At 34.4% G+C, this 107,041-nt stretch overlaps 13 protein-coding genes and 1 long non-coding RNA gene across 21 annotated transcripts in view; 10 read left to right on the forward strand and 4 right to left on the reverse strand.

Moving 5' to 3' along the window:
• Nucleotides 1-209: 209 nt before the first annotated feature.
• Nucleotides 210-1,296, reverse strand: LOC133670895 (ethylene-responsive transcription factor 4-like). The gene has a single exon (XM_062091492.1). The coding sequence runs from the start codon at nt 1,026-1,028 to the stop codon at nt 387-389; it is 642 nt and encodes a 213-aa protein (XP_061947476.1). The 5' UTR covers nt 1,029-1,296; the 3' UTR covers nt 210-386.
• Nucleotides 1,297-7,256: 5,960 nt separating this feature from the next.
• Nucleotides 7,257-10,101, forward strand: LOC133670979 (nicotianamine aminotransferase 1-like). Its single transcript, XM_062091584.1, has 8 exons — nt 7,257-7,320; nt 7,409-7,765; nt 8,071-8,413; nt 8,516-8,734; nt 8,920-8,979; nt 9,071-9,226; nt 9,307-9,400; nt 9,646-10,101. Exons 2-8 carry the CDS (start codon nt 7,497-7,499, stop codon nt 9,762-9,764), a joined length of 1,260 nt encoding a protein of 419 aa, XP_061947568.1. The 5' UTR covers nt 7,257-7,320; nt 7,409-7,496; the 3' UTR covers nt 9,765-10,101.
• A 3,313-nt stretch (nt 10,102-13,414) lies between these two features.
• Nucleotides 13,415-16,172, forward strand: LOC133670655 (probable aminotransferase TAT2). The gene is made up of 7 exons (XM_062091211.1): nt 13,415-13,790; nt 14,096-14,438; nt 14,556-14,774; nt 14,960-15,019; nt 15,111-15,266; nt 15,347-15,440; nt 15,685-16,172. The coding sequence occupies exons 1-7, from the start codon at nt 13,522-13,524 to the stop codon at nt 15,801-15,803; spliced, it is 1,260 nt and encodes a 419-aa protein (XP_061947195.1). The 5' UTR covers nt 13,415-13,521; the 3' UTR covers nt 15,804-16,172.
• A 1,934-nt stretch (nt 16,173-18,106) lies between these two features.
• LOC133671646 (probable aminotransferase TAT2) lies at nt 18,107-23,441 on the forward strand. Its single transcript, XM_062092457.1, has 7 exons — nt 18,107-18,430; nt 20,799-21,138; nt 21,493-21,711; nt 21,894-21,953; nt 22,173-22,328; nt 22,410-22,503; nt 23,000-23,441. The coding sequence occupies exons 1-7, from the start codon at nt 18,162-18,164 to the stop codon at nt 23,116-23,118; spliced, it is 1,257 nt and encodes a 418-aa protein (XP_061948441.1). The 5' UTR covers nt 18,107-18,161; the 3' UTR covers nt 23,119-23,441.
• A 1,813-nt stretch (nt 23,442-25,254) lies between these two features.
• Nucleotides 25,255-27,678, forward strand: LOC133671705 (tyrosine aminotransferase-like). Its single transcript, XM_062092546.1, has 7 exons — nt 25,255-25,525; nt 25,619-25,958; nt 26,040-26,258; nt 26,353-26,412; nt 26,661-26,816; nt 26,906-26,999; nt 27,170-27,678. Exons 1-7 carry the CDS (start codon nt 25,257-25,259, stop codon nt 27,283-27,285), a joined length of 1,254 nt encoding a protein of 417 aa, XP_061948530.1. The 5' UTR covers nt 25,255-25,256; the 3' UTR covers nt 27,286-27,678.
• Nucleotides 27,679-28,770: 1,092 nt separating this feature from the next.
• LOC133670963 (reticulon-like protein B17) lies at nt 28,771-31,194 on the forward strand. Of its 3 annotated transcripts, none has more exons than XM_062091566.1 (8): nt 28,771-29,565; nt 29,685-29,826; nt 29,919-29,993; nt 30,097-30,238; nt 30,332-30,401; nt 30,508-30,573; nt 30,667-30,789; nt 30,890-31,194. In XM_062091566.1, exons 1-8 carry the CDS (start codon nt 29,025-29,027, stop codon nt 31,036-31,038), a joined length of 1,308 nt encoding a protein of 435 aa, XP_061947550.1. In that variant the 5' UTR covers nt 28,771-29,024; the 3' UTR covers nt 31,039-31,194. The 3 variants fall into 3 exon arrangements, with proteins under 3 accessions (XP_061947550.1, XP_061947549.1, XP_061947548.1); XM_062091565.1 differs by having other exon boundaries at nt 28,772-29,565; nt 29,676-29,826; XM_062091564.1 differs by having other exon boundaries at nt 28,784-29,565; nt 29,673-29,826.
• Nucleotides 31,195-31,999: 805 nt separating this feature from the next.
• Nucleotides 32,000-34,247, forward strand: LOC133670540 (uncharacterized protein At4g28440-like). Its single transcript, XM_062091048.1, has 2 exons — nt 32,000-32,383; nt 33,873-34,247. The coding sequence occupies exons 1-2, from the start codon at nt 32,146-32,148 to the stop codon at nt 34,058-34,060; spliced, it is 426 nt and encodes a 141-aa protein (XP_061947032.1). The 5' UTR covers nt 32,000-32,145; the 3' UTR covers nt 34,061-34,247.
• A 461-nt stretch (nt 34,248-34,708) lies between these two features.
• Nucleotides 34,709-38,239, reverse strand: LOC133670757 (protein NUCLEAR FUSION DEFECTIVE 6, mitochondrial-like). Of its 6 annotated transcripts, none has more exons than XM_062091357.1 (3): nt 37,997-38,238; nt 37,728-37,852; nt 34,709-34,973 (listed from the first exon to the last, which is right to left on the reverse strand). In XM_062091357.1, exons 1-3 carry the CDS (start codon nt 38,137-38,139, stop codon nt 34,966-34,968), a joined length of 276 nt encoding a protein of 91 aa, XP_061947341.1. In that variant the 5' UTR covers nt 38,140-38,238; the 3' UTR covers nt 34,709-34,965. The 6 variants fall into 6 exon arrangements, with proteins under 6 accessions (XP_061947341.1, XP_061947342.1, XP_061947340.1 ...); XM_062091358.1 differs by having other exon boundaries at nt 34,709-35,101; XM_062091356.1 differs by lacking the exon at nt 34,709-34,973 and adding an exon at nt 35,535-35,848 and having other exon boundaries at nt 37,997-38,239.
• Nucleotides 38,240-38,420: 181 nt separating this feature from the next.
• LOC133671328 (nuclear cap-binding protein subunit 2) lies at nt 38,421-42,032 on the forward strand. Its single transcript, XM_062092050.1, has 8 exons — nt 38,421-38,630; nt 38,727-38,950; nt 39,600-39,738; nt 39,827-39,860; nt 40,039-40,152; nt 41,142-41,195; nt 41,370-41,479; nt 41,765-42,032. Exons 1-8 carry the CDS (start codon nt 38,613-38,615, stop codon nt 41,837-41,839), a joined length of 768 nt encoding a protein of 255 aa, XP_061948034.1. The 5' UTR covers nt 38,421-38,612; the 3' UTR covers nt 41,840-42,032.
• A 235-nt stretch (nt 42,033-42,267) lies between these two features.
• LOC133671327 (uncharacterized) lies at nt 42,268-48,066 on the reverse strand. Its single transcript, XM_062092049.1, has 17 exons — nt 47,864-48,066; nt 47,460-47,549; nt 47,246-47,357; nt 47,071-47,098; nt 46,309-46,407; nt 46,115-46,184; nt 45,990-46,024; nt 45,808-45,882; nt 45,628-45,723; nt 44,705-44,768; nt 44,141-44,194; nt 43,839-43,924; nt 43,679-43,739; nt 43,523-43,587; nt 43,213-43,318; nt 42,814-42,902; nt 42,268-42,689 (listed from the first exon to the last, which is right to left on the reverse strand). Exons 1-17 carry the CDS (start codon nt 47,927-47,929, stop codon nt 42,527-42,529), a joined length of 1,359 nt encoding a protein of 452 aa, XP_061948033.1. The 5' UTR covers nt 47,930-48,066; the 3' UTR covers nt 42,268-42,526.
• A 1,508-nt stretch (nt 48,067-49,574) lies between these two features.
• LOC133671326 (26S proteasome non-ATPase regulatory subunit 2 homolog A-like) lies at nt 49,575-57,698 on the reverse strand. Its single transcript, XM_062092048.1, has 25 exons — nt 57,483-57,698; nt 57,279-57,379; nt 56,465-56,585; nt 56,328-56,387; nt 55,955-56,022; nt 55,188-55,230; nt 54,684-54,749; nt 54,460-54,498; nt 54,284-54,366; nt 53,745-53,859; nt 53,532-53,606; nt 53,284-53,442; nt 53,040-53,147; nt 52,860-52,961; nt 52,639-52,779; nt 52,449-52,553; nt 51,892-52,113; nt 51,592-51,705; nt 51,300-51,515; nt 50,991-51,050; nt 50,790-50,903; nt 50,612-50,697; nt 50,415-50,523; nt 50,129-50,307; nt 49,575-50,050 (listed from the first exon to the last, which is right to left on the reverse strand). The coding sequence occupies exons 1-25, from the start codon at nt 57,591-57,593 to the stop codon at nt 49,975-49,977; spliced, it is 2,673 nt and encodes an 890-aa protein (XP_061948032.1). The 5' UTR covers nt 57,594-57,698; the 3' UTR covers nt 49,575-49,974.
• Nucleotides 57,699-76,626: 18,928 nt separating this feature from the next.
• Nucleotides 76,627-77,638, forward strand: LOC133670508 (uncharacterized). The gene is made up of 2 exons (XR_009834102.1): nt 76,627-77,008; nt 77,201-77,638. It is a non-coding gene; the product is annotated as an uncharacterized LOC133670508 (long non-coding RNA).
• Nucleotides 77,639-80,041: 2,403 nt separating this feature from the next.
• On the forward strand, nt 80,042-83,818 carry LOC133670937 (putative disease resistance RPP13-like protein 1). The gene is made up of 2 exons (XM_062091536.1): nt 80,042-80,549; nt 81,332-83,818. Exons 1-2 carry the CDS (start codon nt 80,226-80,228, stop codon nt 83,801-83,803), a joined length of 2,796 nt encoding a protein of 931 aa, XP_061947520.1. The 5' UTR covers nt 80,042-80,225; the 3' UTR covers nt 83,804-83,818.
• An 18,237-nt stretch (nt 83,819-102,055) lies between these two features.
• Nucleotides 102,056-107,041, forward strand: part of LOC133670687 (putative disease resistance RPP13-like protein 1) — a 6,876-nt gene continuing 1,890 nt past the window's right edge. The window contains exons 1-2 of the mRNA XM_062091255.1: nt 102,056-102,774; nt 104,263-107,041. The exon at nt 104,263-107,041 is cut by the window's right edge and continues 1,105 nt beyond it. Coding sequence (XP_061947239.1) covers nt 102,448-102,774; nt 104,263-107,041 — 3,106 coding nt within the window. The 5' untranslated portion in view covers nt 102,056-102,447. The remainder of the gene's footprint in view (nt 102,775-104,262) is intronic.

Raw genomic sequence — 107,041 nt, forward strand, 5'->3', positions numbered from 1 at the left:
GATTTGATTGTCGTTGAACTAAACTGGATCCGATCTCACTTGCAAAGGGAAATAGTTTTCCTTTCCATTTTTTTTTATTTATCAGAAAAATTGTAGAGTTTTAACCATCACAATGATAATGATAATTAGCCCTCTCTCAATATATTAATGAAGATTTGTAGAGTTTTCTTTGCATATTTTTTTTCTAAAAAATAAGAAAAACAAAGGAATATCTGCAATTGAGAAATTCTCCATTAAATAATCTTGAATAACTTATTTACATTGGGTTATGAGTGACCCAATAAGCAAAACCATCGCTTTTTTCCGTCTTTAAAATTAACTACAATAATAATAATAACAATAAAAAGTTATTCCCCTGAATAACCTAAAACACAAAATAATAATCATCAAGCATCCAGCGGTGGAGGCAGGTTAAGATCAAGATCAAGAACTGATCTCGGTGGCTGACAATCTACCATAGATGATGAATCCGAGTCACTCTGGGCCCCACCAGCACTCTCAAGACCCCCCTGGTCAAACCGGACAGGGAATCGCTGAGTCACAAACTCAGGCCTCACACTATCAAAAAACCAGACAGGAGCAACAACGTTAACATTCTGCTGCTGCTGCTGGTACACAAAAGGAAACCCTCCCATCCCTACAACCCCGCCCACTCCACCACCACCAACCTGGCGGGTCGCCGCAGCAGAAACAACCGGAGAGCTCGACGACTCCACGGTGCTGCTCTGGCTAGAACTCTGCTTGTCATCGTCATAATTAACCACCTCCCCGGAAAAAGGAAAGTTGGTCTTCGCCTTTGCACCCCGATACTCACGCGCCGCTTTATCATAGGCTTTAGCAGCCTCCTCCGCCGTATCAAAAGTACCCAGCCAAACCCGGCTTTTCTTCCCGGGATCCCTTATCTCAGCAGCATACCTCCCCCACGGCCTCTTCCTAACTCCCCTGTAATGTATCTCTTTCTTGTCATGATCCCCACTTGCTTTCTTGAAACAGCTACTGTTGCTGGCATTAAGCTTCTTGGGTGCCATTTTTTTGAATGCCCACCAGGAAATAATCAAGAATTACAATACGTTAGAGCTAGTGAAACATGTGAATTGTAAAGATTCTCGAGAAATTAAGTATATAGTGAAGGTTAGGGTTAAGCATCGATGGTGATGATGGTGTTGTGTGTTTTGGGAGGAAGGGATGAGGAGGGTGTGATTTTATAGAGTCTGGTCAATGAAGGATTTGACTCGAGGGGTGGCGCCGCCTAACAGAGAGAGAGAGAGAGAGAGGAGACAGGAATAAAAAAAGAGAGATAATATTGGTAAGATGAGTGGGCGATTTGTGAGTGCTGTGACGGCTTTTGATAACGGGGGCCGTTATCACGGCTTGAATTTTGTGGGCGTGTGGGTGTGGATTGTTTCACGCTTGGTTTTAAGAGCGTGCCCGGGTTTGAAATACCATGCTTCCTTTATTTTTGGGTTTACAAATAATTATTATCTTCGTAAATAAATAAATGCACGCTTTATTTTAGATAAATGGGTAATAATTAATTAAGTTAATGAAGTTCAAAAGTTAGTGATCCTTCACTTTCTGTAATCAAGAGAAAATCTGAATTGCATATTATTTTATAAAATAAGTATGCAAGATATATTAACTAAATAAACATCAATTAATAGTATTTTGATAGAGTATACAACTTAAAAAATGACGATGTAAATAGTTGGGTTTTTTTATTTCTCAAAATGTTTGTTTGGCAGTGTAGTTGCAATTATTTTTAAAAGTACTTTTTATTTTGAAATATATTAAAATGATTTTTTTTTAATTTTTAAAAATTATTTTTGATATTAGTGCATCAAAACGATCCAAAATATAAAAAAATATTAATTATTTTTAAAAAATTAAAATTTTTAGAAACAGTATTGACTGATTTTTTCAAATGCTTTTAAAATAGGTTTGGAAAATGTTAATAATGAAAAGAATATTATAAAATAGTTTGTTGATTAATTAAAGGATTATAAAAGAGGGAACAAATAATAAATCGCGCGTGCACCACACTTTCTCCTTACAGGATTGAGCTACATCAAAAGGATTGGAAGTGGATTAGACAATGACCAAGTCCGAGACACTACCATCCACCGCATCGCCGTTTCGCACAGTAACAGCCTTTTGAATCGCTCTTTTGACCGACAGTTAAGTGAGAGTAAACACCAACCATTTATACGTCGACACGCGTCCTTCTCTAAAGCTTGACGCGTCTCTCGAATGACCCATCAAGAAAGTAGGCCGCGTTGTTGTCATCATTTGTTTTGGGTGCAAGTCACTTGTTTACGGATTTTCTTAAAAAAAAATTATCATACTTAATTAAAAATATAGATAAAATAGCTAATTTAAATTTTTTTAAAAAAGCACAATTTATATATTTCATAATTAAAATATAATTTTTATAGTTTATACTTATTCACAATAACTATATTTTAAAAAAAAACATTAAAAAAATAAAAGAGAAAAAAAAAAAAAACCTTAAAAATATATCAAGATTCCGATTATAATATCACAAATACCTTCAAGAAAATCTTAACAAAACAAATCCAATAACACTTGACTCAAAAAATAAGTAGGTCACCCTTTATCTCTAGGCAGCTTTTATGACCCACTAAAATCGTTGTTGGTGATTTTTTTTGAAATTATTATATTAATCTCGTTAATTTTTTTTATATAATTGGTGATGTAATAATTAAAGTGTCAAAATGTTTTCAACAATTTTTTTTTATCTCTCATGCTTTTTTAAAAAAAAAATCACTATTTTTAATAGTAACAGGCTATAAAAATTGTATTTTTCAACTGCAAAATATATATATATATATATATATATATATATATATATATATATATATATATGTGTGTGTGTGTGTGTGTGTGTTCTCATCAATGTGACTGTTTTGTCCGACTGCGATGCTTCCATATATTCCTTTACAAGCGCGTGTTTGTCCCTTTCAAACATGACCCACATGTTGCTACCTCATTGGTAGTGGTGAAGAGTTCAATTCTTAACAAATACTTAGTTTACGTGCCATGCAAGAGTTGGCAACGAAAAATATCTTATCTTTACTGACGTTATCGGATTAAATCACTGCCACAGGAGGATATGACCTCGCTATACTTGCGAGTGTTTATATATTAGTATTTCAATTTTTTATATGTAAAGATATATTTTAATATATTTCCAACTAAAATATATTTAAAAACAACACATTATATTACAATACTAAACACGGATTATACTAAACTTTTATTGATTTTCGCATTAAAAACTAACTAAATAAATAAATTAAATTATCCAAAATATTTATAAAAACAAACTTGAAATTAATCAAACCAAGCAGTTTTTTTAATTTATTGAATAAAAACTAAATCGAATTAAATCGAAAAAACTCATTATAAGCTAAATACCCACTAAATCATACTTCAATAGTGATATTTTTTCTAAATGACTAAGGAAAGAGTATAAATTGTGTCATCAGGGGAAAGAATACAAATTGCAAAAGGGAAGGTCTTAGAAAGGCTGCCCTATAATGGCTGAACAATAATCGAATCTAGAAGATTCTGGTAAAAACGCCCCATTCATCCAAAATTTAGATTATAAATTAGAAAATTATGATTGGTCGTGTCCTGTGGGTCAGCTTGGGCCATTCTTAAAAAGCAACAATTTCATGCTAATTCATTACACCTCAACGCAACAAAAGGTAATATAGTTGTAAAATCCGGCTTTACTAATATCCAGCTCAAAATTTAAATTATAAATTAGATAAATTAATTTAAGTTAATCTAAAAATTAAAATAATATCATTTAATTTTTTTTTAAAGAGAGTCAAAGTAAATCATACCATAATTTTAATCGACCTGCTAGTTTTGATTATTTCAACTTCCACTCGATTTAATATAAAACTTGATCTAAATTAGAACTTGAATTGGTAATTTTCTTTATAATTTTGACTGGGTCAACCAATTACTTTTAAGGTATATTTGGCAGTGTGGTAATTGTTGCTTTTCAAATAATTTTTTGTGCTAAAATGCATGCTAATGATTTTTTTTTATTTTTTAAAAATTATTTTTGACATCAGCACATTAAAGCGATCCAAAACGTATAAATCATATTAAATTTTAGCAAAAACAAACATTAAATTTTTTGAGAACACGGTGTACACATTTTTAATCATTTCAATTCTCGTATGGTTTAATATAAAACTTGATCTGAATTAAATATTAAATTAACAAATTATTTAATTAAATCAAGTTGAGTCAGATTTAATAACAATTACAAATAAAATATAACTATTTTAACCTTTAATATCTGCTTGTTTCTATTATTAAAATATAAAACATCACTATTTCTCGCCATTACAACACCTTAAAAAAATAATTAGTAGACACCGTTCGGATTGAATAATTTTTTTAATAAATAAAATATACTAAATAAATGTTTTTTTATTCATTGAATTATCATTTACTACACAACAAATTCATAAACTTAAAAATAAATTTCCTAGAAAATTGTAATAAAAAGTACAAACGCTTTGATATATTTGTAAGCTACTCATCAAAAGATTTTTTTTTTTAAAATAGCATCATTAATTTGACTGCGATGAACTTTCTATCTATTTATGTGCTTCGTTCGATTTGGTCACAAGCACAGGAACTCCACAAAACCAAGCCCTATTTTGAGACCACTGGGCTGTAACCTTGGAAAATCCTTTCTAATAAATGGTCTCTAATGAGTTTCTTCTCTCATCATGGATTCTCCTTTGTTAAACCATGTTTCTTTTTGTGGGTGCATCTAAAATCTGGTTGATTCAAAACTTGATTTATATATAATTTTTTAAAAGTTAAATAAAAATTGACTTAAATATAACTTGATTTGATTTCTTTTTTTTTTATCATAACATTGTTAGAACTTTTTTCTTATCTTGAAACGGCACCATTTTACTTGATCGGGATTAAGATAGTGTTTGACATTGCGGCTATAAAATGTTTTTGAAAATTTTTTATTTTTATTTTGCTTTAAATTAATATGTTTTTATATTATTTTGATGTACTAATATTAAAAATATATTTTTTTAAAAAAATAAATATTATTTTAAAATAAAAAATATTTTTAAAAAATACGAGAACTTTACTCTAAACACTCTTTAATTCACTCTTTAATTCATTCAATTTGCAACTGGAAGCTTGAATCGTGTCACAGGTTAAGACGTGTTTAATAAGTTTACTTCATAGGCTAATTTGCGTGCGTGCGTGCGTGTATGTATATATATATATATATATATATATATGATGCTTTTTACTAGAAAACACTAGTGGCGTAGCAGGTGTAACCTCGTTTTCAAACCTGGGCTTTGGTGGCATTATGAGACTATGTTTGGTATTGCTGTTGTTATTGTGATTGTAGTTTAAAAAAAATTATTTTATAAAAAGTATTTTAATAAGTTTACTTCATAGGCTAATTTGCGTGCGTGCGTGTATATATATATAAATGATGCTTTTTACTAGAAAACACTAGTGGCGTAGCAGGTGTAACCTCGTTTTCAAACCTGGGCTTTGGTGGCACTCTTACACTGTGTTTGGTATTGCTGTTGCTATTATGATTGTAATTTTAAAAAAATTATTTTATAAAAAATACTTTTAATTGAGGTTGTTTTGAAAAAATATATATTTGGTTAAAACTATGATTGAAATTAAAGTTAAAAAAAAAATAGTTTAATATGTTTGGTTAATAATGCTTTTGAAATTGAGGTTATAAAATAATTTTAAAAAATATATATTAATATTGATGGTTTTTAATTTAAATATTGTAGATTTAAATATTGTTATTACATCATGAAATAAATAATATTTTATATAAAATATTTTTTATTATTTCATTAAACTATCTACAATTCCATCACGTAAGAAATACATACGACAAGGACTACAGTGTTTTTTGTTTCTTAAGCACACAACAACATCAGGTAAAATATAATCAGGAATAAAATTGAAATTGCGATCAAATTCTATAAATGCTACGTCATCAATCGATCTCTGTCTAATTTATGCAATGTCATTAAATAATGTTAAACACTAGTTTTTTTTAATAAAACATAATTAAAACTAAAAAATAATTTTTATTTTTTATTTTAACGGGTCGGACCTGGTTCAATGCATTTTTAAGCTTTGAACCGGAACCGGTCCGGCCGGAACAGTGTAGCATGGCTACACGGTTCACTGAACAGTATAGCATGTTGTTCGTGCTAATTAATTAGCATGAAGGGCGCAGGAAGCAGGATTCATCTGCTTTTTTCTCTCTTGTGCTTTGGACGCTGAAATGCTGTGGATCCCATAAATAGAAAATTGTTTTTTTCCTTTACCAAACGGGTTGCATCTGTGTTTTGTTAAAAACACAGACGCAATCTCGTTACCAAACACCCTCTAAACAGCATTGATAGATTGGCCAATAGGAGCCTAAAGTACACTTTTCTTATTTTTTTTTAGTTGTAGTTTAGTCTCTATAGTTTTTACGATTTACATTAGACTTCTGTTCAATTTCACGTTTTTGTTTTTTCAACTTCTTTTTCGTTTTTATGAAATAGAAAGAAAATAGAAAAAGGGAGCACTAAATTTGAGGATGAAACTGATCACCGATCAAGGCTAGTCAAAGGGTCATGTAGTGATTTTTGATCCCATAAGGATTACTCAATGAGTTTTAACAAATTACAAGGACCGGGTTGAAACTAAAAACATTTTTAGCATTGTTTTTTGACGGAAAAAATAATTTTTTTAAAAAATAAATTTTATATATTTTAAAATTATTTTGATATGTGAAAATAATCCGAATAAAGAATAGATATTGTTTGTTAGCATTGCAACCGTGGCATAATTTGACTAAGGAAAGATTATAAATTTTTCTATTGTTTTTTATTTTAAGGTCTTTAAAAGGCTGGCCTATAATATAATTCATGAACAATAATTGAATCTAGAAGATTCTAATAAGAATGACCCATAGTTTTAATTTGGTCTAAGCAATTTAATTAGATTTAATCGGGTTAAGTCTCACATTAAAAATATAATTGTAGATTGTGTTAGATTGATCAGAACTTTAAACTAGATTATGTGTCAGAGGAAGGTTTAATTTGGTCCCTATAGTTTTTAAGATTTAACTTCCCTAAGTTTTTTAAGATTTAACTTAGTCTTTTCTTCAATTTCATGTTTTTTCCATATTTGTTTTAGAAGAAAATGGAAAAAAAAGGAGCAGTAGATTTGAGGATGAGACTGGTCACTGATCAAGGCTAGTCAAAGGGTTAGGTAATACTGTTTTATCCCATAAAGGATTACTCAATGATTTTTTTGACAAAAAATTACAAACGTGACAAAACTCTCTTTTATTATGAAGCTTGTGCTGCCTATGCATCAAACAGCAGCAGCGACAAGAAGAACCAGCCACAGCTTCTCCACTGCAAACACAGATACCATCGTGAGACATGGAGAACGGAACAAAGAAATGGGGTTTTCAGGCAAAGAAAGGCATGAACTCAACAGCATCAATCTCAGTTCGTGGAGTTATTAACCGCTTAGCTGAAAATCTGAACAAAGAAGACAAAAGAGAAGTTATACCACTAGCTCATGGTGACCCTTCTGCCTTCCCTTGCTTCAGGACTACACCTGTGGCTGATGAGGCTATTTTTGATGCTGTACGATCTGCTAAGAACAATCATTATGCTCCAACTGTGGGTCTCCTTCCTGCTAGGAGGTATGTGCTTTGAATGATTTTGTGTGTGTAGATTTTTATGATCCCTATCTTGAAAATTTCTCCGTGTTGATAATTTCCACTGAAGCAGTTTTGATTTGTGGTTTATGTTAAATTTGCATCAATTTTTTGGCGATGAAGTTTTATTGAGCTTAACAAGCTCTAGCATGAAGCGATTAAGCTTGGCATACATCCCGTAGGAACCTCAGACACTGTGTCTTCAATCAATCAATATACTCTCCTTAATTGTAGGCTGAAATATTCAAATATACTCTGAATTGAAAGTGATTTTGAATTCTTTATCATAGAGCTGCTGCAGATTACCTTAACCGTGACCTCCCATACAAGTTATCACCAGATGATGTTTTTCTCACACTTGGTTGCAAACAAGCAATTGAAATTGCAGTAACAGTCTTGGCTGCTATACCTGGTGCCAATGTTTTGCTTCCAAGACCAGGTTTCCCATGCTATGAAGCTCGTGCTGCACATAGTTGTCTTGATGTCCGGCATTTTGATCTTCTCCCAGAAAAAGGATGGGAGGTTGATCTTGAAGCTGTTGAAGCTCTGGCAGATGAGAACACGGTTGCAATGGTTATTATAAACCCTGGCAATCCTTGTGGAAGTGTCTACAGCTATCAACACTTGGAAAAGGTGTCATAAACTATATCTCTTCCTTCCTATCTTCTAATCTGCCTTGGCTGGAGCGCGTGGTTATGCAGCTCCCTTGGAGTAATGTTTTTTGATCAATATCAGGTTGCCGAGACAGCAAGAAAGCTTGGGATTATGGTGATTTCTGATGAAGTATATGGCCACTTGACATTTGGGAGTACTCCATTTGTGCCGATGGGAGTCTTTGCGTCAACTGTGCCTGTCCTTACACTTGGATCCATATCGAAGAGATGGGTTGTTCCCGGCTGGCGAATGGGTTGGCTTGTCACAAATGATCCCGATGGCATCCTTCAAGATTCTGGGGTTGGCTCCCTGTCTCTCCCTCGAAGTAGATGCATTGACGTTGTTTTTTTTTTTATTCTGTGGGAACTGACTTGTTATCCCATCATGGTTCAAAGCCTTCTGTTCTTTTTAATGATAACATCTATGTCTGCGTTAATATGGACGTGCAATCTTGGCTTCTTAACATATCTATTTGTTCTTCCTAGATTGTTGCGTCAATCAAGGACTACCTCAATATCTCTTCGGATCCTCCGACTTTCATTCAGGTTTGCAATTCACGATACTTTTCCTGAAGAGCATATTGTTGGTTTCCCGCTTAGAATCTCACTGATATAATGAATCCTTGACATGTATTAGGCTGCAGTTCCTCAAATAATTGAAAATACAAAGGATGGTTTCTTTTCGAAAATTAATAACATACTGGGAGAGGCTGCAGACACGTGCTATGGAAAAATACAGGACATACCTTGCATCATTTGCCCTCATAAACCAGAAGGTTCTATGTTTGTAATGGTGAGCGCATCGCATTTCTTTTCCTTTATATGATGAAGAAGATGGTGCTTTAATAATTAAAAACAAAAACCCTTTTTCAGGTAAAATTGAATTTGACTCTGTTGGAAGGCATCCATGATGATGTGGACTTCTGTCTTAAGCTGGCTAAAGAGGAATCAGTCATGGTACTCCCAGGTAATCAATGCCAATGGCACAAAGTTTGTGATGTGGGGTGGGCTGTATTGATGACAAATGTGAGCTTTATAGACTTTACAAGCTTAAAATGTGAACTCTAAATGTGTTCATTCTTGGTGTCCTTGTCGGATTCACGTGATCTTATCTAACAATTTTAAGCTTTAATTTGAGCATCACAGTGCACTGATGATTGATCAATTCTATCATCGACACTCATCCTGACAACATTGTATTACATCTTGCAGGAATTGCTGTAGGAATGAAGAATTGGCTTCGCATAACCTTCGCCATTGAGCCTTCAGCACTTGAAGATGGCCTTGAGAGGCTAAAAGTCTTCTGCCAAAGGCATGCCAAGAAGCAGTAAGATTTCATCAAAGTATCAAGCAGCGAAGAGAATCAATAGTTGCTCGTTGATTCGCGTGCTCCAATGTTAGATTTACTAGCCATTCTGTCAACAATAAGAGGTTGTGGAGATGTACAACTTCTCGTTGGATCTCCAAGGTGCAATTGCTTATCATCAAAAAACTTTTCTCGTAAACTCTACGTATCAAGCAGCGAAGAGAATCAATAGTTGCTCGTTGATTCTCATGCTACAATGTTAGATTTACTAGCCATTCTGTCAACAAGAACAGGCTGTGGAGATGTACTCTTGAACAGGATGTGCCATTCCAATGTTAGATTTACCAGCATTTGTCCCCTTACTCCTGGTATTGCCTTGATTTGGTCCTTTACCCCTTAGTCCTTCTATTTGAAGGTCTTTGAAAGGCTGGCCTATAATACAATGCATGAACAATAATTGAATCTGGAAGATTCTAATAAGGATGACCCATACATGCAAAATTGAGATTATAAATTAGAAAATCATGCTCGGTCATGTCCTGTGGGTCAGTTTGGGCCATTCTTAAAAAGCAACAAGTTCATGCCTATTCGTTATACCTGGCAACAGCCCAAAATAATATAGTTGTAAAACACCATTTAGAAAATAATTAGGTTATAATTTGGATGAATTAATTTGAGTTAATTTTTTTTTAATTAAGGTTGAAATGATATTATTTTAATTTTTTAAACAGTTAAATAGAGTTTTATTATTATTTTAATCGAGTCAACTCGTTAAATTTATCGTTAAATTTAATTGAATAATTTTTATTAAATTTAATATAAAACTCGGTCTAGTTTCAAATTACTATTTCATTAATTAAATCACTAAGCCGAGAAAGTTTTAATAATACCATCAAATAAAATATAATTTGTTTCAAGTTTTCAGTGTCTAATTATTTTTAGTACTAAAATATAAAATATCTAGAGAGCATTGAGTAACATAAGATTTCTTCATACCATAACAAATTAAAAATTAACTAATATTTAAAAAGGTATGGGGAAAGTACTGTAACTTTCCCATATCTTTTAAACTTTTTCATTATTAATAAATTATATTATAACATATACTAAAAGTAAATAAAATGCAGTGGTTTTTTTTAATTTTTTTGTTTATTTATTTTAATGAATTTTTTTTATTTAATTTAGTTTGTTAATGCTAATTTTTTTTATTTAGTTATTAGACTTTCATAACATGGATCCTGGGTTTGATAGGTTAACCTGGTTTGACGAGTTAACCCAGATTTTTTTTATTTTTAATTAATTTAGTTCGTTTAATTTAGTTTGTTAATGTTAAATTTTTTTATATTTAATTATCAGACTTTCATGACACGTATTTCGGACTTGACGAGTTAACTTGGTTTGACAGGTTAACCCAATTTATTCTGGGTAAACCCGTCAATTTTTTTTTTCTATTTAGTTATCAAACTTTCATGACGCGAATCTCAGGTTTGAAGAGTTAACATGGTTTGAAGGGTTAACCTAGTTAATTCAGATTTCTTTTTCTTTTTCTTCATTAACTTTTTTCTTCCTATTGTTTTTTTTCTTTGTTTTTTTAATTAATCTAGTTAATTATCTTACTTTTATGATACGACTTCATGGCCAGACCCATATCTAAGTCATGTAAGTTTAATATTATTATTAATATTATAAATATTACTCTTGGGTCAAACGTTGCAGTTAGACCCAATGTTTTTGGGTATATCTTTGCAGAAAGACCTAACACTCTTAAATCTTAGCATTTTTTGATATTTTTTATGCAAGAAAAAAAATTAACTCGTGGATTATGCCTTTGCTTTTTTTTTTAAGTCTTTTACTGTAGTCTGCACGATGCAATCCACAGTGAAAAAACTTATGTCTTTAGTTTATATTTTTTGTCTATAGTTTTTTAATATTAAATTTTTTTCTGTTTAATTATCAGGCTTTCATGACATAGATCTAAGGTTTGATGGTTTAACCCAGTTGATTCAGATTTTTTTTCTTTTTCTTCATTAGTTTTTTTCTTCCTGTAGGTTTTCTCCTCTTTGCTTTTTCCTTTTTAATTAATCTTTTTTTTAATTTAGTTCATTAATATTAAATCTTTTTTTTATTTAGTTATCATACTTTCATGACACGAATCCCAAGTTTGACGGGTTAACCCAGTTGATTCTGATTTTTTTTCTTTTTTCTCACTAGTTTTTTTCTTTCGATTTCATCTTTTAGTATTATATGCAATCCACAGTGAAAAGGCTGATGTCTTTAGGTTTTTTGTTTTTGCTTTTTAAGCCTTTCACTATGGACTGCACAATGCAGTTCACGGTGAAAAGGCTGAAATCTTTTTTTCTTTCTTTTTAATTAATTTTTTTATTTAGTTTGTGTGATATTAAATGTTTTTCTATTTAGTTATCAAACTTTCACGATAAGGATCTTAGGTTTGACGAGTTAACCCAGTTAATTTAGATTTGTTTTCTTTTTCTTCATTAGTTTTCTTTCTTCTTATAAGTTTTTTTAAAATGTTATTTTTTCTTTTGAATTAATTTTTTATATTTAATTTAGTTCATAAATATGAAATTTTTTTCTATTTAGTTATCTTAGGTTTGGCTAATTAGAGAATTTTTTTTTTGCCGTTTTTATGCCTTTGATTGTGGACTGCATAGTGCAGTCCGCAGTGAAAAGGCTAATGCATTTTGTTTGTTTTGATTTTTTTCCTTTTTAATTAATTTTTTTCTTTTAATTTAGTTCATTAATGTTTAATTATTTTCTATTTAGTTATCAAACTTTCTTGACACGGATTCCAGGTTTGATCTGGTTTGACGGGTTAGCCCAATTAATTATGGGTAACCCGTTAATTTTTTTTCTATTTAGTTACCAAACTTTCACGACACGAACTCAAGGTTTAATGAGTTAACCTGCTTTGAAGGGTTAACCTAGTTAATTCAGATTTTTTTTTATTTTTTCTTTCTGGTGTTTTTTTTTCATCATTTTTTTTCTTTTTAATTAATTTATTTAATTATTACACTTTTATGACACAACCTTGCAACCATACTCATATCCAAGACTATTGGGTCTAGTATTGCAGCCAAACCCACTTAAACTTGGGTCATGCAAGTTTAATGTTATTATTAATATTATAAATATTAGTCCTTGGTCAGGCGTTGCAGCTAAACCCAAGACTTTTGGGTATAACTTTGCAGAAAAACCTAACACTTTTAGATTTTAGTTTTTTTTAATATTTTTTATGTAAAAAAAATTAATCAGCGGCATCGCGCGGGTCATGTAACTAGTAAAATTGTAGATTGCGTTAGATTGACCAAAACTTTAAACTAGACCATGTGTAAGAGGAAGGTTTAATTTGGTCCTTATAGTTTTTAAGATTTAACTTCCCTAAGTTTTTTAAGATTTAACTTAGTCTTTTCTTCAATTTCATGTTTTTTCCATATTTGTTTTAGAAGAAAATGGAAAAAAAGGAGCACTAGATTTGAGGATGAGACGGGTCTCCGATCAAGGCTAGTCAAAGGGTTATGTAATACTGTTTTATCCCATAAAGGATTACTCAATGAATTTTGACAAATTACAGGGACTAAGTTGAAACTAACTAATTATTCTTAAGCAAAGCACAGAGAGCTCCACGACAAAAACATTTCAAACGTGACAAAACTCGCTATCTATCAAGAAGCTTTTCCTGACCATGCATCAAACAGGAGCAACGACAAGAACTAGCCACAACTTCTTCATCTCCACTGCAAACACAGATACAATCGTGAGACATGGAGAACGGAACAAAGAAATGGGGTTTTCAGGCAAAGAAAGGCATGAACTCAACAGCATCAATCTCAGTTCGTGGAGTTCTTAACCGCTTAGCTGAAAATCTGAACAAAGAAGACAAAAGAGAAGTTATACCACTAGCTCATGGTGACCCTTCTGCCTTCCCTTGCTTCAGGACTACACCTGTGGCTGATGAGGCTATTTTTGATGCTGTACGATCTGCTAAGAACAATCATTATGCTCCAACTGTGGGTCTCCTTCCTGCTAGGAGGTATGTGCTTTGAATGATTTTGTGTGTGTAGATTTTTATGATCCCTATCTTGAAAATTTCTCCGTGTTGATAATTTCCACTGAAGCAGTTTTGATTTGTGGTTTATGTTAAATTTGCATCAATTTTTTGGCGATGAAGTTTTATTGAGCTTAACAAGCTCTAGCATGAAGCGATTAAGCTTGGCATACATCCCGTAGGAACCTCAGACACTGTGTCTTCAATCAATCAATATACTCTCCTTAATTGTAGGCTGAAATATTCAAATATACTCTGAATTGAAAGTGATTTTGAATTCTTTATCATAGAGCTGCTGCAGATTACCTTAACCGTGACCTGCCGTACAAGTTATCACCAGATGATGTTTTTCTCACACTTGGTTGCACACAAGCAATTGAAATTGCAGTAACAGTCTTGGCTGCTATACCTTGTGCCAATGTTTTGCTTCCAAGACCAGGTTTCCCATACTATGAAGCTCGTGCTGCACATAGTTGTCTTGATGTCCGGCATTTTGATCTTCTCCCAGAAAAAGGATGGGAGGTTGATCTTGAAGCTGTTGAAGCTCTGGCAGATGAGAACACGGTTGCAATGGTTATTATAAATCCTGGCAATCCTTGTGGAAGTGTCTACAGCTATCAACACTTAGAAAAGGTGTCATAAACTATATCTCTTCCTTCCTATCTTTTAATCTGCATTAGCTGGAGCGCGTGGTTATGCGAGCCCCCTTGGGATTTAGGAAATGGAGTAATGTTTTTTGATCAATATCAGGTTGCCGAGACAGCAAGAAAGCTTGGGATTATGGTGATTTCTGATGAAGTATATGGCCACTTGACATTTGGGAGTACTCCATTTGTGCCGATGGGAGTCTTCGCGTCAACTGTGCCTGTCCTTACACTTGGATCTATATCGAAGAGATGGGTTGTTCCCGGCTGGCGAATGGGTTGGCTTGTCACAAATGATCCCAATGGCATCCTTCAAGATTCTGGGGTTGGCTCCCTGTCTCTCCCTCGAAGTAGATGCATTGACGTTGTTTTTTTTTTTATTCTGTGGGAACTGACTTGTTATCCCATCATGGTTCAAAGCCTTCTGTTCTTTTTAATGATAACATCTATGTCTGCGTTAATATGGACGTGTAATCTTGGCTTCTTAACATATCTATTTGTTCTTCCTAGATTGTTGCGTCAATCAAGGACTACCTCAATATCTCTTCGGATCCTCCGACTTTCATTCAGGTTTGTAATTCACGATACTTTTCCCGAAGAGCATATTGTTGGTTTCCAGCTTAGAATCTCACTGATATAATGAATCCTTGATATGTATTAGGCTGCAGTTCCTCAAATAATTGAAAATACAAAGGATGATTTCTTTTCAAAAATTAATAACATACTGGGAGAGGCTGCAGACACATGCTATGGAAAAATTCAGGGCATCCCTTGCATCATTTGCCCTCATAAACCAGAAGGTTCTATGTTTGTAATGGTGAGCGCATCGCATTTCTTTTCCTTTATATGATGAAGAAGATGGTGCTTTAATAATTAAAAACAAAAACCTCTTTTCAGGTAAAATTGAATTTGACTCTGTTGGAAGGCATCGATGATGATGTGGACTTCTGTTTTAAGCTGGCTAAAGAGGAATCAGTCATGGTACTCCCAGGTAATCAATGCCAATGGCACAAAGTTTGTGATGTGGGGTGGGCTGTATTGATGACAAATGTGAGCTTTATAGACTTTACAAGCTTAAAATATGAACTCTAAATGTGTTCATTCTCGATGTCCTTTTCGGATTCACGTGGCTTTATCTGACCTTTTAAGCTTTAATTTGAACATCGCAGTTCATTGATGATTGATCAATTCAATCATCGACACTCACCCTGACAACATTGGATTACATCTTGCAGGAATTGCTGTAGGAATGAAGAACTGGCTTCGCTTAACCTTCGCCATTGAGCCCTCAGCACTTGAAGATGGCCTTGAGAGGCTAAAAGTCTTCTGCCAAAGGCATGCCAAGAAGCAGTAAGATTTCATCAAAGTATCAAGCAGCGAAGAGAATCAATAGTTGCTCGTTGATTCCCATGCTCCAATGTTAGGTTTACTAGCTATTCTGTCAACAAGAACAGGCTGTGGAGATGTACAACTTCTCGTCGGATCTCCAAGGTGGAATTGCCTGTCAGAAAATTATGTTTCTTAAACTCTACTGCGAAGTGATTTTCGTGCCTCAAAAAACCTTTTGACATTGCTTTTACCTGTAGCCTGTCTATTTGGCCCGAGACTAATCCCATTTCGAGCCGAGAGCGTGGAGGTGAAAGCCCTCCCAACAAGTACACTTCTAAAGGGGCAGTGTTCGTGTTTGTGTGTATAATACTGTTCTGCGTAATGCTTTTTTTAATTTTTTTTGTTTAAAAATAAATTAAAATATATATTTTTTAATTTTTAATATTAACATATACAAACATTGAAAAACATAAAAAACTTCAATTTAATACTTTTATTTTTTAAAAAATACTTTTAAAACAATATCTAAAAACAAAATTAATATCAATCCCAAACACGCTGCAAACTTAATGAAAAAAAGATGTATATTTTTTTCTATATATATATATATTTTTTTTTTCTTTTTATTTTTAAAAATCAAGGTGTTTGATGAAGAACTTAAGTTTTCAAAAAAACAAGCCAGCTATATATATTTTAAAAAAAGAAGTAAAAATTGATTATGATAGAAATATTCTTTAACATTTATCAAATAAGCTAAAAGCAAATATAATATTGATCTCAACAAGAAGAATATATTTAAATTATATAAAAAAAGAGTTGCTGTCTGTTTACTTTATAGGGCAGGAAAATAATTTCGGTTAGGCAAGATTGATGAAAACTCTTATGGTTTAGAAAGTCTTCGAATTAAACTTCCATACTTTTCAATGGTATTTATTTATTTACCCTTTTCATCATAAAATAACATTTCTAGGAGTTTGTATTTGTTTTTGCTACAAATTAAGCCTACGTACCAAGAACAAACAATTCGGCGATTTCATGAGAAATCTTCGATCACGTTACGTTACTGCAAAAATCTTGTCAAGAACAAATATTAATTAACTATCTCCTTGCCCGTTGGTTTTGAACGCATCAAGGTTTTTACACATTAAATAATTAATGGAGAATGTCTTAAGTCTAAAGTATCAACATCTTTGCATGTAATTACCTTTTTTTTTTTTTTTTGAGAAACCTTAAAAGAAGTGATTTACTTGCGAGAATAATTATGGGCATGTTTGGAGTTTGATTGCAGTTATTTTTTAAAGCGTGTTTTATTTTAAAATGTATTAAAATAATATCTTTTTTTTATTTTTTAAAATTTATTTTTAAAATCAGCGCATCAAAACTATCAAAAATAAAAAAAAGTTGATTTTTAGCAAAAAAAATTAATGTTAATTTTTTTAAAAAACATGGGTTAATGACGTGCATTTTCAAACACTCTTTTTATCTGGGATGGATCTAGATAAATGCAATTTTTGAATTTTTTTTTAAATCTCAAACATCATTATTTTAGTGAATTATTTTTTTAAATTCTTCCACGGACACAGCCATGCAAGAGCTCGAGTCACGAGCTAATGAGTTGAAATGTCAAGCAGGATTTCAGAACATTGCTCGTAGGTATAGTCTCGATTAGATTTATGATTTATTTTTCATTTAAATTAATCCATAATGTATTAATGATTATCAATTAGATTCTTTCATAATTTAGAGGTTGCTCTGTAGGCATCAAAACATGAGATACCATGGCATGAACAAATACAACCATCCACTACGTGTTAATTGAACGTGAAGTTTGACCAAATTAAGTCTATGGGTCACTTCTATTTATATTTATTTTTTTCTTCAAAATAAGCTCGGAAAGATAATTAATAGGATTATATAATAAGGAAAATTAATCCTTAATTTGAATTTAAAGATTAAAAATTCAAAAACACAATCACAATTTTCTTAAGAAGATGAAAAAGAAAGAGACTAATTAACATAATTATGATGATTACTAACACAAATCTTGAATATTATGTTACTTTTATAGATATATTTGGTTAGAAAAATTAAAAATTAAAAATTAAAAATTAAAAATTAAAAATAAAGAAATAAAAAATAAAGAAATAAAAAATAAATTTATCTATTACATTATTAAAAAAACCATATTCTATGAGGTTTTATTTGGTGCGTAAATGGCATCAAAATTAATGAAAAATAAAATAAATGGTAGGCTCCACTCAGAGAATCCATTGAATCTTACCAAGCACATGCGTGTAGGGCCTGTAGGCTATATAATACATGTAACAACAGCAACGCTGGCAGCATCAGCTCCCCCACAGGCCACAACAACATAGTTGTAGAGATGGAAAACGGATCAAAGAAATGGGGTTTTCAAGCAAACAAGAGCCTCAGCACAGCATCAGCAGTCACAGTCCGTGGAGTTCTTAATGTCTTACTGGACAATCTCAACAAAGAAGATACTAGACAACTCATACCATTAGCCCATGGCGACCCTTCTGCTTTTCCTTGTTTTCGTACAACAACTGTGGCCGACGAGGCTGTTGTTGACGCTGTGAGATCTGCCAAGTACAACCATTATGCCCCAACTGTTGGTCTTCTTCCTGCTAGGAGGTAACCCAATCACTTTGACAGATTCTTGTGGATTCAGTTTCTTTTCTTTCCTTTTATTTTGTGGGGGGTCTTTGAGGGTATTTTCATGCGGTCCAAAAAATCAATGAATTTTCATCATTTTTAATTTTTCATTGCTATGATATGATCATGGAAATATAATTAATATTGGTATATTACAAGGTTCTGTTTTTGCTACATTTCCTTTTCCCGGCATGGATTGTTGAACATCTTTGCGCTACAAGCTTCATTTGCCTTTTGCTAGATTCTGTGGTGGTATGAATCTTAGTATTTCTCTTGTGCTACTCATCATCTTGCTTTTGCTCATGGTTATAAAACCTTTCAGGCTATTCAGGATTTATGACCCGCTGACCCGAGATGGTCTTGGTATCATGTTAAACTTGATTTTTTTAAAGCCAAAACGACATTATTTCAATGTTTATTTAGTCATTTTTTATAAATAATGATATCGTTTTGTTAAAAATTATGCGGGGTCTGCTGTTACTGAGTCAATCACGACGTCTTTTGTATTCAATGTTTTTGAAAAGGACAATGGAGGATTCTCATTGAAATCGAGTTGCTTATTATTTATGTCAAAAATATCTTCACGTTATTATTTTATTGCGGTGATGCTTGCTTCTAGGCTTTGAGTGCTTGTTCATTGTTGTACTTCAGTCTTTTCTTTGTCTTTGTGCATTGGTTTTGTAGCAGATCGAGACATGAAGGTAAGGAGGTGCTTCACGGGGTTTTGGCTAACAAAAAAAGAAAAGCAAGGAGAATCTTTCTTTAATTATTTTTCTATTGCTGCCATACCTAACATTTTTTTCGTTTTTACATGGGAGTTTGAAAGTCTTTTGGGAAATATATCGGTGATTGTTTTTTAAAATATTTTTTATTTAATAATATTTTTTAATTTTTAAAAATTATTTTTGATATTAGTATATTAAAATAATTTAAAAATATTTAAAAATATTAATTTAAAATAATTTTTATACATGCATCAATATATTAGATCGTCTCCGTGGGCATCTGCAAAAGCTTTAGTACAGAGCATTCACCCTCTACTATTTGACATGAATGCTTTGCCTACCATAGGCAGCACAACACTGGTTTGTGGCTTCAACTCCCTGTGAAGTGTGAACTATAGAGGAAAAAAAGGGTGAGACCATCTAAGGACTTTTCAGTCATAGAAAACTAGTGGCCCCACATCTGGGACCCACCAGTTCGTGGGGGGCCACCAACCAGGTTAGAAATGCTTAAGACCATTGTTGATGTGCATGCTTGCTAGAAGGAGGATCTTGGAAGTCTTTATCAGGGTGTCGTCTTCTAAAACTATGATAAAATCAGGTGCACTATCCCGGTAACTTATAGTTAATAGGTGAGCTGACTAGCAGGAGGATAGAATATTAGGCCATTAGAACTTGCATTCTGCTCATCCTACGTAGCCTGACATTTTTATGGTCAAGAAGTAAAACCTGCCATTTTCCTTTTGTCTTCATGTTCCTTCAATAATTTAATTGCTTCAAGAAAATTGATGAACAAATTTTATCAAACTTCAATGGAATTGAAGTGTAATGTGGAGCTTTGATGGTTTTTCTGATTTGTATTTCTTAGTGTTTTTACATTTTCTATGCGTAGCTCTATTTTTCAGAGATCTTTGTTTTCTTTTAGATATGTAACTACTCCGATATGTAACATCAATCACACAAGATGGAAACGTTTTTTGTTGGTGGGAAGAGACAGAAACATAAAAATAAATCTGTTTTTGAAATAATTTTAGAATGAATTTATGTTTTTTCATAACAGGAAAGGCAGAGAGACATGTCCACTCTGTTCCAACTCTCTCCATCTCTTTTAATCCTAGACAATAACCAAACATTATCCAAGTAAACAACCGCAAGTTTTTGTTCCAAGACTCAGTTGTATTACAAGCTTAAATTCTAACAACAACATCGTAATGGTACCTGTATTGTTTTGATAAATGTGTTTCTTTGGTAATACACCATCAAATTTTAACTTCCTCTTTTTAAACAATTTGCAATTTTGCATCTGATTCTGTCAAAGGCTTTTGTGAATGTGAAGCATATGTTGATCATTACCCGGAAATTGTTTATAAGTCTAAAATATTATGTTTGGTCTTTTTCGTGAGCGCTGTAAACAAGTTGATACCATGTTCTTTATTATATACTACTTGGAGTTTCCGAATTTACTGAAGAGGTTAGAAATGATGCTATTCATTGAATTATAATAGTGGCCTTCGTTTAATCAAGTGGTTGTAAAAGCAAACAGTTACTGAAATCCTATGAAACAAGACTCCTTGAAGGGCATTTCGTAATTGCCTGATTGAATGTAATTTTGTACTCTCTCACAGGAGTGTTGCAGATTACCTTAATCGTGATCTCCCATACAAGTTATCACCAGATGATGTTTTTCTTACACTTGGTTGCACACAAGCAATTGAAACCACAATAACTGTACTTGCTCGACCTGGTGCTAACATTTTGCTTCCAAGACCTGGATTTCCATACTATGAAGCTCGGGCTGCACATAGTCATCTCGAAGCTCGCCATTTTGATCTTATCCCAGAAAAGGGCTGGGAGGTTGATCTTGATGCTGTTGAAGCTCTGGCAGATGAGAATACAGTTGCCATGGTTGTCATAAACCCTGGCAATCCTTGTGGAAGTGTCTACAGCTATCAACATTTACAGAAGGTGGGTAAAACTACTTTTCTGTTTTTCTTTTGCTTTATATTTCTCCCATTTGAACTGAAGCAAGGATACGATCCAATCCTGTTTTTTCTATGTAATCATTGAGAAACCTTATCAGTTCGCAAGCTATGATGCTGGTTTCTGCATTTTAGTCTCTTCGTGTCTTTGCATGATACTGCACGGTTACATGTAAACGTGGGGTTGCATAAATTGGAGCATGTGCTCACATTAGCCACATTTTGTGTTATTTTTTTAATTACACTAATAATATTTTCTTTTCGGCTACAAAATGAAGTTGTAATAGTGTCATTTTTATCATTTTAGTTCTAGTAGTTATTGTTTTTTGTTTATTACTAGATCGCAGAGACAGCAAGAAAGCTTGGAATTATGGTGATTGCTGATGAAGTCTATGGCCATCTGACATTTGGGAATTCTCCATTTGTGCCAATGGGAGTCTTTGGATCAATTGTGCCTGTCCTTACACTAGGGTCTATCTCAAAGAGATGGATTGTTCCTGGCTGGCGGATTGGTTGGCTTGTCACAAGTGATCCTAATGGCATCCTTCAAGAATCTGGGGTTGGTTCTCTTTCTCTCTTCGCCATTTCTCAGAGTATATGAATTGGCATTGTTCCATTATGTGGGAATTGACTGGTTGTGCCACCATGGTTCGAAGCCTTTTGTTCTTCTTTAGTCAGAGAACCTCTGATGAATTCTGTATTTTTCGCCACTGCATTAACAATTTTGTTTGCTTTTCATAGGTTGTTGAATCAATCAAGGGATGTCTCAACATTTCCTCTGATCCTGTAACATTCATTCAGGTTTGTGATTCATGATGCTTTGCCGAAACAGTAAATTCATAGTGTTGAGCTGATCTTTCAGGCGCTGCTATAACAATATTCATCCTGACTTACGAGTGTAAACCTTCAATTTTCTTTCGATAAATTCTTTAACAGAGATGTTGTCTTTCATCTTGCCTAGCACCCCATGTCCCTTCGACTGCTTGTTTTGAAATATGACAAAGCTTCGCTATTTCTTAGGGTGCAATTCCTCAAATCATAGACAACACGACAGAGGATTTCTTCACAAAAATCAATAACATACTGAGAGAGGCCGCAGACATATGCTATGAGAAAATCCAGGACATCCCTTGCATTACTTTGCCGCATAAACCGGAGGGTTCTATGTTTGTAATGGTGAGAGTATCATATACTATAGATATTTTTTTTTCCTTTACAAATGAAGAAGATAATTATAAATTAAAATTACTTTTACAGGTAAAACTAAACCTGTCTTCATTGGAAGGCATTGGTGATGATATGGACTTCTGTCTTAAGCTTGCTAAAGAGGAATCAGTCATGATACTCCCAGGTAAGGCATTTCATGGCACAAAGTTTCTCATCGTGGAGGGTTAAATTAGTGGTATCACATTCTTAGAACTTCTCTTGCTACCAGTTTTTCATTTCATATGCTAAACGAATGGGGGAACACCAAGGAATAAAAGGAACGCCGGTATCGACAATCTTAGGCTTGTAGGGCGAATATGAGCTTAATTAATTTGGAAAATGATCTATAAACAAACTTTTCACACTAAAATTTGTTGTTGATACCCGCGTAAAGTGTTGATATCGTCATTTTTTCATACAAACGATGTGTCAAGTAAAGTGTTAAAATGATCGGCGTCCGACTCTCCTGTGAAAAATGCAACTGTTTGTATGAAAAACTTGTTATGATTTGTTTGTTTGTATAGCATTACACTAAATATTTGTGGGATCACATATGCATAGTTTCTAAATGTGTTTATTGTTGGTGTTCAAAAGCTACTGAATTCAAAATTGAAACTTGTACTGACAAACATTACTTGCAGGGACTGCTGTGGGAATGAAGAATTTCCTTCGCATAACTTTTGCCATTGAGCCTTCGGCGCTTGTAGTCGGCCTTGAGAGGCTAAAGGCCTTTTATGAAAGGCATGCCAGGATACAATAAGATTTTATCCAAGCATCGAGCAGTGAGAATTAATAGTTGCAAGTTGATTCTCAAGCTCCGTTCTTAGATCTAGTGGTCAGTCCAGTCAAGAAATAAAAATGCCCTGCCTCTGTAGTCAATAAGCAAGAAGGGTCTGGAGATCAGCAAGCTTGCTTCCTGCTAGTAACTGAAGTGTTACTAGTTTCTGAATGTCCTAATATAGTTGTTGTTCAATCGGGTATTGTGGTTGGTGAAATTTACCAAACATTAGAAAGGGCTTTAATTCCTATGTTTAAAACCGTGAAATTTATGATCTGCAGAGTACATCTCTACTTGTTTAAGAATCCTTGTCAGTATGTTTATATTTTGCCACCAAGTGTTCTAACAAGGAGAAGAAAGCCAAGTTCATCCAAGCCTTCCACCAAGTAACCCCATCGGTTTTCTGTAATTGCGGTTGTTTTTTAAAGTATTTTTTACTTAAAAATACAGCAAAATAATTCTTTTAAAAATTATTTTTGATATCAACACGCATCAAAATGATTTAAAAATAAAAACAAAAATATAAAAACTGGGAAGCAACTTCATGATAAAAGGCTTATGTCCAAGTAGAAATCCTCCCCTGCCAGTCAGCACACCAGTAAAACGCAGAAATTCCCAGGCTAATCGCATTCAATTTCAGACTTTATAGAAAGTTTGTCCAGTTAGTTAAAAATGATTAAAAATGGTTGGTTGGTGAATGATTCACACGGACAAGATTTTATGGTGAAAATATCCTGCGGTAGAGGAATTCTCAATTCTGTTCTCTTTCCCTTTCTTGGTCTACAAGTTTTAATTATCAATGAATTTTCTCTAATTTAAGTTATTAGATAAAATTTTAAAATATTATTTATATTAATTTTTTAGTAACTATGATAGTAGAAGTCTCCCTTGCACAATGCTAAATGCAGAAATTCCAAGGCCAACAGCATTGAATTTCAGATTTTAAAAATGATAAAAAAAAAAACAAAATTGATGGTTGGCGATGTGTTTGATTACAAGGTTGAGCAGTGGCCACTTGTTATGCTCCACGTGGACAAGATTTTATGGTCAAAGGGCAAAGGAGTTGTAAATTTTGTTTCTTGGTCCGCAAGTTTATATCACTTCTTAAAGTCTCAGAGGTGGGATTTCTGAGAAATCTCCATTAATATGAAGAGAAAGAGAACTTCTCCATTCTATATTTGGTGGATAATAAGACAGCTATGATGCTAATATTCAAGGAAGGATTTTGGATCAAAATGTTATAAAAACAAGAACAAAGATCATTTTTAATATAATAATAATAATAATAATAATAATAATAATAATAATAATAATAATAATAAGTGTGTGAAAATAACATAAATTATATATTTAAATTTTTATGTTGAGATGTTTTCATTAAATTTACGTGATGTTAAATGTTTGAGAATGTGGTGCAAATTATGTTTTTAAAAAATTTAATTTTGTTTTGCATAAAATTAATTTTTTTTATGTGTTGGATCGTTTTGATGCGTTGATCTCAAAAATAATTTTTTAAAAATAAAAAAAATATTATTTTAATGTATTTTCACATGAAAAACACTTTGAAAAACAACCACAACCACACTCTTAAACAGACAGTAAATGATCATGATTGTATTCGCCGACTTAAATTTTTGGCTGAGAAATTCCTTCCAGTATGACAAAATCTTAAAAATATTTGTGTTATAAAAATATTTTTGAAAAAATTTAATTTAATTTTTATTTTTTTATTTTAAATTAATATTTTTTTAGTATTTTTAAATTATTTTAATACGGTAATATTAAAAATAATTTTTAAAAAATAAAAAAAATATTATTTTAATATATTTTCAAATAAAAAATATATTTTTAAAAAAATAACCCTGTCACCGCTGACGTGATGTTAGTTGTAGGAGTCACAGTTAAGTTTTTCATTTTTTCTTTTTAATCTTTATATTAATAATTAAAAAATAATATAAATTATATTTTAATTTATATAGAAACAGATACCCAATTGTCTTTTTCCACCTTGGCGCTATTTTCACTGCATCTTCATGGAAAAGAAGAGCTTTTGTTTTATACAAGCTTTGCCTATTTATTAGCTTCCCTTTTGCACTCTATGTCACACACACAACAAAGCAATGGAGGAGCATTCTGCAAAATGGATAATTAGAGGGAATAAGCTGTTGGATGAAACAGCAGCTACTAGTATCAGAGGTTATCTGAGTATGCTGTATGATCATCTTGACAAAGATGATCAAAGGCCTGTAGTTCCCCTTTCCCATGGTGATCCCTCAGCATTTGCATGCTTTAGGACCAGTCCGGAAGCAGTAGATGCTATTGTCCATGCGGTTCAATCAGCTGAGTTCAATTCTTATGCTCCTACTATTGGAATCCTTCCAGCAAGGAGGTATTTGCTTCGGGTTCTTTTCTAATGCTTATTATACATTAGATATTAGTATCGCTGAGCCAAACTGATGCTTCTACTTTGATTTTATGAAAGGGCTGTAGCGGAATATCTTTCTGCAGACCTTCCATACAATCTATCAGCAGATGACATTTATCTCACAGTTGGTTGTACACAGTCAATAGAAGTCATATTATCTGCTCTTGCTCGTCCCGGTGCCAATATTCTGCTTCCTAGACCAGGATATCCGCTGTATGAATCACGGGCGAGTTTTAGCAAGCTTGAAGTACGCCATTTTGATCTTATACCAGAAAAAGGTTGGGAGGTTGATCTTGAATCAGTTGAAGCCCTTGCAGATGAGAACACTGCTGCCATTGTTATTATAAGCCCTGGAAATCCCTGTGGAAATGTTTTCTCTTACCAACATTTGAAGAAGGTACAGGTCTATCCTAAGTTTATCTTGGCTGCTGCTAAAATTTGCTAGAACTAGAATCTTATGTTTCAGTCGCATTACTAGGTTGCAGAGACTGCAAGAAAACTTGGGATTTTTGTGATTGCTGATGAAGTTTATGGCCATATAGCATTTGGAAGCAATCCATATGTACCAATGGGGGAGTTCGGATCCATTGTTCCTGTTCTTTCTCTCGGGTCTATATCAAAAAGATGGATTGTTCCGGATTGGCGATTTGGTTGGATTGCAACTTGTGATCCTAATGGCATCCTTAAGAAATATGGGGTTTGTTTCTCATCTTTTCTTACAGATGAAGGTTGTTCTTGTTCATTCTGAAGCAAAGCAACTTGTCTAATTAATACCTTCATATTCTTACCAGATAGCGGACAGCATTAAGAGCTATTTCAACATCTCAAGTAACCCTGCAACCTTTGTCCAGGTTCCTTTGGATCCATTTGTCTGCCTTTTCTCTTTCAGTTCTGTTAGGGATTGAACTTTCTCTAACCTGTAGCATTGATATTTGATATCATTCTTATCACTCCTGGAGGCTGATATGCAAGATTTTCTATTGTTAGACAACAACATGTGTTCTTGTTCATTTTATTAGTCTAAGCCTGCTTATGCATTATTGATATCTAATATCTTGCTCATACCATTCAATCAATAATCCCGTGGTTTGTTTATCAGGCTGCAATTCCTCAAATCTTTGAGAAAACAAAAGAAGATTTCTTTTCAAAAACTATTAACATAATGCGAGAAGCCGCGGATATATGTTATGAAAAAACCAAGGAGATCCCTTGTGTTACTTGCCCACACAAACCTGATGGATCCATGTTTGCTATGGTAAAAACAAAGCAATCCTGAACTCAATTCTGGCCTGAAAGAAAATTTAGCATGGAAGTGAGATACCTGATGACTTATATATGTTACAGGTAAAACTAAATCTTTCCTTGCTGGAAGATATTAGTGATGATATGGACTTCTGTCTCAAGCTGGCCAGAGAAGAATCTGTGATTATTCTGCCAGGTAAAGCATAAAAAATTTAGAATCATCTGGTGGATGTTAATATAACTGGGCGTGTGCTTTGATGGTTGTTTCTCCAATGTCTAATATGTTGCACGAGCATAGAAGATTGATGCAAGCTTTCTGTCAAGTTGGCAGCAATAATGTTTTGATCACTGACGAATTGGGTGCAGGAGTGGCTGTGGGACTGAAGAATTGGCTCCGGATAACATTTTCCATTGAACCACAGTCTCTTGAACAAGGCCTCGACAGGATGAAAGCATTCTGTCAAAGGCACAGCAGGAAGTGATAAGATACACCAAGTCTAAGATCAAGTGATGGTGCTGACAATCTCTCAAGGTGCCATCAAGTTTCTTAAATTCTACACTACCTTATCTAATATGGAAAGTGTCTTAAGAGGACAGCAAAAGTTGTCCCATCTAGTCAAGAAATAAAAACCCATCTGCCTGTAACCACATCAGAAGAGGGGGTGCTGGAAGAGATCAACAACTTCTCATGGTGTCACTGAAGTTCCTTCAAATATAAAAAATCAAAGTGTTATTACATGTTTGTGCTTGTAAAAAACCTGTCCATCAGAGTCTTGAATACTATGCAAGGGCAAGGAGCTGTCCCTCCTGTCCCTCTCTTCAGTCATAGAATTACAAATTTGCAACTTTTCCTTGATTTTTCCTGAAGTTACAAATTCTTGGATCCTATACTTCAGTCTGCAACCAAGACACTTGGCAACATCTAGGCCAATTGTTGCATTTACGCCTTTCCACTTTCACCAAGAATTTCTGGCAAAACTAGGGCCCGAAGAATTTAAGATAAGAAGAACACGAGGCCAAAATATCAACAGAGCTATAATTGTCTCCATCTGAACATGAAATGTGACCAAGCAAATCTAATACCCAAGAAGGGTAGCTAAAGAAGAATCCCCCATCCTTGTGCCTGGAAAGGAACCTAACCGATACACCAATGGTTGCTTGAAAGATATCCCATGGAGACACTAACGAGCAACAACTCTTGCAGGGATTACTGGGGGGGTGTTCGAGAATTAGATCCGAATAACTTTTATTAGAGTTGAACAATCATCTCTTGAAGATGGCCTTGGAAGGTTAAAGTCCTTCTGCCAGAGACATGCCGAGAAACAATAGTGTTTTACACAATTACTAAACCTGACCCGAACTAACGGTAATCTTAGTAACCAAGGTCAGGTTTTATCTCAAATTAGTTCGGAGGTTGATCCGGTGAAAACCGGGTTAATCTATTTACACCTTGTTAACTTGATTGATCTAACTAAACTCAATGGTACCCTGCATAGTTAATTTCTAGGATTTTAAAATGATAATATTTTGGTTTTTAATTTTTTTTTTTATCTAAAACAACGTGGTTTTTAGGATTGATCCTACAAACCAACAACCTAAACCTTTGAGCAGTTTGATAACTATGGTTTTACAGAATCATCAGCAGATTCATGTTGAACATTAATCCTTGCTTATTATGCTAACACTTCAAAATAAATATGCTACCATAACTGTAACTAACTAGGCAAGTGTGTTAATTGAAAAATATTTGATCTATTTAAAATATTAAAAGCATTCATGTTAAAAGAATTCTATCCAGAATTGATCTATTTAAAACATTTTTTTTTTTAAATTAATCCGTATTAACCTATGAGACATTCTACCTGTATATATAAATTGGGTTTAATATCCATACTTTCAACAAATGCAATCCCACCATGACAAAGCCACAAAACGAAGAGTAGATTAGATAGAGAGGCCCATCACTTTCTTACCGTTGCACTTCACCTGGCCCTATTGACCCCCACAATTCCCACCCTAAGAATTCAAAAGGCAACAAAAACCCTGTCTCTCCAACGGCTCCTTTCATTCCAACAAAACCCAACATCAAAAACCCTTTCCTTTCTCAATCAAAAACCTCAAGAACCCTCTCCAAATCTTCACATTTACCAAGCTTTGCTTCTTCTTCTATCTCGAATCTCTCCAAAATCCCCCAAAAATCTGCCATTAAAGCATTCAAGAAATGGATACAACACCACCTTCTCGTAGATCAAACCCCAACTCCCAAGCAAAATCAGCCTCTCGTTTGTCAAGAATCACATACTCTATCGAACCAGAAGAAAAGCCTCCACAGCTGTCTCTAGACCTTATCCCTTCTTCGGAAAAGAAAACCCCATCTAGTCTTTCACTCAAATCCTCAACCAACTCTCTCCCTCTTCAAGAACAACTCCTCCTCTCACCTTCTCCTTTGAGAAAATCAAGAAACCGTCTTGTCGACCGGTATGAGATGCCAGAGGAGGGTGTTTTAGAGCAAAATGGGTCTAGAAGGAGATGCAAAAGTAGAGGATCTCAGATGGGTTCTTTAGGTTGTGCTTCACCAAGGAGTAATAGAAGGTTAAGGAGAAGATTGGAGGTGGAGAGTAGGGAAGAAAGGGACTTGATTGGTTTTGTGGATGATGTTGGAAAAGTGAGAAAGAGAAGACATAGCGGCCGGTCTAAGAAGGAGAAGGAGAAGGAGAAGCTCTCTTTAGTCCCTTCATTGCCTTCTTCTAGCACTACTCCAAGTATGTAGAAATGTGTTCTCTTTTTCATTTTTTTGTTGCTAAGTCCTTTAAATCTGGATTTTGTTGAATTGATTTGTGCTATTTTGATGATGATTTTTGGATTTTAGAAGTTGATGAAGGTGATGGAGGCAATTTGGAGAGGATTGGGATGGTTGTTTATGATCTGATAATGTGGAAAGATGTGGCAAAATCAAGTCTTTGGTTTGGTCTTGGATGCCTCTGTTTCTTGTCTTCCTGCTTTGCTAAAGGGATTAGCTTTAGGTGGATATCTCTTAATCTACTCTTTCTGCTTTGAATTTTCAGTTTGAGGTGCTATTAAGGTAGCTAAATCTCTTCAATTTTATGTTTTTAAGCATTTTGTCTGCCATTTCACAACTCGGGCTTCTGTTTCTGGGTGTATCATTCCTCTCGAATTCGATATGTCAAAGGTACAAGTCTCCAATGTTATTGCAATAGCCAATAGATTATGTTTGTGTTCAAGTTCATCTAATTTGGGTTCTGAGTGTTAAGATTCTGATAATGTAATCACAGAAACAGTGTTGAAAAGCTGAGAAAATTTAAGCTGACAGAAGAGGACATTTTGAGAGTGGGTAGATTGATACTTCCAGCTGCAAATCTTGCAATTTTAAAGACGAGAGATTTATTCTCAGGAGAGCCATCCATGACCCTCAAAGTAATTACCAATTTTTCTTTGCATAATACTCTTAAAAACCTTTCCAATTTGATCAAACAGGCATTTAAAGAGCCTTCTATTTCCTGGTCACAGGTGATTCCTTTCTTGCTTCTTGGTGCGGAGTATGGTCATCTTGTAACTTTGAGGAGGCTTTGTGGAATTGGTATGTCAACTATAATAATAAATTGTTTACGAAATCTGCTTGAGATCAATGTTTTGATGATAATTTACTCCTTATATCTTGGTCGTGTCTTTGTTAATTTGAGCAGGGTTTTTCATTAGCTTCACCATACCAAAACTATGTGCTTGCTATTCTAGTCAGATTAACCAGAAAGGTATACAAAGCCTCTCCATGTAAATGAAATGCTGTTAGCTTGTCTGGCCATTTATGGTTCCGTGGAAGTGAATTTTTTGTGGGGATACTGCAGTTGAGCACTTGAAATGCCGGATGATGGAAGCATGGAGAGCTTGTTCTCACAAAAAGATGGTGGCAGCATCAGCAGTCACAGCTTTCTGGAATCTGTCAAGTGTCAAAACCCGTATATTTACAGGTAATTGTGTTGGATTTTCAGTATTTTTAAGCTGTTAAAAGCTACATAGAACTTCAATTCTAGCTGATGATTCTTAACTTAGATTTGGTTTTATTTGCAGCATTTATATCTTTGGTAATACTACGATGCTGCCGGCAACAACTAATGCCAAGCCAGGAAGGAGGGGGGTTACTGCCAACACAAGTAGAAGGGGAAGCAGAAGGAGAACAAGAGCCACAACAGGCAGGAGTGGCCTCCCTAAATCAGTAGGCATCCTTGCCATTTCTAACAACAATAACTTGCACTTTAAGCAGAGATAATATGAGAGGCATTGTGTTGTACTCTATAAAACTAACACTTACTGTGGACAAAGAACGATCCCTCCATTTTATTATGTACAAATAAAAAGATACCGTATTTCAATCTTCTGCTCTGAGTAAATGGAAATAAAGTATATGAAAGAAGGTATATGAAAGAAGGTAGGTCTTGCAAGAAGTTGATCGTAGAAGAGTTCATGTTGGAAATACACTTGGCCCATTTCCTCACAACCATAGGAATAATCAATTTATATACAATTATTGGCTAATCGAGCATACTTGATTTTGTTTTAGATCAAGGCCAAAAGCTCCTACCAACAACTCCCCGTTCTTGTTCTCTATCTATTTTGAATTTGATGATATAAAAGATAATATTTTAAATAAAAATACTATTAAAGATTCTATACCATAATATAAAACATATACTATGATGTTTGGAAACTAGGGTTAACTTATGTTTTTAAAAATTTAATTTGTTTTATTAAAAGTTAATTTTTTTATATATATTTTGGATTGTTTTAATATGCTGATTTTAAAAATAATTTTTAAAAAATAAATAAATATTATTTTAATATATTTTAAAATAAAAAATACTATAAAAAATTACCATAACTATACTTCTAAATAATCCATGAAATCTTCTCCGATGAACAACTCCATCCATCCATCCAGATAGATTCGGGTTATTATCCATTATTATCCGTACAGAAAGGATCAGTCTCAAATGCAAAAATATTTGTAGCTCTATTATTCTCGAAAGCAAAATAGCTTGGAAGCTCACAACGAGCATAAAGCAAAAGCAAACCTTTTGACTTCAAGTCAACAGAAAGCAATAAAAACACCACACGTGCATAAAGCCATAAACCCCACATAACTTCTCCTAGAAGTTAAAACACAATTAAAAACCCTAATTGCCCTTCCTTTTCCTTTCTCCCTTCAATTTATAAACAACCACCGCTGCTAAGGCTTATACATACGCAAAAGAAACAGCCTTTCTTCCTCTCTTCTTCCTCTCCTCTCTGTGAAATCAACTGATCTTCGATCGATCAATCAATCAAAAATGGCAACAACAGCTGAGAAAAGAAAGCCAGTGTTCATCAAAGTAGAAGAACTCAAGCCTGGCACCAATGGTCACAATCTCACTGTCAAAGTTCTTGAATCTAAACCAGTCCCTGTCCCTAAGCCACGTCGTGCTCCTATGTCTCTCTCTCAACGCCCTCAACGCCCTTCTCGAATCAATGAATGTCTTGTTGGTGATGAAACTGGCTGTATTGTTTTCACTGCAAGAAATGAACAAGGTGAAAGATTTTTCCTCCTTTATTGAAAAAGACTATGCTTTTTTGTGCTTTCTAGGATTCTTTATTGAGATTGTTTCTGGGTTTTGGTTTCTTTAAGAAATGATTTATGGGTTTTGGGTTTTGATTATGGAGACCCAATGAAGGTGGCTACTTTGTTGGTTTTTTTGTTGGGGTTTTGATTTTTTTGCTGTGATGGTTTCTGGGTTCAGGGTTTCGAGACTTGATTTGTATGAATTTGTTTTTTGGATCTTTTTTGTTTATGAGGTCTGGCTGATGTGATGGTGTGTTGTTAAGGTGATTGATTGTTGGTTCTTGTTACTTTGTTATGGTTTGTTGACTTGAGAGAACAGTGTCTGGGTCACTGTTTTAATGGGGTGGAAGGAAAGTAAAGTTTTGGCATTGTTGGGCCTTTGAGCTTGTAGTTCAAGCTAGCCTGTGAAGTCTGTCTGTTTGTATTTTTTAGAATCCAAAATAGAGGTTTGAGTTTTAAGGTGTGTTTGGGAAGCAAAGCCTTTTAAGGGTGAGAGTGGGTTTTGGGTTATATTGACACTTGGTTCCTGAGAGTATCTAGATCGTAGGATGGCCATTTTGAAAGTTAATGCTTTTTTGGTCCACTTTTATGTATTCATTTTGCTGATGTATCGTGTGAAAGTTTCATAGTTCTGCTTAGTTATATTAAGGTTAACATATTGTGCTATAAGTAGTAGTGTTGTATGTTTCAAGACAACACATGTTGAACTAGGATATTATAGAGGCACCGACTTTACATTTTCCTTTAGTTTCTCACAATGAATACTATGTTTATGGTAGCGATTTTTGGATATATTAAATAGTTCTCGCAATTGTGGTTTCTTTGAAAATGCACTATTAATTTCCAGAAGGCATTGCATTAGATAGTTCTGAATTAGACAATTGCTTGAAGTTTAGAATTCACAATTCACTCTTAATTATTCATTCTTGATTCGTAGATATTTATTTGATATGTAAAACTAATACTTTGAGCCAGTGGACTGTGAAAGTCATTTATTGATTTGAAACCAGAATGCTTAGTTCAGGTGCCTAGGAAATTAGCTTGGTGATACTTTTGTTACTTGAAATAAAATTTGGATGCTTTGGTCAGCGAGCCCACTGTTGGTAACTGATATGCGCCGAGTATGGGTCAAGACCACCTTGGTCTTGCTTGCATATCAATATAGGTAGAGGATTGTCTTCGTTTGTTTTTTATGTTCGTTCATTTCCTGGAGTGTAGCTTCATCTGTGCTTGTTGTTAGTAACAATGGGGAAAACATATCCTGACCCCCCCCCCCCCACCCCAAATTGCATGCTGGGGAGGCACTGAGGCTGTCTTGCTATCTATTGTACTTTGATCATGCTCTCCTTGATCTGGGTGTTGATAGACACATTTAGGTTGCTTTTTTTTAGTGATTGTAAAGGTTTTGGTCAATGCATTGTGATATCATGCTCTAACAGTCATTTTGACATTATGCAGTTGACATTATGCAGCCTGGTGCCACTGTCATCCTGCGCAATGCCAAGATTGACATGTTCAAGGGGTCTATGAGGCTTGCCGTAGACAAGTGGGGACGTGTTGAAGTTGCAGAACCTGCGAACTTTGCAGTTACAGAGAACAACAATCTTTCTCTGGTGGAGTATGAACTGGTTACTGTTCAAGCATGATTAGCGTCTCTTATGGGAGTGAATATTTCAAATTTAGTAAAGACTTGATTATTGTTCCCTGGTTGTGAACTATAACTTATATATGAAGACTAAGATATGCTCAGAAGTTGTAAGTTTTAGCAATATTGCGTTGTTAATGCAACAATTATCAGATTGAGAATGAAATAGTTAAATGTGATTAGCCAAATCCAGTCTCTTTATTTCCAGTTTACTTCGCAACAAGGTGCATGGATTTCGCATGGGTTGCGTTTGCATGCAGAGTAATGCTGGAGGCAATTGTCCTGTGTAAAACTTTTGGTATCATGCTCGTCAGGGTTCAGTTTCCTGGTTCCCTTAAAAATAAAACATGAATCTCCAAGAGAACGGCAGCCAAAATGCATATGAATCTAAACGAGAAGGGGAAGGGCTTTGGCAAATGCAGATTTCTTTTAATATAGTTGATTTTCTGTGATTTCGATCATAAATCGATAGGAAGGATCTGTCTTTAGCGTATCCAGTTCTCTGGATGACTTGAATACCTGATTTGCAATGATTTATAGAATGGGTGCTTATTCATAAAAAAAAAAAAAAAAAGATTAGCAAGGTTGGAATCGTTCATTTTGATATATATATATCAAATTTATTTTATATGTTTAAATATCAAACATCTTAAGAAATATTCAAATTTATTCATTTATAAATAATTCAAAGCAATCTATTAGAGAATAGGAAAAAAAACTTGCAAGTGTCAAGAAAACAAAGACTCCCAAAATGCTAAGTAGTTCAACTCTGAATTTTCATTTAGGTAGGGCTATGTAACATAAAACAAACTCAAGCGGGCGAAGCCACTGTCATTTTCCAGGTGATAGTTGCAACTGGTGCGTGTCATTATGCACACGCAACATCGGGGATGTGCCAAGAGAGAATTAAAGGCCTGAAAAATATGAGTTCAGGCTGGAATTAAAGGGGAAAAAAAATGGTGCTACATAAGCAATGGAAAGAAAAACAAGGGGAGATCAACTGAGTCTTCCAGGCCACATCAAGCAACAACAGATTACAACCCTAAACAAACAAAAGATCAAGTCAGAATAAAAAAGCCAAAACCCTCATGGTTGAGATGCACAATTCCTCAATTCTACTACTAAATAAACCAAATCTAGGGCACAATGCATAATCTAGCTGACAGAAATGATTTGATGTCACTGACTTGCATTGGACAAAAGGGCTACTACCAGCAGAAAGCAATGCAAAACACATTTAGCATTCACTAAGAGGGAATGCCTCCCCAATTTAACATGCATTGTTTATATGAGCTTAAGATGAAGCATGCCTAAGGGGGGTTTGATATGAGCTAAAAGCATCTCAAGCAACACTTTATCCTAAGTAGCCTGAAAGGGTAAGGATTTGCATTGATTCGTGATAGATATGAAGTTGCTAATTGTCACACATGTAATAAAAAGCTAAAACAACAAATGGAAACAGATAAACATCACTATACACAGAAATGCAAATACTTGAAACACCTTCACTTTGGTTCATGTCCATCAAAGTGAATAAAGCAGCTATTATAGGCTACATGACACTAGTGGAAAGAGTGAAGTCCCAGAGTTTCTTACATACAAATACTTAAAGTCTTGTCCTTGGATAAAACATGAAAGGAAAGGGAAAAAACAATTTCAGGGTCAACTTTCCAATAGGCAGCTCATTCAACACTTCTAATCTAGCAGGCATCATTCTCCTAGATGCAAGAACTTTTGAACAAAACTTCCCCGAACCCATTGCACATTCATCATACATCATCATTGCAAGCTGATTAAATACAAGAAATTAGTAGGGTGCATAACATCACCTTTTCAACACCAACAGTACAAAAGCTTCAGAAAGGGAAAAAAGTGAAAACTATAACTGAATGAATCTGCAATACATCTTTCAAATTAATGTGCTGAGAACTAAATCTTATCATAAAAATATCAGACAAACAAGTAGCTTTTTAGAGCTATAGAAGGATAAGAGTCTACTAATTCATCTAGGTTTTAGAAGCTCAGAAATCCAACCGGTCTCTTCAGCAGCTCATTCAAAACTTCTAAAGGCAGAATTTTGTACTAAAACTTGCTTGAATCTTCTGAGAATTCATCACACATCATCATTGCAAGCTGATTGAATAACAATAATCAGTATGCTCCCTTGATGGTCAGGTTGATTCTTTTTTGAAGAAATTAATCAAAGAAATGCTTAAGCAAACTATTTAAACTCCAAGTAAGAAGTTGAACATTTAAAACTACATGTCATCACAATAAATTATCAAAAGGATTCTTGAATAACATGTACTTTTATTGTAGGCAATAGTTTAAAGAAACATGAACAATATGAGTTCTTGAAACAACAAATATTTACATCCATCTTCTTGCTAATGATCACCAATCCTAATTCACCCAATGCATCTGATACTGATACTACAATTTAACAAGTTAAATTCCTTTCTAAATAATTCTCAATATGAAGGGACTTTTATTTTATTTTTTAAAATACAATTACTCCTCTTCCATCTAACATACAACTACAGGAAACAGCCAGGCCACCACAGTAGCTGCTAAGCCCTCCATTTGTTTATTTGTCCAGCAAAACCAATTCAAGGTTGACAAGACATCCATATAATACATCCACCATGTTTGCCCCTATTGGCTGAATCTAGGTCAAGCTACCATTACGCTCCTGCACCATGCGGTTGTTACATTATTCATAGATTTATGGAAATTCTTAATTAGCACAAATGATCTGTATTTAAGTTCTGAAGCTCATTCAATATTTTAGGAAGACACTGGATTATTCCACTAGAAAAACTACAATTCAAACACATACAAAAAAATGGATTCTTAATAATAGGTTAGATGGCACTGAGGCAACAGAAAACTCTTTTGAGAATAATGTCAAACACAGAGATCATTTAATAAATACTAATCCATACAACATAATCCTTATCTAAAACAGCTGAGTTTTACATCATGTTTCATCATTAGTTCGTATAAAGTAACTGTTTTGTCTAATCTAAACATGATGCCAACCCTCCTAGTTTAACAGCTTCAAAATAAAAACAAATCCAAGTCATTCCATCTTTGCTTCTCGATCTTCATCTAGTCTTGACTCGTCCTACAACATGAAAAGAGAGGAGTTTGCACCTCTTTATCAAAACAAAGCACTAAAACGAGAGGCTTATTTTCTTCTTATTTATTTATTTTTTTGATGTGATAATGCAAGATTGAGAGGGCTTGGCAAATAAACTTAGGCAATTTATCTTAACCACATGGCCTAGCATTCACTACTAGCCTAATCCAGCAAACACTAACTTACCAGAAAATTAAAAGGAAGAAAAGAACATCAAGGAGGATTACAAACGTTGTTAGATACCTAATTCAAGAATAAAACCCACTGGTCAGACAACGTATACCAAAACTAACCTAGAACAAAAGAAAACGGAATGACCACACATGTCAGACACATAAAATTTACCATTACCCCATTTCCACAACAGTTTCTCAAAAGATTAACACAAAACTACCAAAAAAATGTAGCATAACCATCAAGTAAAACAATTCAAACTTATGCAACATCATCAACATAAACGCAATAAAGAAGCAATCAATCATAAAACAGAAACATATAAACCAAAAAGATCATATCTATTCTATACCTTCAAGAAGCCAGCCACAACTACAGCGAGAAATGGAGAGCATCGAAGTCATCAAAGCCGAGGCAGTCACTGTATGGTAAGGCATCATTGATTCAACAGCAAAGCTCATTTCCACTGGACTCCTCCTTCATTAACCAAAACAGTAAAAAAAACAAAACATCCCATTAACACTTTCAATCATTCAAAGCAAAACAGCTCATTAAAGTTTTAACCTTTCTAAATCAAAATCAATCAATAGACACGCACACAAAAGGAGAGGTAATGGTGACCTGAGAATGGGTTTGCTCGTGGCGGAGTTGAGGCCAAAGGTGGACGCTTTAGGCTTGGATTTGGACTGGGAAGCAAAGCGGCCCGCCGCGTTACGGGCGGCGGATGACCGGATAATGGATCTGGCGGCTGCAAATGAGGCCATTTTTGTGATTGTTTTTTCAGATGAGAGAAGGTTGTTGTTTTTGCTTTTGGTAGGGGTTTGTTAATAGGAAAGCTTAAACCCTATGGAAATTTCGGAATGTGTTGTTTTTGTTTTCCTGTTAAAAAATATTTTTGAAAATTATTAATTTTTTTAAAATTTTAATTATTTAATATGTTAATATTAAAAATAAATTTTAAAAAATATTATTTTAATAGATTTTTAAATAAAAAATATTTTAAAAAATAACATTTACATGTTGCAGTTGATACCCGGCTTGCAAAGGACAGGGTTCAAATTCCACTTTCAATCAAAGCCCCTGTAACCAAACACAAAGAAAACCATTTCTGAATGCAACACCACCAATTACCAACCACCCCCCAATGAGGAAACAAAAATCCCTCCCCTACAAAAGCCCGTAAAATCAAATTGCCAGGTTCCATTTTTCAAGATTTCAATTCCTCAACTCAGAAACAATGGCTTCCCTCTTCAAGGTAAATTCACTATAACACAAAAAAGTTTCAATCTTTAGACTTTATTTCTTATAAATGATCACCTCTTTTCTTTTCTTTTTCTTTTTTCAATTTCAGGATCTAACAAAGCTATCAGCTTATAGAGACAGGAGGTTTCCTGGTAATCAAGAAGAGTTTGAACAGGCACTTCAAACCTCAACAACTGTCTACATTGGTAACATGTCTTTTTATTCTACTGAAGAGCAAGTTTATGAGCTTTTCTCTCGAGCTGGAGAGATTAAGAAGATAATCATGGGTTTGGATAAGAACAGTAAAACCCCATGTGGGTTTTGTTTTGTCTTGTAAGTCTCTTGTTTGTTTCTTGTACAGAGTTTCAATCTTTTTGGTGCTATGTTTATGGAGATGAGAAGATAATTGTGGGTTTAGACTGGAAGGCTGAAACCCCGTGTGGGTTTTGTTTTGTCCTTTAAATGTTTGGTTTGTTTCTTATACAAAGTTTCAATCTTTAAGTTCTATGTTTATGGAACTGAGAAGATAGTTGTAGGCTTAGACTGGAAGACTAAAACCTCATGTCGGTTTTACTTTGTCTAGTTCGCCTTTGGTCTGGTTCGTTAAAAGGTATGAATTTTTAAGAACGTAGTTAGTGGAAGAAACTTGGAAGATAATTTTTGTTTTAGACAAGAGCCCAAAAACCCTAAGCGGGTTTTGTTTTGTGGGTATCTCCTGTATTATTCACAAGGAAATCTGAATTCTGAAGTATTTTGTTTGTTGACAAAATTAGAAAGATAAGAATGTCCCCATGTGGCTTTTCTTTTGTAAGGCTCTGGATTTCTTTATGAGGAAGTCTTGAGGAATTGTTTTTGCTAAGGAAACCTGTCTCCTTGTTCCTTTTTAGTGGTTTTTTATTGATAAGTTGTTTTGGTTTATAACTTTTACAAGTAGTTATTTAACGATTATAATTTTGAACTCATTTTTATGCATATTGATTAGATATTACTCTAGAGAAGACACAGAGGATGCGGTGAAGTTTATGAGTGGAACCATTCTTGATGATCGTCCAATTCGTGTGGATTTTGATTGGGGTTTTCAGGAAGGAAGGCAATGGGGCCGTGGTCGAAGTGGTGGACAGGTGAGCTTGCTGCATTGGCCATCAATTTGCTAAAAGCTTATCCTTCTTTTGGCATTAATCGTTTTTTGGTTTGAATTTGTTTTTACAGGTTCGAGATGAATATCGGACAGACTACGATCCTGATATCCTTTTAGCATTGTCTGTGTGTGTTCGATCATGGATCAAATGGTTGCATATTTAAAGGCTTTGTCTTCTAAAAGGACAAGTACTGCCAACATGCTAATCAACTGATTTTTTTTCCTCTCCTGATTTATCATTAGTGAAACAATAAGGCACCTTCAGTTCCTTAACTTGAGGTACGCAGAGGTGGTTATGGAAAATTAGTTCAGCAAGAGTTGGAAGCACAAAGACAGCTTGTAGATTATGGCACTGGGTCCTTGGGTTCTTTCCCTCAAGTTATGCCACCACCTCATTGTGAGTTGCTGAGGGTTATTTTATTTAAAAATCCTTTTCTTAAACTAGATCTGTTAATTCCAAAAATTTCCATTTGTTTTCTAGAATGATTCCAGTGTTTGTTTATATTCTTTGAGTTGTCTATTGAAGTAGAAGGACGGAGTTTGAAATTTATTAGCACTGCATTGCAACAAGCTCGGTAACAGTGCAGCCCTGCTGAAGCAAGAACTATAAGCACAGTTTAATTCCAACCTTGTATACATATGTCATGATCTATTATGAATGATTAAATAATCAGTCTTCGAAAAATGCAGTAGAACCTGTTTTTAGTAGCAATGGTGCAACCTTGAACTATGAGTTTAGAATCTAGTAATCTTTTACTGAGATTGTGCATGAATTGTCATTCATGTAAATTGCAACATGATTGTGACCACTTGCTTGAGCATGGAAAGAAAATGTTGTTCTTGTAAGCAAGCCTTGCTAATTTATGGTTTTGTTTTGTTTTGTTATGTGTACTCCTTGTCATTTTCTTCTTCTATTTTTTTTTGTCTTTTTTTGAAAGTTGTAGTATAGTTAATATGTACAACCTGCACAATATAAATGGAAAATGAAATAACGGATGACAGTTGTTTCCTTATTTACAACTTAATATCCAATTCTATTTATCATCTTGGATGGTGCATGATCTTCTTGGTGATATCTGCATGTGTCCCATAGTTTAGAGTTTGCAGCACACATCTAAAGTAAAAACCCTTTGTTGCCTCTTAAAACGTGAATAATTCTTGGCTGGAATATCCATCATGATCCACCCACCTTTTTTCATATTGTTGCTCATTGATTGATTCTGTTGCTGCTTTTCTTTTAATTTTTATTGAATGGTTCACCCAATTTGTTAACATTAGGTTGTCATGTCTATACCATTGGAATAACACCACAAAAGTTTTCTCTGACTTCCCTCACTATGCAATGAAATTTATGTTTCAACATCCTCTGACATTTTATCCCTGCAGATGGCAGACGTGGTGGAGGCCACAATCACGGTGGTTCTCATCGCCAGAGTGGAGGTATTTTTTTCCTTTTTATGCACACGTTGATGGCTTGGAGTGTATTTTTCTTCTTCCATTCCTTTTATTCAGTATGACTTTTTATTTTATTCAAGAGTTTGGGCCTGGCCTGTATTTGATCCTTCTTGATGTTTTCATAATAATCTTTGCCTGATTGTCTTTCTGGAGAAGCAGATTACCATCACCGGAAGCGGCACAGAGAGGATGACCGACCTCCACGCGAATCTTCAAAGAGAACCTCAGATCATGAGTCCAGGAGGAACTTTGATCCCGACTCACGACCGGTAATCTTTAACTGCATAACAGTCTTATATGCCTGTGGGCATTCTTTGCAATTGTCAACATGTTGCCAACAGGGTGCCAGTCTTCCATGCCATTACGGGTTTATGTTTTTTACTGTAATGAGGAAGGTCTGATTTCCAGCTTGCTTTTAGCTGATTTTGACTCTGCAATGGCATTGATCATTATAGACTATAGAGAACCCAAAATTCTCACATGCTCTCTGCTTTCTTATGTTTTTGGATTATTTCTTTTCTGTTGTATAATCCATTGTTGCTTTGATGTGACAGGAGAAGAATCCACGATTCCGTGAAAGTGCCAACTCTGATGATGAAGAGGAAGATGATAGGCAGCAACGACCTTAGTCAGCTCATATTGATGTGTTTTGTACTATGAAGTTTAGGGAATAGAAGCATTTTGCACTAGTGACCATGTTTTCAAGGCCCAAATTGTTCGTGTTGCAGCCAACTGTCTTGTGCTTAGTTTCTGAGTCATAACTTCATAGTTATACACTGTTGATCTTTGAATTACGATTCTTTTTACCTGGTTTATGCTTCATTCTGTTTCCTTTTCGATTCCCTCTTTGTTAATAACGAGGACTTCCCTAAACACAAACAAAGCTTTGAATCGCAAATGACCTAGCTTAGGTACCTGCTTTTGTCGAGGTTGGTATTTTGAAAGAAACGAATCATTCTATCCATCTCCTCTCTGGGGGAATCTCTTTATTTCATTTACTTTGGGAGGGTGAGAAGAGGATGTAAAAACCCATAACAGTAACTAGAGAAAGCTAATATACTGAAGAAAAATTAGCCACAATCATGCCAAAAATTAGCCACAAAATTATCATATGACAATTAACATTACGGTGCATCAATGGAGCTGGTTCTCTCGACCCTCAACCTCACATGGTTTCTTCTCGCTTTGAATTACAATGAAAGAATCGGCAAAATTTGGGATCACATAAAACAAACGTTAAGGTGCTAGCTTTAAGCCGAGGAGCAAACTTGACTGTGTAAGATCCAACTGGAGATACTCTAGCCAACATACATGACTCAATCAACTTCTTTAATAATTCTTCTTTTTCGCATTGGTTCAGTTACAATGCTTCCCGGGGCACTGTGAGCTTTCCTCCTTTGATCTTTCCTCCTTTCAGCTTCAATCATTACACGGCGAAGGACACCAGCCTTGTATATAGGTTTGGGCAAATGTCTATGCCTGCCATCAAAACACAGAAAAATCAGCAACCAACACTAGCTAGCGGCAAAGTTTTCCAAGTCAATACTGACTAGTATCCTTCTTGTGGATATACAAGTATTTTTAGGAGCTAAAATCCCCTTACCTCACAATGCGCTTGACCTCAGGAAGGTGCTTGTAGCGATTCTTTAGCGCTTCGTTGTATTCATGCCTTTTCTGTTCCCTTGGCAGTAGCTGCAGAATAGAAAATGGATGGGTTGTGATTGAGATATGGGACATTATTGCACAATTTTTTATAGAAAAATGTAGCTCATGAAGAAATTAAACTGTACAACTAAATATTCATCTGTGCTTCAATAATAAAATCATCACTTTTTTAAAGGTTCAGTGCACCATCATATCTTGCGTTGCTTCAGCAGCTCAGTTAGCATCACCACACACATAATCAATATAGACATTGTGGTGGCAATGCTGAAAACTCAGCAGCACTGAGGAAAATATGCAAGAATTAACTTAAAATGTGTGTAACAAATAAGAAGCTTACAACTCCCAATTGTTCTGATGCTTTAGCTTTCCATAACCTCAGATTTGTGTCATCGCTTCCTGAAATAACATAGCTTGCGTCGCAGCTGAACTTGACACAGAATACCCTACATATTTCAGACAGAAAATGAGCACTATGAAAATTGAATCTTCTTTTGGACACCTCAAAAAAGTGCTGGGTCATGCACAAAGGCCTCATTTTTTAAGTGACAAGATACAAATATAACAAGACACCAACAAAAAAAATCCTATGATCAATCAACAAGATACAAGACCAAAAGCATTAATAAGGACTACAAATTCAATTAAACCTTTGCATTCTCTTTGTGTGATAGATTTCCCGACTGTGACCTCCATTATACTGGAAAATTCTAACCTGCAAAAACAAGAAGCTTGATTAAACATAAAACCCAGCCTCATTAACTAAGTTAACTAAATGAAGCAGAATTTGCTCAAATGCAACTCACTGTTCTATCATAGGATCCAGTTACGAATTCCCGACCCGTTGGCGAGAAATCAATATCCATCCTGGAAGTGAATAATTGGTGTTAACAAACAATCTCTTTGGTCATCGCTAAAATTGACAGAAAACTTATAAGTTCAGAATTCAAACACCAGCCATCTTACACTGCAGAAACGTGATCTTTGTGCACACACTTGGCTTCTTCCAATTTTCTGGCATCATAGCTATAGCAGTTGCAATCCTCATTTGCCTGCAGCATTATGCAATATAACGAGTAAATCCTAACAGAATGCAATGTATTCAACTCTATGAAGCAGATCACCCTATGAATAAGATTTAAATTTTTAATCAAGTTAGTATCTGATAGCGCTAAAATATCAAAGATCATACAAACCACCCAATTATTCTAAAAAATGCTCAAATTAAAAATTTAAATTCTAAGGAATGCATCAGTTCATGTGCTTACAGCTGTGAAGTTCATGGGTTCCATTGGGTTCCAAGAAATAGAATTAGTTTTTGTCTGCAGGAAGAAAAAAGAAAGCACATTAGCATCGAACAATCACAGTATGATGAGTCTTGAACTAAAGACTGAATAAATTAGAAGTATTTAAGAGACATATAATATCTGGGAAATCACCTCAACAATGGAACACTTCGTAACAAAAATCAATAAAAAGATTTGCGAATTGCCAATGCTTGCATGAAACTTAGAGTAGAAAGATACCACATCTCTGGCTTTTGAACAAATTGTATGCCACTGGAACTAGGTCACTACTCCCTGAATTACAAACTTGACTGAATTCTTATGCTATCATATAACTTTTCAAACCTCGTCAAGAGTTGGTGAATTAAGAAGTGACAGAATGCATCTTTATGAAAAGTGAGGTTTTTTTTTATAAAATAAAATCACTTGTCTTATTTACTTCACTCAGACAACAAAAAAAGTAAATAGCTCATCAAAAAATGCAAACAGGAGATCTAAGATCATAACCATGCATTGAACTTCATGCTGATAAATAGTTAAACTTACCCTCATAATAAGTTTCCTTGCTGGAGATGACACACGCAAGTCATACAATATTATGCTGCGATCACTACAAAAAGAAAAATACACTTCAAATAAGCATATGTTTCGTTTAATGCTGTCAAGTGTGCAAGCTGTTGAGTGACACATGCATGACTATGAAAAACCTATACAAGGTAAATAACCAGTTAACATCCACATACAATGTACACTGTCCATCTTTTAAGGGTGAAAGGATCTGTCATCCTCAATGTCCTCAAATATAAGTGGTCACTAACAAGGGAAGAAAGTCAAAAGCACCATAGAATATGCAGCTTATGCACAAACACAAGAATATAAAGCATTCGCCCCAATAAGATATGGTAACTTGGTATTGGTTTGAGGACATATCATGAAATGAAACAAGATCCTTGGGAATCCTTTAGACTCAAGGGTCCATTGGTTTTGCATCATTAAAAAAAAAAAAAGCTAACTCTCCATACTGCTAAATGCTATGTCCAATGACCAAAGTTGAACATGGATAAAAACACTTTCTTTAAGCACAAATATCTCGAACAAATCAATTATTTCTGTTTCCCAAACTTCATGAGGTGCTTAAGAACCTAAATGTGGCTGAATTCACACAACTGAAACATCAAAGCTAGTCACAAATCTTGACAGTCGAGGTTCTATTCACATTTGGGAGTGGGGAAAGATGAGCCCAAGTTTGGGATCAAACTTGGCTGAGCTAGTTTCCATCTTAAAATCCCAAGTAGGCTCACATGTGTTAAGAATATTGTACTCATAGTAGTTCATGTGCTTGCTGAATTGTTTAGACTTTCCATATTAAAGTTAAACAAGACAGACAGGATTAAAACATGCTCTGAGTCAAGTATCCACACTATCAAGTTCACAGTAACAGACCTTAAAGGTTAGCTGTGCGTGCATACCTTGCTGATGTTACCAAGAGATTTGGTTCCCCTGGATTAAATCGGACAGAAATAACTGAGTCTGTTCCCCACTTAAAGCTGTTCACTGGTTGAGACCTAATTATGGTAGGTATGTTAGAGAATATAATTGAGATAGCTTGTGCACTTGATAGAAATAAAGAAACCAGTTGAGATCAAAACCTATTATGATTCCAAATATCTACTTGAGCACCAGCAGTGGCAAAGAGATCACCATTCCATTGGTGGTCAACAGCCCTGAAAATAGCAAGAAGAGTTCAGAATAGGAGAGATGTTCAAACAAACACACCTAAATTAGATATATATACGAGAACAAATATCCCAGAAGTGAAGTTATATCGTACCAAAATGCATTTTCCCCCATATAAACTGCCCGTGGCTGTAGATACAAGTAGAAATTTTCTCAGGATATGCAGAAAGAGGAGATAATTTGATCAATATATGATTAACTATATCAAAAAAGCATTACCTCAGATGAACAGTCAGACGAGTTGTCTGAATCCATAATAGTAGCTACAGGAACATTCCAGAGCCTGACACTGAAGCAACAAGTTCACTAAAATGTGAGTTAAATTCTAGGTTGAAATGAAAGATACATCCAGATACCACAAAGCATTCAGATTCAAAAACTTATTTTTCATCTTAAAAATATATAAATCTTACGTGCAATCAGTTCCACAAGATACAAGAGTACTCCCATCTGTAGAGGCAGTCAAACCTCTTACAGCACCCTGGTGACCAGGAAATTGACAAACTGTTCTCCTGTTGATTCAAATCTCATAAGTCAAACATCATCACATGCATAATATCAATTTCTCAACAAGCGATCCACCAAAAGCATAACCAAAACATATAGCAGGACCTGATTCAGTTTTTTTTTTTAAAAAAAAAATCTTTTCAGAATTGATCTAGGGATCTTTAAACATAGTATTCATAGAAAGATTGCTCTACTATAATGATCAATCAATTGATAAGCACAACAAGTTCCTCTGAAGCCTGATCATTTATCATACATTTCTGCCAATTTCAAACCCACAAAAGTGGCCAAACGCAGTTAAACATTGAAATTGTATTATTATACTCATCTTAAAAAGCTAGCCTGCATAGTTATTACTCCGAAAGCTCAATTATATTACATGCCTTTGTGACACATAATGGTACTAAGCAATAACTCATTGTTGTCCTTTTCTTTCCCTATTTTCAGCCCAGAGGAATAAAGATCAATCAACAGTCCAATTTGCCATAGATTGGCCTACAATTCATATGGAAAGAAAAAGGAATAAAAAGGCTATAACAGTCTCACAGCTACCACCAGTTCTTTCCCCTTCCATTCAGGTTAAAATCCAACATGCAAGAAGCTTAGCATGGCTTATAGTTAATCTAAGAAGTAAAAACTTCAAATTGAAAAATACAGCAGGAAGTTACCTATTAGCTATATCCCAAAGGCGAATATCTGCAAACATCCCAAAAACAATGAAAAATCAGAAATATCATACTTATTTTAAGCAAAAAAAATTGAAACAAACTATTCTAAGAGTCAAATTTAAATGATAAATTAAATCACATAATAATCTTAGAAATACTAAATATTTCGAAATACCTCCATCCATAGAACCAGAAAATATCCCTTTCAAGTAATTCGGATTTTTCGCCATACACGAAACTGCATCTATATGACCGTCCATCGCTCCAATAAACGGCCTTGCAAATATCTATAAGAACAAATAAACACCAAATTAACCAGTTTGAACAAATAAAAAACACCAGATAAACAAAACAAATCCTATTCGATAAAATAAAAGAATCAACATTACCTTATCTAATTTGGCAGCATTAAGTGCCCTCTGGTACTCCACTGCCTTCTCTTGTGTTCGTAGATTCGGATCAAAATTGTGAAACACTCTCTAATCCAAATCCGAGCGAGAAAAAAAAAGCACAAATGAGGTTTTTAAAAGAGAAATAGAAAAAAAGTTGAAGAACGAGTAAAATCTCAGACAGAAAAATAAAGGGTTACTTTCCGAAAGATCAATTAATACAAAATTGGGGATTTTTATAGATACCCTTTCAGTTCATCAACCGATTCAAAATTGGGGTTTTTTTGTTAAATCAACTGATACAAAAAAGAAAAGGAATTTTTAAAAGATGGGTTTTGAAAAATTTAATGAATTGATACAAAAAATTGGGGATTTTGAGAGAGAGAGAGAGAAAAGGAGCTTACTTGGAGATCTTGGCTACGTTCTCGAGTGAATTCATCGGTAGATCGTGAAATTACTTTCACTTTCATAGTGAATTAGGGTTTCAATTTTACAGTTCAAGTATTAATGGAAGAGATGGAGAGATATCTGGTTCAGCTGGGTTGTTAGAGAGAGAAAAACCCTAGTGAGAGAAAGAGAGACCGTGTGGTTTTAGCTAAAACCCCGAAGCTAAGAGAGAGGGAGAAAAATAAAGGCTGTGGCCCGGAAAGCTTAACGGGCCTGAGCTCAAGTTAATAAGCTGATGGATTAAACATGGGCTTCTTATATTTAAATTTCATTTCTTTCTTTCCCCTCTTTTCTCCTGATTTTTCAAATCAACTCAATTTTTTTTATTTAGTTCTTAATTTTTTTTTATTTAAAATTATTTATAAAATTAAATTTTTATTTCAATTTCATCCTCATTTAATTTTTTATTTTATCAAATTTAAACTTTATTTTTTAATTGTTATTTTTATAATATGAGATAATTTTTAGAATTGTATTTTTTTTTAATTTCACTCCATGATTTTTTTTTTCTATTAGATTTTTTTCTCATTATTTTGATTGAATTTTTTTTTCTTTGCAAAATTTTCTAGATTGGCTTTTTTTTCTTTTACCTGATTTCATTGATTTCATTTTTAACATTTATTTGATTTAAATTTAAGTTTTTTAGTTAAGTCTGTGTTTAAGATTTTATAGGATACAAGCTTTAAAAATTAACCTCGTTTTAGGAGGTTTGACCAAGATTACTTTTTTATTAATATTTTTTTTAATTTTATTTTTTAATATTTTATTTAATTAAAAATTAAGCTATTTTTCATTTCTTGGCCTTTGTTCTATCCTTTATTTTTTTTATTTAATTAAGTTATTTTTTATTTTTTTTATTTATTGTTCTTTGTTAAATTTATTTTTTAAAAATAATTTTATTATTAAATTAAATAGAATTAATTGATTAATTAAATAATTTTATTTTATTTTATTCGGTTTGTTTTTTTAAAACGTTACCGTAGCAATTTCTTTTGATGTTGTTGTCCAAATGTTACCAGGAAATAGCATCAACGATTTTTTTATTTTTAATAGCATAGCTTTCAAAAAAAAATATTGCAGTTTTGTCATTTATAAAAAGGGGAGAGAAAAAGAAAAGAAGAAAAATCATTAATACATCTAAATTCTATGACAAAAGCACTAGTATCATAAAATAATCACAACAAAATAAATTAAATAAAAGTCCACACAAGTAGTATAATAGCAAGTCCACAGCACATACAGCCTCCTTTATACAAGATTCGATATCATCTATGCACTCTATTTTTCTGTCTCTCCAAACTATTTTTCTAAATATTCTTTTCAACTGTACTCTATTTCTAAAAAATGAAAAATTAATTGTGCTAATTATAATTTAAAAATAGTGCAACCATGTCTGTGTTACTTTCCTGAATATTTTAATTGTGCTATTTCTAAAAAATAAATTAACTGCTAACGTAAACTCTTAATTTGCCACACCAACATCTATTATCACCCTTCAGTTTTGAGGCAAACTACGCACTTAATGCATCTTGCAACTGATCATCAATCCACCGACAAGGAAAGCTTAGATTTCAAGTTGGGTTCATGCTCTGTTCATTGCTTTGAACAAAATGAGAGCATTGAATAACCAAGAATGAAGATCAAGTTCCTAATAAATGCACTTGAGTCTTATCACAAACTTAATTAAAAAGCGGAGAAAAATCCCTAACATATTCATCCGGAGTAGTAAATTGCTAGAATATCATCATTAACCATAAAAAGCAACAAGGGGGGGAAATGTATCCTAACACAAGCATGATACCCCGCTTTCCATTTATCAAGCAGATAGGTCAACAGTTCCGATGCATTTGGGTAAAATTCTCCCACTCAGAATGCGAAGTGTGAGTTTGTTTCCTGCTAATCTACAATGTTCGCTACATAAACCAGAGAAAGAGGGAGACGGGGCGGAGTTGACGTGCAATGTGCATACAACTTCAAACCTTGCTGAAAATCCCAGGCTTGAAGTAATCAGGCAAGGTCTGCAATTTCGTATTTTGTCAAAGAAGCTCTATGAAATCCCAGTGAGCAACTACAGATCTTCTCTGTAATCTGGGTTCTCCTTCAATATGACAAACCCTTCAAGAATGGGTGAAAGGGGAATATACCTGCAGGAGAAGTAATCGTTAGAGTACTATCAAACAATAACAGAAAAGCTAATGGTGATTTTGTAGAGAAAATCTCACTTCTCGGTAGCCAATTCAGCCCGATCACCAGCAGCCAGAAGAACTGGCGTTGAGTGGGTCTGGAAACCAGTAATGGTCTTGGGTCTTCCAGCTTGACCAACAACATCAACTGCTTGTCCCACTCGAACAGGTACAGATAAAGGCTTGAGATTCTCATCCACTGTCAACAACATTCTTGGCTGTGGCCACAAAAAGAAATAAACTGGTAAGAGTACGAAGCCAGTGATTCAATAGACAAAAAGGAAGCAAATAAGAAATAGGTCGATGTGTCCAGACTTGAACAAACCTGCATTGCTAAAACAAGGAAGTAGAGGACATAGTGATATTTCCCCAAAATGATGGCCTTCATATCAAGACATGCATGAAGCATGGTTATTAGACCAGCAAGCGCGGTGCTGTTGGGAGAAAAAAAAATAACGCTCATATTCAATCTCATCAAGTAATTCCAGGGAAGTCAATTTTCTATAAAAAGAGATTACTTACGGTGATAGTAAGAAGCGATCAGAGTGATATGGATTGATGGTCAGCAGGCCCTTCCCCAAGTGTACGAGACCTTGGGCAATTCGCACCTACAGAGGCCAAGTGAAATCAGTCAACCAATCTTTGAAGAATCCCAACAGCAGAATTACAATACTGAAGACTTGTTTAGAAGAAGCATTACACAGAAAAGAAGGGTGGCATCTTTGTAATAATAGCTCGAAAGATTGCGAAGCATTCCAGCTATGCGAGCATTGTTGGTTCCAGCACCTATCAAACCTAAGGAAAAAACTGCAGCCTGCAATATTTGAACAAATATAACAACTTTTAGAGGGTAAGCAACAGAATAAACTTGTACCGTGAACCAAAGCTGGCTCTGTCATACCATTGCAACTTCTGAATCTGTATCATGGCTGAGTCTACTTAATGTGTCCATAACATTAACCTGACACATAAATAGGCAACCGAAATGAAATAAACATCATCAGCAAACAACACCTGTGTATCATTCTCAGAGGCAACTCAATGAGTAAGAATTTGGATCAGTAATCACAAGAAAAAATGTTTTAAAAAAAAATAGTACAAGAAAAACATGCCAACTGTTTATTTCCTCAAACTGTGGGCATATAGAAAGAAAGCCAAATGCACAAGCAAAGAGGTAAACTTTCAGGTCAATTCAAAGATAATTTTATACCTTAGGATTTGAAATACAGAGGAGTCCAAGGGCCAAAGGAACTGCTCTACGAATATTCTGCTCCCCATATTGCAACAGATGTTCCAAAGAGCGAATTGCCATTTCGAGGCCCAATTCCTCAGCCATTGCTATCATAGCAATCCCAAGCACAGCAGGTCCCTGATGAGTTTCACTTTTCTCAAGGTGTTCAGCACAATGACCCAGAAGGTTTTGAACCTGCAAGAAAGGCCAGTAGTGCCTAAGAAAAAAAGACTTAATATAACAGCATCATTACATGAATTAAATAAAATACCTTAAGAACATTCCCAGTCCCGGCATAGGCACAGGAAAGCAGTGTCATATCACAATACTTTCTTATTTTCTCATTAAATGTCTTCGACACTTCTGCAGTGGCATCCACTCTTTCCTGTTGAAAAAAAGAAAAACAATGGTAATTGAAATTACAAGAGTGTTCCACAGATTCATTGGAAGACAACATCAGATGCACAATAAATGAAACCCATACAAATCTGGCAACAATACTAGATATAACAATACATGGAGTTGGGAAGTAATATTGGATTCTATAAGAGCCTCCACGAGTTGCGATTACCTGCTTCCCAAGATATAGGAGACCAAGGCCAAGAGGCAAAAATCGAATAAGGGGCTCCTGCAATTCTGACTCGCTCCTGTCCATTAATGCAAGTATAATAGCCTGTGCAACCTCTTCATTGCACGAAGAAACGCAAACCAAGCCCAATGAGATTGCAGAAAATGCTATTACATCAAGTGGAGCTTTTGCATCACTAAGTATCCCGGACAATTTACTGCATATCTGTCAATAACATACGCAAAAGAAATCAAATGACAACACACTTGTCAGCCTCTAATCATATGAGAACACATATTTCGCTCTAATACAACATTCACAGGCTCAAGGATAAATTTTAACTAAACAAATGTTTTATACATTCCTAACCAGAATGATAATTTAGTGAATCAATAGCAGGTTTGATAAACTGAATACAAGATGGCTAATAAAATACACAGCCAATATCATGGAGCTACAATCTCTACATCACACCAAGGCAAAAGACAAAAATTATTAGTCTACTAAAGATAATAACTGTCATGGACTCCATATTAATCAGCAAGAAAAAGAAAGCTCACCTGCTCATTCTGAGTACCAGCATATGCAATTCCCAACCCCATTATAGCACCAATTCGGATAGATGGATCTTCTTTATCAACAAAATCATCAAGAAGTGCCAGTGCCTGAGAAAAGAAATTAAGTCAGAGAGAGAGATAATTGATAGGTGACAAATTACGCTTCTCTGGCACTGGAATTAGGAGAACTCACAGGATCACAGTCATTTCTGATACCACAGTTGACAATTCCAACCCCTAGTAGTGCACCGGCAATCACATGGTTGTCATTGCTGTGGAAATACTTATCAAGTTGAGCGAGCCCAGAGTCCACATCCCACATTAAAATCATACCCTGTTAAGGGTAACATTCATGAGAATTTTGCTGCAGGCAGGTTGAATTCTTAGTAAATCATATAAAGTACAAAAGCATACCAGGCTTGCTGCAGCGCTGGTCTTCCCGTGATCTTTATTCTTGAAAAGCCAATTTCCTGAACCACCACTTGAAGAGTCTGTTGGAGGTGTCATTAACTTATCCTGTTACAAATATAAGCAACAAATGTCAGCATAACCAACAACCTCAAGCATTTGCATGTGAAAATAAAAGATGTTTACCTGTCCAAATCCTGCATTTAAAAATGCATTAACAAATGTAGCAGCCAAATTCTGTCTGGCTGAATCAACACTAGCACCAGCACTAGCACGACCATCAAGCAAGTGTGCCTAACAGAAAGCAAGGGAGCAAATCATGAAGTTGGGGTAGAAAAGACATGCATGATTGAATTACATAATATAAAACCATCAGAACCATTAGTTAAAATCTAATTCCAGCACCACATAGACCATCAAAAGTCCAAACCTTATAGATGTCTTCAGGAGATTTGGGCTCCATGACCTCAATGTCACGAGCAAGGGTAAGATAACCCTCAGTCAATTTGGTGTTGTTGATTATTTCCTCCAATACTTCCCTGTCCACATCATCTGCAGATATATCATCATCAAGCTCAAAAGCAGTGCCCTGAAAAAATGAAATGCCAGTTAACCACCAAGTACAAACATATCAATAATTGCCACAAAACTAATGTAATTACACATTTATAAACTTACATGTCGAGCAAGGATGTAAGAAAATTGTTTCTTTTGCAGCAGATCATCACAAGATATATAAACCTGCTTGATATACTGCCACCATACAGAGTCATTGGGAATTAAAGCGCAATTACTTTTTATGCATAATCGACTCAATATGTATTTGCATTAGATATAAATGACTCATACATAAGCTTACTTGAATTAATAAAATCAAAAAAATAAGCAAACCTGCGAGTTATCGAGGAATAATGCAATCTGAAGTGCACTAGCATATTCTCCAAATTTGAGATATATCTCATATGCTATTTTAAGAACTGCCAAATCATCTGGTCCAGGAAGGTATCTGCAAAATATTGCAAAATGAAATGTCAACACAAGGCACACATGATCTGCTATTCAGCATAGAACATGGGTCAGGAGATTGATCTTTGAAAGACATTTTTTATTATATATAAATTTTTTTTCTACTCAGAGAGAAGAATTGGAAGTGAACTTAAAAAATGTATTTCACAAGATTCTCTCTTCTTTAATTCTTCACCACTCAATATGATAACTGGTCTAAAGTTGGGCTTACTTTCAAACATTTCTAGTACTTAAAATACATATACATGAGCATTTACTTGAAAATTGATGCAATTAAATAATGATAAGATACTATGAGACTTGTTTTGTGATAAGATTCTATAAAAACATAAGTCTGAAAATATTTATTCTTTGAAACTATCGATCAACAAGCCTGAGTAAAATCATGACTGTCATTCACTCACTTTGCTGCACTGGTGAGGTAGAGACAAGTCCTCTTGAAATTTGTTTTATCCACATGCTTACTTAAAATATTAAGATCTTCAACCTGGATTTAGTCAAATCAAAATATTTAAAGCTCAGTGGAAGAAAAGAAAATTCATAAAAGAATGCTAAGATTGAAGAAATAACAGTGTTTTACCTCCATTAATAGGTCCACGGCTTCGGGTTCAGCATTGTGCTTTAAAACAGAAAAAAATTGTTAAATCTAAAACACACAATTAGCCTCTCATGATGTGGGGCTATGGTTAACGGTAATTAGATATTTTCAGAACAAACTTGGTACTTATGTGTACATCAAGACTCAATATTGCATCCATGTTCCATTTAAGGGAACCAATCTCAAAAGTTGATTTTAAAGAGTACCTTCATGTGAAAAGCAACAATCTGTTGTACAAGCTCAATCAAATCATGAACCGAGGCCTCTTCAGTCTGTAAGCAGCACAAATATAATTGGTATGAAACTGGGAACAAATACCAGAGTTCAGAGCAAGTTCTTCACAATTAAATACAAAACAGCTCTGAGCATCATGACCTGAGGTATGGTGCCAATCTATAAAAGAGCCACAGTGGAGGCAATGAAAAGCTTAATGCTAAAGGAACAAACACTAGAATATTTGCGTAGTAATTATAATAGAGAGAGACATCATGCTTTTTTAATGTGATTCTCCAGATAGCATAGTAATGCTTTAAACTGTAAACCTACTTTTGAAGTATACTTTAAACTAAAAGTATACATCAAAGTGAATACCCTTATCATTGCCTGAAAAGTCAGTAGATGTGTCATCATCACCATGAATTTGTTTCTTCTTTTTTGCTTAACTAGTCATTTCAATTTTCAAGAGTATCACTACATAATTAAATTCCAACCTGTCGCTTTGTATGCTCTTGAGCAATTTCTCCAGCCAAGTTCCTGCCGACAAAAAAATTCATGATGATAAGATTGATCCATATGCATCAAATATATGTATCTGCTTGTGTGTCTTCACAACTATTAAATGCTAAACGAACTTCTCTGTCCAGTTACTCCAGTAGGTTGTTTAAAAAATATAAAAAAACAAAGAAAGATTACATAATATGTTGTGGGCATTGCAGATTGATACAAAATTCATTCAGGAAAATAAGCAATACTAGTAATTCACAAAAAAAAAAAAAAAAAATTGGGTGACTGAGTCCAAAGAAAATGTTGCAACACAAAAATGCAAGCACAATTTTTAAAGCCGTTGAAGAAAAAAGAAAAGGCCAGTCATTATCAAGCTTTATTTCTTATGACCAAGGAATAAATTTTATTAGAAGAGACGGACTGATTAACTGAAATCAAAGGAACAAGACACCCTCTTGAAAAGAAAGAACATTCCAATTCTTGGAATTTACCATAACAAATATGCTTTAATAAAACTTGTAGCTGTGCTCAATATATTGCAGGCCCAAAAACTAATACACATAGCATTGGCCAGTTCTGTTTTTTCAGACATTTATGGATTGAGAAAACTTAAAATTTCAAGCTCAGGGAAAATAAAAAAACACAATCACAGCAGCACATAAACCAAGCCTTGATCATCATTAGAAGCCCTAAAAGAGCATGTTCAACTTTATCTTGTAAGATATGAAGAGTGTTCTCAGTGTGAAGATCTCACCTTACGTACTCATGTCCCCATGAACCAATATCACCCTCTGAACCCAACAATCTGTATTTTAAGCTTTCCTGAAAGTCATCAAGTGAAAAAAAGATATACATGAAGGAACTCCAAGAGCTTCAGATTAACATGTGCAGAAATAAACATTCATAATCATGCATCAAGTATGATAAGCAAGAGAAAAATATGTGATAAACAAAACAAACATTTTCTTTTTGAGAATGATAAACAAAATACATTAATTGGAATCATGGGGGAAATATATGGGTGACAAGAGCAAAGATGCAGACTGAGTAAACCCCTGCATAGAAATCAAGCCAATCACCAGAAAATAAGATGGAACACATTAAAAACATCTAACATGTAGGCATACCCGTTCTCCCTCGGCAGACATGGTGAGTGCCAAGACTGAGAGTATATCTGCCAAGTATTTCTGCAGAACAAAAAACAAGTTAATGCCTGAGCTTTTAAGAGTGAAATTAAGGGACAACATCCAATTTGACAATTTACCTTCAGATCAGACTCAGCCATGTTTTCATAATGTGCTTTTAAGGTTCCATAATGTGCTCGAAGAAACTTCAATGGCTTTGGAACTGAAGTCATCGAGCTTGTTGAGCTTCGAATTTCCTGTCTGCAAAAAAAAATGAAGATAAACGCATTGTCAATACCAATACTGAATTAAGTCCTGCAACTTGATACTAACCAGTAATCATTTACTATTTTAACACAACACAGATGAAGCCATGCAAGATATTGTCAATCATTTGATACACAACTCAAGAAGCTGAAATTCATTTTCACCCTTGAATATTGCACGGAACAAGAAGAAATATATTCACAAACATTACAGCATTTGTCCACACACAGTTACCAAACACAGTCTTAACTCAGTATAAATATTAACAAAAAGAACAAGCCAGACCACCCATTCATTAAGTGGCCAAGAGCACACACATTCCCCTCCATCGATCTCATAAATATCCATGCAGTTACCAAACACATCCTAAACAACTTCCAGGTCGAACTCTACTTTTGCTAATACCAAAAAAAATAGCCCTAAATTGTAAGAGAAATCCCATAAGCTTGTACAATTACAACAATGCCAATAAGAAAACCAATTGCACTCCTGTAAATTACCAAATTTCCATCTTACCGATGCTCCAATCCCCCACCCCCAAAAAAAAAAAACCCTAATTCACGTCCTTTAACATTTCGCACCCTTCACAACAGCTCCACAGTCTCAAACTGCTTCCAATTCATCACCATCAACAAATTAGCAGAAAATAGCCCTAAAGTTCAAAACTTTTAATGAATCAGTGATTACCTCAAGCTCTCGAGAGCGAGCTTTTGAATCCCAGGTTCAGGATCTTGAACTCTTTCCACATACAACTCTAATTGCTGCTTCAATGCCAAGTCCTCCTCTGACTACAAAGCAAAACCCCAAATCGATTCAAAAAAGAACCAAACTTTCAATAAATCTACGTCACTGTAAACCCTAAAGTAAGGGATTATAGTAATTAAAACTTACTAAATCCTCATCTTTCTTCTCTTCTTTCTTCTTCGACGGCGGCGCCTTCACCGGCGCCTCGTTTTTGGATGCGCCGCTGCCGCCGCTCGCCTTGTTCAGGTCCGGAGCCATAGTTTTTCAATTGAATAGGGATTAAATTGAATTAATTTTAGATTAGGAGAACTGATAGAGCAAAACAGTAGAAGAAGAGAGGCAGCACAATTTAACTTTGATTCAAGTGAAAGAAAGGTATATATATCTCTCAAACCGACTTAGAGAAGAAGAAACTTCATCTAGGGTAAACTATATTGTAGTCCTCACAGATGTTTTTAATGTCCACATCAATCCCTATATTTTTAGATTTTTAGTATTCACTAAAGTTTTGAAATGCCAGAATTGACCTTTTTACATTGAAGGATCAACATTTGAGAGATTTTATTACATTCTTAGTATATTGGCGCAGGTGGGACCAATTTTTTTAAAATATGAAAAAAACATTAATAACATATGGATTTTCTAGTTATGCTATTAAACCGGATAAGTATTGAAATTTATCAACCTGACTCCTTGATTAATATAATTTTTTAATTAAAATATATAAAAATTAACCTAATATAAAATAATTTAATTTAATGGGTTTAAAAAAAATATAAATGACCAATAAAAATATAAATCAACTTATAAAAAAAATAAAAAAGGTTTTTTTTTTGAAGTATTGAGATAATAAAATATTGGATAACCATGATCATACATGACTCAGTTCATGAATCTAATTGGATTTAATAAATTTTTTGAAAATAGTTTTTACTTAAATATACGATAAAAATTAGAAACTCGAAACTTCAAGCATGAATCATAAAATAAATATTTGTTTGAAACTATGATAACCCTAAACAAAGTAGGAAAAAAAACCATTCATGAAATCTATTTCACAACCAATTAAACATCGATGGATGAAATCGAGAAAAAATAAATAAAATAGTTTTTTTAATTATCATCAACACTAAGTGAAAGACCAAATTGCCTTTGAGATGATGATTAAACCCTTAAAGTCAAGCTTTAAAAGAGAATATTCTTTAAAAAAAAAAAAAACCTTATACCTAGGTCAAGTGTTGTTTTGTATTTATAGGCATTATAGCAACTTAACTTTGCAAAAAAGAATAAAAAAGATAGCAATAACCTCAATTAATTAAAAAATAGCTAATTCATAATAATTGAAGGAGGGCAAGTATGAAAGCCATTGAAGGAGGGCAAGTATGACACATTCATGCGTGTGAAGTTACTAACTTGATTAGCCAAAACTATAAAAGCTGACTAGGTTGTCTATTTTTGAGGCTCCGTCAGAGAAATCCTGACGTCATTGTCACCTAAGACCACTTGAAGCTGGTAGATGAGATTCACATATTTCAATTGAATCCAACCTTATTCAATTTGGAAGTTTGTAACTTCACATTAATGCATTTAAAGTTGCCAACTTGATCAACCAAAATTGTCAAAAACAAAGACCAAGTGACCAAATGACATGTCACTCACATTCTCCTCTTTAATTCTGAACGATGTGTCGTTTAGGGTTTTTGATTTGGGATTAAAAAATTTCAATTGTGCCCCTATTCTTCGAATCTCTTTTAATTGCACTCATAATCGCCTTCAAACTTTTAATTTCATGCAATTTCACCCATGGCATACTCATTTTGATCATTGGTTCTAAATTTTTGCATTTTGACCCTCATTTGACTAACAAACTTTAATTTAATCGTGATGTTTAAGTGAAATTTGAAGTGATTGAATGCTAGATTATTGATCCTTGCATGATTTTCAACATGCATGTGCCTCCATATTGACCAAATTTGGTATGATTTGGAACCCATGTTGCTAGGTTCATGTTTGGTGGTTTTTTTTTTGTGTTTGATCCATTTTGTTTAAGAATTTTTCAGTTTTTGTATTTTTTTAGGTGTGTAATCTATTTTTTTAATTTGGTTTTGTTTTTGGGTTGTTTTGAGGCCTAACTAAGATTTTTTTGCTGGTTTATGGTTGAACCAAAAATTTTCAAGTCAACCCTATCAGATCAACTCGGCCAGGGTTGGCTAGATCAAGTCGACGCGGACAAAACAAATCTATGTCAAAGGGTTTTAATACCCTATTTGATTTGTCATATTTTTGTTAAAGGGTATTTTGATTTAAAGGGTGTGTTTGATAAACATCCATTAAGCTTATTTTGGGAATTTTTGTTACAAGAAAAAAATGGTTTTTTTTTCCGAACAAAGCTTTAAAAAAATAAAAATAAAAAAATATTTTTTTTCTGGCATATGACCAAAAATCCTAAAGTTATTTGAGCATCTTTTTTCAAAGAAAATTTAAAATATTTTTGCATGTTTTTTTTTTAAATACATGGATTTCATAACAAGTTTGTAAAATTATTAAAAAATTATTTTTGACAAGAAAATATTATTCACTTTTAATATAAGGATAAAAAATCTCAAAATGGTTAATATCTAAAATATTATTAGGAATAATAAATATTATTCAATTTTAATATAAGGATAAAAAAAACTAAAAGTGGTTAATATCCAAAATATTATTATGGATAACATTTTTATTACTCACTTTAATATAAGGATAAAAAAACTTGTATGGGGTTAATATCTAAAATATTATTATGAATAGTACAACTCATTCACTTCTAATATAAGGAAAATCCATAAGAAATTTCATCTGAAATATTATTTAAAATGACGCGGTAGCAAAAATTCCAGTTTTACCCTAAAAGAAGCCTTAACGATAATTGAGTATATTTCACCTTCTGAGACTGAGTCTTTGACCTAAAAAACCAGGGTTTGGTCATTGTAGCAAACTCGCCAAAGTAGACCACTAGAAATAGACATCAACAGACCATAACAAACAATAAAAAAATAATGCAGCTTACCTCATGTAAGGCGTATTAGGAGTGTTAATACCTTTTCTTTATACAACTAATTCTTTGCTTAGAATATTTGGAAGAAGAAAAAACCAGTTAGGGTTTCTAGTAGCTATAATACTAGTTAGCGACTCTCCAACCAACCAAAAAAACATGCCAGACCCCTGTCTGGGAAGAGTCGCCGCGATGTCATGCCCCCACCTCGATATAAGGGTATGACATAGAGAAAGAAAGTCATTCTTGACACCTATTACAACAATCATATTGGTTGAAATTGGTGTCAATGAGTTTCATTCGATTATGAGAGTCGTATAATGGTTGTTTTAAACCTTAATAATGCCTAAATAAATATCTAAGTCAAGGATGAGAAATTTTATTCGATTTGATTTTATGAGTTGGTCGTTTTTTAGGTTTATTAGGTTGATTATTTGGTATATAAATGTTCTAAGAGTTTTTATAGGGTTTTTGGGGTTAAAATGAGATCAAAAAGGGTTTTTTTGGTTAAAAAAACACACCGTCTTGATTTTTTTAGCTATCATAGTGATGGTTGGAATTTGGGCTGGCAGAGTGCCTTGTTGTATGCTTATTTTTTAACAAAAAATAAGTGTGAATGATAGGTCATTTGCCCCTTTAAAAGAAAAAAATAAAAAAGCTTAGGTGCCTATGCTCAGGGCTTGAAGGCTTACGTGCCTAGGCTATTTTTTGACAATTTTTTATATGTTTTTTTTATATTTAGGTTAGATATAGATTTATGAAAAAAAATAAATTTATTCAACCCGGTTGAGTGCATGACCTAGATCACAAGTTTGATGGATTAAGTCATAACATCTAGGCTATTATTATTATTATTATTATTATTATTATTATTATTATTATTATTAATCTATTTTTTGTCCTTTGATTTTCAAAAAATAAAATTTCACCCTTTGTTATAGATAATCTATTTTTTTTATTTAACTTGAAACTAAAAACATGCAATTTTACCATTTGTTATTTATTATCTACTTTTGCTATCTCAGTCTTACGTGTCTGCCTTGTTTTTTTTAAAAAAATATTTCATACAAAAAAAAATCCCCATGCGCTTTATCGTCGTATAAATCTATTAATAAAAAATAATCTCCGAGATATAAAATTTATTGAATCTGATGACTTGCATGACTTGCGTCGTGAATGTGGTTTGTTGATTGGAGTTCACTTTAGTTTTTTTTTTTAAAAAAAACTGAGTATTGTTTTTACTAATTTTTTCCTTTAACATTTAGTTAACTGGAGATTGAGCTTTTCTGTTTTTTTTCCAAGACTATCTTTGCGAGTTTCGCATGTTAACCCAGGTTTACCTAGGAAGATCCAATGTATTTTTATCTCAATATTAGATAAAAACATTCTTTAATATGCAGCTGATTTTAAATTCATGGTTAAAATATTTTTTTAGAATAAACGTTAGCAACGCCTGTATATTGTTTTTGCATTTGAAAAAAATTATGCTTTGACCCGTGACGTAATGCGAGTCAATGGGCTAGTAAAACCTAAAATGTGTGGCTGAATCATTGTAACCCCACTAACAAAAGCATTGTTTATTGAAACAATGCTTCTCTCTCTCTCTCTCTCTCTCTCTCTACTTTTTTTTAGTTTTTTTCAATGTCACCCTCCAACAATTTTTTTCTTATTTATTTTTTTTAATTTTATTCTTCAAAATTAAGTTAATTGGGAATTGAATTTTGTATTTTTTTTTCAATTTAATCAATATGGAATCTTATGGGTTTAATTTGTTTTTTTCTCAATTTCAATCTTCAACATTAGATCAAGTGGAATTGGGTTTCAAAAGTTTTTTTAATTTATTTTCTATGGACTTATCATAGTCTCATGACCTAAGTCACGAGTTTGACAAATTAACTTGAGTTGGCTCAAGTTGTTTTTATCTTCTTTTTTTTCAATTTCATCCTTCAATATTGAGTTGGTTGAGAATTATACTATGTATTTTTTTATATGTTTTCTATGGGGTTATCTTAGTCTTATAACATGCGTCACAAGTTTTGCAGGTTAACCCAAGTTGACTAGGGTAGTTTTTTTTGTCATTTTTTAATTAGATTTTTTATAATTTTATCTTTCAACATAATGTTGATTTAGAATGGAGCTTTATAATTTATTTCAACTTGCGTTTTATGAGGCTAACACGTTCTTATGACCCAAAACATGAATTTGGCATGTTAACTCACTAAGTTGATCTAATATGTTGTAATCTCGATATCAAAAGAAATATGTATTTATAATATGTCATTGTTTTAATATCAAAACAAAAATATCGTCTGATATGCATTGGATTCTTAGTTTATGATTAGTTTCTTTTACTAGAAAACACTTAGCAACACCTGTATATATATTCTTTTATCTTTAAAAAGAATATTTGATCTAACCTGTAGAGTAACATGGGATAATGTTTTAGCAAAAAACTAAAGGGTGTGGGGGGAAATATTATTCCCCCACAACCATAAACAATGTGGATTACAAGAGTAATCCATTATGTTTTTTTTTTTTTTTTGTGTTTTGGTCCCTTTGAATACTAAGGTTATTGATTTTTTTTATTTAATTCTTAGATTATATGTTTATTGGGATTTAGGATTGATAATTTATTTTAATTTATATTTTATATAGTTTTCGTGATATTAGAAAAATATCTCGGTATCGAGGTTGAACTCAATTTTGCAAAATGTTGATTGAATTCTTCATTTTTCTAAAGATTGAGAGTCAAAGGACTAGAATTGAAGAATAGAAAAACATTGAGGCCTAGAAGGAAGAAATGAATAAGCCAAACATAGAAATCAAAGAAAGAAAAAAGAGAGAGAGAAAAAAGGAAAAAAAGAATGAGTTGTTGGAGTCACACTGGAGCTCCTATTATAACACCACCTTATAGAGAAGAGGTCGCCTCGTCGACTGCAACAGAATCAATAAAGCCACCAATCAAAGCACGGAGAAAGGCACACACATCACCCAAAGGTGTCAGGCTTTCCTCATACCCTAACACATGTGAAACATGCAACGTGAACTCTCCCATCCTTCTTTCAATTTAGTCCATCGATGTAACATTCCTATTTTCAAGATTTAAAAAACAATCATACTACCAAAATTTATGGGTAATGTTTTTTGCCAACTTGTTTAAGATTTATCAAAATTTCGGTAAAGTCTCCCTTATACCGAAAGGGTCCCAAGTTAAAAAAAAATAAAACCATAAGTAGGTCCCGAAATAGTACAATTGATAAGCAACAAGGTAAGGATGATCAAATAGAGAATGAAGGAAGCTCAAGACAGACAGAAAAGTTATTCGGACAATCAAAGGAGACCTCTGAAGTTCCAAACATGGGACAGGGTATTCTTAGAGGTGGCATCGTGGAAGGGCATCATTCGATTTGGAATGAGAGGGAAACTCGCCCTAAGACATATTGGCCCCTTTGAAATTGTAGAAAGGATCGGACTGGTTGCTTATCGACTGTAACTACTATGTATTTGGATAAAATTCACAATATGTTTCATGTATCCTTATTACAAAAGGCAGAGGTGGACCCTTCATGAGTACTACCTCCAGTTCCTATTGAAATAAGGGAGGATTTAACTCTAGAAACTAAGCCAGTCAAAATCATGGATCAGAGCGAAAAGGTGTTTAGAAATAAAAGAGCTTTATTGGTGAGAGTATTGTGGAGGAATTTGCAGATAGAAGAAGAGATGTGGGAGAGGGAATCCGAGATTAAAGAGAAATACCCCCATCTATTCTCCAAAACATGTATGTCACATCAATTTTGAGGATGAAATTCTCATTAGGAGGGGAGAATGTGAAACTCGAGAATAAAACTTTACAAAAAAAAGAGAAGAAAATTAGAAATATATATATATATATATATTCATTCGGGGGAGGGGAAATTAAAATCAATTTAAAATGGTTAGGAAGGATTCTTTCTATAAAAAAAGAAATAGGAATAAGAATAGGAAAAGAGTGACCAAATTGTAAAAGAGAGGAAATAAAAGGGGCTAAAGTAGAATTAAAAGAAAATGGGACTATAAATATCTTTTTTTCTCCTTCCCATGGCTGGACATAAGAAGAAAAAGGGAAGGAAAAATTTTAGATTTTTCCCTCATCAAACCTAAGAGAAAACACCTAAACTAGTATACCTACACAAGCCTTAAAGTTACTAGGTGGGGAAAACACATTTGGGCAAAGGATTAACAAGAAGAAAAGTGAATAAGTTATTAAGAAAAAAAAAGGGGAGGGTTGGCTGCATGTGAAGAAAAAGGAGCTAAGAAATTTTAACCAAACCAGAAATTTAACTTAAATTTCCCCCAGGTATGTAGTTCTAAACTAATTGGGAAAACTAATTTAAACTCAATTAAGAATTGTGCACTAATTTGAAGTTTTTTAAAAATAGGATTCCTAAGTAAAAATTGGGGAAAATACAGAAATGATTGGAATTAAATGGATTAGAATAGCATACGTTGCCTAAAAAGATGAAACTATGTAGAGAAAATTAAGACAAGACCAATGGCCAATGGAGTATGAGTGGCCGACTATGGTGGGTTAGAGAGGGAGAGGAGAAATTCTGATTTTTTTCCTTGTAGCTTCATAAGAACATTAAAACATATTGTTATGGTATGAACAATGATGAAATGCGTGTATAAAAAGAGGAAAGGGACCATTAGTTCTTTTAGGCCATGTTCAGCCAAGAGCCAAGTGAAGGAGGGAAGAAGAATTCTGGTGTGTTATGTATTTTTATGCATCAATCAATTATAGTAGAAAGCTCGCTAATAGGGAAAAGTGTAGAAAATTTGATAATATAAGACTTCGCGAGTTTGATACGTGTTGCATAAAGCAAAAACAAAATTATTAACCATGTGTATAGCTCATAATTTCGGCATGGGAAGAATCATGAGATGTAGGAAAACATAGAAAATAAATATTATGGAAGAAAAAGAGAAGTGAGGTTGGCAGAAAACTCACTTAGGAATCGTTGACAAAATCTGGATAGATTCGTCACTCCTGTTCTAGGGGATATTCGGCCTCAAAACAACAAAATTTGAGAAAATATATTCATAGAAATTATAGCCTGATATTTTACCTTTCCAATGAATCTGACCTCGCCCGATGTGGAGCTCTAGAGCTCCAGATATAAGTACATTTATTAAGAAAGGTCGCCCCTGTTGGCAGATTCGATGAGAATTGAGAAAATGAGAAATTTTAGCCGTGATAGGGGCAGAAACTAGTTTCCTTTCCACCAAAATTTTTATAACATCGAATCTTGACACCGGAAGGGGATAAACCATATTTGAAAAGAAAGTTGATAATGTGCGTAATGATTTAAAACAATGAAACATAAAGAGTAAATGTTGTTGTTGTTGCCTTGCTATTTGCAAAATGAAAATTGGAGATAAACTAATGTGGTGTATTTGTGAATTCAGGAGGAATCGCAGGGGGAGTACAAGAACAACAAGAGAACATAAATCGAGCATCGGTGGTAGGTAGGTGTTTCACACCTATACTCTCCTTGCGAATGAAGTTAAAGAAAGGAAAGATATGATGAAACAAACTTGGATTGAAATATGATTTTGGTCGTGGACTTATGGACTTTGATTTCGAATAACGAACTATAATGAGCAATCCAAAACAACCGCCTCTGAACTTGATTAGTTGATCCCGAATATGAGCGACTAATGATGTTAGCAAGATTTGTTAACATCGGCATGATAAAGGTTGTTAAAAACGTTTTTTTGACATGACACGGAATATACAATATAAACTCGAATTGTAAACTCGAATCATAAAATCACAAGTAAAAAATTTTAACTAAAAATCGTAAAATCACAAGTAAAAAATTAAGGATATGAAAAATGCATTCCCAACTATTACACAGTTTTCTTTTTGCTAGCAATAATCCTGAAAATTAAAGATACTCTTTTTCTAGCCATAAACCCTGAAATATCTTTTGTAATCAACCTAACCAAATGATTTCCATGGCCAATTATACAACAGAGTTGCTATGCCATTCTCCTTTGCAAGCATCACAAAGCCCCACCAAACTTTCACAAGCAAACGTGTATTATTCACAGTGAGTTAAGCAATCTGTTTCAAACAAGTTAGGTTTCTAAAAAGAAGCAAATACATTATCCATAAGTGTGCAAAACAAAGCAATTAATAATCACACAACAACCAAATAAATGTCCTTAGTTCCTATAACATGCATGTCTACGCAAATAAGCAGTAGTGGCGATATACATTAGTGCTAACATCGTTTCAGATTCACACACAAGCAAGCAGCAGTGCAAAAAAAAAAGTTCAATTAATTAATAAAAGAAAGCTTCTTTAGCCATAGAAATCACAACCAAAATAATTGAGATTATCATGGAATTTTGCGGTAAACAACTAATGCACAAGCATGATGTTGTTTTTCCTTTTCAAATAAGTTTGTGTTTTCTTAATAGCTTATATTTGTTCCTTCAATATCTGGAGCATTAAAATAATTGAATAGAATCATAATACAATTGCTGATGGGAAGCAAGTCCTATGCTACGAGGCACATACACACCCTATGAGTATTTTGATAGGAATGCATTCTCTTAATGCTAGGAAAAGCAGAGAATCGCATAGCTGTGATGGTTCCGCAGTTAAATTCAAAAGGTGAAGTCTAAAAAATTTATGATGCCCACTTTGATGATGGAACTAATTAGAGATAGATGCATTTGGGAAGGTAGAAGGCCCACCCATATCCTGACAACAACATAGTGCAATTATAAAAAGAAATTCATTACTAGATGACATTGTTCAGCTCCTAAATAGAAACAGAATATAATTAATTTCCCATAACTTTCCTAGTACATCTTTGATCTGCTTCCTATCCTAGAAGTAAATCACCATGATATATGCACACAGTAGGATCAAGACGAAATACATTGATGCTAAAATCACTGAGGGTTAGTTTAATATCTAGAAAGAAAAGAAAAAACCCAGAAACCATTACTAATAGTAAATCCATAATCACCATAATATTGACAGAGATTCAACTGACTTGCTTTTTGTTTTTTTATTTTTTTTTAATGAAATATAGTTTGATGATCTTGATCTTTTTCTGGTAATTTTTAGGTACAGGCCAAAAGGTAAAGCAAATTCCAATTATTTTGATAGGTACTCTTATCAGTTCAGTTACTAATTTCTTTCTCATGCAAGAACACATAACATGACAAAATGAACCACTATTAAATAAAACACATAACATGAATAAAACACAGAACACAAAACAACAAGGAAATAATTCTCATGCAACAACAACATCCTTATAAATTCTTATCTTCTTCTCGCCAAGAACGTTATGGTGAGTGGAGAGTCAAAACGTGTAAAATCAAAGGCGCTGCTGGTGAGTAAAGAGTGGAGAGTGCAACCGATTTCTCACTTCTCAGTCTAATTTCTTGATCTACTTGGCCTCTGGTGATTTTGGGGTTCTTGTAGATTTGGATGGGGGAAAAGGGTGAAGCAGAAAAGGGGAATGGAGACGATGACAGGGGAAAGGGTAAAGCAAAAAGGGCAGTTCACATTGTTTTTCATTTCAGCAGAAATCGTGAATTCGGACCGGTTTTTATGTTTTTTATGGGTTGACCCAATTTTATGCGAGTTTAATCGATTTTATCAGTTTTCAAGTTTTAAACCTGATTTTACACGTTTTATGCCTTTTGACTCGTAAAATTGGCGATTTTACGAGTCAAAACTCGTTTTTAACAACCATGGGCATGATCTCGATGGAAAAGTAATGAATGTTCAACTTGATTAACTATTCAAGATAAGAATAGTTAATGATATCGATAGACAATGTCGGTATCGACAAACCCATGATATTTGATTAGCTTCCCCTAATGATGTCAAGAGACCTTGACATCGGCATTACCGGAAAAATCTCCAAGGTGAGGCAGAAAAGAATTGATTGACTATTTTGGGTTGGAAATAGTTAATGGCACCAACCGGTAAGTTGGTGTCAGCATTACCAAGGATTTGATTAATCGGTCTGGATAAGAGTGACTAATGACACTAATAGAAATTATTAATGTCGGCAGTAATCTCCCTAAATTTAGGATAAGGTAGTAAGATGGGTGTACCTGGTGAAGAATGATGGATAATAATGAAAAGAAATGAATATGCGAGCCATTATGCTTATGACTAGTAATGATTGTGGTTGCGATGATATATGAATATCTTATGACTGTAAAATGAGCATAAAATGTGTACATGATAAATTGTCGATAACTTGGGACCCTCTCGGTATAGAGGAGACCCTGCCAAAATTTCAGTAAATCATAAATAAGTCGGAAAAAAACATTTACCCATAAATTTTGATAGTATGATTGTTTTTTTTAATCCCGGAAAATGAAACGTTACAATTGATTTTTAAAATCTCTTCGAATATGTCCGATATTTGTTTTCAAATTTGTCACTTTTTTGTTGTTTTTTCAGTTTAGTCATTTGATTTTTGAAACCTTTTTGATTCAGTCCTAAAGTTTTTGATTGATTTTTATCTAGGTTTGTAATGTCCCTTAATTTCAGATAAGGTAAAAATATAGTATTAGTGCTTAAAATCAATTAGTACTCTACCAAAATTACAATCGAAATTTCAGCAAAGTTCCCTAATATCTAGGACATCCATGTACACGTCCAAAACAATTTCTTAATTCGCGGTCCAACCATCCCGAATCATTTCTTTTACCACAACACGACAACCACTTTGTTGTTTTCATCATCAACTTATCACAATCAATCATCTGGATTGTTATGGGGGGCGCGACGTCGTCTAACGACGACGGAGGCTCTCTGTCGTGCCTCTTGATGAAGGCTGTTGTGTGTTGGGAAGGTTTTCTGGATTTAATCATAAAATTATGATTAAGGTTCAGGAGTCGCCACCTAGTATTATGATCATTAGGAACCTATGGTCTGCGAGAGTTTGAGTAAGGGACTGGTTGTGCAAGGGGAAGACACATCACCCCCAGTGCACCCTACCTAAGGTAAGCTGCATTGTTGTTTGATTGTTTTTTTCTAAGTTGGGTTTCTATTCGTTGGTCTTTTCTAAGGCTCAAGACAAATCTCTCTTCATAAGAAAGACTCTACCTTATGGGTTAAATCCTAACCGTTCTAAAGTCTGAATTTTAACATCGCATTTATTTACACCTTGTATCTTTAATACCTGAGGGTGTACTTTATCGTGTAATTTTACACCATACAAATATTAAAGTTTACATTTGGATCCTAAAAAAAAGATTAGAAAAATATTTTTGACATGTTGGCCAGATCCTAATGGATAATCATGAACCGGTTACGATATCCATTTTTTAAAACATGTAAAAGATGCAATTTTTGTTTTTTTTTTTGTGTGAAAAATATGCTTGGAAAAATTTTAGGATTTGGCTGTATGCAATAAAATATTTTTTTTTCTTTTTGAAAATGTTTTGAATTATTTTTTTATTTTTTTTGAAATATTTTGGAGAAAACCATGTATTTTAATACCGGACTTGTATTTTATAGTGTAAATATACAACCCGATATTATATAAAAGTGATAGAAAAATATGCGAGAAAAATCATAAATTTTTTTTCAAAAGATTTTTGAAATTTTTTGGATTTTTTTTTTAAAAAGGGAGTTGGGCCAGATCAGCCCAACCATTTGAGCTAGGCCAAAACTGGCCCAGCCCAAAAGCATGTTAATTATTCTGCCGTTGCATGCAGAAATGGATTCTGCATGCAGCGATCTCGACGAAGAAGAAGGAGGCAATGCAGGGAGGAGAACCACCTGAGGTGGTGAGGGTCTTTGGTTGTGCTGGGGATGTCTGGCCGGTGGCTCAGGAGGCTTCGGCTGAGGTGACAGTGGCCGGAGTCGGCTGTGAGAGAAAGAAGAAAAGGTTGCAGAGGAGAGAGAAAAGCTGGAAGGAGAAGAAAGAGAGGGTCACGGTGGCTGCTCTGCCACTAATGAGGAGCTAGGTTGATGGAAATTATGGTGGTAAAGCCAATTGTGGAGATAAAGGTTGGCGCTGATGTTGCTGCTGCCGGTGTTGGAGAAGGAAGAAAACGAAAATGGAGGTGCTGATGAGCTACTGCCACTATAGAGAAAAAGGGAGAAGCATCAGTGGAGAGGGAGAAGCGTGGTGGAGAGGATGGTTGTCCAGCCGGCGGTGATAGTGGTGGCGGTGACTGAAGGCACGACTGAGAAGGAGAAAGGAGAGAAAGAGAGAGGCGGTAGAAAAAGAAGAAAAACAAGGGAGGTGGCTGGTTTTTTCTCTGATTTTGGACCCGATTTTCTCCTCTCTCAGGTCACCAATGGAGCCTCTATTTATAGGCGGTGGAAGAGGGTAATCTCGTCTACACCAGGGTAAAATTTCAGCCCTTGATTCTGTTGGGAAGGATCCCATCCGTTGGCTCAAAGTAGGCATGGTGCACTGTCAAATCTGCAGAAAAAGTTGCATAAGTTGGCATGTTTAGGCCGACACCTGCGCCGATTAATTGTCATTCACACTAAACTATTGACATGGAGATATAGAGGAACTACAGAGGATCATTTTCGTGCATGTTTGGTTAAATTTGGTAGACGTTATGTGCATTAAATGCACTTATAAAGTAGGTAATCTGAGAAGTTATTTCAGAGATTTAAAGAAGAAGATGAACAATACCAAAGTTCTGATTTTGGCCAAAGTTCATTTCAGCCCTCCATTTTTAAATCGCTTTCAATTGAACCTTTAATTGACCCTAAACATTTGCAATTAAGCCCCTGATGAACTTCAATTGGAGCCCCGAAGTTACGCGCCTATTGCGATATGGTCCTTGGTCTCAGATTTCTTCAATTTAGCTCCAAATTGACCCCAAAACTTCAATTTTCTTGCAATTTGGCCCCTAATTTCAATCAATTAACTTGGTAAAAATTAAATTTGGTCTCTTAAAATTCCAATCTTCTCAATTAAGCCCAAATTAGGCTCCCAAACTTAATTTTTCACCAATTAAGCCCCAAATAAAATTAATTTGACCCATTTAAAGTATAATTAAGTCCTTGCACTTAATTAAATCCTTCAATTGGACCCAAATTAATTCTTAAACATAATTAAAATTTAATTTGGCCCATGATTAAATCAAATTCGCCTATTAAAAATTTAATTATGTCATTGGACTTAATTTTTATGCAAATTCATCCAATAATCATTTAATTTGACCTTGAGTTCGCATTTTTTTTCTCCATTCTTGGGCATAATGGGGTACAATTAGGCCTTGAATTTCCTCCAAAAATTACAACTTGATTTCCCGGCCTGCTTTCTCCATGTTGCCAGCCTTTATTTTATTTATTTTATTCTTATTTTGAAAAAAATAAATTTTTGAGGAATAACCCAGAATTAGGTTATGACAGTTGCCCCCCTCTTTACAATGCTTATGATAGAAAGTCTCTGAAGAGACTTTAGGTAGTAGGCGTTGTAAAGAAGAATGAAAGATGATGGACTCATCATATTGAGAAATGATGAATCCTTTTGAGGGCTAAAAAGCACACTCAGAATAAAAACTGGAAGATTTTTCTTTTGCAAATTCAGAGATTTTGAAGTGGTCGAATTATCATGGGTGACCTACCCACAGAAAATGAAATTTTTTTTTGAGATGGTCTTATTGTAATGGGTGACCTACCAATGGAAAATGAAAAAAGTTTTTTGAGATGGTCTTATTGTAATGAGCGACCTACCCGGGTAAAAAATACAAAGATTTTTCGGAGATTTTTTCAAAATGGTGAAAAATACAGAGATTTTTCAAAGTGGTCTTGTTGTAATGGGTGACCTGCCTAGGTTTTTCAAAGTGATGAAAAATACGAAGATTTTTCAAAGTGGTCTTGTTGTAATGGGTGACCTGCCTAGGTTTTTCAAAGTGATGAAAAATACGAAGATTTTTCAAAGTGGTCTTGTTGTAATGGGTGACCTGCCTAGGTTTTTCAAAGTGATGAAAAATACGAAGATTTTTCAAAGTGGTCTTATTATAATGGGCGACCTGCCCAGGTGAAAAACACCAAGATTTTTCAAAGAGGTGAAAAATATGAGGATTTTTCAAAGTGGTGAGAAATGCGAAGATTTCTCAAAATGGTTTTATTGTAATGGGCAGCCGGCCGTAATGGCAGATGAAAAGATTTTTCAATGAGGTCTGATTGTATTGGGTGACCTACCCATCTAAAAAATGAAACGTCTTGAAAGGACAACATGATAGGGCTTGAAGGTGCACTATTCAAGAGGTGGAAGCTCAAATGAGCGTTCGAAAAGAGAAAGGACTCAAAGGGGAACGAGGGCTAAAAAGCGCACTTGATAAGAGGTAGGGTTAGAAAACGCACTACCTGAGAGGTGAGGGCTCAAAAATGCACTACCCATGAGATGAGGGCTCGAAGGTGCACTAAAAAGAGGTAAGGTTAGGAAACGTACTACCTAAGATGGTCGAGGGCTCTAAAGCGCACTCAAAAAGAGGCAGGGTTAGAAAACACATTACCCAAGGTGATTAAGGGCTCGAAGGCGCACTAAAAAGAAGTAAGGTTAGGAAATGCACTACCTAAGATGGTCGAGGGTTCTAAGGCGCACTCAAAAAGAGGCAGGGTTAGAAAACACATTACCCAAGGTGATCGAGGGCTCTAAGGCGCACTCGAAAGGAGGCAGGGTTAGAAAGCGCACTACCCATAGGGCTCGAAGGCGCACTGAAAAAGAGGTAAGGTTAGAAAATGCATTACCCATGAGGTGAGAGCTCGAAGGCGCACTCGAAGGGAGGTATGGTTAGAAAACACACTACCTGAGGTGATCGAGGGCTCTAAGGTGCACTCGAAAAGAGATAGATAGGGCTAGAAAGCACACTATCTAAATGATGAGGGCTCAACAGTCCGCTCAAAAAGAGGTGACGATGAGACACCGATCTGTCAGGGATGAAAGTTATGCATCATGATTAATATGCATGTATACTTACCTGAGAAATATAGGTCCCCTTTTCTTCATGGAGTTTTTCTTTTCTCAAAAGTTTGAGTCTCTGATAGTAAGCTTTGATGGCTCTTCTGCTCTTGCTTACTCGAGTCATATCTTGTGATCTTGACCTCTAAGAGGGTACAATTTTAGCATACTTTTTTACCTACAAACCTTCAGCTTCGCCCAACATTTTCTATTTTCTTAGAAGGAGAATTATGGAGTCAGCCCTATGTGTTTTGGTGGATTGCCACCCAGTTTGATCATGTCTCCGAGTGTTCAATTTGGGTTTTCCTTGGGGATGAGGCTATGTGGAAGAAGATTTGGTTATTTACAAGGAGTTGTTTTCATGAAGAATTTTTGGAATTTCAAAGCTATTCTGAAAAATCATTTTGATGATTGTTCAAAACAAACTTATTCTGAAAAATTCAAGCGATTCTCATGGATAGGTTTGCATGAGTGTTGAAAAATTTTGTTTTGCTTTAGGTGAAAATGTTATGTTGGTCAAAGCGGTTCAAACTTCAATTTGAGGGTTTCAAAGAACCAGTTTTCAAAGCATTCATTTTGCTTGCATGAATAATGACTTGTTTCGCATGGAAAAGCAAAGCCTGCCAATCTAAATTGCTTGCCTTTGATCAGAAAGGGCTTGATTGGGCATGTAACGTAGGCTTTGGCTCTTGGCTATGAAGAAAAAGGATATTTATAGGCTCAAAAGGTGTTTAATGGACTTTAAGACTAAGGATCACTAGTGTTTATATCCCAAACTCTTTTTTTTTCCCCGTGAATTTCTGGACCTTGGAATTGATTTGCAAAATGGTCCACGGTGCCCCCCAAAGTTGGGCCTTTTCTCCTTTTGGTTTTGAGCATCATTATATTAGTGATTTTTATGGCACGCTCAAATATTTTTGGAACTCTTTCATGCCCCCCAGCTTTGTTTGGGCACTTTTGATCATTGAGGATTTTCTTTCATGCCCCCCAGCTTTGTTTGGGTACTTTTATATAATGTTGAGGACTTTTTCATGCCCCCTAGGGTTGTTTGGGCACTTTTAGTCATTAAGGATGTTTTTGCACTTGCCCCCCAGTGTACGGTGTGATCCTAGCCAAGGTTATTTTTCAAGAAAAATGCATTAGGCTCAAAAAGGGACTTCAAGGGATTTTTTTAGAATTTGTGAAAGGATTATCAAAGATGGCCTTTCTTCATTTCAAATGCATGCATTCAAAATTGGCAAGCTTTGCTTTCTCATATGCGAATATGCAAAATGGTTTCTCATTATTCATGCAATCAAAACTCAGCTTTGAAGTTATCTCATGGTGTTCGAGTTGTCTTTCAGGTTTTTTTATAGGTGTTAGGATATCACTTGAATTTTCAGAACTTGTTTATCAGAACAAACACTAATTTGATTTTTGTTTTTGTATTAAAACTTTGATTTCCCAAAAATCCTTGTGAAAACATGGGGTCATGCTCGTTTTTTTTTTGGAGAAAAAAAAGAGAAAACACCAAAGAATTCTTGGTGCAGTGGTTTTGTGAGTAAAATGTGTGTTCAGTATGTTATTTGCATGAAGGCACATCATGAACACAGGAAAACATATGATTTTATTAACAGGAAATGCTCATTTGACAGAAAAAGTTTTGTGGCATTATGAGCTAAATTGCCAACAAGACTAAAACAGGTTGAAACAAACATGATCAAACAAAAGGAAATAATTGGGTAGGCTCCATTTTCCCATTCTATAGTAGAACTTTGTCCCCTATTGTCGAGAGTGCCCACTACCTTCTTCATACCCTACTCCTGCCATCAGTGCTTTGAGGTTTCCGGAGCATTCCACCTCCAGTGCATTCACCGATCCAGTACCTGAAGCATGATTGGGTAGAGGGTTCGAACTCACATTAGGAGTTCCTTCGAAGGTTATCCATCCAACTTTAATCAAATGCATGAGCCTCTTCTTGAAGGCACTACAAGTATGAATGCTGTGTCTCATGGCGCCAGCATGGTACTCACAAGTGAGATCTGGCCTATACCAATTAGGGTAAGGTGGCTGCAGAGGTGTTAGGGGTTCTGGAGCTATTTGCCTGATGCTTAGTAGTTTTTGGTACATCTCATTTAAGGGTAGCGGTAATGGAGGTAGTTGTTCTTGGGCTCTTTGGTGTTTGATTTGAGGCTCAAGTTTTCTGGCAGGAAAAGAAAAGTTGAGATTGATGTTAGCGATTTGGGGTGAAAATGATGGAGTGTGGTATTTTTGGAATGGTTTCTTCCTACCCTCAACATAGTCAACCTCTTTCTTTTTACCTTCGAAGCCCCTTTTCTCCATAGGTACATAGATTCTACCACTTTTTACTCCTTGCTCTATGCGCTCAGCTACTGCCACAACGTCAGTAAATTGTTAGGCCGAACTACCCATCACATGCTCGGAGTATGGGTCTTTAAGCGTGTTGGCAAATAGAGTGACCATCTCTTTGTCCAAAAGTGGGGGATGCACCTGAGCAGCTAGATCTCTCCATCTTTGAGCATATTCCCTTATGCTTTTCTTATCCTTTTTTTCTAGATTGGACAAACTGGTTATATCAGGAGCAATGTCCATATTGTACTTGTATTGCTTGACAAAAGCATCCACCAAGTATTTCTATTTTTGGATGCAAATTCATCCAATAATCATTTAATTTGACCTTGAGTTTCCATTTTTTTTCCTATATTCTTGGGTATAATGGGGTACAATTAGGCCTTGAATTTTCTTAAAAAATTGCAGCTTGATTCCCCGGCCTGTTTTCTCCACGTTGTCAGCCTTTATTTTTTTTTTTATCTTATTTTGAAAAAAATAAATTTTTGGGGAATAACCCAGAATTGGGTTATGACATGGATAATCCAAAACAATATCATATAAAGCTATAAAGATATTATACCTAACAATACATATTTAAAGTGCTTTTACTAATTAAGTGCATACATTCAAAACTGAATTATTTAGGATACATATCATCAAATAATAAGTTAGATTACATACAAATCAAATTACTTCACCTAACCAATCTAAATAAATGTACAAAGTACAAGGATGTGATGAACCTGGAATCAAACAATAAATGTTAAAATTGGGATATGAGTTTTCTAGCTTTTAGAACCTATATTCCAACATCTTTTTATCTGCGAATATTATAAAAATCTTCATAACCTCACTCTCAATACTAAAACAGACTTTAATTAGTCTAAAACTCAAAATCATATTAAAACAAAACAAACTTTTTGAATTGCGATCTAATCTTTGAGCATGATTAAATAATAAAACCATCTTCATTGAATTCTTCTATTTAAGATGAGCACGGTCATTGAATTCTTCTCTTTTAAGGTTTTGTACACTTTGTAGACAATAATAGGTTGCACAAGCTATTTGAAATTTACTATAATGTGGAGCTTATACATCTCCAGTCTAAGCTGAACTTGCACAAACTGTTGGATTGCCTAATTTGTTCTTGACATGTTCAATTTTTAGCTTTTAAAATTATCAGTTGTTCGCTAATTGTTTATTAGTTGACACTGATGCATTATAGTTGCATTCAGTCTGTGCTTGAGCTGATAGGCACTCACTCTAAAGACAACACTTCTTTCTGTCCAAGCATTACTCTCTGCTCCTGAACCTATGACCCTCAAGATGCTGTTGTAGGGCAACAGGTCTAGTTCGTTGCCATTCTTTGTCACTGGTTATGTATTAAATACCTCTCTTGGGCTTGGTTTTTTTGCTCATTGAAATGCGATATCTCAGAGGCTATTTTACTTTGGTTATTGCTGCTATTCTTTTCAGTAGATTTTCTTTTTCCAGTTAAATATTTTCACATATCAACTTGGTATCTATGGATATTGCAGTATCTTAGAGACTACCAGACCTTTGTTGGCAGAGCTCGCTACTGGACAGAAACTTTTGCCAGGACCTCATCGCTTGGGGTCGAGGAAAAGGTAAAGATGTTAAGAGTTTGTTTACTTTTCTCTCCAATCCTGCAATCTTCTCTTTAAGGATTTAAATCTAGTGACCAAGCTAGTCAAAATCATGGATTGAAGGGAGAAGATGCTTGGAAATAGAAGAGTTTCTTCAGCGAGAGTATTGTGAAGGAATTTGTAGATAAAAGAATGATGTGGGAGAGGGAATCCGAGATCATGGAGAAATACCTGTTAATAGAAATAGCTGGTGTATTAAACAAATATTATTTTTGTTAGCGTCTATATTAAACAACTGTTAATAACAATAGCGTTTGTTTATTAAACATACCCATTTCAATTTTAAATAACCATTAATAGAAATAACAGTTATATTAAACAACCACCATTAATGTTAGTGTCTGTATTCAACTATCGTTATTCATAAATATATATATAAAAATTAATTAAAATAAAAAAATAAAATAAAATTTAAATTGAAAAAAATCACTTTTAAAAAACAAAAGGAAACCGACTATTCCACCGAGACCCATTATTCAAATCCTGCAAAAGTTAAAAAAGGGACTCATTTCAATTTGGTGAAGAAATGTTTGCTTTAAAATTGAAATGACCGCTATTGTCGTTTTAAATAAATCTGTTATAAAATAATATATTTTTATTTTTAAAAAATTATTTTTGATACAGTATATTAAAATAATTTAAAAATATTAAATTTTAATTTTTTGCTTTAAAACTGAAATAACCCTATTGTCGTTTTAAATAAATATATTTTTAATTTTTAAAAATTATTTTTGATATAGTTAAAATAATTAAAAAATATTAATTTAAAAAAATAAAAAATTTTATTATTATTTTATTATTTTTAAAATACAAAAATAAACAAGATTTAATTCAATAAAAGAGCCATGATGATGGCGGGCAGTTCTACCAGCTGTACATGTCGAATCCTTCTTGCTTGTGGCGGTTACTAAAGTAACACGAAACAATACTAAAGTAAAGGCTTCGATAGGAATAAGAAAAGGAGAGTGGGAAAAAAAAACACTAATTGAGAATGATAGATAGCTACAAATAAATTATTTTTTTCCTTCAAATTAGAATCGTTATTTTCTATACACTATTGTCGCTAAAATTATAAAATCATTTTATAATTTATCATTATTTTCTATACATTATTGTTGCTTTTTTTTCATATATATATATATATATATAATTTTCACTTGAAAGAGAAAAACTATAAAATCCTCAATCTGATTAGCTAAATAAATAAAGTTTGATGCCTTAATCATGCTGATAAAAAAGACTACCACATTGATGTCTTTTTTTTCTTTTTTTTTTCCCTTTAAAATGCTGGATGTTTGTTCTCTTTATGCAATTCATTGGATTCTGCTTTCCACGGCCTTCTCTCTCACACCTTCCGCGAAGATCTACCATGGCTTCTGCTTTCTTCTCCTTTGTTTTTCTCCCATCCTTTTGAGACTCTCGTCCTTCCGCGAAGATCCACCATAGCTCTGGAGTTGAGTGGAGGTCAATTATCTGTGCTGTCATTGAGGTTTTGGTCCCCAGGCTGTCCTCTCCTGAGGTTCGAGGCTTTTTCAAAAGGCACAAGCTCAATCAATGGAAAAGTTCGAGTTCATCTTTAAATTATTCTCCTTTTTTATTTTTTCACAAGTATTTAACCGTTCTATTTGTAATAACATCAGTCTTTTTTATAAGCCAACAATTACACTTTTTAAATTTGCTATTATTATACTAGAAAAAACATATTGTGAACATAAACTCATTATATTATGAATAACATTATAAATATAAAATATTTATATTGTGAACAACACTGTAGTGCCTGTGGAGAGCATTATTTTTTCTATATTTTATTAAAAATTATTGTTGAGTCTGACAAAGTAACCAAATTTAAAAATATTGGATCTGGTTCGCAGCTAGACTCAAGTTGGGTCTGGCACCCAACAGGTTGGCCGAGTTTGTTTAATTCAAATTCTAGGCCTCAAATATAACAATATATTTTGTTATTGTGAATTTTTATTTTATTTCTATGAATTAATTATTTTTTTATTTTTTCTTACAAGTGCATAAAAAATTATCAAGACATGATTTTTTTTTACTGAATTTTTCTTTTCAAATCATGAAGAGTTTTTATTTAAAAAATTGCTTCTAATAAAAAAAAACATGTTTTCTTCAAAATAAAAAACAAATGAATAAGGAGAAGGGGACTTTGACCAAAGAAATATATTTTTTTTCCTCATGAATTTAAATTATTAGAATTCTTAAGAATATTGATTTTAATTACTTTAAGTTTTAATTGAAAAAATCATTTTATTAATAAAAAAACATGTTTAATTAGTCAAAATAGGGGGAAAAAATAGAAGATGAAGATTTTGACAAAAAAAAATTTTTAAAAAAATTTAAATCACTCAAACTCTTTCAAATATTTATTTTAATTTCTATATAATTAAATAAAAAAATAACTATGAAAATGGTCTCGCTGTCTTTGTTATTTCCTCTATTATAAATATTTAATGCATCCATATTATCGTTGACTAACATGACTCTTAATTTTCAATATGCACTTAACATATATTTTCATATGTACTTATCTTTTACTTTTTATTAGAAAATTCAACTTCTTAATTTAATCTTAAAATTATTGTATTAAACACATATATTATCTTTTTATTCTTCAATTAACAAATTTATTAATGCTATAAAACACAACAATAATGCAATATAATATAATTAATATAATTTTCTTGCCTCTTCATTTCCTTTAAAATCTACGTATTCCCTTCATGCAATCCAGTGGCTTATTAGCTTTCTATTACTATCGTTCTCTCTCACAGAATCACACTCTCACCCTTTCGCAAAAATCCACCAAGGCTCCTGCTTTCCACTTCTCTTTTTCTCTCACTTATTCCCACCCTCACCCTTTCTGCAAAAATCCACCATGGCTCTGGAGTCGATCGGAGGATCAATTCTCTCTGCTCTCGTTGAGGTTCTGGTCGACAGGTTGGCCTTTCGTGAGGTTCCGGGCTTCTTCAAAAGCCACGAACTCGATGATGGTCTTCTGGAAAAGCTGAAAGAAACACTGAATACTGTCAACGGACTACTCGACGATGCGGAGGAGAAGCAGATTACAAATCGTGCTGTGAAGAACTGGCTTAATGATGTTAAACATGCTGTGTATGAAGCTGAGGACATATTGGATGAGATTAATTATGAATATCTACGATCCAAGGACATTGATACCCCTCGACCTGATAGCAATTGGGTAAGCATAAGTTCTTGCACCTATAGACCTTTTTTAACTTTCATGTATGCTCTCAAGTCTGTAAACGAGGAAAAAATAATTTTAGGGATGGTTGTTGTCTTTCTGTGAGTTTTAATTAAAGAGTATTCATTGTTATGCATGCAACTAATATCATTGGCTTTTGGTGTCTCTGGCGAAATTATGCTTGCAAATTCTCATTTATTAATTAGTTTTCTAGACATGGGCTTTGGATTTTTAAAATCTGAATTATTTATATAAATTTTGTCAATTGTAATTAAATTATATATTTTTTATAAGAGCATAAATAAATTTTAATTGTTCTGAAAAAATAAGGGATATAAAATTGAATTGTCTTTCAATATTTTTAATGATGAATAATTAGGACTTACGAGATTCAAAACCCATTATTATAAATATTAAATTTCTTAGTATTTATATATATAATAATCACCAAGAATTATGCCCTGATTTTTTGAAATGATATTTTATATATGAAAGCTTCATATCTTTGTTTTAAGTATTAAAAATAAATACTTTACCCTTAATATAATATAATAAGGGCTATGAAAATCACTAATGACATTTAATCACTATCTTTTTAAAACTTGAATTTTTACTGCGTGCATTAAGTTAGCATCAACAATTGTAAATTGTTGAAAAAGATCTGTAGATAGAAAATTATTAATTCTCTAGATGTAAAAATCTTAATGTTTATGTTTTGATATTTAAAAGTTATAATGTTATCCTGAATTCTATCTCATATATTTAGTCCACCTTTGCAGGAAAGGAATCTGATTCCATTTCTAAATCCAGCTAATAGAAGGATGAAAGAGAGGGGAGCAGAGTTACAAAAGATCTTTGAGAAGCTTGAACGTTTACTTAAACTCAAGGGTGATCTGCGCCACATAGAAGGTACTGGTACATGGAGAACATTGTCAGAGAAAACAACTCCACTGGTTAATGAACTTGATGTATATGGAAGGGATGCTGATACGGAAGCCATAATGGAGCACTTGCTGACACAACACAACACAAATGGCTCGAATTTATGTGCGATTCCCATTGTGGGAATGGGCGGGATTGGTAAAACCACTCTTGCTCAGCGTATCTACAACGACGAAAGGGTAAAGCAGTGCTTCGAGCTCAAAGCCTGGGTCTGGGCTTCTCAACAATTTGATGTTGCCAGGATTACTGAGGAAATTATTAAGAAGATCAAAGCAAGTACTTGCCCCACCAAAGAATCAAATGAATCTCTAATGGAGGCAGTGAAAGGGAAGAAACTTCTACTTGTTCTAGATGACGCGTGGAACATCGAGTACAATGAATGGGAAAAATTACTGCGACCTTTGCGGTATATTGAGCCCGGAAGTAAGATTGTCGTCACAACACGGGGTGAAGATGTAGCAAAAGTCACGCAAACTCTCATCCCCTCTCACCGCTTGAATGTAATAAGCGATGAAGATTGCTTGAAGTTGTTTGCAAGGGATGCATTTAGTGGTGTAAATTCTGGAGCAGTCTCACACTTGGAAGCATATGGCAGAGAAATAGTGAGAAAGTGCAAAGGTTTACCGCTGGCAGCGAAAACTCTTGGGGGTCTTTTGCACTCCGTAGGAGATGTCAGGCAATGGGAGAAGATATCCAATAGCAACATGTGGGGTTTGTCGAATGAAAACATCCCTCCAGCTCTAACATTGAGCTATTATTATCTCCCTTCACACCTGAAACGTTGTTTTGCTTATTGTGCAATATTTCCCAAGGGTTATAAAATCCACAAGGATGAAGTAATCACTCCATGGATGGCACAAGGTTTCTTAGTCCAGCGCAGAGGCGATGAGGAGATGGAAGATATAGGTGAAAAATACTTTGATGATCTTGTCTCCAGGTCACTTTTCCAGCAATCAACTGATGATTCTGTTTTCAGCATGCATGACATCATAAGTGATTTAGCTGAATACGCGTCAGGAGAATTTTGCTTTAAAGAATCGGGCTCTAGGTTGGAGGGTGAACATTCATGCTCGCTTCCAGAAAGGACTCGTTATTTATCAATCACTTCATATAGCGGAGGACTTCGTAGTTTTCATGGAGGCCAACATTTGCGCGTCTTCTTTCTGCCTTATTTTTTGGAAGATGATAGAGAGTCACTGGATGACATCTGGCCAAATCTTAAGCGCTTGCGAATGCTATCTTTATTTCATCTAAAAGATATTTCTTCTCAGTTGCTCAATTCCATTGGCAACTTAAAACATTTGCGCCACTTGAACCTTTCTTGCACCGCCATTGAAAGGTTACCTGATAGTGTGTGCACCTTGTACTATTTGCAAAGTTTATGGTTGGAGGGGTGCCGGCATCTCATGGAGTTGCCATCCTACATTTCCAACTTGAAACATTTGCGGACCTTGGACCTTCGCAAGACATCGATTGAAAGGTTACCTGATAGTGTGTGCACCTTGTACTATTTGCAAAGTTTATTGTTGGAGGAGTGCCGACATCTCATGGAGTTGCCATCCAACATTTCCAACTTGAAACATTTACGGCACTTGGAACTTTCTTGCACCGCCATTGAAAGGTTGCCCGAAAGTGTTTGCACCTTGTACTATTTGCAAAGTTTATTGTTAAAGGAGTGCCGACATCTCATGGAGTTGCCATCCAACATCTCCAACTTGGTCAACTTACAACATCTTGACGTTGAAGGGACAAATTTGAAAGAGATGCCACCAAAAATGGGGAAACTCACAAAGCTTCGAATTTTGGAATCTTACATCGTGGGAAAAGATAGCGGGTCTAGCATGAAAGAGCTGGGCAAGCTCTCACATATAAGGAAAACACTTTCTATTCGGAATCTCAGAGATGTTGCAAATGCTCAAGATGCTTTGGATGCCGATTTGAAGGGTAAGAAGAAGATTGAGGAGTTGGGGTTGACGTGGGTTGGCAGTACGGATGACACACCACACGAGAGAGAAGTACTTGAGAGATTAGAGCCTTCTGAAAATGTGAAAGAGGTTGCCATTAATGGTTACGGGGGTACAACGTTTCCAGGCTGGCTTGGAAAGTCTTCTTTCTCAAATATGGTACAGTTGACACTTTCTGGATGTAAGAACTGCACCCTTTTGCCACCAGTGGGGCAGCTGCCTTCTCTAAAACAGCTCCAAATTAATGGATTTGATGAAGTCGTGGCTGTTGGTCCTGAGTTTTATGGAAGTGACTCTTCGATGGAGAATCCATTTAAATCCCTCAAACTATTGTTAGGATACTGACATGCAAACCCGATACTGACATGCAAACCCGACAAGATAAAAGATAAGGGATAAGATAAAATGAAAAATAAGACACAAGGATTTACATGGTTCACCCAATTAGGCTACGTCCACGGGCAAGTATAGAAGGATTTTACTAAGTAATGTAGGAATTACAACCTCTCTCAAGTAATAGGAGAACAACTAAGAATCTCTCTCTATTACTAGGAGAAAACACCTCACTTACTCTCTCACAAATACCTCACAACTTTGTGGGATTACTCTCTTCACTCTCCTCTTCTTCTTCTCTAACTTGGTGTGCAAAATAAGCTTGAAGGCATTGCCTATTTATAGGCAAGAGTGAGGGGACAAATGCCATAAATCATGGCACCAATTATGCCACAAATTATGCCATAAATCATGGCACCTAATTATGCCAACAACTCCACTAATATTTGTCTTCCACCAATTAATTAAGTGGTGACTTCACATTCTCCCACTTGAAGACTTTGATGATTTAATCAAGTCTTCACACTTGATCATCTGTGATTCTTCTATCCTTTCTATACTTGCCATCTTCATGCTGCTTACGTTTCTGCTAGGCCAGAAGAGGATCTACACCATATATACTTATCAGTGTTGACTGATTTGGTCAAAGCATCTGCTGGGTTTTCCTTTGTGTGAATCTTTTGAAAGTCCACACTTCCATCTTCCACCACTTCGCGAACAAAGTGATACTGAACATCTATGTGTTTTGTTCTTAAATGAAACGCTGGATTCCTTGCAATATGCAAGGCACTCTGACTATCACAATACAAAGGAATCTTCTCTTGTTTGTGTCCGAGCTCCTCCATAAGTTTCTTCATCCATATTGCTTCTTTACAAGCTTGTGTAGCTGCCATGTACTCAGCTTCTGTTGTGGATAAAGCTACAACAGTCTGAAGTTTAGAGACCCAGCTCACAGCTCCTCCTGCAATTATGAACACATAGCCTGTAGTGGATTTTCTTTTCTCAAGGTCGCTAGCAAAATCTGAATCAACATAACCTCTGACAGTAAATTCTGATCCCCCATAACATAATGCGGCATCTGAGGTACCCTTGATATATCTCAAGATCCTCTTAATAGTATTTTAATGCTCTCTACCAGGATTTGCCATGTATCGACTAGCTGCTCCCACTGCTTGTGCAATGTCTGGTCTTGTACATATCATGGCAAACATTAAACTTCCCACTGCTGATGCATACGGTACTCGAGACATCTCCATCCTCTCTGCTTCATTGCTAGGAGACATACTTGAGGATAATTTGAAGTTAATAGGAAGAGGGGTGGAAATTGGCTTACAATCTTGCATGTTGAAGCGTCGCAAGATCTTCTTCAAATAATTCTTCTAAGAAAGCCAAATTTTCCTCTTACTTCTGTCTCAGTGAATTTGCATCCCTAGAATCTTGTTTGCTGGTCCCAAGTCCTTCATATCAAACTCCCTAGCCAACTGTGCCTTCAATCCTTGGACTCGATCTTTGTTGGGGCCTATCACCAACATGTCATCCACGTACAACAACAGAATGATGAAAACATCATCTTCTTCAAACCTCTTATAATACGTACAATGGTCTGAACTGAGTCTGTTGTACCCAAGGCTAATTATGAAGGAATCAAATCTCTTGTACCAACACCTCGGCGCCTGTTTGAGACCGTATAGAGATTTGTTCAACCTGCAAACCAAGTTCTCCTTGCCTGTTTCAGCAAAACCCTCTGGTTGGAGCATATAAATTTCTTCTTCAAGTTCTCCATGAAGAAATGCAGTTTTCACATCTAACTGCTCTAGGTGAAGATCAAATATAGCACACATTGCCAAGACTACTCTGATTGTAGTAAGTCGTACCACCGGAGAAAATATCTCATTGAAGTCTATTCCTTCTTTCCGAGTATATCCTTTCACCACCAATCTTGCACGATACCGCTCCACTTAATCATTGCCATCACGTTTTATCTTGTAAACCCATTTGTTGCCAATGGCCTTTCTTCCTTGTGGTAGCGGAACAAGATCCCAAGTGTTATTCTTGTGCAGAGCTTCAATCTCCTCTTGCATTGCTGTCATCCATATAGATACATCTGTGCTTTTGATAGCCTCATGGAAAGTTGATGGCTCTCCATCCTCTGTTAGAAGACAATATGTAATATTGCTCTCAATACTATATTCTGAGTGCCAAGCCGGTGGTCTTCTTTCACGAGTCGACCGCCGAACTTCAGGAGTTTCAGACTCTATTTGTTCTTGCTCTTCATGCTCTGGTGCAGCTTCAGAAGAAGTATGATTCTGAGTATTTTTAATCTGGATTGTTGTAGTCTCCTTTAGAATGCAATTATGTTCTTCCATTTGCATTTTACCTTCTACAAATATGACATCTCTGCTGATGACTACTTTGTGGACAGTGGGATCCCACAAGCGATACCCCTTCACTCCATCAGCATATCCCAAGAATACACATTTTCTGAATTTTGAATCCAGCTTGCTAACTTCTTGTGTATTGTACATCACATACACAGGACTTCCAAATATATGCAATCGAGAATAATCTGATGGTTTTCCAGTCCACATCTCCATCGGTGTCTTTAGCTCAATTGCAGTTGACGGAGATCGATTTATCACATAACAGGCGGTATTGATTGCTTCTGCCCAGAATGACTTTTCTAGACCTGCAGCCTTCAACATTGCTCTTGTTCTTTCTAATAGAGTTCTGTTCATCCGCTCTGCCACTCCATTTTGTTGTGGAGTGTATGCCGTTGTGAACTGCCTTTTGATACCTTCATGTTGACATAAGTTATCAAATTCATCACTGGTATATTCTCCTTCATTGTCAGTCCTCAAACACTTGATCTTCTTTTCAGATTCAAGTTCCACCAGCGCTTTGAAAGTTTTAAAGACTGCGAACACATCTGTCTTCCTTCTAATTGGATACACCCAACATCTCCTGGAGAAGTCATCTATAAATGATACAAAGTATCTTGCTCCTCCCAAGGATACAACCGGTGCTTGCCAAACATCAGAGTGAATCAGGTCTAAGATGCATTTGCTCTTAGTTGTTGATGTGCCAAACTTTAACCTGTGTTATTTACTTGTAACACAGTGCTCACAAAAGGGTAAAGTAACCTTTGTAAGCCCAGGGAGTAACTTCTGATCAGAAAGAACTTTCAAACCTTTCTCTGACATGTGGCCTAGTTTTTGATGCCACATCATCGTCTTCTCTTTTGCAGGATTGGCTAATGCGATTGACGTTTCTGCCTCATGATGTGTTTCTCCCATTAATACAAACATGTTTGCAACTGTCTTTCTTGCCTTTAAAACCACCAGTGCTCCTTTGACAATTTTCATTATTCCATTGTCTGTTCGGATCTTACAGCCAAGACTATCAAATTGTCCTACGGACAAAAGATTCTTCTTCAAGTCTTTCACATGCCGCACTCCTGAAATAGTGCGAATCAAGCCATCATACATCTTCAATTTGATGGTGCCAATGCCAGCAATCTCCAAAGCATGATTATCACCCATGAACACTTTGCCTCCAGAGATGGGTTCATATGTATGGAACCAATCTCGATTAGGAGTCATATGCCATGTTGCTCCTGAATCCATTAGCCAGACCTCAGTGAGCTCTTCTCTATCTGTAGAGACTGTCGTTGCTTCACTATATAAAACCTCTCCATCTTCTGAGGTGCTCGCAACACATCCTTGAGGTTTTGATGACTCTGCAGTGTTCTCTATACCCTTTTTAAACCAACAATCCCTTTTGAAGTGCCCTTTTCTGCCACAGTTATAGCATTTCACAGTCTTCTTGCTTCTTGATTTGGACCTCCCTTGCCTTTGACTCCCACTGGAGCCACGCTCTGTTGATCTCCCTCTTGACACCAATAATGCTTCTGCTTGGTTTGAACTATTTCTGTCTCCTTTATTTTTGCGCCTATTTTCTTCTTCCAAGATGGCGACTGCAACATCATCAAAGACTAAATAGTCTGTGAGGATATTATTGGTCAAGTTGATAATGAGCTGATCATACGAATCTGGAAGACTTTGAAGTAGAAGCTCTGCACGTTCACTTTTCTCTATTTGTTGACCCAACGTAGTGAGTTGTGAAAATAGAGTCCTTATTGTGTTGATGTGGTCAGTCACCGCCGTGGTTTCTGCCATTCGAAGGGTATAAAGTCTCCGCTTTAAGAAAATCTTATTGTGCAAAGACTTGGACTCATATAGCTTTGTTAGAGTCTCTCATATCTCCTTAGCTGTTTTCTTTTCCGCCACACTTGATAATACTTCATCGGCTAATGCTAAATGTATGTTAGCAATAGCATTGCCATCCATCTCATTCCATTTTGCATTATCAGTGATCTCCGCGGGTCGATCCCCAATTGCTGCCAAGCAATTATCTTTCCTTAAGATTGTCTTGATTCTCATTTTCCACAATGAAAAATTGCTCCCCTTGAACCTCTCAATCTCGTACTTTGCTGCCATTTTATTCACCGTGATCTATTCAGCTATAACCGTTTCACCGATCTGTAACGTATATAGAACTAGTATCGTGTAAATAATAATTCACTAAGTAAGTTCCCAGGAAAGATTAGAGGGGTCACAAACGGTCCCGCTTAAAACCCAATCTTCTTAAACAGAACTTCCTAGCCTGTATTTATTCACCGCACTGATTTTCTATAGACGCCAACAGTATCGTATGTAAACAGTATCGTATGGATAAATAGTGTCGTAGACGTGAATAGTAACCGTATACACAAATGACTTTTGTGTATTAACAACACCAACCAAGAAGGCTCTGATACCACTGTTAGGATACTGACATGCAAACCCGACAAGATAAAAGACAAGGGATAGAATAAAATGAAATGAGACACACAAGAATTTACGTGGTTCACCCAATTAGGCTACGTCCACGGGCAAGTATAGAAGGATTTTACTAAGTAATGTGGGAATTACAACCTCTCTCAAGTAATAGGAGAACAACTAAGAATCTCTCTCTATTACTAGGAGAAAACACCTCACTTACTCTCTCACAAATACCTCACAACTTTATGGGATTACTCTCTTCACTCTCCTCTTCTTCTTCTCTAACTTGGTGTGCAAAATAAGCTTGAAGGCATTGCCTATTTATAGGCAAGAGTGAGGGGACAAATGCCATAAATCATGGCACCTAATTATGCCAACAACTCCACTAATATTTGTCTTCCACCAATTAATTAAGTGGTGGCTTCACAACTATTACAGTTCCAGGGGATGAAAAAATGGCAGGAATGGAAAACAGATGTAGCTAGTGCTTTCCCTCATCTTACAGATCTCTACATATTAGGTTGTTCCGAGTTAACAAGTGTCGTGCCTCGTCACCTTCCTTGTTTATCGACTCTTTGTATTGAAGATAGTCTGCAGCTTTAGGAAGGATTTTGGATGCGTGGAGAAAATTCATAAAATTAAAGTGAAAGAAAAATGAATTTATTATTAAAGTTATATTTTTTAATATTTTATGAAATATAATTTATTTATAATTAAATTTGAATTGATATTGATATTGTAACAACCCCTCAATCGAAATAAAATAATAATTTCATGTCAATTGAAAAACAAAGTAATTAAATTTTTTCTAAGTCAACCATGTAACCATGGACATGTGATTTAGATAATTTTATGGAAAGGAAAGCAAAAACAAAACACAAAAACTAATTTCATAAAAACTAAATATTGAAGAATAATTTTTTAAAAAATTATAATTTCTCTCATGAAGAAACCAAAATCAATATGTGCAAACCTTTAAAAAAAAAGAAAAAGAAGCTAAGTGATGAAATCTTAAAAAAAACAAATAAAAAAAGATTAAAAACAGAATAAACATAAGTAAAGAAAAATAAAAAATAAATTCATTATTAAAAAATACAAATTAAATAATGAGGAATAAAATCGAAACAATATCTAATTAGTTGAAGGATTTAAAAATATCAAAATAAATAGTGTTAAATTTAATATAAAAATAAAATAAAATAAAATAAAATGATTATAGACAAATAGCAATAAATACTATTTTTATAAAATAAAAATAAAAATCAATAAAAAATAAAAAACTATATGTAATGTAAGTGTTATCCGCACATTTCAACCATTGGTTTCAAACAAAACCAGAAAATAAAAAAACTAGACACTTGTAGTCATCAGGTCCAGACCTGCCTGAAAGGCAGAAGGAACTGCATATGCATTTGCAATACCATGCCACAACCAAATCAATCGTACCAAAAACATCCTTTATTCATTATTAAAGGTCTTCTCGTTAACAAAACAGAAAAACAAAGTGAAAAAAAAAGATTGGTTTCAATAGCAAATGCATAAGTAAAAAATAATCAGATATGGAAACCATAAAGAGAGCAACGAAAGGACAAAAATCGATAAAAAAAAACCTTTACTGAAAGAAGAAACAACACATCTTCGCCTCATGTGTTCTCCATCGGTTTGTTCAAGAAAAAAAAGAGACAAGAACTACAGCATCACCACCTCCATCCTCTCTTAGTAGCTTCTTCTTCTCTAATATGCTTGCCTTTCTGGTTCTCACAAGTTCTATGCCTCCTCTCCCTCTTCTAAATTATGACTACAAGTGAAGAAAACAACTCTAATCCCACCCAAGAACAATGCTCTAATACCAAATTCGATACGGGACGAAAAAGACTTAAAGTTAAAGAAGAGAGAAAAGAAAAGAAAGCCATTAAAAAAGAAGAAAACATTGATAAATACTAAAACCCTAAGTAGAACAAGCAATTAAGTTTATAATCCATTAAATAATATAATCAACAATAATTAAATTAAACCCAACAAATAATGTTTAATTAATAAATTTCAACTAAAAGTTCAAATAAATCAAATTAAAACATAAGCTAAAACTCAATCTCTTAATGATTTGAGCTACTCTCCATCATTTATGATCATATAAAAACATAAACAGTATTTCAAATCTATATCCCCTCATTTTTTTTTTGTCTTTGTTGGAAACAAAAGGAGGTGCATATGTTTTTGTTAGGCAAAATAAAACATACTAAAATAATAAAAAAAGGTTGCACGTTCAGCCTTTTAACCTTTAAGAAGTGAAAAGAAATGGTAGAAGCAAACACCAGGATTATCCAAAATGCTATATTTGATCCCCGGTCCAAGCAACAGATCCAGAGCTATTACAGAGATCTTAGCCACTTTTTTTGCCTTCCTTCCTTCTACTTTTCTAGCTATTTTTTCCTACTTCTTTCTACAAGCTTCAGATTCTTATATTGTACAGAGAATTTGAGTCTAGTTTTTGAACAGTTCATAAGCCTCCATCCATTTTGTGAATTTTCAAGGATTTTGTGAATTTTCAAGGTGATGTTGTTATAATTTCAAAAAACTATATATTTGCATGCACATAGTTACAGAAAATTTATCTATCACCGATCATTAAATAATGTTTTTATCTCTTTCTAAAAACATTTAACCATTTAATTTATAAATACACAAAACATGTTTAAAAACCAACTTTCACACGCTAAAATCAACACTTGTAATTAATCATTGCTTCTATAATAATTCAATATCCCTATTTCTCAATTTCATACGTACTAATGCTGCCTAAGATTAATATTAGAGATGCTATGTGTTTGTTAATGTAGTACATGTTAAATTAATTAAGATCAAATAGAGAAAGGAGGCTAGAATTCTGAATAATCAGTATATTATGAATGCTTAGCGTTAACCTAAATACAAATAAAGTATATATAGGTCAAACTGAAAGTACTATTCTACCCTTAATAAATAAGATTACATAAGTATTATTTAACATCTCCCCTCAAACTCACGATGCGGCAGCTAAAAGCATCGAGAGTTTGCCAACCAAAAAACGAAAACGAGAGATGGAATGCGCCTTAGTAAAGAAATCTGCAATCTGCAAGGAAGAAGGAACAAAAGGCAAAGCAATGGTGCCATGTTTGAGATGATGACGAGTAAGATGACAATCGATCTCAATGTGCTTAGTGCGCTCATGAAAAACCGAGTTATGAGCAATCTGAATAGAACTCTGATTGTCACAATACATAGGAGTAGGATGAGAAAAGGAAATTCCCATATCAGCAAGTAACCAACGTAACAAAACAATCTCTTTGGTAGTAGATGCCATGGCACGATATTCTGCTTCGGTGGATGATTGAGAAACAATAGATTGTTTCTTGCTCTTCCAAGAAATAAGAGAATCACCTAAAAAGATACAGAACCCGGTAACAGACTTGCGATCTGTGGGATCACTACCATGATCAGCATCAGAGTATGCACGCAACTCCAAGGAAGAGGTGGATGAAAGTAAAAGACTTTGAAAAACTGTACCCCGAAGATATCGCAAAATACGAAGAACAGCTGCCCAGTGAACAGTAGTAGGAGAAGCAACAAACTGACTAACAATATGAACAACATATGCAATATCTGGACGAGTAATGGTGAGATATACCAAACTCCCAACAATAGTGCGGTATAAAGTAGGATCTGTCAAAAGGTAAACCATCAGAAGAAGAGTACCTTGCGTTAACCTCAATAGGAGTATCTACAGTTTTGTTATCAGTAAGTCTAGCCCGCTTAAGAATATCTGCAACATATTTCGACTAAGAAAGAAGGTAACCTCTAGGTGAGTATGCTACCTCAATACCTAGGAAATATCGAAGATAACCCAAATCCTTCATTTCAAATCGTCTAGCCAACTTTGTCTTCAAAACTGAAATACCATCAATATCATCACCAGTAATAATCATGTCATCAACATATAAAGACAGAATGATACGACCTGCATCAGTGCACTTAATAAAAAGAGCAGAATCATGACTGCTAGAAACAAAGCCAAGAGACGAGATCACAATAGAGAATTTCTCAAACCAAGCACGAGGTGCTTGTTTGAGACCATATAATGCTTTCTTAAGCTTACAAACATATCCAGAGTCATGTGAAATACCAGGAGGGGGTGCCATATAAACTTCTTCTTGAAGATCTCCATTCAAGAATGCATTTTTAACATCAAGCTGAGAAATATGCCACTGACGAACTGAAGCTACGGCAATAAGAGTGCGAATAGTAGTCATTTTTGCAACCGGGGCAAATGTCTCCTCATAGTCCATACCATACTGTTGAGAGTATCCTTTTGCAACCAGCCTAGCTTTGTATCGCTCAATAGACCCATCAGAATTAGTCTTGATCTTATACACCCAACGACAACCAACAACACTCTTACCAGGAGGTAGAGGAACCAGATCCCAAGTATCTGTCTTATGCAAAGCAGAAAGTTCCTCATCCATAGCTTGCTGCCAAAGCGGATCAAGAATTGCCTCTTTATAGGAAGAGGGCTCAAAGAGACAATGAATAGAAGCTAAAAAGGAAGTAAATGATGAAGAATAACAAGAATAAGCAAAATCTAGTAGTTTTGTGGACTTACGAATACGGATGGACTGACGTGGAGGTGGATCCATAATCTCAGATGAAGCTTGAGGGGCTGTAGATGAGAATGGAGCTTCAGGTGTGCCAGAGAGTAAAGTACCAGTACCTGCAGAGTTATGAGTACAAGTTGATCGAACATAGGGAGAGGTATCATTACCAGAATCCTCAGAAAAAGGATCTATATGAATAAGATCAGATTTTGTCAGGCTATGAGTAGTGGATGGAATAGAAAAGAAAGGTATATGCTCAAGAAAGACAACATGACGAGACACATAAAGTTTCTGAGTTATTGGATCAAAACAACGATACCCCTTTTTACCTTCACCATAACCCATAAAGACACAAATAGCGGATCGAGAGGATAGCTTACTGCGTTCTACATGAGGACGAAGAACGAAACAAGTACAACCAAAGACTCTAAATGAGGAATAATCAGGGGCATACCTATATAACTTTTCAAAAGGAGATAGACCCAAACTATGAGAAGATGGAATTGTATTAATCAAACTTACAGCAGTAAGAACAGCTTCTCCCCAAAACTCACTAGGAACAAAGGCAGACAACAAGAGAGAACGAGCAGTTTCAACAATGTGTCTATGTTTTCTTTCAGCTACACCATTTTGTTCAGGAGTATCTGTACATGAAGTTTGGTGGATGGTTCCATCTAAGGCAAGCATTTGACAAAATTTATTAGAGGTGTATTCCCCACCCAAATCACATCTAAAGCATTTGATCACAGCAGAATGTTGAGTTTTGATAATAGCTCGAAAAGCTGCATATATCTCAAAGAATTCAGAACGATGTTTCATTAAATAAACCCAACAATAACGAGTATGATCATCAATAAAAGAGACATAATATCGAGACCCTCCTTTTGTGAAAACAGGAGAAGGTCCCCATACATCAGAATGAATCAAATCAAATGGTGAAGATGAAACAGAAATACTTCGATTAAAAGGTAAAGCATAAAATTTTGCCAGTTTACATCCACTACAATCAGAAATGTCACAAGTTTTCAAATTTCCTAAAGCTCCTGTGGATGCCAAAAATCTCAAACGAGAAGATGAAACATGACCTAGACGGGAATGCCATAAATAAAAACTATAAGATGAAAGACTCAAACGAAAAGAAGACAAATCAGCAGTAGTAGCAGCGGCGGCAGCAGCAGCAACTGGCACTTTTAACTCATCCAAAATATATAGTCCATTCTCCCTACGGCCGGTCCCAATCAGCTTCTGAGACTGCAGATCCTGTACACAACAAAAAGAACCAGAAAACATGACTAAATAATTACCATAATCATATATTTGACCAACAGACGCAAGATTCAATTTGAGTTTTGGAATAAGATAAACATTAGGGAGAGACAAGTGAGGTGTGACAACAGAACCAACACCTGCTAAGGGCATGGGAGTGCCATCAGCAGTCATAACAGGAATGGAGGACAAAGGGGACACTGAGGTAAAATATGAGGAATCTGGAGACATATGATTGGAAGCACCAGAATCCAAGACCCATTTAGAGTGTGACATACCTGAGGAATTATGAGGCAACTGACCTATGGAAGAAACGAACATTGCTTGTGGCTGCAAGGAGAGAAACTTCTGAAATTGCTCAGCCAAAGTATTAGGATCGGTAATAGAGCCTGGGGAAGCTACTGCTGCAGTATTGTGGTGTGGTGGTTTATAACCCTGAGGTGGTCGATGAGCATTAGATTGTGACTGACTGCTAGACTTCCAAGCTTGATTCTGCTGTCTCAACTTAGGACACTGAGCCTTCCAATGACCTTTCTGCTTACAGAAACTGCACTCATCAAAGCCAACCCTTGTGTAAGGCTTATTCTGATGATTAGAGAATGGCTTAGAAGGTACTGCTAGTACAGAAGGATTTGAAGCAGAAAGAATTCTCTTTTCAGAATAAGACTGAAGACGTATTTCTTCAGCCAATAACTCACTGACAACAGAGTCAACAGAAGGCAGTGGAGTACGATGCAGAATTGAACCTCTAAGTCCTTCGAAGTCATTGCGAAGCGCTGTTAAAAACTGTACTAATCGTTGCTGCTCTCTACGCTCAATATAGGCACCACATGCCTTTAATTCTGCTGATTCTGTAAGAGCCAATTGATCCCAAAGATCTGTCATAGCAGAATAAAACTCTTGAATACTCATATTCTTCTGATGAAGAGCTCGTATGTCATTCTCTAATTGATACTGTTTTGCAAAATTTGATTGCGTGAATAACCTTTGCAGATGATCCCAAACCTCTTTTGCTGTCTCATACTTCGCCAACTGCGTACCTATCGAATGCTCAACAGAATTGTTGATCCAAGTAATGATCTTTGCATTATTTGCTTCCCATGTATCTATCAAAACAACATCCCCCTCCTCAATATTCTTAGGTACTATATAAGTTCCACTAACATACCCCCACATCTTCTTACCCTTAAGAAAATTTCGCATTACATAGCTCCAATACGAATAGTTCTTCCCATCCAACCTCACACTCACAGACTGAAGCGAATCATCTCTTTCAGTAACCATAATTAACAATCACAGAGAACCAGAATGCAAAAGCAGCGGAAAATAAAATACCAAATTGCAGAAACTGAACAGAGATTGCAAAAACTAAACAAATATCTTCTCAAAATTATACGATTACTCCAAAACACAAAACCAATTTGCAGAAACTGAATGCAAATACCAAATTGCAAAAGCTGAAGGGTAGACGAAATACCAAAATAATTGCAGAAACTGACGAAATACCAAATTTTGCAGAAGCGGAAGACAAAATATCACTCTAAAAAATTAAAAGGGGCTCTGCCTCGAACCCCAGCAGGGGCGCGCTGCCCCCTGCAAACCCCCAGCCAACTCACCGCAGAGTTGGATCCGCGAACTTGTGCTTGGGATTAAGCCTCGTTTCATAAAACCAGCTCTGATACCATGTTAAATTAATTAAGATCAAATAGAGAAAGGAGGCTAGAATTCTGAATAATCAGTATATTATGAATGCTTAGCGTTAACCTAAATATAAATAAAGTATATATAGGTCAAACTGAAAGTATTATTCTACCCTTAATAAATAAGATTATATAAGTATTATTTAACAGTACATATGGTTTTGCAAAATCACGTTTGGGTTGGAGAAGTGCTTTTGCAAAATTACGTTTGGGTTGGAGAAATGCTTTTGTTAATATGTAAAAACCATCAAAATATATCAATTTAATTAAAAAAAAGGACATTAATTCGAAGCTTTTCCATACAAAACATACTTTGAAAATCACTTTCAAATACAATGTACGAAAGCATATTGTCGAAAGGCGTCCTAATAATTATATAAACAAATAATAATGAAACGATAGGTGATAATGTTTTTAAATTTCATAATGGTAATATCACATTAATCGAAAGATCTACTCAACCATGATTTTAAAAGTTTTCCTTGATGAAAATGCCATGTCACTTAGCCAAGAAAATAGCCAGTACGGTATCTCCGGTGTCGCAGGGCAGTTTTTAAAACTTATTTATATTTAATTTTGTTGTAATTAAGCTAAATATTTGTAGGAATTCTAATAATTTAAATTGTGGAGAATAAAATTATTTCTTTATTCAAAACTCAATTTTTTTATTTTGACAAAAATATATTTTATATTAACAGCGTGGTTTGTTTTTTTTTTTAAAAAAAAAACCTTAAGGTGATTTAAAAAGATATTTATATAAGAATCCCAATGATTTAAATTCATAACCAAACATCCGTTTTCTTATTCATATACTTCCTCTCTTTTGTTTTTAGAAAAATAAATCTTTTATTAGAAGCATGGTTTTTTAAATAAAAAATTACTGAAAAGAAAATTATAATTAAAAAAATAAAATTTCAAGTCTTGATAATTTTTATGTGACTTTATGAAAAATAAAAAATAATTAATTTGAAAAAAATATATAGGAAAATTAAAAAATATATATTTAATTCTTGTTGAATATTCATGAACATTTGTTTTTTTTTAATTACATCTTATGTTCATTTATAGTTTCTCATAAAGTAATTGCTAATCATATTTGAAAAGCATAGTATAATCAAATAATTTTTAAAATATAAATGTAATTATTATTTTTTAAATAATTTTATATTAAAATATAAAAAAAATAAAACAATAAAAAAATGTGAAAGGGTAACAAAATCAAGTGACATACATGGGCTTCGCAAAATGAGCAACCATGTATAACCTTTTAAAAAAATATCCGGGCATGCTCAGGCCTGGAAGGATGGCCTACACTGAGCCCAAGAAAAGGGAGTGAAGTGTTATATATCATTGAAAAAACTTTTGAATTTTTAAATTGATATATTATATTGTAAAAAAATATTATATAGATAAAATATTTATTGTATTTTTGAATATTTTAATTTATGTAATTTTGTAAATGATTTTTTCACTAAAATTAGATATTCATTAAAAAAAAATTGAGTGAATTTTAGAGATGCATGTGATTAATATCCCAAAATAAAAGAAAAATATATATAAAAAATAAAAATATATTTAGTTAAAAAGACAAATATAAAAATATAAAATTAAATATGTTTTTAGAGTAATTATAAGTAAGTTTCTATATTTAAAAAAAATACACATGGATCTAACATGATTATCAAGTCCAGTACTTGGATCAAAAATAAAATTAAAAAATATTAAAAAATAACAGTACAAAAACAAACCTAAATCTATATTTAAAAATTGTAAGTATTTAATTGATTTTATTAAATAAAATTATAATTAATACTCCAAAGTCCAAAGCTCACGTTTTGTTGTAGGGTACCTACTACTCGTCCGATGAATTGTACAGTGATAATTTGGGATCAATAGCTGTTTCCAGTGGCAGAGTGAAGTCAACTGAGAACCCGCGTAATCACTTTGATTTTTCTTTCCTTTTCCATTCGTTAAACGTCTTATTCTCTTCTTCTCTACAATTCTTTGCTTCTGCTTCCTTCCAATTCTCTGCAAAGATCCCATCATGGCTGTGGAGTTCACTGGAGGATCAATTCTCTCCGCTGTCATTGAGGTTCTGGGCGAGAAGGTGACCGCTCCTGAGATTCTAGGCTTCTTCAAAAGCCACAAGCTCAATGATGGTCTTCTGGGAAAGTTGAAAGAAACACTGAATACTCTCAACGGACTTCTCAGTGATGGTCTTCTGGGAAAGTTGAAATAAGCACGTATAACATTTAACAGGATCAGCGAGTTAACTCATCAATTTAAAATCATATTTTTTTTATTTTATTTAAAAAAATATATTAAAATAATATGGTTTTGGTTATTTTTGAAAAATCAACCTGAATTTTAATAGAGTAATGAGCTAACCAGATCAATTTCTATATAATTTAATTTACAATTCAGATTAAATTAGATTTTAGTTTGATGCGAATTGATTTATTAGGTTTCGACAAAGTTTAATAACATTATTTGAAACTACAATTCTTTACCGAATTAAACTGAGGCTATTAACCTAAAACCTTAATCATGGATTATCAACTTGGCTTTATAATAGTTAAGAAGCATATTTAGTGCTGACCCTAGAGCATTTTTATGAGGAAAAAATGAACTCTTATTTAACTCGTCTAAGCCAAATAATATTCCAACTCATCTAAGAAGTTGATGCAATATTTCAATAAGCCTACCCCCTTCGACTGCGAGCCCTAGCAAGTTGAAACGCTACTTAAATATTTAAATGAATTAATAATTAAGAGGGAGTCTTCCAAAATCAGATGAAGTTTTTCCGCGAAGCCGAACCCATTTATTGGGCAGGCTTGCATGTTGAATGAATTTTCCAAAATCTTCATGTTCATACTCATAAAGAGAGAACAAGCTATAAATTATTTAACATAATAATAATAATAATAATAATAATAATAATAATAATAAGGGAACTGAGATATCTCTCAATTTTCACATAATTCTCTACTAGATCCACAAACAAAAACGATTCCTAATTTAATCCCACAATATCTATCAAACACTACCATTAAGTTTATGACAAAGAAAAAAATGTCGTTTGAAGAGAGATAGGCCCTCTTTTTTATGATTGTAAAGGCAAAAACTTTAAGGCAAGGGTTGATTGTGTATTTTTCAATAGATGATAGATACAATTATTAATTTTTTTTTTCTAGAATTCAATTGAGAATTGGTTGATGGTTAGGGGATAATTAGAATATAACCCAAAAATTAATCTTGAAATTTAAAAGCATAATTAAATGGATTCATCAATTAATTACCATTACCAGGTTTGTTCTTGTCCTTGGGACAGCCTTCCAACATCAGGATGTGATGGATGTGTGTGATCGATTCTTCAATTCCTATAAGTAACATGACTTTTTAATTTATTTTAATTTTAACAATATATATGAGCAATAATATCATGGATAATTTGGATCTTATAATTCAGGGCCTTCTCTTAAATTTTCTCAATCAAAACTTTAAATTCCTTTCAAAACATATATTTTTTTTAATCCAAAACATACAATTTGAGTGGAATCTATAATCAAATATGAAAGGAAAGATTTAGTCAAACATGGCACCATGAGGCTTGACTTAGCATGATCCTTAATTCATCGACACATTCCATTTTTGAAATCCAATGTCTGGATCAATGTTTGAAATCCAGAAAATTATTTCAACAATAGATGAATTGCACTGACAATGATCGCAAGTCAACTCAAGATGATATTTTGAAATCCATCAACTGTTAATATTTTGAAATCCATCAGTTGGCAAAATGGGCTGAAGAGGGACTTAATCACATAAATTGAAAATTAGAGGACCAAATGAAAAGGGTTGGGAACTCAATTTGCATCAATGGAGAGCCTAATTGAACAACAAAAAAATGACAATTTAAAACCAAATTGAAGAAATATATTGAGTATTGGGGCAGACTTGCAAAATAATTAAGTTTAGAAACCTAATTGGACTTTTAATGGGCCTTATTAATTTAATTAACAGTTTAAACCAAAGTAAAATTAAGTTTGAAAGTTAATTTGATCAAAATTAAAAGGATTAATTAAATTTAATGTTTCCATTAAAAAATTAATAAGTTTAATTAACTTAATTAAAGGAAAATTAAGTTCAATTTAGCCGAAAGGCTACATTCGGTCCCTATCCGAGCAACAGATCCATTCGGAGCCACAACGAAGAGAGTCGGATGTTTACTTTCTTCTATTGTCATATTCGGAACTCTGCCTTGCCACCACTTGACAGCCTTTTTCCCTTGCATTGCCAACTCTGCCTTGCCAACACTTGACAGCCTTTTTCCCTTGCATTGTTATATTTTGTCCCATTTAAAAAACTACTTGGAAACACTGTGTAAACGTGTTTTTAAAAAATTTAATTTTTTTTTATTTTTTAAAATTTAATATATTTTTTTATGTTTTGAATCGTTTTGATGTGCTGATGTTAAAAATAATTTTTAAAAATAAAAAAATATTATTGACATGCATTTCGACACGAAAAGTTATTTGAAAAACAACTGCAACCACACTACCAAGTAAAATTACAGGTTATTCGTTAAAATATAAATATTTTTTATTAAGATTAATTTTTTTATAATTTTGGATTGTTTTGATGTTTTGAAGTTAAAAATAAATTTTAAAACATAAAAAATATTATTTTGATTCTTTACTTTAAATAACTTATTTTTTTCTATAATTGTGATATGATAACATTAAAAATAAATTTTAAAAATTAAAAAAATATTATTTTAATTAAGAAATATTTTAAAAAATAACTATGAAAATAACTTGAAAAAGAACTCGTTTTCAAAGCTGGTTGTGATATTACTCCTCGTAGAACCAAATCAATCCATAAGTTACGAGATTTATTGCAACTCTTGCTTACTTTTCAATTCCACAACGTATGCTTGGTTTCAGGGCAAATGGGACGACAAGTCGTCGTCAAAGGAAGATTGTTTGTTAATTCGATAATTGACCAGATGGCTTCATATCAATCTATGATCATCGGTTCAATCAAATCTATCATTTTAATAAAACCCAATTCATATAAATTGATCCAGAGTTGAAATAAATTTAATAACTATGTTTTAATTTTTTTCTTGGAGTGGATAATGGTTTTTTTTAAATATTTTTTTTAAATTAAAATAATATTATTTAAAAAAAATTATTTTTAACATCAACCTATTAAAACAATATAAAAAATTAATTAAAAAATCAATTTACTCTTAAATAATTTTACACAACAAAAGTAAGAAAATGATAACTTCGCCACTTATCACGGTTGCTTTTCTTGGCCCACAAAAAAAATCGGTGCTAATAAATTTTGTTTTTATTTTTTAAATCCTTTTCCTTGAGAAGATTTGAGGAACGACTCGGTAGAGTGGAAGAGTGATGCAATATAAAATACTTGGAAAGAAATTGAGAAATTAAAATTAATATTTGGGTCTTTGAGGTCAAGGTTCCCAGCTGTCTCCCTTGATCCTTGCTGCCTCTACAATTTCCTGTGGGCTTCCTACTTGAGATTACGAAGCTCGAGCGTTTCGAAACGAAAGTCAATTTGTGTTTTCAAAAACGTTTAAATTTGTTAATTAAAAATTATATTCAAGCTATTTTTAACCCAAAACATGCTATTCAGGCTAGTTTTGATATTTCTTTTGGGTTTTAAATTTTTATAGAGCAGTTTTTAAGTTTATTTAAGGAGTATTAAATATTTTGGAGAGATAGATTACTTAAAAGATAAAATATTTACTAATAAAACTTTGAATTAAAATCTTATGTGATGGCTCTACTCGTTTCTTTCTTGTTTTGATTCAATTGCATAAAAAATTGAGCAAGAAATGCCTCGTTAGTATAAAGTGTTTGCTCACTTAAAGAAACTATTCAAAGGTTACTCTCACTCGAGCTTAGAAACTGTCTTTCTGACTTGTCATCTTTGCCTAAAAGGTTGGCCAGAACTTGTAGGGTATCCGATGAATTGTATAGTGATAATTTGGAAATGAAAGGATTAAAGTGATAATCTGGGGTCAATAGTTTCGAGTGGCAGAGCTGTGAAGTCAACTGAGAACCCGCGTACTTACTTTGATTTTTCTTTCCTTTTTCATTCGTTAAACGTCTTATTCTCTTCACTATCTTCTTCTCTGCAATTCTCTGCTCTGCTTCCTTCCAATTATCTGCTTCTGCTTCCTTCCAATTCTCTGCAAAGATCCCATCATGGCTGTGGAGTACATTGGAGGATCAATTCTCTCTGCTGTCATTGAGGTTCTGGGCGAGAAGCTGACCACTCCTGAGATTCTGGGCTTCTTCAAAAGCCACAAGCTCAAAGATGGTCTTCTCGGAAAGTTGAAAGAAACACTGAATACTCTCAACGGACTTCTCGACGACGCGGAGGAGAAGCAGGTTACCAAGCCTGCTGTGCAGAGGTGGCTTAATGATGCTAGACATGCTGTGTATGAGGCTGAGGACTTAATGGAGGTGATTGAATATGAACATCTACGATCCAAGGATATTAAAGCTGCCTCTCGACGTGTGAGGAATCGGGTAAGCATATGTTTTTGCCTTTCTCGTATAATGTTAGTGTCGATCCCTCTGATTCTTACAAGCACAATTCGAAATTGTAAAATATCAGAAAATTTCATATCTTTTCTTGAAATATTTCATGCAAACAACACCCCTCACTCAATGATGCTAATTTATCTCGTGCAACCAATCCTATGATACTCTCCTGCAACCACTACTCATTATTCCAACAAATTCCAACCACTGGCTTGGCCCAGCTGTCACCTTAATTAAAACATGTTCTATCTAGAATTTGAATTAAATTTGTTTTTTTTAAAAAAAAAATATATCAAAGTTTACCCATTCATTTTTTTTTAAAATTAGCACAATAAATGTTAAATATTGGTATAATAACACCGTTTAAAAAAAATTATGAAATGACATACTTTCACATTTTTTAATAGTAGTTGTATTAACTAGTTAATCATTTCACATGAAAATCATAATTTTATAAATTTTTTTTTTCAAATATTAATTATGAGTCAAAATATACATGTGTTTAGCATGTAGACTAAAAAATAGATTTCAATTAAAATTTTAAAAAATTATTATTCACACAGTAATTGTTATCTATTTTTTAATGTCAATGATGTAGAAAGACTTGTGATAACAAGTGTTTCTAAGTAGTCATATATGTGTCTATCATAACTAAATGCATGAGAATCTACCCTAAACAAATTACGTGTATGACCTAACAAATACATTTATGGACCGATAAGATAGTTTAAGGCTCAAGAGGAGATCTGGTTCCGCCAGATCAGAATAACGATTACAAAAGACTATAACTTTTGATTCGACTGTTGGATCGCACTCAAACTTTTATAGGAGTTTTCGAAAGCCATCTTCCTTATTGTAGCCACTGTGTCGCTATGTAGACCGTCAAATATTTAGTTATGAAAAATCTCATTGAGACCCCTTGATTTTGACTTTTTTAAGATTTTTCTTATTATTTTTGGAATTAGTCGACTGATTTCACTAATCATTATGAATAGGTCAATCAATTGAGTTAGATGATTGAAGTTTCACTTTGTTGCTCTTTAAAAGTACAATATTTACTAAATATCGTTATTTGAAAATGCGACAACTATCTTATCATGCTTGGGAATAATAAAATTTAGTGAATAATGTGATTTGGTGAAAATATACTATTTTTCCAAAGCTTTTTCAATCGATATCATTGCATCATTTTTTTTATTCTTACTGTGCTCATTGCTGAATTTATCTTTCAAATTTTAGTAACCTGTAGGGTTAATTCACCATCCTATCATCTCATTAGAATCTTGGTTAGACTTAATTTTTTTCAAAAAATAATCTCATTTTAATTATTTTTTTAATTTTTTTTATAAAAAACATCGTTGCAGCTGTGTTAACTTACTCGGTACCAAGACATGGGACGAGTTTAATAATTTTAGTATTTATATGTTCCTAAATTCTATCTCATATATATATGGATATGTTCCGCCATTGCAGGTAAGGAATTTGTTTCCAATTCTTAATCCAGCTAATAAAAGGATGAAAGAGATGGAAGCAGGGTTACAAAAGATCTATGAGAAGCTTGAACGTTTAGTTAAACACAAGGGTGATCTGCGCCACATAGAATGTAATGGTGCAGGGAGACCATTGTCAGAGAAAACAACTCCTGTGGTTGATGAATCTCATGTATATGGAAGGGAAGCTGATAAGGAAGCCATAATGAAGTCCTTGTTGACAAAAAACAATACAAATGGCGCAAATGTAGGTGTGATTCCTATTGTGGGCATGGGAGGGATTGGTAAAACCACTCTTGCTCAGCTTATCTACAAAGACAGAAGGGTAGATAAGTGCTTCGAGCTCAAAGCCTGGGTCTGGGCTTCTCAACAATTTGACGTCACCAGGATAGTTGATGATATTCTTAAGAAGATCAACGCAGGTACTTGCGGCACCAAAGAACCAGATGAATCTCTAATGGAGGCATTGAAAGGGAAAAAACTTCTACTTGTTCTAGATGATGCGTGGAACATTGTGTACAATGAATGGGTTAAATTACTGCTGCCTTTGCAGTATGCGGAGCCTGGAAGTAGGATTGTCGTGACAACACGGAATGAAGATGTAGCAAAAGTCACGCAAACTGTCATCCCTTCTCACCATTTGAAGGGAATATGCGATGAAGATTGCTGGCAGTTGTTTGCAAGGCATGCATTTAGCAGTGCAAATTCTGGAGCATTCTCACACTTGGAAACATTTGGCAGAGAAATAGCGAGAAAGTGCAAAGGTTTACCGCTGGCAGCGAAAACTCTTGGGGGTCTTTTGCACTCTGTAGGAGATGTCAAGGAATGGGAGAAGATATCCAAGAGCAGGATGTGGGGTTTATCGAATGAAAACATCCCTCCAGCTCTAACATTGAGCTATTATCATCTCCCTTCACACCTGAAACGTTGTTTTGCTTATTGTGCAATATTTCCCAAGGGTTATGTATTTGAGAAGAATCAAGTAATCACTTCATGGATGGCACAAGGTTTTTTAGTCCAGTCCAGAGGCGTTGAGGAGATGGAAGAAATAGGTGACAAATACTTCAATGACCTTGTCTCCAGGTCATTGTTTCAGCAATCACTTTACGCCCCATCATATTTCAGCATGCACGATCTCACAAGTGATCTAGCTGAATACATGTCAGGAGAATTCTGCTTTAAATTTGTTATGGATGGAGAATCGGGCTCTGGGTTGGAGGGTGACAATTCATGCACGCTTCCAGAAAGGACTCGTCATTTATCAATCACTTCAACACTATCTGATGGGGTCTCTAAGATATTTCCTCGCATTCATGGAGTCCAACATTTGCGCACCTTGTCTCCACTAACATACGTGGGGGGGATTGATAGTGAGGTGCTGAATGACATGTTGACAAATCTTAAGCGCTTGCGAACGCTATCTTTATATCGGTGGAGCTATAAATCTTCTCGGTTGCCCAATTCCATCGGCAACTTGAAACATTTGCGGCACTTGGACCTTTCTCAGACATTAATTAAACGGTTGCCCGAAAGTGTGAGCACCTTGTACTATTTGCAAACTCTATTGTTAAGAGAGTGTCGACATCTCATGGAGTTGCCATCCAACATTTCGAACTTGGTCGACTTACAACATCTTGATATTGAAGGGACAAATTTGAAAGAGATGCCACCAAAAATGGGGAAACTCACAAAGCTTCGAACTTTGCAATATTACATTGTGGGAAAAGAGAGTGGGTCTAGCATGAAAGAGCTGGGGAAGCTCTCACATGTAAGGAAAAAACTTTCTATTCGGAATCTCAGAGATGTTGCAAATGCTCAAGATGCTTTGGATGCTAATTTGAAGGGTAAGAAGAAGATTGAGAAGCTGAGGTTGATATGGGTTGGCAATACGGATGACACACAACATGAGAGAGACGTGCTTGAGAAATTGGAGCCTTCTGAAAATGTGAAACAGCTTGCCATTACTGGTTATGGGGGTACGATGTTTCCAGGTTGGTTTGGAAGCTCTTCCTTCTCAAATATGGTAGCGTTGACACTTTCTGGATGTAAGAACTGCATCTCCTTACCACCACTGGGGCAGCTTTCATCTCTAGAAGAGCTCCAAATTAAAGGATTTGATGAAGTCGTGGCAGTTGGCTCTGAGTTCTATGGAAGTGACTCTTCGATGGAGAAGCCATTTAAATCCCTCAAAATATTGAAGTTTGAGGGGATGAAAAAATGGCAGGAATGGAATACAGATGTAGCTGGTGCTTTCCCTCATCTTGCAAAGCTCTTGATAGCAGGCTGTCCCGAGTTAACAAATGGCTTGCCTAATCACCTTCCTTCTTTATTGATACTTGAGATTCGAGCGTGTCCACAGCTTGTGGTTTCAATTCCAGAGGCTCCCCTGCTCACCGAAATCAATGTATTTGATGGTTCTAGTGGTCGTATAAATGCATCGGTATTATATGGCGGCGGGCGGTGCCTTCAATTTAGGGAATATCCCCAACTGAAGGGAATGGAGCAAATGAGTCATGTGGATCCCTCTTCTTTCACAGATGTTGAAATCGATAGATGTAGTTCATTTAACTCCTGCCGGCTAGACCTTTTACCCCAGGTATCCACACTTACAGTCAAACAATGTCTCAATCTGGAATCTCTTTGTATAGGCGAGAGATCTCTTCCTGCTCTCCGTCGTTTAACTGTCAGACACTGTCCTAATTTGGTGTCTTTCCCCGAAGGAGGACTAGCTGCCCCAGATTTGACAAGCCTTGTGTTAGAGG

This window comes from Populus nigra, chromosome 13 (assembly GCF_951802175.1).
Source record: "Populus nigra chromosome 13, ddPopNigr1.1, whole genome shotgun sequence".
NCBI classification, from domain to species: domain Eukaryota; kingdom Viridiplantae; phylum Streptophyta; class Magnoliopsida; order Malpighiales; family Salicaceae; genus Populus; species Populus nigra.

Coding starts and splice junctions, on each gene's coding strand:
- LOC133670895 (XM_062091492.1), bottom strand. CDS start 1,028: ATGGCACCCAAGAAGCTTAATGCCAGCAACAGTAGCTGTTTCAAGAAA.
- LOC133670979 (XM_062091584.1), top strand. CDS start 7,497: ATGGAGAACGGAACAAAGAAATGGGGTTTTCAGGCAAAGAAAGGCATG. Junction 8,414..8,515: donor GCTATCAACACTTGGAAAAG/GTGTCATAAACT, acceptor GATCAATATCAG/GTTGCCGAGACAGCAAGAAA. Junction 8,735..8,919: donor GCATCCTTCAAGATTCTGGG/GTTGGCTCCCTG, acceptor TGTTCTTCCTAG/ATTGTTGCGTCAATCAAGGA.
- LOC133670655 (XM_062091211.1), top strand. CDS start 13,522: ATGGAGAACGGAACAAAGAAATGGGGTTTTCAGGCAAAGAAAGGCATG. Junction 14,439..14,555: donor GCTATCAACACTTAGAAAAG/GTGTCATAAACT, acceptor GATCAATATCAG/GTTGCCGAGACAGCAAGAAA. Junction 15,441..15,684: donor ATCAGTCATGGTACTCCCAG/GTAATCAATGCC, acceptor TACATCTTGCAG/GAATTGCTGTAGGAATGAAG.
- LOC133671646 (XM_062092457.1), top strand. CDS start 18,162: ATGGAAAACGGATCAAAGAAATGGGGTTTTCAAGCAAACAAGAGCCTC. Junction 21,954..22,172: donor ATCCTGTAACATTCATTCAG/GTTTGTGATTCA, acceptor GCTATTTCTTAG/GGTGCAATTCCTCAAATCAT. Junction 22,329..22,409: donor AGGGTTCTATGTTTGTAATG/GTGAGAGTATCA, acceptor TTACTTTTACAG/GTAAAACTAAACCTGTCTTC.
- LOC133671705 (XM_062092546.1), top strand. CDS start 25,257: ATGGAGGAGCATTCTGCAAAATGGATAATTAGAGGGAATAAGCTGTTG. Junction 26,259..26,352: donor GCATCCTTAAGAAATATGGG/GTTTGTTTCTCA, acceptor TATTCTTACCAG/ATAGCGGACAGCATTAAGAG. Junction 26,817..26,905: donor ATGGATCCATGTTTGCTATG/GTAAAAACAAAG, acceptor TATATGTTACAG/GTAAAACTAAATCTTTCCTT.
- LOC133670963 (XM_062091564.1), top strand. CDS start 29,025: ATGGATACAACACCACCTTCTCGTAGATCAAACCCCAACTCCCAAGCA. Junction 30,574..30,666: donor TAGTCAGATTAACCAGAAAG/GTATACAAAGCC, acceptor GGGATACTGCAG/TTGAGCACTTGAAATGCCGG. Junction 30,790..30,889: donor CAAAACCCGTATATTTACAG/GTAATTGTGTTG, acceptor TTTTATTTGCAG/CATTTATATCTTTGGTAATA.
- LOC133670540 (XM_062091048.1), top strand. CDS start 32,146: ATGGCAACAACAGCTGAGAAAAGAAAGCCAGTGTTCATCAAAGTAGAA. Junction 32,384..33,872: donor CACTGCAAGAAATGAACAAG/GTGAAAGATTTT, acceptor GACATTATGCAG/TTGACATTATGCAGCCTGGT.
- LOC133670757 (XM_062091356.1), bottom strand. CDS start 38,139: ATGGCCTCATTTGCAGCCGCCAGATCCATTATCCGGTCATCCGCCGCC. Junction 37,853..37,996: donor ACGAGCAAACCCATTCTCAG/GTCACCATTACC, acceptor TGGTTAATGAAG/GAGGAGTCCAGTGGAAATGA. Junction 35,849..37,727: donor TTGTGGCTGGCTTCTTGAAG/GTATAGAATAGA, acceptor GTATTTAATCAG/CTTGCAATGATGATGTATGA.
- LOC133671328 (XM_062092050.1), top strand. Junction 39,861..40,038: donor TCGGACAGACTACGATCCTG/ATATCCTTTTAG, acceptor AACTTGAGGTAC/GCAGAGGTGGTTATGGAAAA. Junction 41,480..41,764: donor TTGATCCCGACTCACGACCG/GTAATCTTTAAC, acceptor TTGATGTGACAG/GAGAAGAATCCACGATTCCG.
- LOC133671327 (XM_062092049.1), bottom strand. CDS start 47,929: ATGAAAGTGAAAGTAATTTCACGATCTACCGATGAATTCACTCGAGAA. Junction 46,025..46,114: donor CGTCTGACTGTTCATCTGAG/GTAATGCTTTTT, acceptor TTGTATCTACAG/CCACGGGCAGTTTATATGGG. Junction 44,195..44,704: donor CAAGGAAACTTATTATGAGG/GTAAGTTTAACT, acceptor TTCTTCCTGCAG/ACAAAAACTAATTCTATTTC.
- LOC133671326 (XM_062092048.1), bottom strand. CDS start 57,593: ATGGCTCCGGACCTGAACAAGGCGAGCGGCGGCAGCGGCGCATCCAAA. Junction 50,308..50,414: donor TCCTTGTTTTAGCAATGCAG/GTTTGTTCAAGT, acceptor TTGTGGCCACAG/CCAAGAATGTTGTTGACAGT. Junction 50,051..50,128: donor GCTGAATTGGCTACCGAGAA/GTGAGATTTTCT, acceptor CTTCTCCTGCAG/GTATATTCCCCTTTCACCCA.
- LOC133670937 (XM_062091536.1), top strand. CDS start 80,226: ATGGCTCTGGAGTCGATCGGAGGATCAATTCTCTCTGCTCTCGTTGAG. Junction 80,550..81,331: donor CTCGACCTGATAGCAATTGG/GTAAGCATAAGT, acceptor CCACCTTTGCAG/GAAAGGAATCTGATTCCATT.